A 124,056-nucleotide genomic window follows, 5' to 3' on the forward strand; every position below is an offset into this window, starting at 1 on the left:
GGGAGCACATGAATGTAAACGTTTTTTGTTATTTCGATCCAGAAGTGGCACTGTTAGAAAGATTGGAGGCTGGAGAAGACTTGTGAGTGTATAAATGAATGTGAGCTTATTTTAGGCAGTTGTAAAGATTTCCCCATGAGACCTTTACTCTTCCCGGAAGGTGGGTGGGACGGACTAGATATGTCTAAGAAAAACTGTCTCGAGGCTGTTCAGGATGGGGTTTTCAGGTGGATAAGTCCCAACACTCCACTGCCCCACAAAGCCTACAAAGGAAAGTGAAGAGGTCAGGAGAGGAAAGCCAGGGATGTTCATGGGGGGCGATGGTGTGTGTTTTGTGTTTTGTTTTTCTTTTTGTTTTTACTTCAAATGGATGCCTTAAATAGTTGAACTCCTTTGATGAAAAAGCTAATGTGTTGAATTGACTTTACCATTCTACATGGAGGGCAGGGTGCCCTGGGTGCGGAACAGCTGGAGGGAGCCCGAGCCCCACCTCCCTTAGTGCCTCCTTGGGTTCCCCAGGAGAGGAGCCGGGGTGGAATGGGCTGGGCCCCAAAGCAGGCTGAGGTTGCAGAGAAGCTCTGTCTGAAAAGTAGGAGTGGTTCGGGCCTGGCGACACAGACCTAGGAACCCCGTGCTGACCGAGCCGCCACATTCATAAGGCGTCTTCAGTCACTCCTGACAGCGAGAGCGCCAAGGAGCAGCCCGCATATTCCAGGGAGAGTTTATATGGAAAAGCAACACCCTCAGACCCGCAGGGTGAGCCATTTAGTAAGTGAAGGACAGCGTCGTGTACCTGCTTCCCAGGATTATGTGGAGCTCAAACTGTGGAACGGACATGAAGTCACCGTACAGTGGGTGACACCAAGTTAATGCCGTCATTCTTGACTGTAACTGGGCGAGCCTCTACACGGTAGCTTGTAGGTAGTGAGAATAATGGATGCTTGTGGGTAACTCATGGCTAACGGAGGGCTTCGGTGGATGTTTGCTCCTTTGCTCTTCCCAGCAACCTTGGAAGGTAAGGGGAGTTTCCCATTTCCAAATAAGGGAACTGCAGGTCAGCTATCTACACAGCCAGTGAATGGCATTTCTGGTGTGTCAATCTAGGTATTGTCCAGGTTGCTGTTCAAAGTGTGGCACCCAGACCCACAGCCTCAGCTCTCTGCACTCTCTTCCTCTTCTGTAAGCCTAAAGTTATTTCACAATAATCAGTTTAAAACAAGAGTCAAGGCGCACCTGACTGCTCTGTCGTAGAGCACGTGCCTCTTGGTCTCTGGTTTGTCAGTCTGAGGCCACACCTCCCAGCCCAGGGTGGAGAGCAGAAGAAAGGAGGGAATGGAGAGGAAATTTAAGAAGCTAGGTAACTTTTCAGATCCACCGGCTTCTGCAGTTTTTAGTGAAATTGACAGAACACTGGAATCACCAACTCTCCCTGCACACCGTGTGCTCTGTCACATTCTGAAGCAGTGGTTCTTGACCTTGGCTGGACATCAGAATCCCCTGGGGAGTCTTATAAAATCCTGATGGCCGAGTTCTCCTGCAAGATTCTGATTTAATTGGTTTGCTCGTGACCTGGGCAACAGGACTTTTACAAGCCCCGAGATTCTGTGTGCAGGCCAGGGTCAGAACCATTGTTCTAAAAAGACTTCAAGTGACTTTGGAGGTGCATCATTTCCTTAGGCTAACTCTGATAATGATGGGCCAGTTTTTGCTCCATTTATCCAGCAGGTGAAGTCTCGCAGCAGGGCAGCTTTTCAGAATATCTAGTTCACCGTGGGAAGGGGGGCCTAGAAAACTGAGCGCTCCGTTGCGTGCAAGCAGCAGGCTGGTTTGGCTGCTGCTTATCTCCTTGGCAGTTTCAGTGCTGTTATCAGAGTCAGGCAGTATGGACATATTTCTGCATCAGTATTTGTTGGTGTTCGTGAAAGTTGGAATACCACAGTACTTTAGGAAAAGTACTAACCTGAGGCCGCACAACTCAGTCTTTCAATCCTGTCACTAGCGCAGAAGTTCCTTGAGCCTAGTGCTTTGTATTTGTTTTGTTCACTGTTGAATCCCCAGTGTCTAAACTTGGGGTAAGATAGTAGGTATTCAGTACATGTTGAGTAAACGAATGAGTAATTAAGAGTGGATTATAATGTGCCCTGTGGGAAAGGGGAACCTTCACACTGGTGGAAGCCCAGCCTCTCCCTGTCACCCTCCCCCTCGGGATCTCCAACAGGGAGAGGTGACGGTCCAGCTCATAGGTCCCCCAGCCTCGAGGAGAATCTTTTTGTCCCTTGGCTGAGATCGTCCTAATTGTCGTCTTCTCAAATTGTCGCTTATACTCACATCCTACCATCACAACAACTGAGACTGAGAATAAATGTTCCGTTTAATTGTATCCTCTCCCCCGGTCATCTCCCAGGCAGTGGTAGGGATAGTATTCTATCACCGGCTGTGTGACCTTGGACAATTCACTTAACCTCTCTGAGCATCAGTTTTCTCATCTGTCAAGTGAAGCTGCTACCTACCTCACAAGTTGGTTGTGAGAGTTACGCTGAGTGAATGTATTTTAAATGTTTAGCACCACGTTTGGCCCACAATTGGCCGTTCCTAAAGATTACTTCTGCTCTGCATTTCCCTTCACTTGAACAGCAATAGAGGAAGGCACAGATTCACTTCATTCTCATTATTCGTGGTCCTGCAAACCCTGAGTTAGTGAGCACTGAATCGGTGCTCCGAGGGGCAGCACAGTTAGGTCCCTCCTCACTTATCTGTCAACCAGTCAGTACATCACTTTACTTTATGTGTGTTTCCTTAAAGACAACTTATTTAACATATGCATCGCTGATCTGTTCACATTGAGCTCATGGCCAACAACCCGTAACTGCTGCCTGGATGAAGCTTATCTAACACGCATTTCCCCCATGAGACACACAGCCTTTTCTTGCTTGGAAGACTAGAGAGCACTTCAGCACTACACCTGAGGACCATTTTAAATGGAAATCACCGGCAGGGATGAAAAAAAAAGCCAAAAAATGCAGCAATAATCGACTGTGAAGGGGATTCTTGTTTACAGTAGGAGAGCTGAAACAAGGCAGTTTGGCCTTCTTTGACCTCAGCTGGGACCCCCCCCCCTTTTTTTTGCCACTCTGCATGTCCAAGAACGTTGGATTTGGGGGTTACAAATTTTAGTGAGCGGGTAGCTCCACAGGTACGGAATCCATGGGGAATAAGGATCCACTGTTGGAAGTAGATCCGGGACAAGCGTTAGGGAACCACGGGGTTCCGGAGGGCAGAGCGCATGTTGGGCTGTGCTTCCTTGGTGGGCCCCGAAGCTAGAACAGTTAAGGGCACAGAGCAGGTTCTTAGTAGATAACTGTTGGGCTCTTGATCCAATTGAACAAACACGTGTCCTATCCCTATGTCGGCAGTCCCTGGGATAAGCATCTGGTTTTACCCTGCACTCATCTGCTAGCAGGGTTCCCGTTCCACAGCTGTTAGGAGGATAGATTTTACTGACTTTTTATAGGGACAGCAGGAGGGTCCCTCCCGTTTCTCCAGCCTTCCCACCACCTAGAGTCTGCTGTGTGACTTTTCCCTCACACCAGCCAGGCTGGCAGGCACCATTCTTCACCTTCTCAGAAACCAGCCCTCCCTCTCTGTCTAGATTTACACTCAGCAATTAGGCTCTGTCCTGGCTTCTCCGGGTTAACCCGTCACTTTGCTCAGGAAACGAAGCGTCATTAGAAGTAGAAATTTCTGATTCCCTATGAATCATGTCAAGTATCTTTTCATAAATTTCTGTGCTAGGTGCCATAATAAGGAAATTTGCAGTGATGAGAAAGATCGTGCCCCTTCTCTAAGGAGCTTGCAGACCTGTGGTGCGACGGTCTGTGAAGTACAGGAAGGCAGAAGAGGCAGTGAGACCCGTATGAACGAGCCCTTAGGAGTCCAGCCAACAAAATCGTGTAGCAACAAAGAAGATACACGCAACCTCCCCGTCAATTATTTTTAATCATTAGAAGCCTATACTTCTAATGCAATTTCTAGTAAAAGGGGAAAAAATGAACAAAGGTACATTCACATTTGTAGTGCATGGATACATTATAATTACAGACTTCATGAGCTTATAAATAATGTAAGTATGGCTAGACGTGTAGTATACAAATGACTTAGTTATTACCTTGCCCAAAGTGACATCCTGGAGTGGAGACAAATGAATTTTATTTTTGTTGGCTCAGAAGTGAGCTAAGGTTTCTTTGGTAAACACTAAGAAAAAAGTAGTAAGTTCATTTTGTTCTCCCTAGTTCCCTGACGAATGTTATAAAAGAAAAATTTTAAGTAGCCACAAATAACTTCCTGAGGTCATGAGGATAGTGTTTTGCCCTTAGTGACCCATTGTCAGGCATTTAGCTTTTTGGACAAACTACAGTGGGTTTTACATTCTAGACTTACTTATCCTTGTTAATTCATTTCAGCTTGTGTGGAGTTCATGGGAATGTGGGCTCATTTAATTTTGTTTTCAATTAAGATCTTTTTCATTACTGGAGAAATGCGTAAACATCGTGGAAAGTTGTAGAATTCACTGACATCAAAGACCATCATTGTTAATTTTTTAATAGTGCCCATTCCATATTTTATTGTATTTCATTCTAGTGTTTTTCTAGGCATTTATTATATAATTATTTAAATGGTGTCATTGATGTTTTTTGAGCGTTCTTCCAGAGAGGGATTATTTAGAATTATGTTTTTAGTAATTAATGCATCATGATTATTGGTAAAGGAATTTGCAACTTGGTGCTCCTTCTTGGGGGGGGAAGACTTTCAGTTACACGAGCCAGACAACTTACTAAATCGGTAAAATCCCCTCCCTGAGCCCACCCTCCCCTATATGGCCAGGCAGAATGACCTAAAGCCAGTGGGCCCTGCCTTTGTAGGCTACGCCTCAGCCACAGGAAGAGCTGGCATTCAGAACGTATTTCACTGCTGGTGCGCTTGGCAAGAATCAATGGGCCGTGTCTTGGAGTGGCTGCATGTGCCCACAGCACCCCGATCCTGGTCCAGGGAAGCAATTTCCCCACTCAGTCGACAACTTCTTTCATCCAGCGCTTTTACCCTCTGCCGACTCACAGGTGTGAGTTTCTTTGCTTATGCATTTTTACTGCCACCAGGCCTTGACCTGTTTCAAATGATAAGGTTTCTAACTGGCCACTTCTCTCCCCAATTCATGCCAGAGACCTAACGTGCCCTGATATTACATACTGTTATCATCACCTCTTATCGACTGACTGACTGTCATCATCCATGAGTCCAGAAAGCCTCCTTTATAAATGAAGCACCATCAGTTCTGCTTCCACATGGAAATATTTCACTGGCAGAAATATATGAGACAGCCAGGAAGGACCCGCTCAGCCGCATGTGACTCATGGGAAAATGGAGACAGCTGAGCCCCTGGACAATTCATGTTTGCTTTAATTCATCTACTTAATAAAATAACAAATTTGGAAATACTTAAAATAATGAATGTTGCAGCAGACCGGCACCCGTGAAAGAGCAGCCTGAGATCGTGAGCTGGGGAACGCGCACGACCGGACTGAAATGGAGCTCCGGTGGGCTCACTGGAACCCGAATGAGACCGGGAGCTCTTGGAGCGCGCGGGGGCAGCTGGTGGCTGGCAATGTTAGAAACACAAAGGAGAGAGATGCACTGGCCCTGGAAGTGAGGGCTGTGATGCCAGGTGTGGGGCGCACATCCCGGGACACTGCAGGGTTAAGCAGCACCAACAGTAACAGAGTTAAAGTGGCCAGAACATCAGTAGAGAACGGTCCGCGATCCCTCTGTTCTGAGACAGAGGCTGAGATGCGGCTGCTGCTCCTCTGACTCTCAGAAGAGGCATAGCAAACCGCCAGGGAGGCCGCCAGAGAACAAAAGCCTGGAAATACTGGCTCACAGTGTGCCCATCTCCATCCCCCCTCACAGGGAACACGGAGACTCTATCCCAACAGGGTTGCCTGCGGATCGGCGCGGCAGGTCCCTGTCCCAGAAGGCAGGCTGAAAAATCAAGAAGCCCACATCCCTAAAATCCCTATAAAACAAGGGTGCACGGCCTGGGTCCCAGTCAATAATTTGGGCTCTGGACAACCCCGCAACCTCTCCTCATCAGAATGACGAGAAGGAGAACCCCCCCCCCAGCAAAGAAAAGACAATGAGTCTGTGGCCTCTGCCACAGAACTAATGGATATGGATATAACCAAATGATCAGAAATGGAGTTCAGAGTAACAATGGTCAGATGATGTGTAGACTTGAAAAAAGTATTAACGAAAATGTTAATGAGAATATAAAATCTCTAAGGGCAGAAATGAGAGTGAATCTGGCAGAAATTAAAAATTCTATGAGCCAAATGCAGTCAAAACTAGAGGCTCTGACGGCCAGGGTGAATGAGGCAGAAGGACGTATCAGCGAATTGGAGGATGATAGAAAGCTAAAATAGAATCTGGACTCAAAAAAATCCATGCTCAGGAATGTAGGTTACGGGAGATTACTGACTCAATGAAACATTCCAATGTCAGAATCATCGGCATCCCCGAGGGGGTGGAGAAAAACAGAGGTCTAGAAGAGATATTTGAAGAAATTGTAACTGAAAACTTCCCTAATCTAGCAAAGGAAACAAGCATTCGTGTCCAAGAGGCAGAGAAGACCCCCTCCCGAGCTCAACCACGACAAACTTACACCACGGCACGTCATAGTGCAATTCGCAAATACTAGATCCAAGGATGCAGTATTGAAAGGGGCCAGGGCAAAGAAATTTCTCACAACCAAGGCAAAGGTATCAGAATTACGTCAGACCTGTCTGCACAGTCCTGGAATGAGAGAAAGGGTTGGGGGGCATTTTTAAAGCTCTTTCAGAGAAAAACATGTAGCCAAGGATCCTTTATCCAGCAAGGCTGTCATTCAGAATTGACGGAGAGATAAAGACCTTCCAGAATCTCCAGTCATTAAACATATTTGTAACCACGAAACCAGCCCTACAGGAGATATTAAGGGGGGTTCTATAAAAGTAAAAAGGCCCCAAGAGTGATACAGAACAGAAAGTCACAATCGATAGAAACAAAGACTTTACTGGCAATATGACATCATTAAAATCATATCTCTCAATAATCGGTCTCAATGTAAATGACCTAAATGCTCCCATAACCCGCCACAGGGTTGCAGATTGGGTAAAAAGACATGACCCATCCATTTGCTGTCTACAATAGACTCATTTTGAACCTAAAGATACATCCAGACTGGAAGTAAAGGGATGAAATACCATCTTTCATGCCAGTGGACCTCAATAGAAAGCTGGGGTAGCAATTCTCATATCAGACAGATTGGATATTAAACTAAAGACTATAGTTAGAGATACAGAAGGGCACTATATTATTTTTAAAGGATGTATCCAACAAGTCGATATGACAATTATAAATATATATGCCCCCAACAGGGGAGCAGCAAGATACACAAGCCAACTCTCAAGCACAATAAGGAGACATATAGATAAAAATACGTTAATAGTAGGGGAGCTCAACACTCCACTATCAGCAATAGACAGAGCACCAGAACAGAAAACCAACAAAGAAACAAGAGCTCTGAATCCCATAGTCGACGAGCTGAACCACATAGATATATATAGAACACTACACCCCAGAACCAAAGAATACTCTTTCTATTCTAATGCCCATGGAACATTCTCAAGAATAAACTATGTTCTGGGTCACAAAAGAGGTCTCAATCGATACCAAAAGACTGAAATTATTCCCTGCATATTCTCAGACCACAGCACATTGAAATGGGAACTCAACCACAAGGAAAAATTTGGAAGAAACTCAAACACTTGGAGACTAAGAACCATCCTGCTCAAGAATGATTCGATAAACCAGGAAATCAAAAATCAATTTAAACAATTTATGGAGACCAACGAGAATGAAAACACAATGGTCCAAAACTATGGAATACTGCAAAGGCAGTAAGGGAATACTAAGGGGAAAATACATAGCCATCCAAGCCTCACTCAAAAGAATAGAAAAATATAAAATGCAGTTATTATATTCTCACCTCAAGAAGCTGGAACCGCAACAGAGGAACAGGCCTAATCCACGTACGACAGAGCAGTTGATGAAGATTAGAGCAGAGATCAATGAATTAGAAACAAGGAGCGCAGTAGAGCAGATCAAGAGAACTAGAAGCTGGTTCTTTGAAGAGTAAATAAAATTGGCAAACCACTGGCAAGACTTATCCAAAAGAATAGAGAAAGGACCCAAATTAATAAAATTATGAATGAAAAGGGAGAGGTCACAACCAACACCAATGAAATTGGAAGGATTATTAGAAACTTTTATCAACAGCTTTGTGCCAATAAATTAAGCAATCTGGAAGAGATGGAGGCCTTTCTGGAAACCTATAAACTACCAAGACTGAAACAGGAAGAAATTGAATTTTTAAACAGGCCAATTAATTATGAAGAGATTGAAACAGTGATAAACAACCTTCCAAAAAACAGAACACCAGGACCGGATGGTTTTCCCGGGGAATTCTACCAAACATTCAAAGAAGAAATAATACCTATTCTCCTAAAGCTATTTCAAAAAATAGAAACAGAAGGTAAGCTACCAAACTCATGCTATGAGGCCAATATTACCTTGATCCCCAAACCAGCTAAAGACTCTATCAAAAGGGAGAATTACAGACTAATTTCCCTAATGAATATGGACACCAAAATTCTCAACAAGATCCAGGCCAATAGAATCCAACAGTGCATTAAAAGGATTATCCATCATGACCAAGTGGGATTCATCCCTGGGATGCAAGGGTGGTTCAACATTCGCAAATCTATCAGTGTCATAGATTTTATCCAGCAGGAAAAAGCCAAAAATCATATGATCCTCTCAATAGATGCAGAAAAAGCATATGACAAAATACAGCATCCTTTCCTGATTAAAACCCTTCAGAGTGTAGGGATAGAGGGTACATTCCTCAATCTCATAAAAACCATCTAGGAAAAGCCTACAGCAAATACCATTCTCAATGGGGAAAAGCTGGAAGCCTTTCCCTTAAGATCAGGAACTCGACAAGGATGCCCACTCTCGTCACTATTATTCAACATAGTACTAGAAGTCCTTGCAACAGCAATCAGACAACAAAAAGGGATAAAAGGTATGCAAATCAGCAAAGAAGAAGTCAAAATGTCATACTAGCAGATGACATGATACTCTATATGGAAAACCCAAAAGACTCCACCCCCAAAGTACTAGAACTTAGAGAGCAATTCAGTAATGTGGCGGGATACAAAATCAATGCTCAGAAATCAGTTGCATTTCTATACACGAACAATGAGACTGAAGAAAGAGAAATTAGGGAATCCATCCCATTTACAATAGCACCAAAAATCATAAGTTATCTTGGAATTAACTTAACCAGAGACGTAAAGGACCTATATTCTAGAAACTATAAATCACTCTTGAAAGACATTGGGGAAGACACAAAAAGATGGAAAAATACTCCACGCTTATGGATCAGAAGAATTAACATAAAGTGTCCATGCTACCCAGAGCAATCTACACTTTCAATGCTATCCCGATCAAAATACCAATGACATTTTTCAAAGAACTGGAACAAATAGCCCTTAAATTTGTGTGGAACCAGAAAAGGCCCTACATCGCCAAGGAATTGTTGAAAAGGAAAAACAAAGCTGGGGGCATCACAATGCCGGATTTCGAGCTCTACTACAAAGCTGTGATCACAAAGATGGCATGGTATTGGCACAAAAACAGACACATAGACCAATGGAACAGAATAGAGAACCCAGAAATGAACTCTCGGCTCTTTGGGCAACTAATTTTTGACAAAGCAGGAAAAAACATCCAGTGGAAAAAAGACAGTCTCTCCAATAAATGGTGCTGGGAAAATTGGACAGCTACATGCAAAAGAATGAAACTTGACCACTCTCTCACACCATACATAAAGATAAACTCCAAATGGATGAAAGACCTCGGTGTGAGACAGGAATCCATCAAAATCCTAGAGGAGAACATAGGCAGTAACCTCTATGACATCAGTCACAGCAACCTTTTTCATGACACATCTCCAAAGGCAAGAGAAACAACAGATAAAATGAACTTGTTGGAGTTCGTCAAGATCAAAAGCTTCTGCGCAGCCAAGGAAACAGTCAAAAAAACTAAGAGGCAGCCCGTGGAATGGGAGAATATATTTGCAAATGACACTTCAGATAAAAGACTTGTATCCAAGATCTACAAAGAACTTCTCAAACTCAATACGTGAGAAACAAATAAACAAATCATAAAATGGGCAGAAGATATGAACACTTTTCCAATGAAGACATACAAATGGCTAACAGACACATGATAAAATGTTCAAAATCATTAGCCATCAAGGAATTTCAAATCAAAACCACACTAAGATACCACCTTACGCCAGTTAGAATGGCAAAAATTGACAAGGCAAGAAACAACAATTGCAGGAGAGGATGTGGAGAAAGGGGGTCCCTCTTACATTGTTGGTGGGAATGCAAGTTGGTACAGCCACTCTGGAAAAGAGTGTGGAGGTCCCTTAAAAAGTTAAAAATTGAGCTACCCTATGATCCAGCCATTGCACTGCTGGGTATTTACCCCAAAGATACAGACGTAGTGAAGAGAAGGGCCATATGCACCCCAATGTTCATAGCAGGTTTGTCCATAATCGCTAAATCGTGGAAGGAGCCGAGATGCCCTTCAACAGATGACTCGATTAAGAAGCTGGTCCATATATACAATGGAATATTACTCAGCTATCAAAAGGAATGATTTCTCAACATTTGCTGCAACATGGACGGCACTGGAGGAGATAATGCTAAGTGAAATAAGTCAAGCAGAGAAAGACAATTATCATATGTTTTCTCTCATCTATGGAGCATAAGAAGTAGGAAGATCGGTAGGAGAAGAAAGGGAAGAAGAAGGGGGGGTTAAACAGAAGGGGGAATGAACCGTGAGAGACTATCGACTCTGAGAAACAAACTGAGGGCTTCAGAGGGGAGGGGTGTGGGGGAATGGGATAGGCTGGTGATGGGTATTAAGGAGGGCACGTATTGCATGGTGCACTGGGTGTTATACGCAACTAATGAATCATGGAACTTTACATCAAAAACCAGGGATATACTGTATGGTGAGTAACATAATATAAGAAAAAAAACATTAAAAAAATAATGAATGTTGCTATTAACAGTCCTCTCTCACTGTTAACTAGGACTGCTTCATTTTAGTACCGGGGTGTCTGAGTGCGGGGCATGGGAAGCACATCTCCACCTCACAGAGAAGGACTTGGGATATGGGAAGCACATCTCCACCTCACAGAGAAGGGCTTGTGGCCTTAGAGTTTGGCTTTGACTCGGTTGGTACTGGGGAGCCTTTAAAGGTTGAGAGCAGTGAGCGACAGGAGCAAAATCCTGTATGAGGAGGACGAACCTGTTGGTGGCTGTGCAGGCGAGCTGACAGGGAGCCCCAGGGGCCACATGACTCCAGGCTGATGGGCAATGATTTGACCATGAATTCATGGGTTCCCTGGAGCTCTGACACTGGCCACGAGAAGGGTGGGCTGGTATGTTTGGGCGGTGCTTCATCATTCGTGTTCTATTCCCTCTGATAGCTTCACAACAGCCTGCCCTGGGAGCGTGGTGCCCTGTGCATGAGACTGCATGTGAAAAGTAGTGGGGCCCAGCCCCTCTTCAGATTGCTGGTGGGGCACTGGCTAGAACAGGGCAGGTTTTGCTTGCAGTTTCTCACACATAGGGGAACTGAACGCTGGCTAGCTCGAGCTTAGCTGGTCTGAAACGCCAGCACTCAGGGCTAGGCAGAGGCGGTGGGTGGGCGGGCTGGCTCCCACCTCTGGGTCAGGTGATTTTCTGAATGGAGAGACTGAGGATGCTTCTACTCAGTGCAAGGATTCGCTTTCCTCCTCTAGGTGAGAACCTGACTTCTCTTAGCTCTCTGTGCAAGTATGGTTTGTAGTATCACTTTTTTTAAACTCTCGATGAGCTGACATTCCTGAAGATGCCCTGTGTGTAGTTTCCCCATCTCATCTCATCATGCAGGTGGGCCTTCTTCCTTTGTCTGGGCTTTGAATGGCTATTGTTGGAGCTCTAAGCCCCGAGTCCCTGCAGGTCTCGGGGGCACCCAGGGGAGTGGTCACAATCCACATCTTCCCTCCCTGCAGGCATTTGTGCTTTGACGTTGCTCCCAACCAGCATGGGCACAGGAAGCACGGGCATCTTTGTCCTCCCTCTGAGGGACACAGCCCTCTCTTCTCGCCATGTTTCAGACTCTTCCTGCATGCTCACATGACTGTAACACCCTGGGGAAAGGACCCCGTGCTTCTGGAATGCAGTGGGTCTTTTCCTGATGTTTCCAGATCCTGCCGTATACGTACTCCCACGCCCATCCCCTGGTCACTCGACAGAGCTTCTTAGGCTTGTGACAGCCTCTGAGTCTTCACTGGGAAGCACTGCTCACCCTGACCCTCCTTTGTTTGAGGGGCAAGCCCGAGCCCCAGGACAGATCAGGGGTGAGACCCTTGTTGACCACAGCGTTGGGATACTGTCCCTTGGGCATGGCTGTGACACTCGACGGGTGTCAGGAGGGCTGCATGTGCAGGGGAGGCAGCTGGCCCCATGCATGCCGTGTGCTCACACTGTGTGGGTCCAGCCCTGCTCCTCGGGAGCATCCTGGTCAACCACCCCACAGCTGAACAAAGGGAAAGCAGCTTGTAAATTCTGTCTCTGAATCAATGTTCCCGCCCAAGACAGGAAGTACATAAGAGAGGATTTAGACGTGTGGTTGGGAAGAACCAGGGTGTGGGGGCGGGGGACCTTGTCCGGAGCAGGGGTGGAATAAACCAGATAAAAAATGAGCTGATTAGAAGGTGAGGCATTAGGAAGAAAAATGGCAACAACGGGGGCCATGAATAATTTAGAGAGACGATGATGGAGAGCAAGGGTTTGTGAGCTGTCTGCACACACACACACGTTCACTCACATCTGCCCAGAAACATCTGTGAGCCCCAAGTTCCCCACTATAAGCTTATAATCTGTAACATTGTCTGTGCTGACTGCCTCGGGGGCGGTTGCGAGAGAAGATGAGGTCAAGGTCTGGAAAGCCCTGAGCTCCTACGACACACCGTGACTCTTGGTGACTTGCAGCCTAGCCCGGAAGGGGGTATGAACATCTGTGACAGCAGAGTGAGAACGACCAACGAAGCCAGCCTCGCTCGGGTGTGGCCACACCCCGGCTGTGCACAAGGTCGGTGTGACAGGCGTGCTTCAACGACTGCCAGCACAGAGACTCAGAGGGATCCTCCATCGACATGAAAAGGGGCTTTATTGGGATCTACATGGTGGGACTGCAGCAGAGGAGTTAGGGTTCCACTGTCTGTAGTGGTGGTCTCTCCAGCTGTGAGAAACAGACCCAGCGTAACAGCTGAAACACAGTGCAGGGGTGTTTTTATTTTCTCCCATCAAGAGCGGGCCTTGGGCTGCATGGGGTGTTAGTGGCAGCTCCGTGGTACCCAGAGGGTCAGGCTTCTTTTTGCTTTGCCATCTTTAGAGTTTGCCTTGGGGCTGCAAGCTGGCTCCTGGGATGCCAGCTGTCATGTCCACATTCTAGAAGGAAGAAGGCACAGGGTTACATCTTGTGGCCAACTATGCAAGTAACACTAGTCTTTGAAGAACATTCTTAGAAGTTCCTTCTGCTGACGACTTATGCTTAGAATTCATGGAATATCTCTGTACAGGAAAGCCTGGAAAGGTGCTTTTTCAGCTCTATACATTTCCGTCCGTTGCTAAGAAAGGAAGGGGGGGCAGACAGTCGAAGGCAGCTAGCAGTTTCTGCCTTGCTTTCTACAGCAAATCCTGCTGAGGAGTGAAACCCAGAGGAGATGCAATTTCTAGACTAAAATCATGTGACCTTCTGTGTCATGGCTGGCTGCATGCAGAGGGCCTCATGATTCTTCAGAATTGCCCACATCAGAATTAGCAGACATGAGCCCCACGGCTCCGAGGGCCGTTGGCCTCAAGGCCTCAGCTTGTGGTCTGTTTGGGCACCAGCTGAAGGTGCTTGTGGCCACTGGGTCCCCTTTCTGTGGGCTTGGGGTGCTCCATGGCTGCTAGTGTTGCGTATCGAGAAAGCCTGTAAGAGTGAGCTGGTCCTTGCAGCTGGAAAGAGAATAATTTAAATGCCTGTGTATTACAGGGGAAGAGAATAACTCATAAAAGTATTTGTCAGCCTAATTTGGAAAATTATCAGAACATATAGGCACATAATTCTGGAGTCTGTCAGGACTTGGGAACAGCAAGAAGCACCTGGGCTTCAGGAAGAGTAAAGCTTCCAGCCAGCCCGCCTGATTTTTCCTCCTCCTTTCGGCCAAGCGGCAAGCCCGATCCATTAGGGGAAATGAGATGGAATTTGTCCTGACTTTAATAAGCTCTTTGGATTTAGGTCCTCTTGAGAAAGCATCACAACGCCAGGGAGAGCTGGTGCGGCTCCCGCCACCGTGAGGCGGTGTGTGACATGGTGGCTGGTCATTCTCAAAGATCACTCAGGAATGTCCCAGCCTCAGCCTGGGGGCTAGCCAAGCACATGCGGGCAGCCCTTGCTGACACCCACAGGAGACATGTGTGATGGGCAAGCATTGTCCGCAGGGGAAGGGAGCGCCCACCTGCTGCTGGGCACACAGGTTGACTCTCGAGTGTATTTCCTTCACAGAAGCTCCCAGAATTGATGATGAGCAAGTCATCTGTACCTTGAGTTCAACATAATGTGCTATTGATCCCTGAAGTAATTTTGAACCTACTCTTCACCTGTCACATGGCCCATTCTTCTTTTCCATCCCATTTATTATTGAGATCTATAAAAACGACTGGTTTGTCTACTTGGGCTCTTTGCATTGTCAGCATGGGGTAACTTGGACATGTGGGGATTATTTAATATAAACTTTCTCACACACACACCCCTGCTCTTCATACTCCGCCTGCCCATCCACTATTCTGCCATTATCCTGTCTGCCAATTCCATTGACTAGATTTTCTTAGCCGTGCCTCCAAGACCCTCTCTGCTCTAGACCTTTTAAAATGTGACATATTAACTTACAAATCGAGCAGCAAAACCGTAAGTCCCAGCCATGTGAACGTTCCAAGGGGGTGAGAGGAAATGTCCCTCCTGCCACAGGAGTTGCGGCCCAAAAGCCGGCTCATTTGGAATCAGCTCGTCAGATTTCCATCATGATTTCCCAAAATGAAATGGAAAATAACTTAAATTGACTCAGGAATTTCTTTCAAAACGCTCTGGCAATCCATATGCTTTCAGTTGCAAGTGGAAAAAAAGCCATAACGTGTAAGTTCTGCATAACTTAAATGCCCATTTTTCTTACTGCCAATGTCGACATCAGCAACTTTCCTATCATTTAGGAGAAGGAGAGTACTATAGTCATTTGAAGCAACAAGGGGTCCAAATCTAATGCTGAGGCAGTGTTTGGCCTCCGAGTTCATGTTTTGTTAAAAACGGTTCAACTTCCCGTGAGAGACCCGTGCAGACACAGTGTGACTGCCAGGTTCTCAGGGGAGCCTGAGCATGGAATCCTGTGGGAGCATGAGTGTGAGAGATGACCACTAGATCCTAAAATATGCCCGTGTAGATGAGCGAACTTCCATCTGTTTCTTAACTGTGGTCACAAAGACACAGATGCTGGTGTTTCTATAAAGGGTCTAAAGACAAATGATAGTATAAATCATCATTTTGAACACAATAAGGTTTTAATTTTTTCTGGTTTTACTTCTTTATCATTTTTTCCTGTAACAGGTATTTTTGTGCTATAATGATTGATTCTGGTTTCTGAACATTACCTTCTAATGAAAAAGAAATATTTCATATTTAAAGAGAGATGGGAAAAACGTTGGGTTATCCACATTTCTGAAACATTAGGAAAAGCTCCTAAATGTTCACTTGGGCTTTGAAAGGTTTTCTAAAGTAAGGATTATAAATGAACACTCGGTTGGCAAGCTCCATTCTCATCTCCTCTTAGGAAGTTGTCAATGTGGCATAAATAACATTGCACGAAAGATCTGTTTCTCAATCCTTGAGACGTCCTAGACCTCGGGCTGCACCTACAGAATAGGATAATGTTGCAGATTCTCCCAGAATGAGCTACAACATTAATTAAGAAGTGCACAAAATGATGTGGGATGTTCCATCAGGAATGGGCTCAATTCAGTCTTTTAGAATTTTCAGGAAAGAAGAAAGGCTAGGAAGCTAGCAGTTTGGAGGAAGCCACCCTGTAAGAGGTTTTGTTATCCTCTGCTATGCACGCACATGCTATGCCTCACCTTGGTCATACCCCCGGCAGTCTTGAGAGAGAAGCTTCACTGCTCCTATTCCACAGAGATAAATGGGAGCTCTAAGAGGTAATGAACTTACCCAAAGTCACATAGCTGGAAAAGGCTGGAATTTGTGTTTTTTTTCAATCTGCATGTATCAAACATGGACAGAAATTACTTCCAGATTTTCAGCGCAGGTTGGATATAGAATGGAAAAGAAGCAAGATCTCATCTTAACTTCTGTTCACATGGTAGGTGGATTTGCAGGAGTCTGTGGACATTTTGGACTACAGTCTACAATAGGACATCTATTTGACATTGAAACCCAGGACACACACACAGACACAGACAAACACAGAGCTGGATCAAAAGGTTCATAGGGATCTGGTGGGGAAAGTATGGGACAAGGGGGCTAAGAGAAGGGTGACACCGCTGGGTTCTGGCCCAGTTGTGTGGGACTGAGGGTGCATAGGGGGCGTGCAGGGGGCCCGCGTGGGGTGTCGGAGGAGAGAGGAGCCTGGCTTGGCTGAAGGGTACTTTCTGCATTCATCTGTAGGAAGGCACAATGGAGCCCCTTTACATGTGTTGATGGGGTGGGGAGGGAGGTGGGGAGGGACAGATGTTACGAGCACCCCCCCCTTATAGCTCTTCATTATGTGGATGTTTTCCTCTATTTCGTTTATTTGAAGAAGAGGCCAGCGCAGCACCTCTGTTCCAGCCACAGCCATGTCCAACTGAACATCAGATTTCATTTTTCGGAGGATGTTTATTAAAAAATAAAAAGTGGCAAAAGAAGGCAACTCCTTCCAAAGAAGAGAGTTAAGACTCCTGCTTGAATTCCTCACTTACGAAACACACACACACACACACTTGTTGCCAGTTAAGCAAGCCAACAGACATAGTGGGGACACCTCCCATTAAGCTCTGTGGCCAGGAAACAGAACTTTAAGTGCATTCCCCCATTAGGTAAAAAGAGAAATTGGAAATTTCCTTTTTGGAAATTGAGAAAACTGGAAGCAATGTCATCTTTTTAGAATTTTCTAACAGAGTCACAATTTTTTGTTAGCTGGGGAGCCTATCGATGCTGTTCAGAGCATGCACTGTGTTATGGAAAGGTGGAAGGAGGGCAGATGGCTTGGACTGGCCAGTGCTGGAGGCACCCGCCCCCCCCCCACCTGTGCTCTCCTGCTGAGGGCACCTCCCGTGGCTCCACATCTTGCAGGCCTCCTTTTCCAAAGCTCCAAGTGATAAGAACTCACGAGTGGGGCAGGGAGGGGGGGGCAACACAGTAAAGAGGAAACAGAATATAAATTTTAAGACTAGATGTTGCCAGCTGGTTCCAGCAGAGCTAGAGGACAGCAGATATGGACAGGAATCCAAGAAGCAGAGACACTGAGAGTATAAAAGGAGCAAAAAACTTTCTTTGCTGCTCTATCGATCAAGAAAAGAACAAGTCCGTTCAAAAATCTATCAGATCGTCTTTCTGGAAACTAAACCCAGAGGAATATGAGCTGGATTCGACAACCATTCTATTTTACCATCTCCCTGACTCAGAGAGTGGCCCTTGTCAGTGTTTGAGCTTATCCATAAAATGTCTTTTGAAAGTTTCACCCAGATGAGTATATTTGCTGAGGCTGTTTCCACCTTTGCTTCCTTTTTTGTTTTTGTTTTTGTTTTTTTAAAGATTTTATTTATTTGTGAGAGAGCACGAGAGGCAGGAGGGTCAGAGGGAGAAGCAGACTCCCCGGTGAGCAGGGAGCCTGATGCGGTATTCCATCCTGGGATCCTGGGACTCCGGGATCATGACCTCTGAGCCAAAGGCAGTGGCTTAACCAACTGAGCCACCCAGGCGCCCTGCTTCCTTTTTTTTTTTTTTTTTAATTTTTTTTATTATATTATGTTAGTCACCATACAGTACATCCCTGGTTTCTGACGTAAAGTTCCATGATTCATTAGTTGCGTATAACACCCAGTGCACCATGCAATACGTGCCCTCCTTACTACCCATCACCAGCCTACCCCATTCCCCCACCCCCTCCTCTCTGAAGCCCTCAGTTTGTTTCCCAGAGTCCATAGTCTCTCATCCTGCTTCCTTTTTTAATTAGGAGTTGTGTTAGGGAGCTTGGTCTGAGTGGCGCTGAGCAGCGGGTGCTGAATCCGCCGTCTGCAAGTGATGCCGGCAGTTGCCAGAACAGGTGAGGCTTCTCTGCGGGGATGCCCCGAGCTCTGCTCTCGGGCAGGACAACCAACACCCTTGTCTTCATGCTCTCCTACTTAAAGCTTGAAATACTGCATGTGGTATGATTAAAAAGATCTTGGTGTAGCACATTCAGGGCCTGCCCAAGGGAGTCATGAGGCCGGGGCAGCTCAGGAGGAGCCTGGTGTCCCTGCCGGGCACGTGGCCTGCACTTCCTCAGTCTGTGCTGAGCGAGTGGGTCCCTCGGCTCCTCTCTGTTCTCCTCCTGTTCCTCCTTTGCCACTGATTCTGCCCCTGCTTGTTCTCAGTAGAGTAGGTAAGGGAGAAGGAGGTGTGTATAAATCTCCCACTGCCTGTTTTTGGTTCTCGCCATGGCCGGGATGCAGCTGAGCAAAACAATTTACATGCTCAGACCTAGGAGGCCTTTTGCACCTCAAAGTCCCTTGCCTCTTCTGAGTTTTTGCTGGCATTTCCTTCGAGTTCAGCCTGCAGGCCCCAGCCTGGGCTCCCACTTCCCTTCCCTGGTTAGAACTTTCCACGCACATCTGACCCAAGGAGAAGGGGGCCCTCGTGTTAACTGGTGACTTTAGGTTTCATTGCAAGAACCAGGAGCTGTGGGACACCTGAGTTTCATGGAGATTCTGGACACGTCGCTCAAGGTCAGCTTGTAAGAGCCCCTGGAGAAAAATGGCATCATTACAGGTTAGTATCCCTGTCTTTGGAAAAAGGAAAAACAATCTCACCCCAAAAGGGAGATGGGCATCGCTGTAAACAGCCCAGCTGGCTGGGGGACGGGCACCAGAAGCCTCTCAGGGAAGTGGACACATCTGCCTGGCTGTCGGCAGAGGGCAGAGAGCTCAGTCACCACACCCGGCACTGACCCCTGCCCAAACCTGGACCTCACAGTGCAGCCCGTGTGTCCTGGCTCCCACACCCTTTGTGCTCCACCCAGTGTCCCCTGGGGACTCGAAGTGAGGACAGCCAGGCTGCCAGGCAGACTGCTCACGGGCTGCAGGTGTCTGTTGTGGGGCTTCGATGATTTTTTTTTAGAACAGAAGAGCTTTAACCTGAAAAGTGGAAGCTTAATTTAAATCTTGGCTTCAAAATAAAAAAATCTGGGTGGCTTCGGCCTCAGAGGAAGGTGGGAGCCTTACCTTATCTTCCAGACCCTCCATTTCTTCGTGGGCCTGCAGGGAGGAGGCACTAGGGCCACAGCCTCCAGCGGCCCCTTCCATTTCCTGAGCATTACTTGAAACGTCAAGCCAGCCGCTCATGTTTCCACACCTCAGCCACTCAGTCTGGGACACAGTCTGTGGCAGGCGCTCTCTGGGACTCTGCCTGCAGCACCTCCTGCCATGCCTGGGGCTTCTGCCTCCGTCCTCTCAACCTGCATCCTGCGGCTTCAGGGATGTGTGTTCCTGATGTTCCTGATGGGATCGGGCTCTGCCCACCTTCTTGAATGTGGGATCGGAGTGAACGCCACCACCTTAATTTCCGTAATTTCCCTCATTGGTCTTCATGCTGTACCTGCTCCCGTATCACAGAAACCACCAGAAACTCAGCTTCACAAAGACAGGCTGTGTCCACAGACAGGCGTATAGCACCCCCTCACCCTGAACTTCGGAACAGCTCAAGCTTAAGCTCCCCATTGTCCCCCAGGGACAAAGGCGGGAGGTGCCCAGCATCACTGTGTCGCGGTGCTGTGTCTGAGGCTCCAGGCCGTGTCCTGGGTGCCTGAGGGCATAGCCTGGGGACTGCGTTCCTCCCCTAAACTCTTTTCTCTCCCATTAGTCAGGGAACTTCCTGGTGCCAACCCCTCCTGCTTCTTGTCTCAAAACCACACATAGTCGCCTGTGCTGGGCCAGGGCCCCCTGCAGACCACCCCTACAGACCCCAGAGGGCACCTCTGCTCTGAAGCCGCCTGTGCCCCTCACTTCTAACCAGAGTGCATGTATGGGTCTGGTTCTGCCCTCAGACCTAATGCTTTGAAATAGTCACCATCAGGAACAACGTAGCTCCAGGAAAGGGGAGAAGTCACTACTGAAAGTGCAGTGCAGGAACCAGGTAGCTCATTCTCCAGTCTCTCAGCACAGGATCACCTGCGAGAGGCCTCCTGTCTCCCGGAGCAGAAGAACCGAACATGGTGCGGGGTGGGCAGAGAAGGGAGCCCGTTCAGTTTAACTTTAAGCCATACAGAGGGAGGAAAAAGCAAGCCAGGCAGTGCTAGGGAAAACAAAAAAGCTGAAACACCAAAAGTGCATAGACGGAGGCTGCCCTTGGAAGCAAAGACTCTCAGCAGACGCCTCGGGGACCGGTCAGGCCCGTGGCTGGAATGAGAGCTGCGCTCACCATCGATTTCGGAGGCAGAGTGTCCACGGCTGCCTGCTTGGCCCGCGGACTTCACGAGGGCCAAGCCTCAGAACCCTGGCTAGGCCTGGGTAGACGTATGCACACCGAGACTTCCTTCCTTCAGATACACACGTGGTCATTGGTAAACACAACACACAGCTCATTCCTGGTGTAAAGCTTTGGGGAAGCCATGGGCACACGTCATCACCGAGCAGGGCCAGCATATCCCAGATGAGCGGTGGTTGCCAATATTCCATTTATGAGCCTCTGTTCTCACCAGCTAATAGGGCTTAATGAACTCCTTTTTGTATTTTATTTCAACAAATCCATGTCATTAAAGTAGCAGTCTCCGTGGAGCTTGGCCTTTTCACGGCTGCCCGCTGGGGTCCTGGGCTGGCAACACCACCGTGACCTCAGAGCTGTGGGCGATGCTCTGCAGTCCCTCCCAGCAGCGGCACGGTCCCCATCCCCATCTCGCTCTGTCTGGCCCATGCTGTTGCCTTTTCCATGCATGCTATGACGTATGCCCAGCATCCAGGAGCTCTGGGAAGGCTGCGGAGGAAGAGGGCCTACGGGAGCTGAACTCAGTGGCTGTTGTCTCCTGGGCCTCACTACTCGTTCTTCCAGCCACCTCCCCGGTGACCCCTGCCCTCGGTGCAGCCTTCTCTCTGCCCCCACAGACAGGCCAGCACCCACCATGGATGGGCTCTGGGTGGGGCGTGCCGGCAGCGACACAGAGTCTATCCCAGACTGCAGGCCGAGTATCTCACCGAGGAGCACAAGAAAAGCTGGGTCTGTGGGCAAACCCAGCCTCTGAAAACCACGGACCATCCTTCCAGAGCCTCCTTCTTACTGCAGCTGCCCTTGGAATGGCTGTGGGGTGGACGACAGCGGTCCAGTGTGGTCCTCCGCATGGGGCACCAGGTGGTCCAGACACCTGGGGGAGCCGTAACTTAGCAGCCACGATGCACAGTGAGCAGCCCCGGGCCTCTCTGTCAGTTCGGCATCAGAAAGAGGCAGCCCCAAGGAGGGGCGGCTGGCCCACCGAGCATATTGCTCATCGTGCTTATTGTGAATTCCAGCGTCTTACACTCTCCCTGCATAAACTCTGATTTATGAGGGCCAGGAGGCAGACGGACAGCTTGTGATTGGACGTACTGCTCTCTTGTGGAGAATTTACTTCAGATCAACAGAAAATGGTTTCTGAAGCTCCTGCGGTCATTAGTCTCAATTACGCAGCCTTCAGAGCAGGTAAGACACCTGCCTGCTGAAGGTGCCCAGCTCCGGCCGGGGCAGCCCCTCCACCTCCCCTGGCAGGCTGGAGCAGGTGGAACGTTCCTGAGCTGCCACACACCCCCAAGGAGCATGCCCCCTGAGGAGCAGTGCAGGAATCCAAGCGCCTCTCTACCGGCCACGTGCCCCCCCGCTTTGTCCATCTGTGTGTGGCAAGCCTCCCATGCCGTTCCCTGTGATGTGTCCGGGCTGTGCTTTCTGCCACAGGGGCTTTGCTTGTGTCTTTTGGTCTTGTCCACGTCCACAACACCAGCCCACCCACATATCAAGGTGACGTCACAGACCCCAGCAACGCTGCCCTGGAGGGTGCTTGAAGCGCTGGGATTGGGATCCAGGTTACCATGATGAACAACATGCCGTATTTTTGTAAATTTTGGTCAAGATCAGATTTTAAAAAATAAAATTGGTAGACAAGCTTGGAACATAAAGCCCTGTCCTCCTGTACATTCAGGGAAGACTCTTTGGATCAAACCGTTCAGCCATGTATCAGGTGTGACCCACTGAGGTCAGGGGGGCGGTCAGGTGTGCACACACACATCAGTGCTTCAGAGAGAAGGCTGTGTGTGGACGGAGGCTCTGTGGGGAAGTGTGGAGCCCGGGCCAACCCTAGAAACCCTTGCTAGTTTCCAGCAAGTTCACGAACCTCTCTGCGCTTGAGCATTCTCAGTTGCAAACGGGGATAGTGACTTGGAAGTTCTGCTGTGAGGACTGAATGAACTAACGTAGGCCACATGCTCACAGCACCACAGGAACGTCGGGAACACTGGGGATACTTGAAGCTATTGATACTCATTGCCCAGAAGGTTTGATTTTTAATTGTTCCATTAGATCCAAAATTCTGAATTAACAAAATGGAAAGAACTGGTTGGTCTGGTGCACTGAGGTGGGGGAAGGCTGGACGTGGGGCAAGGGGCGTGAGGAGGGAGAGTCTGAGGTCCAGAGGGAGCAGGGCAGCAGGCAGGAGAAGCGAGGTCTGGGGGAACCCACAGCCCAGAGGGGCTGCACAGAGCCCAGGGACGTGGGTGGAGACCAGAGGTAATGGGGGAGATGCCGTGTGCGTGGAGGCACCAGACAGCCATGGCCAGTGCCCCTCTGCTGCCCTCCCTGGATGTCGCATCAGCACTGCCCATCCTGGGGGCTCGGTGTCCACGCACGAGTTGGTGGGCTGTGGGACTGCAGATGGGCAGCAGATTCTGACAGTTTTTTTTTTAATATTAAAGTCCCTGAGATGCTCTCTAAGTTCTTGTTTACCTGCAAGCACAAGTTCCTAACTATATTTATTGCTTCCATCAGAATGAACTTTACGACACCTTTTGGTGTTCTGGAATCCCCGAGTTTAATGACCGGAAAGAAGGAAGCGCATTTTCAGCCATCGCCCTTGCCTTGGGACCCATGAGTGCCTTCCATCACTGTATCGTGCTTTAGGAGATGCTCTGCCTGGTCTCTAACCACAAAAGCTCCCTTCCATGGGGGTTGATTCAGGATCTTGCTGGGGCTTTTGAGTCTAAAATCGTGGTGAAATCCGGGGCTGAATAAATTGTGGTCATGAGGCCCCACTGGACTGAACAGAGACCAGGGGAAAATCACATTTCTCCAGGAAAATAGGAGGTTCAGAAAGTGGGGACCCAGCAGAATCAGACACTCTTCCAGGGGAAGAGCAGATTTGCGGTCCCTCTTCTTACTCTTACTGCCAGGACTCTGGCCATGGGATCTTTCAGGAAACCCCATCCTGCCCCTCTCTCCTGCCCCCCCCCGGACATTCACCACCTTCCATGGATCACCGTCCGACTCATCCTCCAGGAAAGGCCACAGACAAGTTCCCTGAGGCTACCTGGTGCCCAGATGAAATGGCCAGTGACATGAGAACAAATGGGACAAGCGTTGGGGTCAGAGAGATGGGACCTTGAACCCCAGCTCTGCCACGTCGCAGCGGGATGGCCACAGGCAAGCCACCCAGCTCAGGTGCTTTGACTGTGACGCACGGAGGTTACTGCCTGCTCTGAGGGGTTGCTAGAGAATTAGAACACCTTGTCATATTGACTTATTTAAGATGTGTGCACCTCTGCTTTCTCTAGCCATGAGGTACTTTACAAATGAAATCCCCTCTGGTATCTGCCAGCCCTCCAGGCCGCAGGGACTGTGTCCCTGGCCTCCATGTGTACTGTCTGCCCATGTCGAGTTCCCTCCCTGAAGCCTCTCTTCAGCTCACCAGCTACTTCTCCGAGAATATCTCGGTGGGTTCCGTGGTTGAGGCAGGCTCCAACTTGCCTAAACTCAGAGCAACATGGCCCTTGAGACTGTCACTGGGATAGGTGAAATCTCTGGAACATCCCTCACCTAATTCTCTTTGGTTGGGTGCAAGCTGAACCCAGGCTTTCTATGCCACGAGACTCCAGGTTTCCTTGTCCAGCCTTTTGTCCTTTGCCTGGCCGCAGGCCAGACGTCAGAGATGAGCAAGAGGCTGGAGCACCATGTCCGGTGAGGAGTCGGCCGTCCAAGGACTCATCACACTGAAAGCAGGGGGCGATTTCAGAGTGAGCCTGGGGTGCCAGCAGAACATAGGGAGGAGGGACCGCCCTGGCTTGGGGAGCGGTGGAGGCCCAGGAGGAGGTGGCATCGCGCCCCATCTCCAGGAGCCATGAAGGTTGGGCAGGGCAGGCAACAGCGGAGCGGCTTTCCAGGATTGAGGATTTGGCTCCTACCAAACACTTCGTGGCGGGACACCAGTATTTTCTTTTTTGATCCACTTAATCACATCATCTTTGCAGAAAACTTTTCTTTAAATTCTGACTGCTTTGAAAGCACACCAGGAAGGTTGTATCACTTGGCATTATTTTCAGTGAATTACGGAAGGAAAGACCCTAATCCTTGGAGGAGCACGCGTTGCCAGGCCCTGTACTAAGCCGATGCTCAGATGTGGGTTAAAGTTCTAGAAAGCAGCTTTTATAAGTATTTCTGGTTCTGCTTTGTTTAATTAGTAATTGTTGACTGTAGAGAGAGCAAAACCTTGCTACCCGCATTTTTATGGTGCACAAAGAAGGGGAGAATGCAAATGTTTTATGTTTTCGTTTGCCGCTCCCGTTTGCCTTCTCGCTCTCTCTGTAAACCCCTGCCATCTGCAACCATTCTCTGTGCTCTAATAGCCAAGATACCATCTAGTCTTCTCTAAAGGCTGCTTCGAGCAGGTTTCCTGTAATGAAGATGCTGGTGGTAGAGATAAATCTGTTTCCATTCCAAAAAATGGGAAGGGGAAAAACCCCGCTTAGTGCTTGTTTGTGCATAATAGTGCCATTTTCTTAAAGACCTGTTTTAGACAGTGTTATGGGCTAATAAAGAACCAGTCTGCCCACAGCTCTCTGGGTAACTACAGAGCAGTGGGGATGGCGCAGGTGGGGCGTCATGGATGCCCGGGTGGCTGAGAGTGAGGATTTCCCATTTGAGATCCAAGTCTGCAGCTCCCACAAGTTAATCTAAAAATAGACCAAGCACATTTTCTTGCTGGGTAGATTCAGATAAAATTGAGCTCCTACATACCCAGGATTTGTGGGATTTGTTGCTAATGTTAGGGATTTACATTTCTGTTATACCTCTGCCGGCTTAATCTGATCATTCCAAAATGCTCAGAACTGGTTGCTCTTTCAAGGACAACTTGATTAGCTAAAAATTAGACCTTTATTTATTGAAGCCTTTGGACTTTGGGCACCAATCTGTTTTACTCATCCTTTGCAGTTCCTTCAGACGTTCCTGAAAACACGTCTGCTGAGGCCGTCAGCTCCACCCAGATTTTACTGACGTGGGCTTTGGTGCCTGAACAGGACCAGAACGGGCTCATACTGGGCTACAAGGTATGTGTCAGAGGTGACCGTCCTGTGCTTAGACTGTGCAGGTGCTCCTGCGTGTCACTCCCTTAGACTAAGGAGCGCAGGGCGTCTTCCAGACCTGCAGCACCGTCCTGTGTTGTGATGTTCACATCTGTTTTCTCCTCTAAACTTCCTTGCCATCTGGTGACGAGGCACGACTACAACCTCCTAACATAGGCCCAAACAACACATGGGTAGGAGCCGGCTACTTAAGCTCGAGCCTCTGCTTCCTGGCTTGTACAACGGGAGTCATCATGGTGGCTGACTCTGATCTGGTCTGAGAGGGAAGGGGGTTTGATTTTGTGAGCTGCGGTGTGCTCCTAGCGTGTGCTGAGTGGGTGTTCTTAGCTACCTGTATGCTGGTGCGCACACCAGCATCCTGGGCCATCCAGGGCAATGGCGACAGCAGGAGGGGCGAGCACCTTTCTGCCTCTTGGGGGGCCCTTGCTGGGTTTAGTCTTACCTGCACTTATCCACCTGTGCTTTTGTTTACATCACTTCCCCCGAGCAGTGGGACGGATTTTCCTGGATGTGGCCCATAGGGCCCCACACCTGTCTGTTACTCCCTGTACAGCCTTCCAGCATCGGAACTCCAGGCTTTCCTTGGTTTTGATCCCCAGCCTCTGGTTTTCCCCCTCCTGTTCTCGTGGGCATTCAGTTGCTCCCCCAGGCCCTGCTGGACGTGGGGATCTCACTGGGCAGGTGTAGTGACCACAACTCCACAGCACATACCTGGGTCCTGGAGAAGAGAGCTTGCCCTGCTGTTTTCAAGCTCCTCCCTGAGGTCCGCCATCTCTTATGGCCTTCTGGGTCCTGGACTAAGGGACCAGTTCAGGAAGGATGAGCTGCGAGTGAGGACTTAGCAAACCAGCAGGAGCAGGCAGGGCCGTGGACTGGAGTTTCCCAGGGTGCTGTGTCTGTGCATGGGCAGCAGCACAGAGCCCAGGGGGACTGTGGCCCAGGGTGCAGGGAATTCCAGCAACTCTCTCGAGACAGGAGCCCAATTTCCCAAGAACCTGGGAAACCGAGGGGGCGCTGGCTCCTTCTGTAGGAAGCACAGTGTCGGTGTTTATGACCAAGTCCTCGTTCTAGTGGATGTGGTTGGTGTGCCTGCTGTCGTGTGCCTCAGCTCTGGGAAATCACGGCTCAGGGGAGCTCCCCCTGCCATGGGCTGGGTCCTAACTCAGCTCCTCTTCTGCTCTGGAGCACGTCTTCCCCACTAAATACCAGCATATGGAAACTAGATCCATAAGCCTTAAACACCGCTGCTGTGGGGGAGAAGCCGCAGTTGCTGGTCCTTGCCCTGTGGTTGAGAGGCCCCCTCCTGGCACCCTGCATCCCCATGACCATGCACGCTTGTGTGTGGATGCTCCAGATTCTGTTCCGGGCCAACGACCTGGACCCCCGAGCCCCGCAGTCCCATCGTGCAAGGGAACCACACGCAGTCGGCGCTGCTGGCCGGTCTCCAGAAGTTCATGCTATGCAAGCTCCGGGTGCTGACGTTCGTCCGCATTGGCAACGGAGTCCCCAGCTCTCCCCTCATCCTAGAGTGGACCGAGGATGACAGTATGGTAGCGGTGTGCTTGAACAGCCCAAACAACGGAGACAGTTGTCATTTTTTTTTAATAATGATTTTTATTATATTATGTTAGTCACCATACAGTACATCCCCGGTTTTCGATGTAAGGCTCGATGATTCATTAGTTGTGTATAACACCCAGTGCACCATGCAATACGTGCCCTCCTTACTACCCATCACCGGTCTATCCAATTCCCCCACCCCCCTCCCCTCTGTAGCCCTCAGTTTGTTTCTCTGAGTCCATAGTCTCTCATGTTTCATTCCCCCTTCTGATTACCCCCCCTTTCTTTATCCCTTTCTTCCCCTACTGATCATTCTAGTTCTTATGTTCCATAGATGAGAGAAATCATATGATAGTTGTCTTTCTCTGCTTGACTTATTTCACTAAGCATTATCTCCTCCAGTGCCGTCCATGTTGTAGCAAATGTTGAGAACTCGTTCTTTCTGATTGCTGAGTAATATTCCATTGTATATATGGACCACAACTTCTTAATCCAGTCATCTGTTGCAGGGCATCTCGGCTCCTTCCACGATGTAGCTATTGTGGACATTGCTGCTATGAACATTGGGGTGCATATGGCCCTTCTCTTCACTACGTCTGTATCTTTGGGGTAAACACCCAGTAGTGCAATGGCTGGATCATAGGGTAGCTCAATTTTGAACTTTTTAAGGGACCTCCACACGGTTTTCCAGAGTGGCTGTACCAACTTGCATTCCCACCAACAATGTAGGAGGGATCCCCTTTCTCCACATCCTCTCCAACAATTGTTGTTTCTTGCCTTGTCTATTTTTGCCATTCTAACTGGCGTAAGGTGGTATCTCAGTGTGGTTTTGATTTGAATTTCCTTGATGGCTAATGATTTTGAACATTTTTTCATGTGTCTGTTAGCCATTTGTATGTCTTCATTGGAAAAGTGTCTGTTCATATCTTCTGCCCATTTTTTGATTTGTTTATTTGTTTCTCGTGTATTGAGTTTGAGAAGTTCTTTGTAGATCTTGGATACCAGTCCTTTATCTGTGGTGTCATTTGCAAATATCTTCTCCCATTCCGTGGGCTGCCTCTTAGTTTTTCTGACTGTTTCCTTGGCTGTGCAGAAACTTTTAATCTTGATGAAGTCCCATAAATTCATTTTGTCTTTTGTTTCTCTTGCCTTTGGGGATGTATCATGAAAAAGGTTGCTTTGGCCGATGTCGTAGAGGTTGCTGCCTATGTTCTCCTCTATTTTTTGATGGATTCCTGTCTCACATCGAGGTCTTTCATCCATTTGGAGTTTATTTTTGTGTATGGTGTGAGATAGTGGTCAAGTTTCATTCTTTTGCATGTAGCTGTCCAATTTTCCCAGCACCATTTATTGAAGAGACTGTCTTTTTCCCACCGGATGTTTTTTCCTGCTTTATCAAGTATTAGTTGCCCAAAGAGCCGAGGGTCCATTTCTGGGCTCTCTATTCTGTTCCATTGGTCTATGTGTCTGTTTTTGTGCCAGTACCATGCTGTCTTTGTGATCACAGCTTTGTAGTACAGCTCGAAATCCGGCATTGTGATGCCCCCAGCTTTGTTTTTCCTTTTCAACAGTTCCTTGGAGATTCGGGGTCTTTTCTGGTTCCATACAAATTTAAGGACTATTTGTTCCAGTTCTTTGAAAAACGTTCTCGGTATTTTGATCGGGATAGCATTGAAAGTGTAGATTGCTCTGGGTAGCATGGACATTTTAACTATGTTAATTCTTCCGATCCATGAGCATGGAATATCTTTCCATCTTTTTATGTCTTCCTCAATGTCTTTTAAGAGTGATTTATAGTTTCTAGAATAAAGGACCTTTACGTCTCTGGTTAAGTTAATTCCAAGGTAACGTATGGTTTTTGGTGCTATTGTAAATGGGATGGATTCCCTGATTTCTCTTTCTTCATTCTCGTTATTCGTGTACAGAAATGCAACTGATTTCTGAGCATTGATTTTGTATCCCGCCACGTTACTGAACTGCTCTATAACTTCTAATAGTTTGGGAGTGGCTTCTTTTGGGTTTTCCATATAGAGTATCATGTCGTCTGCGAAGAGAGACATTTTGACTTCTTCTTTGCCGATTTGAATACCTTTGATCCCTTTTTGTTGTCTGATTGCTGTTGCAAGGACTTCTAGTACTATGTTGAATAATAGTGGCGAGAGTGGGCATCCTTGTCGAGTTCCTGATCTTTAGGGAAAGGCTTCCAGCTTTTCCCCATTGAGAATAATATTTGCAGTAGGCTTTTCATAGATGGCTTTTATGAGATTGAGAAATGTACCTTCTATTCCTACACTCTGAAGGGTTTTAATCAGGAAAGGATGCTGTATTTTGTCAAATGCTTTTTCGGCATCGATTGAGAGGATCATATGGTTCCTGAGTCTTTTCTTGTTGATATGATGTATCACGCTGATTGATTTGCGAATATTGAACCACGCTTGCATCCCAGGTATGAATCCCACTTGATCGTGGTGGATAATCCTTTTAATGAACTGTTGGATTCTATTAGCAAGTATCTTGTTGAGGATTTTGGCGTCCATATTCATTAGGGAAATCGGTCTGTAATTCTCCTTTTTGAGGGGGTCTTTGCCTGGTTTGGGGATCAAGGTAATATTGGCCTCATAGAATGAGTTTGGTAGCTTTCCTTCTGTTTCTGTTTTTTGAAATAGCTTTAGGAGAATAGGTATTATTTCTTCTTTGAATGTTTGGTAGAATTCCCCAGGAAAACTGTCCGGGCCTGGAGTTTTGTTATTTGGAAGGTTGTTTATCACTGACTCAATTTCTTCATAATTAATTGGCCTGTTTAAGAAATCAATTTCTTCCTTTTTCAATCTTGGTAGTTTATAGGTTTCCAGGAAGGATTCCATCTCTTCCAGATTGCTTAGTTTATTGGCATATAGCTGTTGATAAAAATTTCTAATAATCCTTCCAATTTCAATGGTGTTCGTCGTGACCTCTCCTTTTTCATTCATAATTTTAATAATCTGGGTCCTTTCTCTTTTCTTTTGGATAAGTCTTGCCAGTGGTCTGTCAATTTTATTGATTCTCTCCAAGAACCAGCTTCTAGTCCTGTTGATCTGCTCTACTGTACTTCTGGTTTCTGCTTGATTGATTTCAGCTTTAATTTTGGTCAACTGCTTCCTTGTGCGTGGATTAGGCCTGTCCCTCTGTTGCTGTTCCAGCTTCTTGAGGTGAGAATATAAAAACTGCATTTTAGATTTTTCTATTCTTTTGAGTGAGGCTTGGATGGCTATGTATTTCCCCCTTAGGAATGCCTTTTCAGTATCCCATAGGTTTTGGACTGTTGTATTTTCATTCTCATTGGTCTCCATAAATTGTTTAATTTGATTTTTGATTTTCTGGTTTATCGAGTCATTCCTGAGCAGGATGGTTCTTAGTCTCCAAGTGTTTGAGTTTCTTCCAAATTTTTCCTTGTGGTTGAGTTCCAATTTCAGAGCGTTGTGGTCTGAGAATATGCAGGGGATAATTTCAATCTTTTGGTATCGGCTGAGACCTGTTTTGTGTCCCAGAACATGGTCTATTCTTGAAAATGTTCCATGGGCATTAGAATAGAATGAGTATTCTTTGGTTCTGGGGTGTAGTGTTCTATATATATATATCTAAGAGGACCAACTCGTCGAGTATGGCATTCAAAGCCTTTGATTCTTTGCTTAGTTTTTGCCAGGGTGTTCTGTCTATTTCTGAGAGTGGAGTGTTGAGGTCCCCTACTATTAATGTATTTTTATCTATATGTCTCTTTATTCTGGTTAAGAGTTGGCTTGTGTATCTTGCTGCTCCCCTGTTGGGGGCATATATATTTATAATTGTCATATCCACTTGTTGAATACTTCCTTTAAGAATAATATAGTGCCCTTCTGCGTCTCTAACTATAGTCTGTAGTTTAAAATCCAATTTATCTGATATGAGAATTGCTACCCCAGCTTTCTTTTGAGGTCCATTTGCGTGAAAGATGGTACTCCATCCCCTTACTCTCAGTCTGAATGCATCTTTGGGTTCGAAATGAGTCTCTTGTAGACAGCAAATGGATGGGTCATTTCTTTTTATCCAATCTGCAATGCTGTGGCGTTTAAAGCAAGAATTTAAACGATTAATGTTAAGACTGAGTACTGAGAGATATGCTTTTAATTCTGCCATGTTGTCAGTAAAGTCTTTGTATTGGCTGTGACTTTCTGTTTTGTATCACTCTTGGGGCCTTTTTACTTTTATAGAACCCCCCGTAATACCTCCTGTAGGGCTGGTTTCATGGTTACGAAATTGGCTAGTGACTGTCGATTCTGAAATGTCTTTATTTCTCCATCAATTCTGAATGACAGCCTTGCTGGATAAAGGATCCTTGGCTGCATGTTTTTCTCTGAAAGAGCTTTAAAAATGCTCCCCCAACCCTTTCTCTCATTCCAGGTCTGTGTAGACAGGTCTGGGGTAATTCTGATTCCTTTGCCTTGGTACGTGAGAAATTTCTTTGCCCTGGCCGCTTTCAATACTGTATCCTTGGATCTCATATTTGCGAATTGCACTATGACGTGACGTGGTGTAGGTCTGTCATGGTTGAGCTTGGGAGGGGTCCTCTCTGCCTCTTGGACACGAATTTTTGTTTCCCTTGCTAGATTAGGGAAGTTTTCAGCTACAATTTGTTCAAATATCTCTTCTAGACCTCTGTTTTTCTCCACCCCCTCGGGGATGCCGATGATTCTTACATTGGATCGTTCGTTGAGTCAGTAATCTCCTGTAGCCAACATTCGTGGGCGTGGATTTTTTTAAGACCATCTTCTATTTTTTTTTTTCCTCTATTAACCCATCCTCCAATTCACTAACCCTTTCCTCCGCTTCCGTGACCCTGGCCGTCAGAGCCTCTAGTTTTGCCTGCATTTGGCTCATAGAATTTTTAATTTCTGTCAAATTTGCTCTCATTTCCGCCCTTAGGGATTCTATATTCTCAGTAACATTTTCCTTAATACTTTTTTCAAGTCTACTCATTATCTTGACCATTGTTACTCTGAATTCCATTTCTGATAATTTGGTTACATCCATATCCGTTACTTCTGTGGCAGAGGCCACAGACTCACTGTCTTTTCTTTGCTGGGGCGGGCTTCTCCTTCTTGTCATTCTAATGAGGAGAGGTTGCGGGGTTGTCCAGAGCCCAAAATTATTGACTGGGTCCCAGGCCGTGCCCCTTGTTTTATAGGGATATTAGAGATGTGGGCTTCTTCTTTAAAGATTTTATTTATTTACTTATCTGAGAGAGGGAGACAGACAGTCAGCAAGAACGGAACAGAAGCAGGGGAGTGAGAGAGGAAGAAGCAGGCTCCCAGCGGAGGAGCCCGATGAGGGACTCCTTTCCGGAACGCTGGGATCACGCCCTAAGCCGGAGACAGGCGCTCAATGACTGTGCCACCCAGGCGCCTCGGGTTGTGGGCTGCTTGATTTTTCAGCCTGCCTTCTGTGTTCTGGGGGAGGGGCCTGCCGCGCCGATACTCAGGCAACCCTGTTTGGTTAGAGTCTCCGTGTCCCCTGCGAGGGAGGATGGGGATGGGCACTCTCTGAGCCGGTATCTCCAGGCTTTTGTTCTCTGGCGGCTTTCCCTGGCGGCCGGCTATGCCTCTTCTGAGAGTCAGAGCAGCAGAGGCAGCATTGTCACAGAACAGAGGGATTGTGGCCCGTTCTCCACTGATGTTCTGGCCACTTTTACTCTGTTACTGTTGGTGCTGCTCAACCCTGCAGCGTCCCGGGATGTGTGCACCAGCTCGGAGTCCCTGCCCTCACTTCCAGGGCCGGCGCGTCTCTGTCCTTTGTGTTTCTAATGCCGCCAGCCACCGGCCACCCCGAACGCTCCTGGGTCTCCCGGTCTCAGTCTATACCCAGTGAGCACACCTCGATTCCGGAGTTTCATGAGAAGCCTGGTGGCGCGCGCACCCGGTTCAGGGTCTCAGTCTGCTGTTTCGCGGGTGCTGACCGCGAGTCCGCCCGCTCCCCCGTGCAGGTGGCCCGCCAGCCACCAGCCACCCCGCGCGCGCTCCAGGAGCTCCCGGTCTCAGTCTGGATCCCGTGAGCACACCAGGATTCCGGTGTTCCGGGAGATGCCTGGTGGCGCGTGTTCACGGCTCACCGGTCTCAGTCCGCTCTCTCGCGGGTGCCCTCTGTGAGTCCGCCCGCTCCCCCGTGCAGGTGGCTGCCGCTTCCCGGCGCCCAAACACGGCGGCTCCCTCCCCCTTCCATTTATCTTCCGATATCTGTGCACGGTTTACAGCTCCCCTCTTCGTACCTCAATACTCAGCGCTGGAGACGTTCATTTGTAGAGATCCAGATGCATCATCCTGCGTCTCAGGCTGATTCCGTGGTTATTTAGGCTGGTCTGGTACCTATCCAGCTCAACTCAGGGGACCGGCTGAAAAGGGGTCCCCTACTCCTCCGCCATCTTAACTCCCTCCCAGTTGTCATTTTTAACTTAAATTTCGAACCACTTTTGTACCCCTTTTTTCAGTTGAGGAAAACAAAACAGAATTGTTTTTCAGTCACTGGGCATTTATATGGCCAATTTTAGCCTGGAGTGAATTTCTACAGCCTAATGACGAACTTCTGCAAATTTCTGTCATAACTCTATGAGAGGCAGCACAGTAAAGGCTGGGTGGGCGGGGGCCATAAAACGCCCCGCTGGCAGTGTCAGCACAGATCGGGTTAAGAGCCCCACTCCCAGCCTGGGTGCCTTGATTTCCGTGGTGCCACCCACTCCCATCGTCCACATGCCCGGAGGTCCCTAGAAGCTCCCACACACAGTGCGGTGGGTTCCACGGGCTCCCACACTGCCCTGCACCTGTGTTTCTGGGCCAGAATCACAAGCGCCTCTTGATGGCTTTGCTTCTATGGACGTCTAAATCATCAGCAAATGTTTTTCCAGTTTGTCAGACATTTAAAGGTTATCTCCTTTTACATTTTTATTGTTACACTGACTGTAGCAAATAGTCAGGGAGGGGTGTATATCCTGGGGGAGATACTGCTCCCCCCCACACACACACGTTAGGGATCAGAAGCTTCTCACAGAAGTAGGACAACTGTAGATTTCCTGATACATGTCGGCCAAAGTCATTCAATTAGCCCCCATGGTGCTCGGCTGCCGAGCTGGAAGGCATCTCTGTGTTCTGCTAGGAGACAGCACCAGCGCTGGGCTTCAGTCAAGGAGAGGAAGGAGCTCTTCACACCATCCTTTCCTGGATGCAGAGCCTCGGGGGGCTAGGGTCTGACGGGGGCAGTTGGATCAAGGTTGTTTGCAAAACTATGGGAAGCCATGGAGTCCCGGTTACACAAACGAAAAGAAAAAGGAGCCTCCAACCTTGGCCAGTTACAACTTCCTAAAGTAGAGGCTGTAAGTCACAGAATACTTTTCCTTCTTCTCCTGCAGTGTGATTGGAGGCAGGTTTTCCTCTCCCTCATTTCAGCACGATCCAAATGATCAGCTTTGGGGATGGCGCGGGGGATGGGGACCCATGAGGCTGCCATCAAAATTTGCCCGTTTGTGCAGTTGGTCCTGGTGTGGGAGCCCATAGCCTCCTTACGTTTAGGTTACCAAGCGCAAGGGTCACAGATGTATTCAAACACGGGTTTAAACTTTTAAATACCGTTCTCAGCTTAGTAACCAGAGGCAGAATTCAGTGGCCCCGGAATGACTGTAACACACATCCTCCTGTCTCTGTATGCATTGCTCCGAGCCCATTGCCTCTCATCTGGGAGTCAGGTAAGCTCCAACCACAAGTTCTGGTGCTGGCCGCACACTCACTCACCGGGCTGTTTACGTGAATATATTTATGACGGCTGTGAGCTGGAGGCAAAGGGGCCACATCACACGGGATTATTTTGTGCATTCGTGCGCCAACTCTTAATTTTCTAAGACGGTGCACACGAGAAAAATCACTCCTTGTAAATACGTGACTTTGTCAGTGGGGAGGGACTTTAGGCCATCTGATTTACCTAACACTTGCTGGCAGGTGTCAAGCTCCCGAAAGGATTCAGCCCAGATGGGCAGAATCTTGACCTCCAGCTTGATGTGCTTGCAGCCTCGCACCCCTTGCACTCATGGGCTCCCAGCACAGTGTGTGAGCACCGCTTCTAGAAGTTGGAAAAGCAGATGAGCTGGATTCTAAATGAGGTGTTTTCTTACCATCATTAGGGGGCCACACGGAGTCAGCTAGATTCCAGAAGTCATCTGTGGCCTTAGAGTGTCTGGTCCATGCACAGAGTCAGCTGTGGTAGAGAATGCTCGGCCAGCCCACAGAGTCCTGGGCTGTCTCCACGTCATGTCTCCACGTAACACCGTAGAGGCACCTGCCTCATGGTTTCCTCTCCTCCCTCCAGCCCTGGGCCTGCCAGTGAGGCTCGTGTTGCCAGAAGTGACACTCAGTCCGTGTGGATGGTGTGGCAGCCACCAGAGGAGCCCAACGGCATCGCTCTGGGTAAGGAAGCGGCCGTGATTAAAGAGATCGTAGCTCAGAGGGAAATCGCAATTGCATTGATTTCCTCTGTTCTTGTTACATGTCAAAGAGGTTGAACAACAACAACAACAACAAAATCCTGCCTGCCACAGCCCGGCATTTTTAGCGCTGGGAAATGTGGGACCCTCTACTGTCCTGGGAGCTGTGTTCTGAGGTTTCTTTGCAGATTGAAATTTACATTTTGTTAGCCCAGAATTTCTTCCATTTGTTCATGGTTCACAACAAAACCATCTGTAATTGGCCCTTCCTTCAGCTCTGAAATAACCAGGCTGTTTCCATGGGTGTCTGGGAAGCAGCAGCCTCGTTTTTCATGGGAACCAGAGACCTGGACTTTGCTCCCAAGTTCCAGGAAACATCCTCGGCTGCAGGGCCTTCACCTCATCCTTCTAAGAAGTTTCCAGCGTGAATTTTGTGCCTTGGGTCCCTAGGAAATGGTTTACTTTTAATGTTTCATTCAGGGGGGCAACTCTGATAGCATTGATGAAAAGCCTTATTTTTTCTTATTCCCCAAAGGAGGCAAGTTTTATTTAAAAAAGAAATCATCAGTTCCCTTATTTAGTCACCCCTTCACCATGACAAATTCAGGGCTTCCCCTATGCATGGTGTCGCCTGCATGGTGGGCAGTAAGGAGTGAAGAAGATGCACCTGTCCTCAGGAGGCGTGTGGCTCACGGCACCACTGGGGAGAGGCACAAGGATGATGCAATGTGATAGGTGACTAATAACGGTTCACGAGATGATCCACAAGCGGGTCCCCCAGGCCAAGGGGCTCTCAGCGGACGGAAGGTGGCTTTAGAGCTGGATCTTGTCGATGAGTGGCCTCTGGAGTCCTGGAGGAAGGGAAGAGGGACGTCCACTCAGCCAGAGGGAATGCCTTCTTCCTGTGAGAGTGTAGACAGATCCCTGCCTGCGGATGTGGGCAGGGCCGGGCCTGGGTTGCCTGGGGATGGCCGGCTCTGCCATGCAGGGAGTGCCCAGGGGCCCAGACCTGTGAAATCAGGCATCTAACGGCCAGGGCCCCAGGCTCGATCTACTCTCCAGACCCAGGCCAGCCTCTGATAGGCTATGTCCCTAATCCAGACTCGCGGCAGACCCCCAGATATGTTAGCTCGTGTACTGGGTGGTTTACAGGAAGATTATAAACCTGAGCTTACAGACAGGTAGTGAAATTCACCACTTACACCTGCTTCTGATATTAGGATTCTAAGATTCAGTTTGAAAAAGGGTTTTACTTCATTAGAAAACATTTTTAAATAATCTGTGCTGAGGGCAGTAGGGAGTCCCCCAAGGGCTTTGAGCAGCAAAGTGATGGAATCAGGTTTGCCTTCTAGGTAACAACTAGAGAGGCAAATAGTTTTGAGTTCTTGAGTCACGAACATGGGGAGGACAGAGCCTGAGGCATCCTGACGTCGTCTGCTGCCAGGCTGGGCCCTCCTCAGTCTGACCCTTCCTCGTGCGATTTCTGGAGTTGCTGGGTGGGGTATTTTGCTGAGTACAGTATTTCTGAAATGGGTGACCTTCGGAACCGCAGGTTCTTGCTATTTTAAAATCACAAGGAGCCGGCGAGGAAGCTGCTGGTGAAATGGTATTTCAGATCCTGTCGGATGAGATGGGATCCCAGACACCTGTTAGGCCCCACACCTTGTGCTCCAGACCTGGGGCGGGAGATGGTCTGCAGAGTGCATGGATGGGCCAGAAGTCTCCTGGAGCCCCTCAGCACCACGCCCCGGCTGCTGCCTCTTCTGGACAGAGCAGGGCTAAACATCTGATGACCCAGTGGGTGTCTCCAGCTTGCTGTGAGACAGGAAACCTTTCTGGAGCACAGAATGTGAATTCTGTCCTGTCACAGTCTCATCCTGGGTCCTCCTCGCAAACATGGGGACGTTGTGGCCTGAGCCAGGGCCAGCCCACTGTGCTTGCTGGTCCTTTGCCCCTTCTGTGCCTCTAAAGTCTACATTCGATGTGACTCCACGGCCGTCCCTGCCTGGTTGTGCCCACTGTCATCACACGAGTCTCACTGTCCAAAGATAAAATCTCATCACGTACTTTGAAGGGCATCTGTAACGTTTGTGTGTCTGTTTGAGAAAGCACTGTGAAAGGAGAACTCAGACCATGATGGGGTAGCATTTACATTATTCAGATTGGGAGTCCTAGAAAGTCTTGATACGACCCAGGTGAGATGGGTAAGTGGGCAAACACATGCTCATATGCTCCCGGAGAATGATATGGTCATGTCTGGGCGAGGTGACCCCATCTGTCCTCTCCATCCCGGAGGCCCTTCCTGTCAGGTCTTAAATCCTGGAGTTCTCACACCTCTACCCAAGGAGACACACACGGGACACTCTTGCAGTGTCGTGTTCAATAACAGGGAAAAACAAAGAGCCAGACACCCAAGTGTCCATCAATCAGGCAACAGAAATGTGTATCCTGGGCTCTTCACGCAACAGAAAACATGATAGCAGTTACAGGAATGACCAAGATCTACACGAGCCAACGTGAGGAAGTCTCACAAGCATGTGTTCAGGGGGAAAACAAGTTGCAGGAGAATCCACAGAGCGTGAGAATGTTCCTGTACATTTAAACCTCCAGGAGTGTTACTATAGTCATTTACATGTACAGTCAACGTGTGAGCTCATGGACAGGACTACACCCGGAGTTGAGACGGGGCGTGGCCTCTGAGGAAGAGGAGCTGGTGGGGCCACCAGACAACCTCAACTTTTTCTGTCTCTTCTCTTATATGAAAACAAAAACAGTCCAATTTGGCAAAATCTCAAGATTTGTTCAGTTTGGTACAATCAATATTTGGGTGTTTCATCTGTATCATTCCCAGTATTTCCTGTATGTTTGAAAGATTTATAATAAAAAAGGACGATCATAAGATAAAAACAACACGTTCACTATAGACTTTTTAAAAAACAGAAAATTCAAACAAGTAACAGGCAGAAAATGAGAATCACCCACAATTCCACCACCCCAAAATAATGTTACGATTTTTTTCTTCTGTTCATTTTTCTACTATTTTAATTACAAATAGTTCCTACTTAGAAAGGATTCTCTTCGTTCTAGCACGTGCATGTTTAGCAGCGGTGGCCTGCCCGTGTCCCTGCCACCCCGTCTAGCATGGACAGCCCGCCAGGCCCCCTGAGGGACTTTGTGTTTATCTCTCCTTCAATTTTCTGCATGAGTTTCGTAGAGGTAAACTTAAGCCTAAAAAGCTAATACTAGTGCTGCATATTTTTAGATTTCATGCAAACTCCTGTCCTGTGTTTTTCTGTGACTTTGCTCCTCTCTTCCCACGTCACGAATCTTTCCTACATACACACCTTGGCTGTCTGGCTCTGCACACACTGGACGGGATGCTCGCAGCGCCTCCAGCATCCTGGTGCTTGCCTCCTGGCGCGCAGGTGGAAGGGTTCCCCGGGGCACACACCCGGGAACAGCCTTGGTAGGCCACAGAGTTGGAGCCTTTTCAACTCTGCACAATGACGCCCGACCACTTTCCTGAGCAGTAATAGCCATTTGTACTCCCACCAGCAGGTGTAAGGACCCCCATGGTTCTGCACGTCGTTGCCAACACTCGATAGGCTCGGGATCGAAACTTCTTCCCTCCAGAAACTTTGGGTCAGTCAGCTCTCCTGACAGCAGTGCCCATCTCACTCCACCTTCACCAACATCAACATTAATGGGCTTTTTGTTTGTTTGTTTTTTGTTTGTTTTTATCTGGGCCAGTTTGATACATTAAATAGAACATATGAAGAGAACATTTTCAAAGTTTACTGGCCATAAGTTATTATTTTGGGGGGGGGGGAATTTCCAGTTTATATTCTGTACTAGTTTGTTTCTTAAACAGCAGGAATCTATTTTCTGTCAAGTCCAGAGGCTGGAGGTGTGAGATCCAGGCATGGCTGGGCTGGTGTCTCCAGCAGCCTCTCTCGTTGTCCCCCCTCCCATGTCTTCCCTCACCTAGTCATCCCGCTGTGTGTGCCTGTGTCCTGATCTCCTCTTGTAAGGGTGCCAGTGCCCCCTGGATCAGGGCCCACCCTAGTGACCTCATTTCACCTTAATCCCCTCTGTAAAGACCCTCTCCCCAAATACAGTCACATTGGAGATGCTCAGGGCAAGGACTGTAACCTGTGAATTTGGGGGATGCCATTCAGCCCGTAACACGTCCTTTGGCCATTTTTCTCTTGGGGAGTCGCCCCTTCCTTATGGGCTCTCACATACCTTACTCGTTGGCAGCATCAGAGTACCAAGTGGCTGAGAGACCTGAGTCCGCTGTTGGGCTCTGAATCTGGGTTGGAGGCCTGACTCTGCTCTGTTAGTGCCGTGACACAGGGTCTGGGCAACTTAGCCCAGTAAACACCACCCAACATGATCATTAACTAATTAACAATATTCAATGTCACGGATGTTGCAAAAGTTCCCCTTTTAATTTTGGTCACAGAGACTTTCATGTGGACTTGAAACCTGTGTGCCTTCCCGTCGTGTGCCGTTTCCATGGTGGATGGAGCAGGTGCTGTCACCTGCACGCAGGCCCCGTAGGCTGGGGTCAGTGGGCCCCCAGTCCCTCTCAGGGCCATTGTGGCTCCTTCCACTCCTCACTCTGAGTGGCGGCCCCTCTTGCCACCCTGCACTTGTAGCCGCGTCACTCCCTGGGCACTGAGTCCACTCGGGGCACAGTGGCAGGACTGGGGCATGTGGGAGGGTCGACGGGCTCAGCCTCTTCAGGCTGTGGAGGGCGAGACCCAGCGAGAGGAAAGGCCAAACAACACCGATCTCAGGATCTGAGTCAGCCAGCTGTTCTCAGGAAGTTTCCCCAACCTCACATCGAGGTGGTGTGATTCACTCTCCCCTGCACCCCCAGCAAGCCAAGATCTGCACAATGCACTCAAGAATCCCGGGATGCCTGCTCTGCTCTCCCCTGGGTTTGAAGCACCATGCTCCAGACAGGCCAAAGGCAATGTGGGCAACCCTGCAGACTCAGTAGCCCAGCCTGATGAATTTAAGCACGTTACTGAGCCTTTCTGTGCCTCAGTTTCCCTATCCCTCAAATGGGAATAACACCCCCTCCCTCCTAGTGTTGACTGAGTTGTGCCTGAGGACGTTAGGACAACGCCCAGCACGTGGTAAGCACTCAGCGAATGTTCACTGGAACGCATGGCCGTTTAGTATTTCACCGTGTCTTCCGCACCAGAGAATTTCTTCTTGTCGCCCAAGACGTCACCCTGTGCCAGCATCTAGCTGGTGCTCCCCAGCAGAGGTTTCACACGGACATGACAGGGAGAAGAACCGGGAAAGGCAGGTTGGAGCCAGGTTATAAGAGCTCCTAAGGGACATTCAAAAGTTTACATTTTGATCCATAGTCCCAGGGCAGTGGGGGGGGGTCACTAAAAATCACAAAAATCCAGGTAAGGAGAGGGCAGTATATAAATATTTTAAGCATTCCAACCATGGCAAGACAGACAGAAAGTACAATAGTGCTATGTCTACCTGTAATGCAGAAAAACACCACATTTGAACATCTTGTTGTAATGGTCCAGTTGTAATGGTAGCAAATGTTGTCAGGGTAACCTGTGACCTGAATATTATTACAGCTAGCACCCCAAATTGCAGATGCTGTAGGAGGGTTGAGAAGACAGCTTCCAAATGTTCAGATCAGTGTTCATAGGAAATAAATGGAAACATCTCTTTGCAAGACTGGCTTCCCACACACTAATGTTTCTGATCTCGCTCGAAGTGTAATTATGTAACTAGTCTTTTCCGTCAAAACACTCTTCTCCCTCAAAACTATCTCCTGTTATTCTCTAGAAATGCAAGAACGGGTACTCAGCTGCTTGCTTTTGCCATTTAGGCACAGGAAAGGGCTCTCTTCTATTGTCCGTTGAGGCTAGGGCTTTGTAAGGACATTTGAGGTGCCCGTCTGTATGTTCACCAGGCCAGAGTGGGGACTGGGGTATATCACCCTGAGTTTAGGGCGGATAAGAGGAAAGTACGAACATACCCGCAGGCTGAGGGGCTTTCTCCCAGTGGTTCATGTGGGAGCTGGAGCAGAGGCAGGGATAATAAGCCGGGTTTCCTGCAGGTGCACATGGTGATGCTGTCCTTGCTGTCCCATGCATTGCCTCAGAGCCAGCGCCGTGGCTGTAGGAAGTGGGCCTCGTCGTCTCTGTGTTTCAGTGGCAGAGGAGCCCTGGGAAATCGAGCTGCGAACACCCTGCTTCTGGCTCAGTGCTGGTGGCACCTGGAAGAGCAGGTCCATGCGGTGGAATGGTACAGACATCAAAACTCACGTTTCTGAAGGAAAAGAATGACGCTTGGGAGATGTAGTGAGAAGACACGAATGAAAAGTCTGCACTTGGAGTAAAATCAGTTTTGTTTCACGTTCATATGCATAGAAAAATGATGGCCAGAAGCAGCCCCGAAGATAGAAACCGTGACCTCTGGATGGTGGCAGATGCCGTGTGCGTGGTCGGGGCCCGGCACTCCCCGCCAAGGCCCATCCCGCAGCGTCTGGGACGCTGGCAGTGCCCTGTGCCCGAAGGTGCTCTCTACCCTGGGGCCGGGCTTCTAGGGGAGTTGCCGACCAGCAGCCCCCCGCCCATGACTCCTGGGGGTTGGGGGGATGCCGCCGCAGCCCCTGCCACCCCCCCCACCCAGTGGGCAGATCCTTGGGGGCCCAGCAGAGCAACTGCTTCAACAGGCCTTCTGTCAGCTTCTTCTGTTTCCTGGGCTCACCTCCTGAGAAAACTTTTCACTCTGGGCTCTCTTGGAGCTCCCTGGGCCCCTCAGGAGTCAGGCAGCAACATCCACAGTACAGAGAGCATCTTGTGTGGGCAGAGCCCTGGCGTCTCTAGCACCTGCCCCTGCGTAGTCGGCTCCTTCCTCTTCTGCTGGCCAGCACGGCCAACGGTGACCCACCACAGCCCGTGGGATGTGACATGCAGAGGATTCTGGGCCACCTCCTTCCTGGTGCACTCTCTACCCCTCCTTGGTGCTCTGGGCTCCAGTGGCCGAGGGCTCTGGCATTGGGCTGGGCAGGGCTGCTCCTCACAGGTTCTCATGCCCGTCATAGACCTAGCCACGGCTCTGGCTCCAGGCCCTGCTGTGGGGGACTTGGACCCACCGCCCTGACCTTATTCCTGGTGCAGGTACCCCAAGGCTCTTCCAGACAACCCCGGTTTTTTTGTCCACTCTACAAAACAACTCATCCTCTCCAGAGGAACCCTGGCCCTGGAGTTTCTGCCCCTCTGCTGTGCTGGTGTTGACCCCCTGGCACTGGGATGTGCCTCCCCTTGTTCCCACATGCCTTGCAGTCTCTCCCAGTCCCTCAAAATCCCCTTCCTGGAGAGTGACCAGTTTCTTTTCCGTTTGTCTCTCTTTTATTCAAATCATCAGAATGTTACCATTTTAGAGCAGGAAGGAGCTGTGTGAAGCAGGAGGGCCTCCTGGGCAGGACGGGGCTCCCACACTGAAGGCCCAATTCTGTCCTCTGTTCACTGTGTCCTTTTCTGGCCCTCGGGGGTAAAATGGACATGCGTCCTGTGCCTGAAATGCAGAGGCACTAAGAGGGGGCTAGTTGTTTTCTTGATTCATAGTGTAGGGGTGAGGACTTCTCCCTCTTCCCTTCTGGGTTCTACAGCTGGTCCAAGAATTAAGTTGACATAAGACTGATGAACAGGGCGATTGGTAGGAGAAGGAAGGGAAGAATGAAGGGGGGGGTAAGCTGAAGGGGGGATGAACCATTAGAGACTATGGACTCTGGGAAACAAACTGAGCGTTTAGGAGGGGAGGGGTGGGGGGATCTGCTGGCCTGGTAATGGGTATTAAGGACGGCATGTGTTGCATGGAGCACTGGGTGTTACACACAAGCAATGAATCATGGAACACAACATCAAAAACTAATGATGTACTGTATGGTGACTAACGTAACATAATAAAAAAATTTGTTAAAAGACTGATGAACAGGAAAAAAACGTTTAATTTTGTATGTACAGGAGCCCCCAAAACACAAGGCTCAAAAGTGACCAAAGCGGACTGTTTTTAATGCTTTTCATGAATAGAAACAGTCCATTGGTGAAGCGTTGACAAGATGAGGGGTTTGGGCTTGGGGTGGTAATCTAGTGAAGTAACAAGGTTGTATAGCCACCTCGACCGTCACCTGCCCATGGCTGGTGAGGAGGCTGCCTCTCTTCCTCCTGGTGCAGCGAGGGAAGGTCCGAGTGTCCTCTGGCACTGGCTGTTTCTTAAGTAACTTTAATCCAACATAATGTTTGAAAATGGCATATTTGGGAGTGGCCTATGCTACTCTGCTTCACTGGCTGGAAATGAGAAGCTGAGAGTCACTTTGGCGTTGGGGTTGGGGTTGAAGCCTGGCTTAGGACTTGCTGACAGTTGAGGTGTTGAGTACGGAGGGAGGGCCTATAGGCTGTTTTGTTTTTTAAGATTTTGTTTATTTGAGAGAGAGAGAGCAGGAGCAGGGGGAGGCCTAGAGGAAGAGGGAGATGCAGACTCCCTGCTGAGCAGGGAGCCTGAGGTGGGGCTGGATCCCAGGACTCTGAGATCATGACCTGAGCCAAAGGCAGACATTTGACCAACTGAGCTACCCAGGGGCCCCTGATTTTTGGATTTTGAACCACGCTGTATCCGTGAAATAAATCTTACTTGATCGTACTTCTTCCTGTATTGTTGAATTTGGCTTGCTGATATTTTGTTGAGGGTTTTTATATCCATGTTTATCACATATACTGGTCTGTAATTTTCTGTTCTTGTGGCATCTTGGCAGCTTTTGTTAAGGGCAATGCTGGCCTCCTAAAATGATTTGGGAAGCGTTCCTTTTTTTTTTTTTTTTTTTTGTGGAAAAGTTTGAGAAGGATTGGTATTCATTTTCCTTTGAACATTTGGTAGAATTTATAGTGAAGCCATTTGGTCCTGGACTTCTGATTATTGAGGGGCTTTCGGTTACTCATTTAATTTCTCCGCTGGTAACTGGTCTAGTCAGAATTTCTGTCAGTTCGTGATTCAGTCTTGGAAGGTTGCCTGTTTCTGGGAATTAATCCTGTTCTTCTAGGTCGTCCAGTGTGTTGGGGAGTAGTTGTCCGTAGTAGTCTCTTGTGAGCCTCTGTATATCTACGGAATCCGTGGGAACATCTCTTCCATTGCCGCTTAGGAGTTCTCATTCCTTTTTTCACCCTGAGTCCAGCTGAAAATTTGTCAGCTTTGTTCTTTTCGAAGAACCGGGTCTTTGGTTGATCTTTCTGTTGTCTTTTTAAAAATCTTTCCATTGTCTCTTTAGTCTGTAGTTCATCTCTTTCTGTTCTGATATGTTACTTCCTTCTACTAATTTTGGCCTTCCTTTGTTCTTTTTTCTGTTTCCTTGAGGTGTAAATTTAGGTTGCTTATCCAAGACATTTCTTGTTTCTTGAGTTAGGCCTGTATCACTCTAAACTTCCCTCTTAGAAATACCTTTCTTAAGGATTTTATTTATTTATTTCAGAGTGAGAGCACTCACAAGCAGGGAGAGGAGCAGAGAGAGAGAGGAACATACTCCTTCCTGAGTGTGGAACTGACACAGGGCTGGATCCCAGGACCCTGAGATCATGACCTGAGCTGAAACCAAGAATCCAACGCCCATCCGACTGAAGCACCCAGGTACCCAACTTATAAACATTTCTAATAGAATCGGTTACTATTCTTTTCTTTTTGGATGGATGTGGTCTTAATTCTTTTTGAATGAGACAAATTTAATAGCTGGGTCTGTGGTCTTGATTTTGGATATCAACTACAAGCAGTATCCAGCAAAAAGTAGACAACAAATAGTTATTACTGGATTGATGTAGAATTTAATTTTATAACTTGAAATCAATCTGATTTCCCTTATATTATCTCTTGATTTTCATGTTCCCTACACTTTCCTGCTTATCTAGGAGTAATGTAAAACAATATGGCATAATTGAAGGGAGAAAACTTGATTGGACATTATGCAAAGAATAAACCAAAGGCCATTTACCTAAGTTGTGGTACGATGTCAAGAAGGGAAATATGAAGATGTTATGAAAATTATTTGTAATTTCCCATCTCAGACGTAAAGTCTACAATTCTCATTATTCTTGGACATTTTCAAATGTATCCAAACTTGTGGCGAACAAAAGAAAGCAAATCCGAAACTCGTGAGTTGCAATATTTAGAGATGGTGGTTGGATTTGACTGTGAGGCACACAGCCTTCTAACAGGCTATACATGCTGTGGGGTCACACTTTGGTCAGCCACCCGCAGATTCAAAACTCATACACTTTATTAGCATTAACAAGGGGTGAAAAATGGTGTGAAATGGCTGATCAGTAATAATTGTTCTGTGAATATGAATTTTAGTTTGGATAAAAGACACGATATGATTTACTGCAACTTTAGATGTCTCGTTTCTATTATGCTGTCTTGCAAAATTTTCAAAAAGGAAAGGCTGTTGTCCAATTTCAGGTGGTCTGGGGCCAGTTCCAGTTTGTCTAACAATGCTTGAAAATACATATTTGCAATCATGGAGAAAAACAGTTGGGGAGAAATGACTGGGTCCAGAGAGTGAGCTTTGAGAGAACACTTCCCAAAACACTTCCGCTACTTTGAAAAAATTGAAATATAAGAATAGGTGTATTCCTTTTTACATCAGTGGGGTCTGTGACTAATTCCATAGAGATAGATATTGGCCGTTTAATATTGGGTTAAAAGAGATCAGGAGGAATCCCCATTTTTCATTCTTTTTTTTAAAGATGATTTATTTGTATATTTTAGAGAGAGAGAGAGAGAGAGAGACAGCATGAGTTGGAGGAGCAGAGGGAGAGGGAGAATCTCAAGCAGACTCCATGTTGAATGCAGAGCCCAATTCAGGGCTCCCCTAGGAACCCCCATTTTTCTTAAAGGGTGTTAGCAAACATGGTTTAAGACAGGGCTTCTCAACCTTGGCTCTGTTGACATTTGGGGCAAGGGAACTCTTGTGGGAGCTGCAGGGAGCCTGGTAGCATGTGGAGCAGCATCCCCGGCCTCTACCCACCAAATGCCAGTAGCACCCGCCCCACAGTTGGGAACCTTCAATGTACCCAGACATTGCCAAGTGTTCCCTGGGGGCCAAAGCACTCCCTGCTCGGGGACCACTGGAAGCCAACAGAATGTGTCCAGAGAACTGGGAAGGTACACCCTCTGGGTATAATATTCTATTATGTACCCCTTAATGGAGTAAAAATAATCTCAGACTGAAGAGACATTGACGGAATGTAAATACAGGGAGAGCGAGAACGCCAATGGAAGCCGCCTCACCGTGTAAACGCCTGGAAGCCAGGATTCAAGGCGAGTAGAGAGGAGCCCTACATTAATTTATTTTCATTCATTAAAATGATTGATAATCATTCATTCCATTCATGAGTTTCTCACATTCTCCAGAGGGTGGCTAAGGAGAGAGCAAGATGGAGAGTTTAGACGAGGTTGATTAAACCGTTACTGAGCCACTACCACCCATGCCTGGCAACATGTACGTAATTTTGTCCCACATTGACTCTGGGTTTGAGAATCCCTGGCACAGATGTGAGTCTCAGTACTCAGTCTGAAGAAGTGGATTATTTCAGGATGTTCATAAATCAAAGTGCAGTATAGCCTGAGGGAGCCTGAACAGCACTGGCCGATAGGATTCCATGATGTAAACGATCTCTGTCTGCCCTGTCCAATATGGTAGCACCAGCTCAGAGTGGCTCTTGAGCCCTTGAAATGTGGCCACCTTTCTTGTGTCACATGTGGAAATGTGAACATTTGGGGGATAGTGAATTAAAAATACACTGTTTAGTGTGCCTGGGTGGCTCAGTTGGTTAAAAGGCCATCTCTTGATCTCAGCTCAGGTCTTGATGGTTGTGTGTTCAATCTCTGCCTTGGGCTCCACACTGGGCAGGAGCCTCCTTAAAAAACAAAACCAAACCCAAAACATCATTTACATTTACTTCACCATTTTCATTGCTCTTGTTTCCAGTGTGCTTATTAGAAAACATGAAACCATGTCTGTGTCTTGCATTAGGTTTTTATCAGAGAGCCCTGATCTAGAAGGTGGAGAATTCTGCCCTGTCAGGACACCTTGAACTCAACCCTGCTCTGGGTTAGTGTCTGGGCCAGGCAGGACCTGCAGGCAGAGCTGCGGATCCTCCTAGGTTCGGATCCTTCTCCCGTCTCAGCTCAAAGCCCCGCGAGGATTCTAGACTTGGTTTCCAATCGGCATTTCAGATCTCCCTCGGTTTGGACCATGTGCCCTTGATTTTGTGTGTTCATTCGTCAGCACTAGAAAGGACATTTACTTAGGACCCATTAGGTATTTCCACTTTAAGGATGAAAGGATTTCAGGAAACAATAGCATTTAAATCACAGATGATCCTGCCATTCAGCTGTCCAGGTGATCTCCCTCTGGGAAGCCACCATGAAGTAGTTTGAAGAGGCAAGCCAATGTCCTGTCTGCCTAGCCTTTCTGGAGAAGTGCTTTGTGGAAAATTTATAAATAAATAAATAAATAAATAAATAAATAAATAAATAAATAAATAAATAAATAAATAAATTTCTGGTTCCTGGCACAGGACTCCTAAAATCCTTGCAGTTTCCTGAGGGATAGGAGAGCCTTTTGTTAGTCATAAAATCTCCAACAGACCTCTCCAGAGTTTAGGCTAAATAGCTGACATAGGGTGGGGCCCAGAAATGGCATCACAGTGGGGCTGGTCACCAGAAGGACCAAACTGGGAGTCAAGGATTGGAAATTTCAGCCCCAGCCACTGGCCATCTGTGAGGGGAGGGGGCTGAAGATTGGGTTATAAAAAGTCTTGAACAAGACGTTGGTGAACACATTAATATTCTGGAAAAGTGATTTTCCCCCAGAGAAGGCATGGAAGCTCTCTGCCACTCCCCACCCCCTTTAGACCTTCCTTGCTCCACACATCTCTTCCATTGGGCGTTTCCTGAGTTGTATTCTTTATAATAAACTGGTCGATGTAAGTAAAGTGCTTTCCTGACTTCTGAGTCGATCTTTTTTTCCCCTTCATTCATATAACTTTTATTACAGTGTATTTATAATTGTTTTTTCCTTTTTTAAAATTTAAATTCAATTAGACAGCATATAGTACATCGTTAGTTTCAGATCTAGTGTTCAATAATATATCATTTGCGTATACCCCCAGTGCTCATCGCATCACGCGCCCCCCTTAATGCCCATCATACAATTACCTCATCCCCCCCACCTCACCTCCAGCAACCCTCAGTTTGTTTCATATACTTAAATGTCTCTCATGGTTTTTCTCCCTCTCCGATGACCTCCAGTTCAGTTTTCCCTCCATTCCCCTATGATCCTCTGCACTGTTTCTTAGAGTCTACCTATGAGTGAAACCATATACTTGTCTTTCTCTGACTGCTGTGTTTCACTCAGTATAATACACTCCAGTTCTGTCCAGGTCGATGTAAGTGGTAAGAATTCATCCTTTCGAATGGCTGAGTCATATTCCTTTGTATACATGGAGCCCATCTTCTTTATCCATCCACTTGTGGATGTAAGTCATTCTAGTGAAATTATCAACCCTAAGGAGGGGGTCTGAGGGAGTACCTGACCTTGTGGTTGGGCAGAAGTGTGGGTAGCTTGAACACCCCATTTGTGACTGGCCTCTGCAGTGGGGACAGACTTGTGGGACTGAGCCCTGAAATCTGTGGAGTATGAATTGAATTGTTGGAGAACGTGGCGAGTTGGTTGTGGTTGGTGTCAGGAAATAGAGCACACGGGTGTACTTGAAACGTGAACACATCTCCTTCCTCCACTGCACCAATTGACTGCATAAAGCCCCCCCTTAGGGGTCCTCTGTGCTCTGTGGTCTCTTGGAAGAATGGAGTCAGGTTCGACTGGCAGTAGGGGAAGTTGGTTTCCAAGATCAAAGATGTGGAGCCTAGCTGAGAGCTATTCCCTAGGTGAAGCCGTGGATGCCGAAACGACCCCACTGCCCCCTTCCTCACTAATGACTCAGAGATTGTGATATCACAGTTGGTTCCCCACAAAAGGTGGGAATTACCTGACTTTGGGCATTTTATGGGCCTGTGCCCCTCAGTCCCAAGTGCAGAGTAGAGTGACCTGGTAGGTCTCTGATAAAGACTGACGGTTGAGTCCTGCTCTGGACACAAGTGAGCCACCCGACAGAGTCCATTATCAGGACAGCTCGGTTTCTTGTGAGACATCTATTCTTTGGAGGAGCGATCGCCTCATACACTCTTCCTTTCCCGTTGCTTCCCCGCCTCCTTTGGGCTCTTGACTGGTGCCCTTGTGGAAGGTCTCCCTGCCATGCCAGACCTCAGGTGGAATCTATTTCCTATGGAAAGCACCTGTCTCGACTCTTGATTTCCCTCGTAAGACATGTAGCACAGTCTCATCCTTTTTCTTGGCTTTGTGGGGGAAAAATGATACTAATGTATGTCTTAACCTTTTGATATGGAAAAGGTTGTGGCTACCCCAGAGTCCAAAAAAAAAAACAAAAAAACAAAAAAACAAAGGCTTCAAAAATCATACTGCCCCCTATGTCTGGTCTTGCTTATTTCCCTCCTTACAACATTTTTACTGATTCACTGCTTAATGATTGTGAGACAAGGTCTCACTTATAGGCATCATTAATTGAGTCCTGAGTTCGATGTTCAGGACAGATTTCTGTGGGAAGGTTTATTGACTGTGGAAAGAGCAGAGAGAAGCCACTGAAATGCAAAAGGAATATGTGGGCCTCTTCTATGTCCAGGCTCTGCATTCTGACCAGTGGCTGAATTTGTTTTTTCTCTCCAATGGGTATGACCTCAGATGTAGATACACCCAATGACAACCTCATGATTTCTGCTACCCTGAGGAGTGTCCAAAGTGGGTATTCGGTTCAGATAGAATCTGAAAGAGGTGCTGAGAGGTTCAGCTACACAACTGGCATCATGGACTCCCCTTGGTTGCCCTCTGGCCACCCTACTGGGAAGTAGATCTGGGGAACATGCAAAGAATAGATGTGGGCATTTGCAAAGAATCTGTTCACTAACTCAGGAAGTTCCAACTGCCTGCAAAACTTGGATTCTGGATTGTGGATTTGAGAAATAGAAAGCCCTCGTTTATTTATTGGCACTGGGCCTAGGGCTGCTCTTTTCATGGACCCCAAGTTCTACCTAGTGGGGATCATCCTGGGTGTGGATATGTGAAACCTTTCATTTTCTAATGTCAGCATTGTGTCCTGGATGAATTCCTAACCTTGTGACCAGGTTTACCAAAATAGTACTTTACCAAAGTAAAGGGGTTGTTTTATGCCATTATTTTCTGGGGCTTGATCTCACGAATCTGAGATCATGACCCGAGCCAAAATTCAGAGTCCAAGGATTCACCAGGTTCCCCGACTACATACAGTTTTTTTTGTTGTTGTTGTTTGTTTGTTTTTTTAGCATGTATTGTAGTTCCTTGGTTAAGTCCACGGCACTTGGTTTTGTTCTAAAAGGTTTCCTTCTTTATGTATATTTGGAACTGGTTCCTTCCATTTCCATTGCTACTTTTCAAGAACAGATCAAAATCCTGTGTCTATTGAGTGCCCATCCATGAGCCAGAACACACACTGAACCCTGCATTTTGGGGAGTATTTAAAGTACTTCATTTAGAAAAGTACTAGTTGTATGTATTGCCCTCAACCCGTTCACTATTACAGAAATGCAGTGGTGAAAATACAGTGATATTTCCCCCCTCATTATTCAGGAAAGAGTCTGCTTTACATACACATACTAACCAAGAAATTCACAAAGGTTGAGAGGTAACTAAGTACGTCCTCTCAGCTATACACAGAGAAAAATCAGGTAGTATGCATAGACGGTGAGAGAATGACATAATTTCATTAGTATATACTTAGAGAAATAATGATTTGAAGAATGGAATTTCTGTGAACACTGCTCTTCATTTCACCTGGGACCCATTTTAAACTATATTCTAGACATGTCTGGTGACTGGAGGATAGAATGGGTGGGGATGGTGTTTTAAATCAAGAGTGGGACCTCTATTTATTCTCAATCTGTTTTTCTTTTCCCTCTTCACCCTGAAGTTTGGCTAGTGACTCTGTTTGGGGGGGGGTGGCAGGTCATCCCCCCTCATGTCTTTTATTTTCAAAAAAAAAAAAAGAGTGAGAAAGTGTGAGAGTGGGGTTCAACTTTCGAAACAAAGCATTTACTCTCCCATGCCCCCCTTGTCTGTGAAGACAGGCCCCTGTCGACACCAGAAGTTGGCCGCTGTGCAGCTGCATTGACTCTGAAAGGTCTATGATGACACCATCGCCATGGTGACTTGAGCCACACCTCTGCTGTCCTTTCCAGCTGGGACTCTTTGAGCTGACCCATTCCTAGGGATTGGTGTTTGCTCTGCGGCTCCAACTCAGAATGGGAAATTGCTGTGGTTCCTGCTGTGGTTTCTGCTGTGGTTCCTGCTGTGATGGTATGTTCCTAATGATCTTCTGAATGCTGTTTGCTAGGACTCAGTTCACTCTTTCTCAAACTATTTTTCTCATCGTTGAAAATTTCCTCTCTCCCAATTTCATCTACACATGTTTTATAGTTTTGTTTTATCCCTTGATTTCTACTGTTGGTGGTTCTACTGACCTAGCAGCCTTGGTTTTTGTCCTCCATGGAGAACAATGGACTACTTCCATGATATCCTGCACCCCTCACTTGTCACCCCTAGGTTCTCAAGGGGGGGAAATACGGCAGTGTCTATGTTCGTTTAAGTTTTTTTAAGCATCCTAAATTCTATATTCACATTATTCATTTCTGAAATTTAGAGTGAACCCAGAAAGGTTGATATGGAGGACATTTATCATTATTTTCTCAGTGTCTTACAATGTCTGCCCTGTACCGTTCATCCCCAAAGGGGTATGGATTTCAGGATTTTGGGGACATGTGGGTTCGTTCCTATCAATAGTTGCCCCAAAGAGATCCTCAGAATATGAGAGTCTACGTTTCAATTTATGACCCCCAGACACACATTTCCATTTCTAAGAACTTTGGGTGTTATCCAAAATGACATTTTCTAGAGATTTCAATGGTATGCTACCACCCGTCCCATTCAGTGCCCCAGACGTAAGTATGGTGACAATAGCATGACCTTTTTTCCTCGGTGCCGCAATGAATAGCCGGCCTTTAATGTATGGTGAAAGATGGGTAACTGGTTAATGGATCGAGTTAATGAGTGATCGATAAGCAAGTACACAGATTATTAGTGATGCACAAAGAAAAATAGGTGATGTAGACACAAGAGCAGAGACACGCATTATATATATAAGTATATATGTATATATAGATGATTGCATACGTTTGCACATAGGATTGTAGCTTGAAAACAGAACGTGTCTACATTAAAGTGGTTTTGATGTAATGTGTTTCTTAGTTCTCCTGAACTTTCATCCAGATCTCTTCCCAAAAGCTAAGCTATGTTTTTTTTTTCTTCTATGAGTTGACAAGGGTCTCAGGAACTCCTAGTTTGTTTGGAGGCACTTGTATTTGTGTGAGGAATAAATAATGCAAGATGACATTGTTTCACATGTTTGAAAACACAAGACTTTGTAACAGTGACCCTCCCTTCCTTTACACTGGGATTCATCTCATTTGATCTGCTGACCTTAAGACAGGCAACTGGAACATTCTAGAGAACAGTCATGGATATTTGTGGACAAGGGCCCCAGAGAGTGGATTCAGGGAGACAGCAATAGATTTGCTCGTTTGCTTTTTGTTGTTGTTGTTGTTGTTTGCCTCTGATTCTGTCCAGAGGAAATCATGTTGGGGTAAAATGCTTGTATTTAGGCAAAGCAGCTGTGTGTCACAGAGCAATGGTGTGGGAACTCAGACTCCCAGATTTGAATCCAGCTCTGGAACTTGTGAAATTGTGAGATGTCAGACAAGATCTAGACCCTCTAATTCACCTTTCTGACCACGTGACAGGTGTTCATTCATTCAATGCTCATCACACACTTATGCGATGATTTGTTTCCTCTCCCTGTTCCTCAGGTGGAGGAACGGAGGCACAGAGATGAATGTGACCAGGTTCATGAACTCCTCTAAGTAAAGGAGCCAGGAGGTGAACCCAGGCCTGCAGTCCAGTGCTCGTGCTCTAACTACTGAACCGAACTGCACTTATGACTCAGTCATGGGATCAGTAGTTACTGTGCAAAGAAGCTTTAGCATCTGCATGGATGTCAGGAATTCCCTGAGCCAAGGGGAATCCCAAACACTGTTTGTCATTATGAGGTCACCTCAGTGGTCACATAGCCCAGGGAAGCTGTTGAGCCATAGATGTCCAGATCTTGCCATAGTCATTCATCTGAAAAGGACGTAGAAAGCCTGGTCCGTTTGAAGCCATGATTGTGTTCAGTTCAAAGATTCTGAGGGTTTGGAGGCACCATTTAGGACAAGCCAGTCAAACTCTGTTTGAACACTGGGCTACTCCTCAGCACCTGACCTCAATCTGGTCAGAATGGAGGAGACCCTTTCATGGTGTTTGATGGCATTGTCAGTATGAGTAAGCCCTAGTCATGCCGACATCCTGTGACCTTAGGGACACTGCTGGGACAAGGAAAAATAAGACTCAAAGAACCAGTTCATGATTAACCTTCTGTCCAGAGCTGTTCAGTGCCTGGCCAATCAGTGTCATGGCATGGTCACTCTTCAGGGCATGGCACAAATAGAATAAGAATAGGGAGCATGCTGAGCGGTGCCTGGCTGGCTCCGCCAGTGGAGCATTTGACTCTTGATCTCAGGGTCGTGAGTTCAGTCCCCATGTTGGGCATGGAGCCTATTTTAAAAACAGAGAGAAAGGAATCAGGGACATAGTGTTGTAGATTTGATAACATTCTCCCCATGAGCCCTAAAAAAATGCTTGAATGCCATGAACTACACACTTTAGGGACAGTGACCAACAAGAACTCAAACACTCGTAACAGCCTGCTGTCCATCATCCTTGTTTGGACGCGCTTTTCCAGCTAGGCCAGGGAGTGTCCATGCTCCAGTGGGGGCCTTTGCTCCTTCCGGAGCTCTCCCATTGTTGGCTAGTAAGTGCAAGCATGGAGAGAGGCCATGCTTCATGACTATATACACATAGCCTTGCAAAGCAAGACTAGAAGTCAAACAGCATCAAATGAATAATGGTGCTTGGTTTTCAATGATAGAACTTCATTATTGACAAATCGTCAACAATTGATGAGCTTCCTCACAAAGGATGTGAGATGAAATGCAACAGGAAGTCGTGCTTAGATCTGAATCTAAGTCTCTCAATAAAAGGTTGCTTATTATCATGTGCAAAATAGTATACAGCAGATGATAGATTTAAATGCAAAAGCAGGTGTGGGTGATCCTTACGGAGAGTCGTGATGGGGGAGCTTCTCCAGGGTGTGGGTATGGAAGGGTCCCTCTCTATGTGTCCTTTGTATATTCCCTGATTTTTTAAAAAAAGATTTTATTTGAGAGAGAATGAGAGAGCAGAAGCGGTGAGTAAGGGGGATGTGGGGTGGGGGAGGAGAAGAGGGACAAGCAGGCACCAAGCTGAGTGCAGAAACAGAGGCCCGGCTCGATCCCAGGACCCTGAGATCATGACCTGAGCCAGGTCAGACGCGTGACCCACTGAGCCACACAGGCGTCCCTGAGGGGTCCCTCTCAAAGGAGGTGGGGCTTGGTCCCCTGCCACTGCAGGGTTTAGAGAAGGATGAGGAGTCTATAAAGACTGGATCTGGGGAAGGAAGGAAGGAAGGAACAGGGAAGGTGCCCATTCAGAGCCAGTGCAGTCCCGGTTCACTCTTAGCCAGGCCTTAGCCCAGGCAGTTTGGAGACTTACTTAGATCAATACCAGTGAGATACTAGAGGTCATAGGCTTAATTTATTAAACCAGCAAAGCACTAGCCCAGGTGGCCATTTTTCCAGTTAATTCACAGGAACTGCTCAGCCAGGGTTGGTCAGTTGAAGGGAAGCTAATTCTTGGTAGAGCTGTCATGTGACAATTAGTTTGGAAAGTCCTGGGTTCTGAATCAGCTTGGGAGCCCCGCAGACCACTGGTCCCTGAGGGTGCTCAACTGGTCCCAGGGAAGGCTCCACGTCAGACAGCTAGTAGGGTGAATGCTGTGGGAGGATGGCCACAGTTGGGCTTCCCCTGGCCCTTCAGAGGGGCTTGTCAAGGGGCATCTGCACTGCGTTCTGGGTCAGGGGTTGAAACCTAGATGTGCGAAGGTGAGCTAGGATTTGGACTTTGCTGTTGGCTCAGGCACCTCCCCCAGGGCATCCACTGTCTCCCACAGACAACTCGGGGCTGGAGGATATGAGAAAGAGATGAGGGAGCCCTGGTTCAGGGCTGCAGGGCTTGATCTCAGGTGTCTGGGCAGGTGTCAGGTGTTCTGGGACCTCTCTCCCCAAGGAACCAACTCCATTCCTGTCCCGGCTCCCCCACTCAACATTAAGTTGTCTCTATAGCTTGGCTTTGGTAAATAGTGCTGCCGAACATGGGCAGATATTTCTCTGAAATCTAGACTTGAATTCAAATGGATTTCTTATCCAAGAGTGGGATTGCTGGGTGTAATGGTAGTTCTTTTGTGAATTTTTTTGATGAAGTCCCATATTGTGTTTTCATAGTGACTGCATCAGTTTACATTCTCTGTGGGGTATTTGAAGGCTATATGAACCCTAAGACCTTCCGAAAGCCCTCTCTGACTCAGGTGGCTTTGCTAGGCAAATGATGAACCATGGGATCAAAAGTTTGAACTCTGATGAACTTATCACTCCTTTTCCTATGGCCTTCTGATAGCAAGATGTCAACAGCTCTTTCTGTTGTCATGCATTTCCCATGGTCTCTGAGAAAACAAAAAACAAAAGTGAAGAAAACATCCATATTTTCTCTAGGTCTCCGGAAGCTGGCCAGGAGAATAAAGCCGAAGGTTCACCCCACTTCTGACTCTGTCGAAGGTACCGTGGAAATTCATTCATTAAGTTGATTCAAGAATAATTATTCTAGGGGCACCTGGGTGGTGTCCAACTCTTGATTTTGGCCCAGGTCATGATGTCAGGGTCATGAGATTGAACCCCGTGTTGGGCTCCATGCTGGGTATGGAGCCTGCTTCAGATTCTCTCTCCCTTTCCCTATGCCCCTCCTCTGCTCACACTCTCTCTTTGTCTCTAAAAGAAAAAGAAGAAAAAGAATCATTACACTAGTTTTCAGTGTCCCATACTTAAGACAAAAATGCCAAACCATATTATTTTTGTTTCACGTGTGACAATTTTAATTTAGCTGGTCACTCATCAGTTTATAACCACAGTAGTCAAATGGCATTTGCAACTCAAGTCTGTTCACATTTCATGGTAGGTATAGTGAAGCTAAGGAATGGACATTAGTCTGTTATCAAATATTAGGAAAAATAGATCTTTTATTATTTTTAATGAATAGACGTTATTACTTCAAATAGGTTTAGATTAAGATAATAATTGAGCAGATAATATAAAAAGTTTCCCTATCATCCTTATCCCTTGGCGCACAATTTCCACAATCCTTAAAAGCTTCATCAGTGTGGAACACGTGTAACGAATCACAAACCAGCGTAGCGATATTAATACTCATTGAAGGCCAGCATCGCTAGGAAGGTCTGCTCTGTGTTGTGCAGGAGTATGGGTTTTGACAAATGTGTAAAGTCGTGTATCCACCATGTACAGAGTAACTTCACTGCCTTGAAAATCCTGTGTTTAACCTATTCATGCCTTTGCCCTTTCTCTAGAAATCTTAACAACCGTTGACCTTTTGTCATCTCTATAGCTTTCCTTTCTCCAGAATGTCATCTAGTTGGAACCGTAAAGCATGTTGCTTTTCCAGACTGACTTCTTTCACTTTTATCTATACAGTTCACATTCGTCGATGTCTTTTTGTGACTTGATTGCTCAATTATTTTTTTAATCTTCTTTTTATTATTGTTTGAGGGAGAGAGTGAGTGAAAGTGTGTGGGGAGGGGCGGAGGAAGAGGGAGAGAGAATCTTCAGCAGCCTCCATGCTCAGCAGGGAACCCGTCTGACGTGGGGCTGGATATCATGCCCCTGAGATCATGACCTGAGCCCAAATCAAGAGGTGGATGCTTAACTGAGTGAGCCAGCTATGTGCTCCAGTAGCTCAGCTATGTTTATTACCAAATCGTATTGCATCGTAAGGGTGTATTGCCGGTTGTTTCTCCGTTCACCTAGTGTAGGACAGCTTAGTCGCCTCTAGATTTGGTGTTCGTAAATCAAGCCGATAGAAGCACTCCTGGGCCAGTTTTCATGCGGACACATTTTTCAACTCAACCGGGTAAATACCTAGGAGTGAGATGGCTGGATGACACAGCAAGACTGTGTTTTGCTTTGTAAGATTTGATAGGATTCACCAGTCAAACCATCTGGGGCCGGCTCTTCCTTTCTGGGAAATGTATTAACTATCGGTTAAATGTTTTTGATACCTGCCTGTTCAGATCATCTATTTCCTTTCAGTGGGTTTTGGTAGTTTTGTGACTTTGAAGGAATTGGCCTCTTTCCTTTCAGGAATCCTAGAATTTTTCCATGTATTCCTTTAGAATCCTTTCAACGTGACGTCTCCTCTTTCATCTGTTGTTAATGTGTGTCTTCCCTCTTTCTTCATGGTTAGTCAGGCTAGAGCTTTATCCATTTTACTGATATTTACAAAGAACCAGCTTTTGTCTTGGTTTGGTTGATTTTGTCTGAGAGTTTTTTGTGTTCCATTTCATTGGTATCTGCAATTATAGGATTTTTTTTCTCTTACTTGCTTTATATGACATGACTCTTTTTTGCCTTGTTTTCTAAGGAAGAAGCCTATTCACTTTGAATCTTTCTTACTTTCCAACACGATGACATTCAGTAGTATAAATTCTCCCAAGCACTGCCTTTGCATACATTTTTGTCAACGTATATTTTCATTTCGTTTAGTTCAAAATCTTTTCAAGCTTCTCTTGAAACTTCCTCTTTGACCATTTTTTAAAAATTTCCAGCTATTTGGGGATTTCCCAAGATTTCTTGCTGTGGCTGAGCTCTAGTTTAATTTCATAGAGGTCTGAGAGCAGCTGTTGTATTGCTTCTGCTCTTTGAGATGTGTTGGGGTGTGTTTTATGGCCCAGCATGTGGTCTCTTGCTGAATGTTCCAGGTGAGCTGGAGAAACAGTATATTCTGCTAGAGAGTCTGTGCTCCAGGAAACCTGGATTCCCTGTGTTCCCTTTCCTGTCTCCTCAGGGCCATGGTTTGTCCTGTGTCCTCCCCTCTCCATGGATCCGAGAGTGGTTGATTTTTCAGTGTCTTCAGGCTTTTTCTTGTTCGTAGGGTGGACAGTGATTGCCATGATCCTTGCATGTGGAGCCCTCTACTTTTGTCTTCATGTGCCTTCAACTCCCTTCTCCTGAAATGTGTCTTGACTTCAAGATATTTGGGCACACGCTGCTTCCATTCATATAACCAGGTCTCCAAAAACAGCCGAGAAGCCTGTGTCTAGATGTCAGCTTACGTAGCAAAACACACGTTTTCTTTGACGTTCCACCTTTTACATTGGCTGTTATCCTAAGTTAGAGGTTTACAGAAATATCAGCCATATGCTTTCACTCAACGTGTTACCCTCCCAGAGGTATGGACTAGTGAAAATAGAGAATATATGTGTTTTTACATATATCCATTGAGTATCCAGCCTTTCACACACAATGACAGACCAAGAAACCCATTGACAGAGATGGATAGATATGCATGTACATAGGGAGTTAGTAACATAGAAAAAAGAAAAGGTAACGTTTTGAGATGAAGAGACATATGAATTTCTGTATGTAGACAATTGCATCCTTGTGCACATAGAGCTCCAGCTTTAGAAAAGCACGAGCCTCTATTCATGTGGTTGTGAGGTAATGCACAGGTCAGGTCCCCTGAGTCTGCATCCAGCGTGCTGTGCAAAGGCGAAGCTCTGGTCTCTCGCATGGCTGGGCAACAGGTCTTAGCTTGAGGTGCTCACATGTAGGAGGAGGAAATCTCACAAGATGATAGAGTTTCACACGTTGTAGAACATGAGTATGTTAGGTACATAAGCTCTCTCCCACCAGTCAACTGGTGTTCGTCGTGTTGGACCAGATAGCTGTCAGGTCAGGCAACTAATTCATTCTGGAAGCATCATGCACATTATTTTGGGAAATGGCCACTTAGTGTGTCCTCAGGCAGTCAGAAAAAGCATTTCTGAGACCTTTATGTGACTCCTTAAACACCGGGTCTGGCTTAACATAAAGGAGTCCTTTTTAGACAAAGCAGGTGTGCGTCATGGGGAAAGCACTGGCCTGGGAGCTTGGACAGCAGAGTTTGACTGCAGCTCTGAGTTCTGTGGAGTTATGGCATCTCAGATGAGACATTTCACCTCCAAGGAACCTTCCTGAGCATTTCCATGGCATGCTTTACTTACACTAACCATTCAACCCTCACCACCAATGCAGTACTTTGCTTGCTAAGGGCAGTATTCAGATGGAGAAACTGAGGCACAGAGCTGAATGCGCCCAAGCACACAAGCTCTTAAGTGGAAATGCCAAAATGTGCACCCAGATGGCTGGACCCATGCTGCTACTCTGAGATACTGAACTGCACTTCCCACACTGACAAGCATAGCTCTGAGCCATGGGTTCAACAGAAACCATGCAGGATCTTTCCAAGGCCTGTGTATATATCTGAGCTGCATGAGTCTACAAAAGATCCCAAGTACTGTCTACCATTATGAGGTGGCCTCAGTGGTCACATGGAGGGCAGACTTGGGCATAGCCCTTAGTGTGAAAAGCACACAGAAGGTCCAAACTGTCTGTCCAGCTCACAGATTTTGAGACTGGGAGGCACAACATTGAAAAACGTGGTAAATCTCTCTCAGTGTTGGGTCACTTCTCAGCGGCTGGCCCCAAACGGGAATCAAGAGATAGTTTAGTGCTCTTTGATTGCATGATCCCCCTGAGCCCCAGAAAGCCTCCAGTGCTGGCAGTGACACACCCAAGCAACAAGGACAAATAAGAACTCCAAGTAACATTTGGTTACTAACCCAGGGTCCGCTCTTTTTCCTGCACCTCTCTTACAGAGCTGAGGTAGAGGACGTCGGGAGGAAGCCAGGCCTCCCACTGTAAAGGACCATCCCATTAGTGGATGACTACTGCTAGCACGGAGAGCCACCCGACTCAGTGAACACATACATGAGACACACACTGGATGGGGAAATACCATAAGATTAATGATGTTATTTTTATTTATTTCATATTTTTAAATTTTTGGACTATCTTCTGTCTTTAGGGTGTCTTTATTTTTCATCATTATTATTTTTTAATGGAAGTAGTTGAGCTGACACACCATATTCCGTTCGTTTCAGGTGTACCTTTGCCTTCAATGGCAAAGCCAGGACTCTGTTTCTCCCTTCTTTGCTGCTTCTCTTCTCTGCATCTCCTTCCATGAAGAAGGGGGCTCACCAATAGCCAACTGCAGGCTTTTCTTTTTTAATGTAAATTCAAATTAGGTAACATATACTGTATTAGTAGTTTCAGGGGTAGAACTTAGTGGTTCATCTGTTGCGGTAACAGCCAGTTGTCATTCCATCAAGTGCCCTCCTTAAGGCCCATCACCCAATTACCCCATCCCCCCACTTCAGCAGCCTCAGTGTGTTCTCTAGATATATGGGAATATTACTCAACCATTAAAGGACTCAAATCTTGTCATTGGCAAGTGCATGCTGTTAAACCAACCACATCCCTCACCAACCCCCCCTTCAGCAGCCCTCAGTTTGTAATATAGATACACTGTAAATTACTCAACCACCAGAAGGAATCAAATCTTGCCGTTGGCAACTGCATGCTGTTTAACCAACCACATCTATCTCCACTGTTCTGTCGTTCAAGTCAAGCAGAGCTCTCTGAGTCATTCATGAGATAGAGCACCGTGGAGGGAAGGTACTCTGTGTCCTGTAGTCTGTCTCCTGTTCAGATAGCCAGTTGGAGGAGCTTCGTCCTGGCAGAACAATTAGAGAGACTTTGCTACGGGCAGAGGGAGGGGTGGGGCTCCCTCACGACACCACAGTGTGCAACCAGGCGACCTCTTTGTAGACTAACTGACTCACATTGACCAGGTTGCCTTAAGCTAGAAAGTCAAAGGTCTGTTTCTCCTTCGTTTTCTCATCCTCTTGTTTGCTTTTCCTCACCCACCAAGGAGAATGGCCTAGCAGCAGCTCAGCCCATGCTTCTTAGCCAGTCACTCCCATAGAGTCTTGTCCCGTGTCCATATCAACAGTGATCATAGAGTAATTCCCGAGTAGGACCAACAATGGACTGACACTTACTCTGTGTCCTTTCAGAGTCAACCAAGGAGGACCTTGGCAAGAAACCACCATGGCCCAACACATCGAGGGTAAGCTTGGCTGTCTTTGCCTGAGAAAGAAATGTTTCTTACTTGAGTTTCGTCTTTTTGAAGTGAGTTCAGCTATGACAACATGACAGTGTAGTTTTTAGACGTGAGGTACCATTTTCTTGGGGTGTTGGGAGGGGAGGTTGTAAACTGTGTGGTAGGGGACCTTTTACTCAGAAGCGGTTTTTCCTCCCTGAATTAAGAGTTTTGTAATTGTGCTTCAGGGAATTTGAAAGATCCATCCCCCAGGAAAAGCTCATGCCTTTTCCACGGGTGCACACTGTGCTTCCTTTCCGGGCCTTTGTCTTTCCTGCTGTTTCTCATTTGGTTTTCAATAGTCACCAAGAGAACCCTTGATGACACAGTATGCATATGACCTGACTCTCAGGGTGTGTTCTTTTCTGTAAATTCAGGTGGCCCCAGAACCATGTGGAGGTGGTACGTATTCTGGAATCAGTCCCTTGCTGAGGAAAAACTCTAGATGATAAGGCAGGTTGGGGGGATGTCCTCACTGTCCTCAGTCTGGAGAGCCATCTGATTCCAGGTTCCTGGTAGGACTGAGGCTTGGGAGTGTGGGGAAAAGCAGACTCCAGGTGAGAAACTATGTGCATGTGTCTCCAGTCCTAGGAAACCAAGGCATTCCCCCTGGGTGGTGTGGGTGTGTGTGCATGAGGCTTGGAGGTTAGGTGTCTTGTGTAGTGTGATTGTGAGTGTGTGTGTGTGTGTGTGTGAGAGAGAGAGCAAGAGAAAGAGAGAGACAGAGAGAGAGAAGACAGAAACATAGAGAGAGAGACACAGAGAGAGAGAGAAAGGTGTTTCTCCAGGAGATATGTCAGACAGATACTGCATGATGTCACCCTTCTCCAAAGCCATGTCATCACACTGCGCACTTTAGAGCCTTACTGCAGTGGGTGGCCCAGCAGGGGCACTTCAGTCCATGCTTGGAAACCAGCTGGCTCCATAAACGCCAGCCTCGTGTCCATATCAAGCAACATTCCATGAATATTCTTGGGCAACAAGAGGAATGTGCTGACGGGTACTCTGTGTCTTAGATGCCTTGGAGGAAGACATCGATCCCATCAAAGGAGACAGCGCCGGAGGCACACCTCTCGCCATGGTGAGCTAGAAGTTCTTTGTCCGAGGAACAGATGTTGCTTTCTTGGTTTCTTTCCAATCAAATTCAGATGAAAATCAGACAATGTACATTTGAGATTATACATATAGATCTCATATAATTTTCTTTTTTGGGAGAGCATTGAGTGATTGTCTCTGCCAACCGTTAGGGGATTTGAGAGGACATTTACCATTGGCGACACCAAATGTGGTTCTAAACGCTGTGGTAGGATCCTGTCCCTCAGTAACACTTTCTCCTGCTTGGATGAAGCATTTTGTAGTCACCGTCCTGAATGGACTGGACAGACATGTCCCCCAGGAAAAACAACTTCCTAAGGCATCCAGTTCACTTACTTTGGGGTCATTGGACTCAACCACTGTGTTCCATCTGGGTTCCTAAAGTCATTGAGGGAAATAAAGCTCATGCAGACAGACAGTGTGTAGCATGACCTGAGCCTCACGGTGTCCTCTTTTCTGTACCTGCAGGTGACACCTTCAACCATCACCAGCGAGAGCGGTACGTATTGTGGAATCAGCCTCTTCCTGAGATAAAACTCTAGATGTTAATGCAGGTGGGGCATCCTTGCAATCCTCAGTCTGGCGAGCCTCCCTGATTGGGTTGTGGGGGTGTGGGGCACCAGAGATTTCCCAGGTGAAAAAATGTGTCCATGTGTCTACAGTCCTAGGAAGCCATTGTATTCCCTGTGTGTGGTGTGGGTGTGTGTTCATGAGGCTTGGGGTTGGGGTTTCTTTTGTGGCTCTATGTGGTGTGATTGTGAGTGTGTGATTTTGTGTGGGAGACAGGGAGAGACAGACACAGACAGAGAGATGCAGAGAGGGAGAGGGAGAGATGGAAAGAGTGAGAGAGAGATTGCATATGTCTCCAGGAGGTGTATCCCACTGCCACTGCACAACTCCCATTGTCCACATTCTCAAAAAAAAAGAAAGAAAGAAAGAAAGAAAGAAAGAAAGAAAGAAAGAAAGAAAGAAAAAAGAAAAGACAAGATGAGATAAAGAAATCTCATCACAGGGCACACATTTTAGCCCTATTAGCGCAGGAGGCCCAGTGGTGGCGTTCAGCCCATGCCTGGGAACCAAATGCCTCCATATGCTCTAACCCCATTCATAGTGAGCAATACTCTTCGAGGCATTCTTTTTTTTTTTAAGATGTTATTTATTTGAGAGAGAGTGAGTGAGAGCACAAACAGGTGAGAGGGGCAGAGGGAGAGAGAAAAGCAGACCCTTGCTGAGCAGAAGCCCCATCCGGGACTCGATCCCAGGACCCTGCGGTCCTGACTTGAGCTGAAGGCAGATGGTTCACCGACTGAGCCACCCAGGCTCCCCACCCCGCATCATTCTTGAGCAGCACCACCAATACGCTGACAGGTACTCTGTGTCCTTCTAGATGTGACTGATGATGGCGCTGTCTGGTCCTGGCTGTATCAGAGGATCCCAGAGGAGGAGGGCCTGCCTCCTGACAAGGTGAGCTCGCCTGTCTATCCCCGAGGAACAAATGTTGCTTTCTGGGTTTCTTTCCAATCAAATTCAGATGAAATTCAGACAGTATACTCTGTGTTGGCGAATTGAACATAATACTAAAACAAAAATAATTTTCCTAATGTCAACTGCTTGTATATGGAAATGAAATTATTTTTATATACAGATTTTATGTAAAAAGCTATATATACTTTTGAGATTCTACATATGGAATTTCCCTGGCCAGGAGAGCGTTGAGTGGTTGTCTCTGCCAACCGTTAGCTGATTCGAGAGGACATTTAGCATTGGCGACACCTAACGTGGTTCTAAACGCTGTGGTAGGATCCTGTCCCTCAGTAACACTTTCTCCTGCTTGGATGAAGCATTTTGTAGTCACCGTCCTGAATGGCCTGGACAGACATGTCCCCCAGGAAAAACAACTTCCTAAGGCATCCCCAGACACTTACTTTGGGGTCGTTGGACTCAACCACTGTGTTCCATCTGGGTTCCTAAAGTCATTGAGGGAAATAAAGCTCACACAGACAGTGTGTAGCATGACCTGGGCCTCACGGTGTCCTCTTTTCTGTACCTGCAGGGGACAGGAGCATCTGGTGAATGCGGTACGTATTCTGGAATCAGCCTCTTCCTGAGACAAAACACTAGATGTTAATGCAGGTGGGGCATCCTTGCAATCCTCAGTCTGGCGAGCCGCCCTGATTGGGTTGTGGGGGTGTGGTGGACAGGAGATTTCCCAGGTGAAAAAGTGTGTCCATGTGTCTACAGTCCTAGGAAGCCATTGTATTCCCTGTGTGTGGTGTGGGTGTGTGTGCATGAGGCATGGTGTTGGGGTGTCTTTTGTGGCCCTATGTGGTGTGATTGTGAGTGTGTGTGTGTGTGTGAGAGAGAGAGAGAGGAACAAAGACAGAAAGACAGAGAGACATAGAGAGACAAAGAGAGAGATGACCGAGAAAGAGAGACAGAGAGGGGGAGAAAGAGAGAGAATGGTGTTTCTCCAGGAGATATGTCAGACAGATACTGCATGATGTCACCCTTCTCCAAAGCCATGTCATCACACTGCGCACTTTAGAGCCTTACTGCAGTGGGTGGCCCAGAAGGGACACTTCAGTCCATGCTTGGAAACCAGCTGGCTCCGTACACCCCAGCCTCGTGCCCATATCAAGCAACATTCCATGAATATTCTTGAGCAACAAGAGGAATGTGCTGACGGGTACTCTGTGTCCTAGATGCCTTGGAGGAAGCCCTGGATCCCATCAAAGGAGACAGCGCCGGAGGCACACCTCTCACCATGGTGAGCTAGAAGTTCTTTTTCCGAGGAACAGATGTTGCTTTCTTGGTTTCTTTCCAATCAAATTCAGATGAAATTCAGACAGTATACTCTGTGTTGGCGAATTGAACATAATACTAAAACAAAAATCATTTTCCTAATGTCAACTGCTTGTATATGGAAATGAAATTATTTTTATATACAGATTTTATGTAAAAAGCTATATGTACTTTTGAGATTCTACCTATGGAACTTCCCTGGTGGGGAGAGCGTTGAGTAGTTGTCTCTGCCAACCGTTAGCTGATTCGAGAGGACATTTAGCATTGGCGACACCAAACGTGGTTCTAAATGCTGTGGTAGGATCCTGTCCCTCAGTAACACTTTCTCCTGCTTGGATGAAGCATTTTGTAGTCACCGTCCTGAATGCACTGGACAGACATGTCCCCCAGGAAAAACAACTTCCTAAGGCATCCAGTTCACTTACTTTGGGGTCGTTGGACTCAACCACTGTGTTCCATCTGGGTTCCTAAAGTCATTGAGGGAAATAAAGCTCATGCAGACAGACAGTGTGTAGCATGACCTGAGCCTCACGGTGTCCTCTTTTCTGTACCTGCAGGGGACAGGAGCATCTGGTGAATGCGGTACGTATTCTGGAATCAGCCTCTTCCTGAGACAAAACACTAGATGTTAATGCAGGTGGGGCATCCTTGCAATCCTCAGTCTGGCGAGCCGCCCTGATTGGGTTGTGGGGGTGTGGTGGACAGGAGATTTCCCAGGTGAAAAAGTGTGTCCATGTGTCTACAGTCCTAGGAAGCCATTGTATTCCCTGTGTGTGGTGTGGGTGTGTGTGCGTGAGGCTTGGGGTTGGGGTTTCTTTTGCGGCTCTATGTGGTGTGATTGTGAGTGTGTGTGTGTGTGTGAGAGAGAGAGAGAGGAACAAAGACAGAAAGACAGACATAGAGACAATGACAAAGAGAGAGATGACCGAGAAAGAGAGACAGAGAGGGGGAGAAAGAGAGAGAATGGTGTTTCTCCAGGAGATATGTCAGACAGATACTGCATGATGTCACCCTTCTCCAAAGCCATGTCATCACACTGCGCACTTTAGAGCCTTACTGCAGTGGGTGGCCCAGCAGGGGCACTTCAGTCCATGCTTGGAAACCAGCTGGCTCCATACACCTCAGCCTCGTGCCCATATCAAGCAACATTCCATGAATATTCTTGAGCAACAAGAGGAATGTGCTGACGGGTACTCTGTGTCCTAGATGCCTTGGAGGAAGCCCTGGATCCTATCAAAGGAGACAGCGCCGGAGGCACACCTCTCGCCTTGGTGAGCTAGAAGTTCTTTGTCCGAGGAACAGATGTCGCTTTCTTGGTTTCTTTCCAATCAAATTCAGATGAAATTCAGACAGTATATTCTGTGTTGGCGAATTGAACATAATACTAAAACAAAAATCATTTTCCTAATGTCAACTGCTTGTATATGGCAATGAAATTATTTTTATATACAGATTTTATGTAAAAAGCTATATGTACTTTTGAGATTCTACCTATGGAACTTCCCTGGTGGGGAGAGCATTGAGTGGTTGTCTCTGCCAACCGTTAGCTGATTCGCGAGGACATTTAGCATTGGCGACACCAAACGTGGTTCTAAACGCTGTGGTAGGATCCTGTCCCTAACACTTTCTCCTGCTTGGATGAAGCATTTTGTAGTCACCGTCCTGAATGGACTGGACAGACATGTCCCCCAGGAAAAACAACTTCCTAAGGCATCCAGTTCACTTACTTTGGGGTCGTTGGACTCAACCACTGTGTTCCATCTGGGTTCCTAAAGTCATTGAGGGAAATAAAGCTCATGCAGACAGACAGTGTGTAGCATGACCTGAGCCTCACGGTGTCCTCTTTTCTGTACCTGCAGGTGACACCTTCAACCATCACCAGCGAGAGCAGTACGTATTCTGGAATCAGCCTCTTCCTGAGATAAAACTCTAGATGTTAATGCAGGTGGGGCATCCTTGCAATCCTCAGTCTGGCGAGCCGCCCTGATTGGATTGTGGGGGTGTGGGGCACCAGAGATTTCCCAGGTGAAAAAATGTGTCCATGTGTCTACAGTCCTAGGAAGCCATTGTATTCCCTGTGTGTGGTGTGGGTGTGTGTTCATGAGGCTTGGGGTTGGGGTTTCTTTTGTGGCTCTATGTGGTGTGATTGTGAGTGTGTGATTTTGTGTGGGAGACAGGGAGAGACAGACACAGACAGAGAGATGCAGAGAGGGAGAGGGAGAGATGGAAAGAGTGAGAGAGAGATTGCATATGTCTCCAGGAGGTGTATCCCACTGCCAATGCACAATTCCCATTGTCCACATTCTCAAAAAAAAAAGAAAGAAAGAAAGAAAGAAAGAAAGAAAGAAAGAAAGAAAGAAAGAAAAAAGAGAAGAAAAGACAAGATGAGATAAAGAAATCTCATCACAGGGCACACATTTTAGCCCTATTAGCGCAGGGGGCCAGTGGTGGCGTTCACCTGATGCCTGGGAACCAAATGCCGCCATATGCTCTAACCCCATTCATCGTGAGCAATACTCCTCGAGGCATTCTTTTTTTTTTTTTAAGATTTTATTTATTTGAGAGAGAGAGAGTGAGAGCACAAACAGGTGAGAGGGGCAGAGGGAGAGAGAAAAGCAGACCCTTGCTGAGCAGAAGCCCCATCCGGGACTCGATCCCAGGACCCTGCGGTCCTGACTTGGGCTGAAGGCAGATGGTTCACCGACTGAGCCACCCAGGCTCCCCACCCCGCATCATTCTTGAGCAGCACCACCAATACACTGACAGGTACTCTGTGTCCTTCTAGATGTGACTGATGATGGCGCTGTCTGGTCCTGGCTGTATCAGAGGATCCCAGAGGAGGAGGGCCTGCCTCCTGACAAGGTGAGCTCGCCTGTCTATCCCCGAGGAACAAATGTTGCTTTCTGGGTTTCTTTCCAATCAAATTCAGATGAAATTCAGACAGTATACTCTGTGTTGGCGAATTGAACATAATACTAAAACAAAAATCATTTTCCTAATGTCAACTGCTTGTATATGGAAATGAAATTATTTTTATATACAGATTTTATGTAAAAAGCTATATATACTTTTGAGATTCTACATATGGAATTTCCCTGGTCGGGAGAGCGTTGAGTGGTTGTCTCTGCCAACCGTTAGCTGATTCGAGAGGACATTTAGCATTGGCGACACCAAACGTGGTTCTGAACGCTGTGGTAGGATCCTGTCCCTCAGTAACACTTTCTCCTGCTTGGATGAAGCATTTTGTAGTCACCGTCCTGAATGGACTGGACAGACATGTCCCCCAGGAAAAACAACTTCCTAAGTCATCCCCAGACACTTACTTTGGGGTCGTTGGACTCAACCACTGTGTTCCATCTGGGTTCCTAAAGTCATTGAGGGAAATAAAGCTCACACAGACAGTGTGTAGCATGACCTGGGCCTCACGGTGTCCTCTTTTCTGTACCTGCAGGGGACAGGAGCATCTGGTGAATGTGGTACGTATTCTGGAATCAGCCTCTTCCTGAGACAAAACACTAGATGTTAATGCAGGTGGGGCATCCTTGCAATCCTCAGTCTGGCGAGCCGCCCTGATTGGGTTGTGGGGGTGTGGTGGACAGGAGATTTCCCAGGTGAAAAAGTGTGTCCATGTGTCTACAGTCCTAGGAAGCCATTGTATTCCCTGTGTGTGGTGTGGGTGTGTGTGCGTGAGGCTTGGGCTTGGGGTGTCTTTTGTGGCTCTATGTGGTGTGATTGTGAGTGTGTGTGTGTGTGTGTGAGAGAGAGAGAGAGAGGAACAAAGACAGAAAGACAGAGAGACATAGAGAGACAAAGACAAAGAGAGAGATGACCGAGAAAGAGAGACAGAGAGGGGGAGAAAGAGAGAGAAAGGTGTTTCTCCAGGAGATATGTCAGACAGATACTGCATGATGTCACCCTTCTCCAAAGCCATGTCATCACACTGCGCACTTTAGAGCCTTACTGCAGTGGGTGGCCCAGCAGGGGCACTTCAGTCCATGCTTGGAAACCAGCTGGCTCCATACACCCCAGCCTCGTGCCCATATCAAGCAACATTCCATGAATATTCTTGAGCAACAAGAGGAATGTGCTGACGGGTACTCTGTGTCCTAGATGCCTTGGAGGAAGCCCTGGATCCTATCAAAGGAGACAGCGCCGGAGGCACACCTCTCGCCTTGGTGAGCTAGAAGTTCTTTGTCCGAGGAACAGATGTTGCTTTCTTGGTTTCTTTCCAATCAAATTCAGATGAAATTCAGACAGTATATTCTGTGTTGGCGAATTGAACATAATACTAAAACAAAAATCATTTCCCTAATGTCAACTGCTTGTATATGGAAATGAAATTATTTTTATATACACATTTTATGTAAAAAGCTATATGTACTTTTGAGATTCTACCTATGGAACTTCCCTGGTGGGGAGAGCATTGAGTGGTTGTCTCTGCCAACCATTAGCTGATTCGTGAGGACATTTAGCATTGGCGACACCAAACGTGGTTCTAAATGCTGTGGTAGGATCCTGTCCCTCAGTAACACTTTCTCCTGCTTGGATGAAGCATTTTGTAGTCACCGTCCTGAATGGACTGGACAGACATGTCCCCCAGGAAAAACAACTTCCTAAGGCATCCAATTCACTTACTTTGGGGTCGTTGGACTCAACCACTGTGTTCCATCTGGGTTCCTAAAGTCATTGAGGGAAATAAAGCTCATGCAGACAGACAGTGTGTAGCATGACCTGAGCCTCACGGTGTCCTCTTTTCTGTACCTGCAGGTGACACCTTCAACCATCACCAGCGAGAGCGGTACGTATTCTGGAATCAGCCTCTTCCTGAGATAAAACTCTAGATGTTAATGCAGGTGGGGCATCCTTGCAATCCTCAGTCTGGCGAGCCTCCCTGATTGGGTTGTGGGGGTGTGGGGCACCAGAGATTTCCCAGGTGAAAAAATGTGTCCATGTGTCTACAGTCCTAGGAAGCCATTGTATTCCCTGTGTGTGGTCTGGGTGTGTGTTCATGAGGCTTGGGGTTGGGGTTTCTTTTGTGGCTCTATGTGGTGTGATTGTGAGTGTGTGATTTTGTGTGGGAGACAGGGAGAGACAGACACAGACAGAGAAATGCAGAGAGGGAGAGGGAGAGATGGAAAGAGTGAGAGAGAGATTGCATATGTCTCCAGGAGGTGTATCCCACTGCCACTGCACAACTCCCATTGTCCACATTCTCAAAAAAAAAAAAAAAGAAAAGAAAAGAAAAGAGAAGAAAAGACAAGATGAGATAAAGAAATCTCATCACAGGGCACACATTTTAGCCCTATTAGCGCAGGAGGCCCAGTGGTGGCGTTCAGCCCATGCCTGGGAACCAAATGCCTCCATATGCTCTAACCCCATTCATAGTGAGCAATACTCTTCGAGGCATTCTTTTTTTTTTAAGATGTTATTTATTTGAGAGAGAGTGAGTGAGAGCACAAACAGGTGAGAGGGGCAGAGGGAGAGAGAAAAGCAGACCCTTGCTGAGCAGAAGCCCCATCCGGGACTCGATCCCAGGACCCTGCGGTCCTGACTTGAGCTGAAGGCAGTTGGTTCACCGACTGAGCCACCCAGGCTCCCCTCCCCGCATCATTCTTGAGCAGCACCACCAATACGCTGACAGGTACTCTGTGTCCTTCTAGATGTGACTGATGATGGCGCTGTCTGGTCCTGGCTGTATCAGAGGATCCCAGAAGAGGAGGGCCTGCCTCCTGACAAGGTGAGCTCGCCTGTCTATCCCCGAGGAACAAATGTTGCTTTCTGGGTTTCTTTCCAATCAAATTCAGATGAAATTCAGACAGTATACTCTGTGTTGGCGAATTGAACATAATACTAAAACAAAAATCATTTTCCTAATGTCAACTGCTTGTATATGGAAATGAAATTATTTTTATATACAGATTTTATGTAAAAAGCTATATATACTTTTGAGATTCTACATATGAAATTTCCCTGGTCGGGAGAGCGTTGAGTGGTTGTCTCTGCCAACCGTTAGCTGATTCGAGAGGACATTTAGCATTGGCGACACCAAACGTGGTTCTAAACGCTGTGGTAGGATCCTGTCCCTCAGTAACACTTTCTCCTGCTTGGATGAAGCATTTTGTAGTCACCGTCCTGAATGGCCTGGACAGACATGTCCCCCAGGAAAAACAACTTCCTAAGGCATCCCCAGACACTTACTTTGGGGTCGTTGGACTCAACCACTGTGTTCCATCTGGGTTCCTAAAGTCATTGAGGGAAATAAAGCTCACACAGACAGTGTGTAGCATGACCTGGGCCTCACGGTGTCCTCTTTTCTGTACCTGCAGGGGACAGGAGCATCTGGTGAATGCGGTACGTATTCTGGAATCAGCCTCTTCCTGAGACAAAACACTAGATGTTAATGCAGGTGGGGCATCCTTGCAATCCTCAGTCTGGCGAGCCGCCCTGATTGGGTTGTGGGGGTGTGGTGGACAGGAGATTTCCCAGGTGAAAAAGTGTGTCCATGTGTCTACAGTCCTAGGAAGCCATTGTATTCCCTGTGTGTGGTGTGGGTGTGTGTGCGTGAGGCATGGTGTTGGGGTGTCTTTTGTGGCTCTATGTGGTGTGATTGTGAGTGTGTGTGTGTGTGTGTGAGAGAGAGAGAGGGACAAAGACAGATAGAAAGACAGAGAGACATAGACAGAGAGACAAAGACAAATAGAGAGTTGACCGAGAAAGAGAGACAGAGAGGGGGAGAAAGAGAGAGAAAGGTGTTTCTCCAGGAGATATGTCAGACAGATACTGCATGATGTCACCCTTCTCCAAAGCCATGTCATCACACTGCGCACTTTAGAGCCTTACTGCAGTGGGTGGCCCAGCAGGGGCACTTCAGTCCATGCTTGGAAACCAGCTGGCTCCATACACCCCAGCCTCGTGCCCATATCAAGCAACATTCCATGAATATTCTTGAGCAACAAGAGGAATGTGCTGATGGGTACTCTGTGTCCTAGATGCCTTGGAGGAAGCCCTGGATCCCATCAAAGGAGACAGCGCCGGAGGCACACCTCTCACCATGGTGAGATAGAAGTTCTTTTTCCGAGGAACAGATGTTGCTTTCTTGGTTTCTTTCCAATCAAATTCAGATGAAATTCAGACGTTGGCGAATTGAACATAATACTAAAACAAAAATCATTTTCCTAATGTCAACTGCTTGTATATGGAAATGAAATTATTTTTATATACAGATTTTATGTAAAAAGCTATATGTACTTTTGAGATTCTACATATGGAACTTCCCTGGTGGGGAGAGCGTTGAGTGGTTGTCTCTGCCAACCGTTAGCTGATTCGAGAGGACATTTAGCATTGGCGACACCAAACGTGGTTCTGAACGCTGTGGTAGGATCCTGTCCCTCAGTAACACTTTCTCCTGCTTGGATGAAGCATTTTGTAGTCACCGTCCTGAATGGCCTGGACAGACATGTCCCCCAGGAAAAACAACTTCCTAAGGCATCCCCAGTTCACTTCTTTGGGGTCGTTGGACTCAACCACTGTGTTCCATCTGGATTCCTAAAGTCATTGAGGGAAATAAAGCTCACACAGACAGTGTGTAGCATGACCTGGGCCTCACGGTGTCCTCTTTTCTGTACCTGCAGGGGACAGGAGCATCTGGTGAATGCGGTACGTATTCTGGAATCAGCCTCTTCCTGAGACAAAACACTAGATGTTAATGCAGGTGGGGCATCCTTGCAATCCTCAGTCTGGCGAGCCGCCCTGATTGGGTTGTGGGGGTGTGGTGGACAGGAGATTTCCCAGGTGAAAAAGTGTGTCCATGTGTCTACAGTCCTAGGAAGCCATTGTATTCCCTGTGTGTGGTGTGGGTGTGTGTGCGTGAGGCTTGGGCTTGGGGTGTCTTTTGTGGCTCTATGTGGTGTGATTGTGAGTGTGTGTGTGTGTGAGAGAGAGAGAGAGGAACAAAGACAGAAAGACAGAGAGACATAGAGAGACAAAGACAAAGAGAGAGATGACCGAGAAAGAGAGACAGAGAGGGGGAGAAAGAGAGAGAATGGTGTTTCTCCAGGAGATATGTCAGACAGATACTGCATGATGTCACCCTTCTCCAAAGCCATGTCATCACACTGCGCACTTTAGAGCCTTACTGCAGTGGGTGGCCCAGCAGGGGCACTTCAGTCCATGCTTGGAAACCAGCTGGCTCCATACACCCCAGCCTCATGCCCATATCAAGCAACATTCCATGAATATTCTTGGGCAACAAGAGGAATGTGCTGACGGGTACTCTGTGTCCTAGATGCCTTGGAGGAAGCCCTGGATCCTATCAAAGGAGACAGCGCCGGAGGCACACCTCTCGCCTTGGTGAGCTAGAAGTTCTTTGTCCGAGGAACAGATGTCGCTTTCTTGGTTTCTTTCCAATCAAATTCAGATGAAATTCAGACAGTATATTCTGTGTTGGCGAATTGAACATAATACTAAAACAAAAATCATTTTCCTAATGTCAACTGCTTGTATATGGAAATGAAATTATTTTTATATACAGATTTTATGTAAAAAGCTATATGTACTTTTGAGATTCTACATATGGAACTTCCCTGGTGGGGAGAGCGTTGAGTGGTTGTCTCTGCCAACCGTTAGCTGATTCGAGAGGACATTTAGCATTGGCGACATCAAATGTGGTTCTAAACGCTGTGGTAGGATCCTGTCCCTCAGTAACACTTTCTCCTGCTTGGATGAAGCATTTTGTAGTCACCGTCCTGAATGGACTGGACAGACATGTCCCCCAGGAAAAACAACTTCCTAAGGCATCCCCAGTTCACTTACTTTGGGGTCGTTGGACTCAACCACTGTGTTCCATCTGGGTTCCTAAAGTCATTGAGGGAAATAAAGCTCATGCAGACAGACAGTGTGTAGCAGGACCTGAGCCTCACGGTGTCCTCTTTTCTGTACCTGCAGGTGACACCTTCAACCATCACCAGCGAGAGCGGTACGTATTGTGGAATCAGCCTCTTCCTGAGATAAAACTCTAGATGTTAATGCAGGTGGGGCATCCTTGCAATCCTCAGTCTGGCGAGCCGCCCTGATTGGGTTGTGGGGGTGTGGGGCACCAGAGATTTCCCAGGTGAAAAAATGTGTCCATGTGTCTACAGTCCTAGGAAGCCATTGTATTCCCTGTGTGTGGTGTGGGTGTGTGTTCATGAGGCTTGGGGTTGGGGTTTCTTTTGTGGCTCTATGTGGTGTGATTGTGAGTGTGTGATTTTGTGTGGGAGACAGGGAGAGACAGACACAGACAGAGAGATGCAGAGAGGGAGAGGGAGAGATGGAAAGAGTGAGAGAGAGATTGCATATGTCTCCAGGAGGTGTATCCCACTGCCACTGCACAATTCCCATTGTCCACATTCTCAAAAAAAAAAAAAAAGAAGAAAGAAAGAAAGAAAAGAAAAGAGAAGAAAAGAAAAGATTAGATGAGATAAAGAAATCTCATCACAGGGCACACATTTTAGCCCTATTACCGCGGGAAGCCCAGCGGGGCATACAGCCCATGCCTGGGAACCAAATGCCTCCATATGCTCTAACCCCATTCATAGTGAGCAATACACCTCGAGGCATTCTTTTCTTTTTTTTAAGATTTTATTTATTTGAGAGAGAGTGAGTGAGAGCACAAAGAGGTGAGAGGGGCAGAGGGAGAGAGAAAAGCAGACCCTTGCTGAGCAGAAGCCCCATCCGGGACTCGATCCCAGGACCCTGCGGTCCTGACTTGAGCTGAAGGCAGATGGTTCACCGACTGAGCCACCCAGGCTCCCCTCCCCGCATCATTCTTGAGCAGCACCACCAATACGCTGACATGTGCTCTGTGTCCTTCTAGATGTGACTGATGATGGCGCTGTCTGGTCCTGGCTGTATCAGAGGATCCCAAAGGAGGAGGGCCTGCCTCCTGACAAGGTGAGCTCGCCTGTCTATCCCCGAGGAACAAATGTTGCTTTCTGACTTTCTTTCCAATCAAATTCAGATGAAATTCAGACAGTATACACTGTGTTGGCGAATTGTACATAATACTAAAACAAAAATCATTTTCCTAATGTCAACTGCTTGTATATGGAAATGAAAATTTTTTTATATACAGATTTTATGTAAAAAGCTATATATACTTTTGAGATTCTACATATGGAATTTCCCTGGTTGGGAGAGCGTTGTGTGGTTGTCTCTGCCAACTGTTAGCTGATTTGAGAGGACACTTAGCATTGGCGACACCAAACGTGGTTCTAAACGCTGTGGTAGGATCCTGTCCTTCAGTAACACTTTCTCCTGCTTGGATGAAGCATTTTGTAGTCACTGTCCTGAATGGACTGGACAGACATGTCCCCCAGGAAAAACAACTTCCTAAGGCATCCCCAGTTCACTTACTTTGGGATCGTTGGACTCAACCACTGTGTTCCATCTGGGTTCCTAAAGTCATTGAGGGAAATAAAGCTCACACAGACAGTGTGTAGCATGACCTGGGCCTCACGGTGTCCTCTTTTCTGTACCTGCAGGGGACAGGAGCATCTGGTGAATGCGGTACGTATTCTGGAATCAGCCTCTTCCTGAGACAAAACTCTAGATGTTAATGCAGGTGGGGCATCCTTGCAATCCTCAGTCTGTCGAGCTGCTGTGATTGGGTTGTGGGGGTGTGGTGGACAGGAGATTTCCCAGGTGAAAAAGTGTGTCCGTGTGTCTACAGTCCTAGGAAGGCATTGTATTCCCTGTGTGTGGTGTGGGTGTGTGTGCGTGAGGCTTGGGTTTGGGGTGTCTTTTGTGGCTCTATGTGATAAGATTGTATTTTTGTGTGGGAGACAGGGAGAGTCAGACACAGAAAGAGAGATGCAGAGATGCAGAGAGGGAGAGATGGAAAGAGCGAGAGAGAGATTGCATATTGCTCCAGGAGGTGTATCCCACTGCCACTGCACAATGTCCATTGTCCACATTCTCAAAAAAAAAAGAAAGAAAGAAAGAAAGAAAAGAAATTAAAAGAAAAGAAACGAAATGAAAAGACGAGATAAAGGAATCTCGTCACAGCGCACACATTATAGCCCTATGACCGCGGGAGGCCAAGCGGTGGCCCTCAGCTCATGCCTGGGAACCAAATGCCTCCATATGCTCTTACCCCATTCATAGCGAGCAATACTCCCCGAGGCATTCTGCTGCAGAGGTGAGGTGAGAGGCACATCCTGGAGCACATTTCTCTCTTCTCCTCACCATATCCCTTATACTGGGAGCAGAGCAAGACCTTCACTTGGCTCCATGGGAGAGAGGCTCATATGCAGCTGCCCGGAGACCCTCCCTGGCTGACGGGAATTCTAGAGGCCTGTGTGAAGGCTGCTGGGCTGGCAGCACACACTGGCTCTCACGTCCCTCTGAGCTGGTCTCCTGGGACTGACTGGGCCCAGGACAGAGGCTCTGGGAAGCGGGGCCAGGGTCTTTGCTCCTGTCAGAGTCCACTGACAGCGACGGGCCTGGTCCCCACATCGTGGTCACGGCCCACCGTCAGACCTTCCATCCATCTGCTCGGGGCCTCCCCTAGTCCTTCCAGGTCTCAGGGTCTTTGGTGAACACTGCAGGTACTGGTGTTTATGTGGCCACACCAGCTGGAGAATGCCCGTCCCCCCACTGACAGACTAGGGGAATTCGGACAAATACCATTACCTCTACTGTCACACTCATCTCCTCTCTGGGCTAGGACACTTACGGGCTGTCATCAATTGGAAGTGTGTGTCAAGTGCCCAAGATGAGCCCAGGCACGGGGCAGTCTACTTGATTGCCCAGCTGATGCTCACTCTCATGGCCCAGCATCACCCCAGGCCCGTGGCAGCCGCCTCCATGTTAGCTGCATTGGCTCATTGATCAACTGATTGACTAGGGAGCGTGTCAGTAAACCCATGATCATTCCTCCACTGTTCCCATTGCAGAGAACAGTCTGGTTGTTGGAGGTGACAGGAGAAGGGAAATAAGGAATTAATGATTCAGGGAGAAAGGAGGGAGGGTAGCAGGAGGGAGCAGAGGAAGGTAGGAAATCATGGGGACAGAAAGTCATGGGCACCACCGTGGCTGCCTCTTGAAAGAATGGGCTGACAGGCACTGCTTCCTGGTCCCAGTTATGAAATCTGAGGGCTGGGAAGGGCCCAGAGACCCTGGATGCCTTTCTCATCAGTGAGGTAAAGGGATCACGGCCCCATGGGTGGTGAGGTGGGGGGACTGCGGAGCTGAGGGCAGCATTGAGTTTTGGGGTCGGGGACATAATCCCTGGGGCAGTGGCCTGAATCCTCACTTCACCCTGATTGTCCCCTTTCCTTTCCCAAGACCAGGCCATGACGATGGCCACTGTCATCCGTAAGGAAGACGACTTCGCAGGATGCGAAGACTCGGACCCATAGATCCACCATCCGCATGTAATTTATTTCCTCTTTCATTTTTATACTCTTTTTTTTTTGGTAAAGATTTATTTATTTTATTTTGGGAGAGACTGAGATGGCACGAGTGGGGGAGGGACAGAGGAAGAGAGAGGGAGACCCCAAAGCAGAATCCCCACTGAGGGCAGAGCCTGACATGGGACTTGACCCCAGGACCCAGAGACCATGACCTGAGCCGAAATCAGGAGTCACATGCTTACCCGCCTTTGCCACCCAGGCACCCGTCTCCTCTCTCTTACTGAGAAGGTCCTTTTTGTAGCTTTGGCCAAGTTCCTCTTTCCTGCTTTTTACGATCCTCCTCCTGCAGGACCTGGGCTCCTCCCGGCACTTGATGTTCTTGGATCTTCAAATCTATCATCTCTCTCTTCAGCCCTGTCATTTTTGGGGCCCAAGGCATGAGATGCACAAATGTTCTATTTCTACCAACTGTCACCAGCTCTCTTGGGAATCCTCTAAACCTAACCCCTCTCCTCTTCCAGAAAAAAATGTCTGATGCTCATGTGTACATTCATCACAATCCGAATTCTTGTTCCCCACGACTTCACCAACGATGACTTGGCTTTTCAGGGCCAACTCTAGACAACCTGATTGGAGCAAAATCATTCATTTGAGAAGCATCATTGGAAAGGAGGAAGCCCAATGGGCAGCACATTTTGGATGCTATGTTGAGGCCTCCAAAAGAAATTCTGAATCCAAAGTTGTTTCACTAAGAGACCAGAAGGGTATATCCTTTTTGTTCTCTCCTGGACAGAACAGTGGCATACCTGGACAGTCATGGCCCAGGAGTTCACTGAAGGCCCCTCTCCTTTTCCCGTGTGCTCGATCAAGACTGAAAAAGGAAATCTAAATTTCCCTTGTAATTCAGTTCTTATATAACGTGTGAATGATCTCCGACTTTGTCCAGAGTACAAAAAAGCCTCTAAAAAGGGTTCTCTTTACTTGGCCAAAAAGAAATATAGAGTTTCACAAGAAATTACAATTTTGCTGGAACACAGTTCATTATTTAAGACATAAACTGTTTCAAGTGGGCAAAACATTTTCATCCTTCCATTAAAAGTAGCAAAACTTTCAGAAACCTGTGAGCTCCCTGGGTGCAAATACACACTAGCGATGATGGCTCTCCAGTCTATACCCTTGGGAACACACGGGCTCTCCCACTAAATGAGTAGCTGGAAGTTCCTTATCTCTAGGAATTTCACTACCCAGACTAGATTGCACTACCCTACTACGTGCAGACATGGCAGCATATTGCAAAGAGCCCTTGTAATAGTGCCCAAGGTTTTCACCAACAGCTTCAGGCCTCCATTCCTGAAATCTTCCTGGAAGCCTCTTCATGATCTTCAACCTCAGGCAGAGACATCAGAGAAAAACTGCCCTTACACATCCCCTGAAGGGACCCCTTCAGGTACTGTTTAAAAACAAAGCAGTGTAACTCCTGGGAGTTCACCTTTGGCTTCACATGTCTCCACTAAAATAAATATAATAATTTAAAAAATCAGAATTTCACACAATTAGAGGGCTACTCAAACTGAGGTTTCTCAGAGATCCTCTGAAAATAGCCAGTCTTCAGAAGCAGGCAGCTGCCCCAAGATTTTCAGAACAGGCAAATTGTGATGGCTAGTGGGCAGTTTCCACACAAGATATTGGGTCAAGACTCCCATTTGATTCTTTTTCTGTTTTGTATCTGCTCAGTTAAAATAATTCTTCTCATTTTCCATAAACCCTTGTTGCCATTCACCCAGAATGACCCCTTTACTCCCGTTTTCTTATTCTAATCATTCTACTAATTATTACCCTTGATAGGTCAGAACATCCCTGACGTCACTCCTGGGTTTCTGACTGCTGGATGTGCCGTCCGTCCGTGGACCCCCCATGGTACGTCCCTCTGGGAACTTCCGATTTCATCAAATGAAATGAATCACCAAGGTTGGACATTCCAACTCCTGTGTCAGCTCCAAACCGAGGCCACTTGTGATGATTCAGGCACACGACTTGGAGGAATTGCTACGTCTGCCCCAAATGAGAACAGTGTTCCCTTTGGTGGGAAGTGCATAAATAGAAAAAGCCTGTAAGAAATCTATCTCTAGGGCGCCTGGGTAGCGCAGTCGTTAAAGCATCTGCCTTTGGCTCAGGGCATGATCCCGGCGTACCGGGATCGAGTCCCACATCGGGCTCCTCCGCTGTGAGCCTGCTTCTTCCTCTCCCACTCCCCCTGCTGTGTTCCCTCTCTCTCTGGCTGTCTCTCTGTCACATAAATGAATAAAATCTTTAAAAAAAAAAAAAAACAAGAAATCTATCTCTAATGTTGGCAAAAGCGACTGGTAACTCTTGGCATGTCACTTAATCTCTCTACGTTTCAGTGCCTCCCACTAGAATATGGCTTACAGCCCCTGCTCTGCCCCCACCCACCTCAATAGGGCTGACCTGAGGATTACAGGAGATGGTAACAGGTATTGTCCACGAGCAGTAAAGCATCCTCCCCATGTAAAGCTAAGAGTGAGCGTCCATCCTCTCTTGCTGTGGAGCCATCCACGTCCCCTCTCTGGATTCCACCACCACCAAGTGTCTACCTTATTCTTGCAGTCGCTCAGTAATTGAACACTTAGGGTGATTATGAAACACCAGTCATTTATTTTATTTTTCTTAAGGCTTTCCTTGTGTTTATTTACTTTTAGCCTCATAACATAATTCTAATAAGTAGGCCACAGTCACATTTCAACATCTCAGAACAGGCAAATGAGACACAGAGGGGTGTCCGTAACTTTCTCAGGTGCTCGCGGCTCCTGCCTGAAGTCAAGAGTATCACCTGACCCCAAGCAGTGATTCTGAAAACTCCGCCTCTGGCCAAACAACAGGGGGCACCCTACCAATGACCCAGTTGAAGGTACTGTGGGGATGGACTCATTAGGTTCATTCAAGAAGAATGATGCTACTTTATTCAGTGACCCGTATGTAAGAGATAACCATCAAAATGTGAAGCCACCTTCTTCTCTTCTGTATGCAAAGGCAAATGATCAAGTCAGTCAGTATTGCTGTAACTCCAGCAGTCAACGTGCATTTCTAACTCAAGAATGGGCTCACCTTTACCAGTAAACAACATCTTTAGCTAACGTACAGACCTTTAGCTGATGTTCGAACCAATATTGGCTGACACAGATCGCTCCCTGAAAGAGTGTTCTCAGATTTTAAAAAGTTAATAGGCATTATTGACAACAGGAGGTTTACACAAATCTAAGAGTTGAACAGATAACATAGAAAGTTCCCATAACCCACACCCCCCGACCCCAATTCCTCCACTAATAACATCTTATATGGATGTGGTGCATTTGTTATAATTAGCAAAACAATATCGATACACTTTTATTAACTGGAGGTCTAGAAAGGAATTCAATTTTGAAATATGCCCCAACATGGACGGACCTTGAAAAGATATTATGCTCTGTGCGATAAAGCACGGAGAGAAAGACCAATATTGCATGATTCCACTTCAGGGCCCTGAAACCCTGCCACTCCAAGGACTTTGCGGGGAGGCCAAGACAGATGCCTTCCAGGTCTCCAGGGAGTCCAGGGTCTCATCAAGGCATGTGGCCTGTGAACAAGCAGGTGGTGAGCAGAACAGAGAGTGGAGGGCACTCCTCACAGTTTGAGGGGCTGAGGAATTTTTCCTAGGTCGGCTCTGGGATGGCAGGTCCACCAGGAGTTGGCTGGATGGACCCAAACAGGCTCCTGCCTGTTGCTGATGAACAGAAGGGAGGAGAGTGCAGAGCAGAGAGGCCCAGGGGAGGCAAGCTGCTGTGGGTCCGACTGTGGAGCCATGGTACTCAGGAGGGGCAGTGTGTCCCCCAGGGGACATTTGGGAGGGACTGACTACGATAGGTGGCTGCAGAAAGGGACCCGGGAGGCCTGGAGGCTGACTGAGCACAGTCCATGGGGACGGTAACCGTTGTCACCACTCTGCCCTTACTGGCACAGACCCAAGAAGCCCCTCTGCTGATCCAGAGCTTTCTGGGTTCGTGGGGCACACATCTATTGAGTAAACACAAGTTCTTTCTGGACCCCATGATTTCCTGACTTTGAGGCCCATGTCATCTGTCAATGAGCAGGTAGGCTGTCTTCTGTGTTTGTGGATGCCACCGCACCCCACCAGCTCTGGTTTTAATCAGGGCAGGAGCACAGCTGGGTCCCGGGCTGGGTCTGACAGTTGGCATTGCCTCTTCAGACATGCGTGGAGGTGGTCTGGCACAGCCTGGTTGGGAGGCTTGGTCATTCATAACATCTCATCAACTGCAATCCCTTGAAAACCAAGGAACTTCAGGAGCCATTCAGAGCTGCGGAAGCCCCCCAGAACTGAGAACATGCACCCCACTGCTTCCTTGGCAGGGGGTTATTATTTGCAGGGGAACCCCCAGGATGGGGGCCACGCTGGGGTTTCCTGGGGGTGGGCGCAGAGGAGGGGCCGACAGCAGGAGTCAATGCTGAGCTGCACCAGCTCCCATTCCCAAAGCTGGGATCTGTGGACAGACAGGGAGGATGACTGAGAGGAAAGACATGTAACCGTGGGAGAAGGGCACACTTGAAGGAACATTCTAGGAGGAGGCACTGCCCTGGGCCATGGGAGGATAAGGGGGGGTGGCAGGAGGGGTGAGGAGGAAGAGAAAAAGCAGGGAGCACTGGGCCTGCCCCTCAGGAGCACTGGTTGGTTCCTGCCATGTTCTCTCAGCTCCAACAGCCCTGGGGAAGATGAAACTGTCCACATCTTGGTGGTGGGAAGGATGAAGGGGAACGAGGGTCATGGGGGCCCAGCACTCAGAGTCTCCATCCATCAACATGGCTGTGCCCTCCCTCTCAGATGCTGGCAGAGGAGGAAGAATGTCAGGGAAACAAAGCAGAGCGGTGGTGGCTGGGTGGCGGGAATGCGGGGGTCCGAGGGGGGTGATGTGACCAATGGGCGGTCCTCCTGCCCTGTCCACAGGGTACCAGATTCCCTACCGCCTGGCCAGCAAAAGCCCCAGCACGTTCACATCGGTGGAAGTGGGGACCACGGTGAGGCAGTTCACAGCAGCCAAGCTGGCCCTGGAGTCGGCATACATCTTCAGGCTTTTGGTCAAGACGAAACACCACTATGGGCTGCTGCTGGTGGCCACTGTCATCACCACTGAGAAGAGACGTACGACCCCGGGACCCAAGTCCACTGTTGTGGTGCTGTGGGGAGGAGAGCTGGGCCTAAATGAGAACCATGAACTTGCTGGGTCCATGGCTTCCTGGGTCAGGCCCTGCACTGTCGCATGTCTGCACAGCCCATTTACCAGAAAGACAGGAATGTCCAAGGTTTAAAGCTGGAGATGCGGCTCAGCGAGGTTGTGTAACTGGCCCAGGGTGGCTCTGAGTCATCCTGTTGGAGTGCAGCTCCCTGAAGCCAGGCACTTGATGGCTGATGTTCAAAACCAGGTGCCCAGCTCAGCAGGTGCTCAATAAACAAGTTTTCTACCCAGCAGTCATAGGGAGATCTGTCTCCACGGACACTGCTTCCGTTCCAAGCACTGGTGAGATGTTTATTGTACATTGTCTTGGTTTATCCTCAAAAAGGCCTGGGGAACAAAGCGCTGTGAGCCCCAGTTCTACAGAAGTGGGGCCCAGACGGATTCAGTCATTTTCCGGGGACACAGCTGTGAGGCCGTGACATGGACACCCTCCACAGACACTCAGTCTCCTCCACCTACAGAAGTCTGCTGTGGGTTCCCATCTCAGCGAGTGCCTGACATGCCCTCCAGCCTCACTCTGGAATCTGCCTCAGAAGACTCCCTCCCCAAGGCCGCCCCAACTCCAGGTTGGGAGATCAGGGCCAGACCCAGAGGTCTCAGGGAAGAGGATGACAGGAAGGTGCTTGCGCACAGAGTAAATGGGTGGGCTCTGGGAGTCCCCAAGCATCAGGCTCTGGAGCTGTGTGACCTTAGGCAAGGCCCTTCCCCTCTCTGTTCCCTGCACTCACCTGGTGGCCTCTTGGGAAGCCTGAGGGCCAGAATGGCCCGCAGAACTCCGGGGACAGAGCTGGTGCCATGGCTGCACTCAGAATGTGAGCCAGTGTCCCCGTGGCCTGCGGGATCACTCTAGGAGAAGATCTAGACAGTCTTAGGGAGGCATGAATTGAGCCCAGAGTGCTTGGAAAACCATCCCAAGGGCCGATCCGAAACCTACAAAAGGTAGAAGGCAAAGGAGCCTAGCGTGCACTGAGCCCATGCCACGCTCTGGCCACGTTCCAGGCACTGCGGCTCACTGCTCTCTCAAATTCCCTCACAAGCAGGCTGAGCAGCTGGGGAAGCTGATGCCCCACAAGGTGGAAGGGCCCACTGAGCTCTGGCACCTGCTCGGAGGCCGCCCTGGCTGGAACACCCAGCTGCTCAGGACAGGGCTGCTTGGCCCAGGCACACGGCTGACCCTTGCGATGGCCAACGGGGGGACGTTGGTGTCCCCCATCTGTGGCTTCGGAGCTTCCAGGGCTCCACACCTTCCAGGGGAAGGCCGTAGCCTGCTGTGAGTCCCCCGACCTCAACCGCCGAGCCTCAGTCCCCCAAGGATGAAGACAAATGCACAGCCCCTCCTCTGACAAGGTTACCTCTACTGCTAACTGGAGGAAGGAAGCCTTGAAGTCACTGGAGACGCCAAAGCTTGAGGTGGGTGGAGAGACAGCCATGCATAGTTGGCCCCTGGCTTTTGGCGCATAGCGCTGTCTGACCTGCAGCTGCCAGCACAGGGGTGGGGTTGGCGAGACTGGGGACAGGCAACAGGAGAACCCCTCCTGCAGCTTTGGCCCAGATCCTCAGGCTCCCCCTTGTCCGGGGCATGCTCAGGGCCCTGAGTGCCTCTCCCAAAGGCTCTTGCCAGAGTTGATGCAGCCCCCTAGGGAAATTCAGCACTTTCTTCATGATAAACAATTAATCAATTATTCCTTCCTCTGTGGGGTTTCTCTGCTGCAATTGATGGGACAGGGAGATGCATGCTGGGAACGATCCACGCTCGGGAGCCAGGTCCCCGCTCCCTGCGCTCTGCACTCCCAGTCGCCAGCACTGTGGGGACAGAGTGGCGGTGACACGTCCCGGAGGAGCCGAGTGGGACACCGTCTGTGTTTCAGGCTCGGGTTGGCTTCCAGGAAGAAGGAGTCAGCATGACAGATGCACTGAGCCTGAGATCACAGGGAGAGTCCACAGGGGCCTGGATGTGCTCAGCAGAGCCCAGGTGTCAACTTCGAGATGTTGTAGGGATGTGTGTTTGCCACGGAGCACATGTGGGCTCATCCTCCTGTCTGTCCGACTGTCTCCGACAGGAGAGAGCAGCGCTTTGGGAGCAAGCCAGGGTCTCCCATGAGGTCCAGGCTGGGGCAGGTCCAGAATTGGCCGTGAGGGAGCCGCAGGTGCCTGCGGAACTGGGAATGACCTCCCTGTTCTCTGCCCTCATGGGCAGCCTGCGTCCTTATGCTTGAGCTGACATGGTGCCTTCCTGGAGAAGCAGCCGGTCACGTGTCCCTGGTCTGTTCTTTTTTGGTTGCAGAGCGTCCAGTGCCCCCCCCCCCCCGCCATCCGAGAACTCCTGGTGTCACAGTCAGAAGTGACTGCGCACAGCCTCCAGCTCCAGTGGGTCCTGGGCAGCGATGGCGCCCCCCCATCCACTACTTCACTGTGCAGGTGTGACAGCTGCCCCCGGGGAGAGCAGCAGACCTACTCCTCATCCATCCGCCACAAGGCCAAAGCCTGTGCTGTTGAAAGGTATCCAGAGCCAGGCACGCCCTCCCCAGGGAACAGAGCAGGGAATATGTGTGGGCCAGAGATGCACCCGGACAGCTGAGCTCTCTTCTCCTAGTGCACACTCCCTGTACCAGGGACCAGGACTCCCACCTCCTGGAGCTGCTCTGGCCTCTGCCCTGGGTCTGTCCTCTGGGCATGCCCTGTGCATGTCATGTGCATACTCCAGGTCCCAGAGATTGATGAGGCACAGATGATGGGGCCAGGGAGCCTGGAAGTATGGGCTCTAGTGCCCTATCCCCTGAGAGGCAGATGTGGAGGAGGGGGAGGTAGGGGGAAGGGATGTCACAGGCTGAGAGAGTTGCACCTTCTCTTTGTGCTCTCTGTCCTAGTCAGCAAGGCAGACTTGTTCTGTTATCCATTAGTGATGGCTGAGAAGGGAAATGGCAGAGGCATCCCCACTGCACCTTGAGAACCCAGCATTTATCCAGCTGCTGAGAGAACCACCAAGCAAATGTGGAGGGGAGTGGTGCCAACCACCACAGCTAAGTTCTTGGCACCTACAGCCTCATTGGGGCCCCTCCTCATGTTCCCACCCCCTTCTACAGTGAGGGACCAGAGCACCCCTTCTGCAGTGAGGGACCAGGACACCCTCCCCTCTGCAGTAAAGGACCAGGGCACCCCCCTCTCTATGGTGGGAGAGCAGGGCACCCCCTCTACAGTGGGGGACCAAGGTAGCCCCCTCTGCAGTGGGGGATGAGGGCACCCCCCACCTCGCACTATGGTTGGAGACCAGGGCATTCTCCTTTATGATGGCTCATAGGGGACCAGGGCTATCGAACCATCTAGGTGAGGATTCTCAGAAGGGACCTCAGGCTTTGTGTCTCCACAAGCAGGCCTGGGCTGTGCAGGCTCACGCCACCCTGCAGAAGCCCCCTGGGTCTTTCTGGTGGGCAGGCCTGTCTGGGGAGCTGGCCTCGCATCTTTCCTGTCCTCCTCCTCTGGCCCTGACTGTGGTCACATTCCCTGAAGGTCACGTCAAGCTGTGAGGGGGCCACGAAGGAGCGTGTCCCACCTGCTGAGGGTTCCAGGACCCTGGCCAGCACCTCTCATTGGGATGATGGAGGAGGTCTATACCCCATTCCCAGGCTGGCCAATGTTCCTCTCACCTTTCAGATAGAACACCATGTACTGATCCCCCCCCGTTCTGAGCACTGTGCTGTAAAATCTCACATTTCTCATCGAGCCCACATGTTAGCCCAGCGAGGGAGAATCATCGTCCCCATTCTACAGAGGAGAGCTGAGGATCGCAAAGGTCATATTCGCCTGAAGCGCCAGCACCTCCCACGGGTGTACCTCCTTTGCAAGGCTCCCCAGCTCAGCTTCTGCATGCTGCTGAACCTCAGCCAAGGGAAAGGAGCAGCCGGGGTGGGGGAGCTCCTGCACCGGCCTTGATCCTCAGGCACCCTCTCCCCCAGCGCAGTTCAAGCTGTGGGGGAGGAGTGGGGGCTGGCATGTGGCTCTGTCTCTGCCTCTGACATGGGGCAACAGCAAAGTTTAGAGAGAAAAGGAGCTCCCTCTCCTGGGTTCAAGGTGTAAGCATGTGACTGGGGTGCCACGTGATGCCCACGTGGGTGTGGTCAGCACTGGGCATCACAGGGAGTCACCCCTTTGGGTAGCCACGTGAAAGACAGGAGAAAAAGGAACTCCAATGGCCTTTCTGTCCCGGAGCTTCCTGAGATCAAACAGACAATGGTGAGCAGGGGACGTCACGTTGGAAAGGAGGGGCCATGTTTCCCGGCAGACAGTTTGATTTGGTGTGGGAGACGCTGTGGTCCATCCCCTCCAGGGTCTCTTCCACTCGTCAGCAGACACACGCCGTGGGCCGAGTTTCTAGGAAAGCAGCACTTTGCACATGGCCGTGGTGTGGCCTCCCTCCTGTTCAACAGCCTCAGAGCAACTTTAACCTCCTCTTTCTCAGCGTTCTTGTTACATTTGACGTTTGCCGATTGCTTGAAATCTGCCAATGACCAGGAAACATAAAAGTTTAAATCAAAGTTCAAAGCAAAAAGTTTCGCCATCTACATCAAGTGGCCGTCCCCACATTTAGAGGGTGTGGGTCTGGAGCAGGAAGGAGGTTCTGGGTTGAGGGACATATCGGGGCTGCATCCCGCAGACATGCAGTACCATAGAGGAGGAGAAGGCCCGTGGGCCCAGAGCCACACAGGCATTCTGGGTGTTACTAGGATGAGACAGCAGCAGTGTGAGCTCAGCTGACAGCTGTGTATCCACCGATAACAGGTCCTGCTGTTCCTCTGCGTGTCCCCAGGGCGATGCGATGGACCCAACCAGGAGGGCCGGAAGGGGATTACTGTGTGAAACTAGAGGGATTCAGTTCAAGTCAGGATGCTGGCCCCATCTCCACGGGGTTCTTTCTTTTCTTCTTCCATGCCATTTTAAAAAATAAAGCCACGTGAAAGGTCAGGTTAATTTAAATGGCCTGGGATATTCTGTATGGGATCAATATTCTTTGATCTTTGTGGTGCTAATCACGAGTTCTGAATAGATGAGGCATAAAGGCAGCGGTAGGTAGCCTCTAAAATGATCAGGACTCAGGCTTTATTTTCATAACCAAACCGGGCAAATGAATGTAGGGAGCTCCTTCTGTGTATGAGACTCTGCCTCCAGCTCCGTGGCAGGGACAGGGACAGGAAGCCGCCTCCGTGCCACCCCCACCCGAGTACTTTGGCTGTGGAGCTGAACAGGCAGGTCAAGCACAAGCTTGGTTTCTAACTGTGCTTTCTTCCTGCGAGCTTGGACAGTGAGCATCCTGAGCCACTGACCTGTTCCCTCCCCAGACAGCTGGAGTTTAGGAAAAGGTGTTACCTCAAACATTTACCTAAATCCAGCCAGTTTCGAGGGTGGATGGCAGAAAGCTGGTGGGTAGAGGGTGCTGAGTGGGAGAGGCCAAGGGAGTCTGTGTGTGGCGGATGCATCTGGGGACAACGAGGTCACTGTGGGCAGGGGTAGAGGAGGACTTTGGGAAGACAAGAAAGAGGAGGTCACATGTAGGATACGCCTATTCCATGAGGGGGTCATGTCCTGTGACTGTCATGGCAGCCCTGGGAGGGCCGGGTACCGGTACCGCCATTCTCACAGATGAATAAAGGGAGGCTCAGAGAAGTTTGAGGACTTCCCCAGGCTTAGATGCCAGGACCAGACTCTGGATTCTGGTTGGGCCGACCCTGATGTGGGCGTGGTGTGTGAACAGGGAACAGAACTGGGGGAAATGAGAGGGGTTGAGGAAGAGGGTCCAGGATGGTTTGTGCCTTTCTTCACAGGTCACCAGCCCTGAAGTCCTGCTCTGCCTCAGGGGGGAGCATGGCAAGAGCCCGGGGGCGGGTGGAGGCCAGTTCAGGACTGGGAGGTAGACCAGGGGTCTCAAGGACTGGCTATGCAGGAATGAGGAGGAAGGGCTGGGTGAACTTGCAGGAGTCGGGGACCAGGAGAGGGGACACTGGGACTGTGGTCACCTCCCATGGAGCTCCCTTCACTGCTGCTGGGTCCCTCTTGGTCTGTTTTTAGGGCACCTAGTGGGCTTCCTACCCTGAGGAGAGGGTGCTCCTGCAGCTCAGCCCCTGGGTGTGCCCTGTGGCCCCCGAGACAGCTAACAGTCCTGTAAATGACACGAGCCCGGGAAACAGGCCTAAAGCTGGGAACTCTGCTTCCTGCTCTCCGTGAACCCTCCGCTTGACCTCAGACCCTGGTGGAAGCTTCCAGCTGTCTGAAGTGTGTGAACTGCACCCCTGCTGTGTGTGCTGGGGTGGGAATGGAGGAGGCGGCCCTGCCTCAGATTCCAAAACAAAGCGTTAGAGAACAGTAGGTGCTAAACATGGAGGGATCAATGACACGTCTGACACATGTCCTCAAGGTAACATGCTAGGTGAACACGAGCACTAAATACAAGGACGAGGGTCGTTTCTGGCATGCTGACATGTGCCAGACACCATGTTGATGGTGACGAGCGTCCTCTCATTCACCCCTCCCAAGTCCCACCCCATTCCTTTCTCCCTCCCTCCCTCCCTCCCTCCCCTTCCTTCCTCTCCTCCTCCCTTCCTCACCAAGCACCTCCTAGGTGCGGGGCCTTGTTCTTGGTGCTCAGGGCACAGCAGTAAAGGAGACCACCTTGGTCCCTGTCCCTGTGGGGGAAGGCAGACAGTCGTCCAGGAGGGGAACGGTTACTTACAAATCATGGTGGGGTTGCTGAGGGGATGGATGGGCCTAGAGGACAGTGTGCAGGGCACGGGCTCTTCCTGGAGCCACTTGAGCTGCTGCCAGAGGGTCCTGATGATAAGGAGAGCAGCCAGGATGCAGTGAGCGCGCCCTGGGTACTAGAGTCTCTTTCCTGTGCTGCTTCTGAACGGAAGCTGCATGACCGCCTCATGATCTCAGTGCTTCTGTCAGCCCAGGTGAGATGCTTCTGGCTCACTGACCTGCCCAAGGCTATGTGGGGGTTAGCATGTAGGCTGTTGGGCTTCAGAGTGCACGTTCCTGACAACCACCCTGGGCCACTGTCTAATCTAAGAAAGAGAAGCTAATGCAAATATGGGGCCTCAGGTGGTTGAGGCAGGAACCCAAGGAGAAAACCATATAGTTGTCACCAGAATTAGATAAAATAGTTCCTAGGAAGCCAGAAACAGATAGGAAACAATTTGTTTTAACTTTATAAAGGATAGCTCTCCCAGAAACCAGGAACAAAGAGCATTCTTAAGGATGGAACTTTGGAAGCACCCCCAGGACAGCCAGGGCCAAAGCAAGGTCGCCTGGCATGCCTTCTCCAGCTGTGGAATGGGGGCACAGAGAGGTCAGGAGACAGACCTGCGGTCGCGGACCAGCCGTAGTAGGGCAAGCTGGCATGAGAGCATCCTTTGAGGTGCCGGCCGACAGAGAACCACTGTACTCCCATCTTAGGCAGGAGGGCATATGAAACAGTTAGAGGACGATTCTTCTTTTTTTTTTTTTTAAAGATTTTATTTATTTATGTGACAGAGAGACAGCCAGCGTTAGAGGGAAGACAGCAGGGAGAGTGGGAGGGAAGAAGCAGGCTCACAGCGGAGGAGCCCGATGTGGGACTCGATCCCGGTACGCCGGGATCACGCCCTGAGCCGAAGGCAGACGCTTTAACGACTGCGCTACCCAGGCGCCCCAAAGAGGACGATTCTTCTGATCCAGTGTCCAAAGATAGTTATCAGTCTTTGAAAACACAGGAACCTTCCTGTAGGCAAAGGATTACCCAGACCCACTTGCAAATCAGATGGAAATGGGGCTGCTGTTGTCTGACTCGGGGGGCATGGGAACCCTCTGGTCTCCTAGAGGATCCCTCAGAGCTTCCGGGGGTTCCACGGTGCTCGGTTTGAAACCCACGAGTTTACAGGTTGGCCTGGGAGGGAGGACAGAGGCCCAGCATAGAGGCGGTGAGGGTTTGCCCACTGGTAGCTGAGGAAGCAGGCAGAGTCCAGAGCCACTCCTGCTCTCCTGGTCTGGGAGATGGACACAGGGGCAGAGCCTTGCCTGAAACAGAGCTGTTGCCAGTGGGGCAGGGGTGGGGGGGGGTCTCCTCATCTGATCCTTCAGAAGTAATGGCAAGGAAAGCCACAGGAGCAGGCCAGCCAGTGACCCAAGAAAGACTGGAACGTCCTCTGCTTAGACGTCTGTCTGGAGTGTGTGTGGTACAGAGCTCAGCACAGGAGACCATCAACACGGACCTGCTCAACGGAGGGAAGGAAGGAGGCCTGAGCGGTGGCAACGAGCCACGCACCCAGAGTATTCGTGCCCCTTAAATCCCCATCAGCAGGCAGGCGGGGACATTTTCCCCCATGGACAACTGGCTTTACCTGTGTCTCAGGTATGGCGGAGAGGTTGCCCCAACACAAGATCCTCTTCCAGCCCCGGCCAAGCCTCTGGCCAGTCCTCTGGTAGGGGGCAAGGGCCTTAATGGCACTGGGCCTCAATTTTCTCGTCCTTGCAATGGGAATCACAGCACGTCCAGCAGACAGAACTGCTGTGCAGTGAACCCGGGCACTGCCTGTCCAGGGCGTGGCGCTCTTGCCGGCCAAACAAGTGTAGAAACGAGGGGCAGGCGGAGATGGTCTTTGGAGCCAGGTGGGCCTGGCCAGGGGAGACCCCCACGAAGGGGCACTTCTGGGCGAGCAAGGAAGTGGTTAGGCGGGCCCTCTTTTCTGGCTCTGAATCCTGGGAGGGCTGCAGTAATCAGCTCCTCTTGAGAAATTCTCGCATCCCTCAGAGAGCGGTGATTTGCTTTGCAGGAGAAGCTCTAATGACAGGAGGGGCCCCGAGTAGAACCGCCAGCCTGGGCCCGCCTGGACGTTCCCCACTCCCCTCCACCCAGAAAGCCCTCTGTTCCTGGGGGCAGGCTGTGAGGACAGCGCCGGCTGCCTGAGGGCCCCTCCCTGGGCAGGACAGATTCCGTGGTCACTGAGTGCCTCTTCCTCCTGGCTGCCCGCCCCCTGTGGCCAGAGCTGCGAGCAGGACAAAGGCGAGGGGTTCAGGCCCTCGTGGCTCTTCTGTGTTTCAGGCTGAGGCACTTTACTTCCTACAAGCTGAGCCTGAAAGCCACCAATGACATCGAGGACAGTGACTTCAGTGCAGAGATGGACGAGGTGACCATGCTGCAGGACGGTGAGCCAGCTGGGACCCAGGCAGGTGTGCAGACACGGGCATCTTCATAGCTGCCGCCTTTGGACCTGCAGACATGGGCCCCCACAGAGAGGCCCCGCTTCATCCCGAGCCAGGAAGGGGTCACCCCGGGGAGAGAGGGCAGTGGCTGCTGAGCAGTAGGGTTCCGTGAGCAGCAGACAGCTCGGAGCACTCCGAAGCCTCTCGCTGTGAATCTACTTCAAGGGCTCACAAGTGGAACAGAGGTTCCTTTGATTCGCTTCCAAACCCCTACGATTCATTAGCATCCTAGGACTTGAATAATTTATAAGGTCAAAGGGTAACTGGGTGGTTTTTTTTTTTATAAGAATAGTTTTTTATTATATTACGTTAGTCACCATACAGTACATCCCTAGTTTTCGATGTAAAGTTCCATGATTCATTAGTTGCGTATAACACCCAGTGCACCATGCAATACGTGCCCTCCTTACTACCCATGACCAGCCTACCCCATTCCCCCACCCCCCTCCCCTCTGAAGCCCTCAGTTTGTACTGGGTTTTGAGAGGTTTCCCCGTTTTTCTCATTCACGAACCACTCCTCAGTTTTGCCGTTTGACAGAAGCACAGGGAAGTGATTGAGTTGAAATCCCCTGAAAGCTCCAGGTGGTTCTTACCCTTTGTCTCCCACCTCAGGAGCAGACCCCAAGATCCCTTGTGCTTTTGGGTGCCGATCCTGCCAGGCCCGGTGGCAGGCCAACTTTTAGGAGAGGAGGGTCGCTCTTGCTTCAAGATGCTGGGGCTCAGATCCCGGGCTGCAAACCTGAGCCTTCAGCTCACCCAGCAGCGCTGGGTACTCATTCCACACGTTTCCGTCTTCCTCTTTTATAACCTGGGAGCATGGGTCCTAACGTGAGTCCTTGGGTGCGCTGGGGACCAGCAGAGAGGTTCGGGGGACCCTTCCAGCTTCTCCGCCTCACGCGGAGATTCCCCTTCTGCACACGCAAGGTGCCTGTTTCCAGGACAGGCCCCTAGAGAAACTGTGGTTGTCTCTGTGGCTCATACTTTAATCTTACATTTAACACAACTGGGGTTCTGTTTGGGAGTAGCACTGATTTTTAGCACATGGAAGCAAACACAGCAAGCTGATTTTGTTGGCGAGTCTGAGGAAATTGCAAGCCAGTGAGCAGGACACTGCAGACTCCCTTTGCCCTTACAAGGCTCAGGCTCCAGCAGACCTGGCTTGTTTTGGAAAAAACAAAAACAAAAACATTCAAGGGCCTCTCCAGGTTCCTAAAGGCCTGTCCTAATCCTTTGATATTTAATCCTTTCTTTTGATGCACCTACCTGTTACCTTCCTCCTTTGAGATTTGCAGTTTCTCTTCACAGTTGACTGCCTTGTGTTTGCATGGTACCGCCCCCAGAACCACAGAGCCACTGAGCTGCACAGACTCCGGGGCTTGGGGGGCCCTGGGCTGGGGTGGGGCGGCGGGGGGGCTTTCCATGTGTGGGTGGTTTGCTGATAAACATTTTCTTGTTATGGTGGTTGGGATACTGAGAGGCCATCAATCCAGTGTGATCTGGAAAGCTGGGTAAGGGTCTACCATGGACTTCAGACAGACCAACAGGAGGCCAGAGAACATGCAGTAGAGGGCTCCCCAGAAGGCAGGATGGGGGGCTGCAGGTGTGCTGATACCGCCATGTCCCCGGTGCTGGGTGCCCTGGCAGGTGCAGAGGAGACTCACAGAGCAGGTGACCAAGAGGCCAAGTCTCAGACAGTCAGTGGGTATGGGGTGGGGAGAACAGCCTCAGTCATTCCACTCAGTGACTCTTGCCAAACATTGGATATACCGTCTCAGGATCTGACAGTGGGCAGCCATGCAAGGGCCAACTCAGTATGCCTTTTGGGTTCAGTGGGAGCAGGGGTAGGGAAGGGGTGTCTGAGGAGGCCCGCGGGACAAGACGGATGGTGCAGGACTGAGTTTCCAGCGTGTAGGGCACGGCCACGGCAGAGCCAAACTGACCTTGGCCCTCCAGAGAGCAGAGCTGAGCCCCACCATTGCCCAGAACATGCAGCTGTCCCTGCACCCCCAGAAGTCAGCCTCCCTCCCTCAGAGTCTGAAACCAAGACCACTCTGGCCGGGGTTGACCCTCTATCCTGTTCAGAGCCTCTTTGAATTAAGTCCCTCCAGTAAATGATGCCTCTCCTCCAGGGATGGGTGCGTGCCCCTGAGAAGATGTGGGAGAGCAGGAAGGCTCCCCAGGCAGGGTTCCCAGGGAAGACAGCCAAGCGCCTTTGTGTGTGTCCATGTGGGTCTGCTGGGGGGTGGGGGCGATAAAGGCGTGATGTTATCTTGTCATCTGCATCAGAATCTGGTCCCTTCTATCCTGGCAGAAACAGGCTCCACAGGCAGAGAAGGGCATCCACAGGGAAGGGAGGCCAAGGCCAGAATGTTGGTTTGCCGGCTTGCTTCCCCAGCAACCCCCCGAGCCAGTCTCTGGTCCTGTGTCTTCACCAGAACCAGGAGGGAACTGGCATTCCTGAGGAGTGGTAATGCATCCTCCCGCGTAAAGGATGAGAAGTACACCTCTACCCTCCCTGCTCTGTGGCCGTCGAAGCCCCCTCTCTAGAGGCAGCAGCTGCTTGAACACTTACAGAACACTTATTTTTTTATAATATTTTTTTATTATGTTGGATGGATAATCCTTTTAATGTACTTTTGGATCCTATTAGCCAGGATCTTGTTGAGGATTTTGGTATCCATATTCATTAGGGAAATCGGTCTGTAATTCTCCTTTTTGATGGGGTCTTTGCCTGGTTTGGGGATCAAGGTAATATTGGCCTCATAGAATGAGTTTGGTAGCTTACCTTCTGTTTCTATTTTTTGTAATAGCTTTAGGAGAATAGGTATTATTTCTTCTTTGAATGTTTGGTAGAATTCCCCAGGAAAACCATCCGGGCCTGGAGTTTTGTTATTTGGAAGGTTGTTTATCACTGACTCAATCTCTTCATAATTAATTGGCCTGTTTAAGAAATCAATTTTTTCCTGTTTCAGTCTTGGTAGTTTATAGGTTTCCAGGAAGGCCTCCATCTCTTCCAGATTGCTTAATTTATTGGCATATAGCTGTTGGTAAAAGTTTCTAATAATCCTTCCAATTTCCTTGGTGTTGGTTGTGACCTCTCCTTTTTCATTGATAATTTTATTAATTTGGGTCCTTTCTCTATTCTTCTGGAGAAGTTTGCCAGTGGTTTGTCAGTTTTATTGATTCTTTCAAAGAACCAGCTTCTAGTTCTGGTGATCTGCTCTACTGTACTCCTGGTTTCCTGCCTCTCATGGGGCCCAGCACCATTTGAAATCTAAGGATTGGAGTGTGTTTTCTAGACAGTGGCGGTATTGTGGTCATACTGAGTACAACTCATAACAGACACCAGTGTTTCTCAATTGGTCACAACATTTAATCCGGCTGTTCTGAAACTTGCAGTGGCTTATACAGTCTGTCACTCAAGTGCAGTTCCCTTTGTGTGGCTGTAGACTCTCCTAAGTGGATTTTGAGGCCATTTTCAAGCAGCAGCAGCAACAACAATAACAACAACAACAAAACCCCAAAAAACAAAACAAAACCACACAAAATCTTAGCAATAGATCACATCACGCACTTTGGCCTCAGCAGAGGGTGGACCCAGTGTTGTAAGAGGTACCTTCCTAAGAGGAGCGCGACTGCCACCTGGATGGGGGGAGCAGCAGCGGGGCCTCTCAGGATGTATTTGGGGTTTGTTTCTTCTCTCACGCGGGCTCCATCACGTGCAGAAGACCAGGTCCTGTGTAGGGTGCTGATCGACCAGAGGTGGACAAGACAGACGCCAGGCCTTAAAGAGCTCCTGTTTCCTGGGCTGAGCCCTAGGACACATCAATGGGAAGACAGTGGAGGAGGAGCTGGGAGGAGACCCTGAGCGGGTTTGTTCACCTCCCTGAGCGGGTTTGTTCACCTCCCTGAGCCTCGGATTTCTCACCTATACATGGCACTCACACCTCCAGAGCCACAGGGGACTGAATGGCAACGTGGCCGTGGGGCGCATATAAAGTGCCCTGCATGGTGTGCTCTCAGGGGACAGGTAAATGCAGGTGCTGCTGTGGCCCTGATGCTGCTGGTAATGGGCTGCTTTTCTCCACCTCTTTTTCCCCACAGGGCCATCCAGGAGATCCTGCTCACCAGCTCAGAAGGCCTGTGCCCTGGAGCCTCAAGTGAGAGGAGCCGTTTTGATAGTGACTCGCAGCTGGCCATGGAGCTGTCTGCCAAAGAGCTGGAGGAGTGGGAGCTCCGGCTCCAGGGGAGGAGGAGGAGCTCCAGTAAGTCTTACAGCTGTCTCTCATGGAGAAATAGACCTTTCTGCTCACGGGCTGCACAAAGCAGGGCTTCTGGGCTGCACGCGGGTGCTGCATCACTCGTGCCCTGGGGCTGAAACAAATCAACAAATCATAAAATGGGCAGAAGATATGAACAGACACTTCTCCAACAATGACATACAAATGGCTAACAGACACATGAAAAAATGTTCAAAATCATTAGCCATCAGGGAAATTCAAATCAAGACCACACTAAGATACCACCTTATTCCAGTTAGAATGGCAAAAATTGACAAGGCAAGAAACAACAATTGCTGGAGAGGATGTGGAGAAAGGGGATCCCCCTACATTGTTGGTGGGAATGCAAGTTGGTACAGCCACTCTGGAAAACAGTGTGGAGGTCCCTTAAAAAGTGAAAAAGTGAGCTACCCTATGACCCAGCCATTGCACTTCTGGGTATTTACCCCAAAGATACAGACGTAGTAAAGAGAAGGGCCATATGCACCCCAATGTTCATAGCAGCATTGTCCACAATAGCTAAATCGTGGAAGGAACCGAGATGCCCTTCAACAGATGACTGGATTCAGAAGTTGTGGTCCATATATACAATGGACTATTACTAAGCTATCAGAAGGAACGAGTTCTCAACATTTGCTGCAACATGGACGGCACTGGAGGAGATAATGCTAAGTGAAATAAGTCAAGCAGAGAAAGACAATTATCGTACGATTTCTCTCATCTATGGAAGATAAGAACTAGGAAGATCGGTAGGGGTAGAAAGGGATAAAAAAGGGGGGTAATCAGAAGGGGGAATGAAGCATGAGAGACTATGGACTCTGAGAAACAAACTGAGGGCTTCAGAGGGGAGGGGGTGGGGGAATGGGACAGGCTGGTGATGGGTAGTAAGGAGGGCACGTATAGCATGGTGCACTGGGTGTTATACGCAACTAATGAATCATCGAACTTTACATCGGAAACCGGGGATGTACTGTATGGTGACTAACATAATAAAAAACCATTAAAAAATAGAATGACAATAAATAGAGGTCCATAAAACTATAAAACTCAGCCCTGGGGGTGCCTGGGTGGTTCATCGGCTAAGCGACTGCCTTCAGCTCAGGTCATGATCCTAGGGTCCTAGGATGGAACACCACATGGGGCTCCCTCCTCAGCGGGGAATCTACTTCTCCCTCTCCGTCTCTTCTCCCACTTGTGCTCTCTCTCTCAAATAAATAAAGTCTTTAAAAAATTTTTAAAAAACCACTTAGCCCTGGCCTTTACTGTTTGGGGGGAGCATCAGAATGACTCAATATGGGATGTGAACAATCTCAAAAGCAGACCAGAATTCCCCTTCCCTATAAGTGCTCACAATAGGAAAGGGAAAGCGATAGATGTGACCATGCCTTTGAGGAAGAATCCAATGAAGTTAGTTCTTGGCACTGTGCTAGGCACTTTGGAGGAACAGGAAGGTCAGAGGGGCTGCCCAGAGGGACCCTCGGCTCCGTCAGAGGGAAAGAAGATGACACAAAGGGAACAACTAAGTGCTAACCTGACTAGCACAATCTCGAGAAATGTTAGTAAAGCACAGGATGAGCTGGGCCCTGAAGGATGTGCCATATTAAAACATCAAGCACACAGGAAGGAAACTTGTGGCATCAGGGCAGAGAGGGACACACCTCTTGAGGGATGGGAGAAAGCAATCCTGACACCATCTGAGGATACTGGAGACCAATGACGATTCATGGTTACTGGGAAAAGGTGGAGCTGAGCGTGGAAGGCTCTGGAAACTACCCATGAGGCATGAAAAGGTTTGGGGTCAACCCACATGTGCTGATGTAGAACAATCTTCAAGAGGTAGGAGTGAAGGAGGAGCACAAAATACAAAACGTTGACTGGACACCACATACCACTTCTTTAACAAGGAAAGGGGCCTGTATGTTTGCACGTACAGAGGAATTTCTGAAAAACCCCAAGCAAACTATTAATCATGGCTGCTTCAGAGGAGCAGTGCCAGGAGTATGGGGTGGGAGCAGGAGACTTATTTTTTTTACCTATTTGAAGGCAAGGGGTGGAGGCAGAGAAAGGGAAGGAAGAGGTTGGGGGCGAGACGCCAGCAAAGGAGTTTGGGCTTGAAGCAGTAGGCTGGTAACCTTCCCTCTCCACTTCATCACAAATGTTGAAGATCGGTAAGTCGAGTAGCAGGTTAGATCAGAAAGCTCTAGAAATGGATGAAAGAAATGTGATGAGAGAGGCATGAAAGAGCAAATTTGGGTTAAGTGAGTAGAAGGATTGAAAAGAAACAAGTTCTCTTATTTTAATATAGAAGAAAAGACCACTGTCTTACATTAGTGGTCACGCACAGAAACTGCAATTTATCAAAAACAACAAAAAAAAAGGGGGAAACAGTAATATTGAAATCATTACCAAAAGAAATTTTATTTTTGCTGCTTTTTCAGTTTTGTAGGCCACATTATTTAGAGTTTGACAGAAGGAAAATGAAGAGTATAGAAGTAACGTCTACAGGGCAGATCTTCCCTCTTAGAAGGAAATGTATATACATACGAGTTATCATTCAGGATTTGAAGCAGGAATTACCATTCTCAAACACAACCCTCCAACCACCTGAACAATCCTGGAAGGATCCATTTGATGACAACACGTAGAATGATTCAGCAGACCACCAAGTGCAGCTCTGTCTTGTCAATCCCACGGCAAATGCTAACATGCTCTCGGGTTTCGGTCAAGCTGAACTTCGCTGGGGCATGCTGGTCTCAGCAAAGACATCGCAACAAGGATCTTATCGTGTACCCACACATGAGCATTCAAGAAGGCAAACCCTCAATGGTTTACAGTATTTGGCCCAGTGTTCTAAAGACCGCCACATCCAAGGCAAATCAGGAGGTATAGAATAGGGTGACGGGGCTGTTGCTGTGGCTTTACAGGAGATCCCCCAACCCATGGCTGAGCCCTGGGACTTCCTGTCTGGGTGCCAGTGATTATCTTCAAAGCTGGAGGCCAGCTGGGAGGAAAAGTGGTCTGTTGGGCCACTTGATTAAGTGTTAATTGGAGAATTTTCCACTGAGCATACATTTTGCAGTGCAGCTAAGGAAGGAGGAAAAAAAACAATGTCACTCTTGCAAATAGTCTATGGGGAAACGCCTGTTCTATGAAGAAGCCCACTGCCCACAGGCCCACCAAAATGGACAAAGCGTTAGTCTACAAATGTGCAAGGAGTGGGCTCCTAATCCATCCCGGATGGTGGCGTTCTTCCCCTGCCGCTGTGAGAGAGCTGCCTGCATATGACAGTCCTGCCCTCTATTAAGACTTCAGAAGCTTCCAGGGGCAACAGTTGGCCCTAATGAGGATTTGAGCAAGGTAAGCAGATATCTGTTCTCTTTTATTCCCGGATCTTGGTCCGTATAGTCAGAAGGGTGCTTCATTGGCCATGTTTCTGTGGAGCCAGCGGGGGTGGGATGGTCTAGAGCAGGGGCAGCCAATGGTAGCCCACAGCGCCCACCACCTATCTGCATAAATACACTTTCACTGGGAACACAGACACTGCCGTTCGTTTACATGTTGTCCGTGGCTGCTTTCACAATACAATGACCAAGCTGAACTGTGACAGGACCATATGGCCTGCCAAGATTAAGATCGTTTTTATTAGTCCCTTTCCAGAAAAATCTGCCGACCTCTGGCTTAGAGGCTGGTAGCAGGACTGGTAAGTTCCTACTTCATCAAATCCCACCCTACCCGTCACAACTTCTACCTCCACTTTCATAGAATGGAGGTGGCCCTCCATCTGGGGAACAAAAGAGTCCAGGAACAGCATATTGGGAAAAAGTCTAAACTGTGCTGCCGTCACTTAGAAGAAGTTGGCTGGTTCCCTCTGACCCGTCCACCACATGGTCAGGACTGTGCTTGGCTGTTGGAGACCAGCTCAAACCCCGTGGTTTGATGTAAAATGAGAATACAGCACAGGTGCTCTAGGCTTTTGGTGCTATAAATGTGGGGGTCCCTAGGGGGACTGACTCACATGGCCAGGCTTACACGAACAGATACTGTAGAGTTATGGGGTGCCCTCACTGCAATGAGAAAGACAAAGAAATGAGCTCTTATTTTATTTTAGTCATGCAGGATTGGGGAGGGGGGTCAGATTCACCAGTGGACAAGGATGGTTGTACCTGGCTGGGAGGCTGGAGAGAGTCAGTCATTTGAAATGAGAAGTTTGGAGGAGAACAAGCCACTGTTCTGGCCAGCACCAAAGAACTTTCACGGGCCATGAGCTGACTTGGTCTTGGCTTGGGCTCAGCCTGGAACACTGGGTTTGTCTGGCCCAGCAAGGAATTTTTCCCAGAACTAAAGAGTGTAACCACCTCACGGGAAGGGACACAGAAACCAGGAAGAGGTTCCACTGGGCCCTGTTCCATTCTGCTGGCCACTGACATGACTTCTCCCAATCTTTGAGTATGAAAAGGAGCGCCTGCATTACTGTGACTTCACAGGGTGAGCACACTGAGATCTGGCAACTTTAGGTTTTATTCCCTCAGCAAGATATAAATCTCCTAATTAATCATCAATCAAATCATCAAAGCCTAACAGAGAGGTGGGTTTAGTTTACACTCTCATAAAAGGAGCTCAACTTTTCCAGAGTCAATTTTGAGATCAGTCCTAGGTGTCTGACAGCATCTTTCTCCTGCACATAATAGCTACAGATGAGGGGCGCCTGGGTGGCTCAGGTGGCTAAGCAACCGTCTTTGGCTTGGGTCATGATCCCAGGACCCTTGGATCGAGCCCCACATCTGCCCGGCTCAGCGGAGAGTCTGCTTCTCTCCCTGCCTCTGCCCCTTCCCCCGTTGTGCTTTCTCTCTCACTTGCTCTCTCTCAAATAAATTAATTACACTCTTTAAAATAAAATAAAAAAAGCTATGGATGAACACTTGATTTCCTACCAAAATCAAAATAGGAGCAAAGAGTAACATAAAATTTACAAAGCTTTTATTTATTTATTTATTTTAAGATTTTTATTTATTTATTTGGCAGTGAGAGAGGAAACACAAGCAGGGGGAGTGGGAGAGGGAGAAGCAGGCTTCCCGCTGAGCAGGGAGCCCGACCTGGGGCTTGATCCCAGAACTCTGGGATCATGACCTGAGCCGAAGGCAGACACTTAATGACTGAGCCACCCAGGTGCCCCCAAAGCTTTTACTTTCTTGTTAATAAAAGAGTGTGCTTAATATTTAAAATGATCACAATTAATACAGTAGAGTTTTTTCCTTGAACTGGTGAAGCTGATCCACTGGACAGGTGTGTATATAGTGGTGCATGTTAAAAGCCTTCAATAAATTACTGACCTTAGAACCGAAGCTACAAACACCCTATGTCAGAAAATACCTTCTGCTTTCTGTCTTACATTTAATTTCATTGGACACAGAAGATTCAAAAAGAATGTCTTTCTTCTTAATGAGCAGAAAACTGTAAAACTTTTCAGAGAGAGAAATTTTTTCTGCTTAGAAGTTTTTTTTACATAAATGATTAAACAAGACATACATAATATAAAATACCTAAAGAGAAGAAAAAGTATTAAAATATTAAAGTGTTTAATTCTGACTTAATATATTCTTTAGCAATTCTTATCGGCCAGATTCCTTCACAAACACCCTCACTTAAGTATCACAGAACCCTTGTGAAATGGGCTCCAGGCGCCCGTTTTACAGATGAGAAAACAAAATCTTATTAAATTTGCCCAGGGTCATCTACGTATTAAGTAGACTTCCCATTAAATCACACTGATTCAAAAACGATTCTGTAAAACCCAAACATGAAGAAAATCCAGAAACGTAATGTCTAAAAACCAACAGAATATTTAGATGTAATTTGCCTTCATTTTCCCAATTAATACTTCCCAATTCATAATTGTAAAGATTGCAAGCGCCAAAGAAAGGATCAAATAACTGAACTCTGCCACTGTTAAAAACTATTATTGTTAATACCTGAGAGACCACTAGGTGAGAGAATGCAGAAAAACTGTAAAGGGCGTCTATTTCAACCATTTCATGGGCCTGTTGTGCTCTGCCCCTGGAGACCACTGGTCTTGTCCTGTTGCAAGAGACTGGGGGCTTCTTGCTCCCGCTGCTGGCCGATGAGCGCCCTCTAGGGGTAGTTTATGAAAGCTCGTCAGTCCTTAACATGGGGAGGAAATTCTATACCCCATTAATATGAAAGCCTCAAATCACTCTCCTCCAAAACCGTGCTACTGAAAACGGTGCAGACACTTATTACTGAAAATTTGTAAATAAGGAGCTCAATGAAAGTACAAATCCGCAGGCAAGATGTGAAAAAAAAAACAAAAACAAAAAACCATAGACCGTTCCCCACTCCTTGTGGAAGCTGGACTGGGCAAGTAATCTGGTCATTGGCCAACTGAATAGCTTAAATAACACTTAATTTGAAGATTAGAAAGGGGTCACTGGTTATGGAAATGATAAAACCAGTTTTCAAGGGGTCCAAAATCACATCAAATCTCAGTAGCTACAGAGCATGTTTTCAGAAATAAAAAATGCCTTTCATTTTAGCAAATACCTTATTTCCTTCCTACCAGTTCTGAAACTACTTTACCATGAAACAGCCCTACAAGTGTTTTCTTTTTATTTCATAAAAGTAAATTCAATTTCTAAACATAAAAATAACTTTAGATCTCCCTTTCAGACTCCTGTACTCAGTTCGTCATTAAAGTTATGTATTTAAAGTTTAAACCTGTATTTAAATACTCACGTAGTTTTTATTAAACAGAGCTTTAAAAAACACCTGGCAGCAATGCATTTTTTTCCTGAAAAAAAAAAAGATTATTTTCAAACCATTCAAAAATTCTAAAACCCCTATTTATTTAAAACTGTTAGCAATTTGCGTCCTCAAATTCCACAGGATAAGAGAGAAAAGAGAGGCGCTCTGGCGAGGCTTTTGTGTGTCTGGTCGCGCTTCCTTCCCGGAGTCAGAATTGAGCCCAGTTTGTGTTTTTTCCAACGCTTCCAAATACTGCTCTCCACTTGGGAGTTAGCAGCGTCAGACACACCTCCTTTTGTTAATGTATTTATTTTTTTTGGAAAGAGGCTTTGAGAAGAAAAAAACCACGGGCCGGAGAGATACGGACTAGAAAATAAACACACATTGTGGTTTCTGTATCCTGAATGGATCGTGAATGATACGTAACCTGTAGAGTCGTGCCTCTATCAACCCTAGTTGTACTCCGTGGAGACTGCCTTGCACTCTCCCTCTTGTGGACTCCAAAGCAGAAGTTTGGTCGCTTAGTTCCAGCATCACACAGACATCAAGCGTTCCGGACATGGTGAAAGTTTCCCTTTAAGTTACAACGGGAATGCAAAAAAACACCATATGGACTCCTCCCTGGGTAGTGCGGGAACGCCATTTATAGCTATTTGCTGTCCTCTTGTGCAGTGAAGTTTTAGATTCTTGCAGTCCCAGAAGTGTGAACCAGCGGCATCCACATCACCTGGGATTGGGAGATTGTTAGAAATATAGTGTCTTGGGCCTCACTCCAGATCTGCTGAACCAGGATCTACATTTTAATGGTATCTCCAGTTACTAGAGTGTCCATTAAAGTTTGAGAAGCAGTGCTGGAAATGAGTAAGTCTCAGGAAGAGATGTGGTATCTATCAGAGTGAGCTGGGTTATGCTGTAGTAACAAACAAGCTCCAAATCCAGTGGCTTAAAATAAACAGATTTGGGGGAGGAGTTAAGATGGCGGAGGAGTAGGAGACACCGTTTTCAGCCGGTCCTCCGAGTCGAGCTGGATAGGTACCAGACCAGCCTAAACAACCACGGAACCAGCCTGAGACGCAGGAAGACGCATCTGGATCTCTACAAATGAACATCTCCAGCGCTGAGTATTGAGGTACGAAGCGGGGAGCCATGAAACCGCGCACAGATATCGGAAGATAAACGGAAGGGGGAGGGAGCCGCCGTGTTCGGGCGCCGGGAAGCGGTAGCCACTTGCACGGGAGAGCGGGCGGGGCTCGTGGTCGGCACCCGCAAAACAGCAGACTGAGACCGTGAGCCGGGTGCACGCGCCACCAGGCTTCTCACAGAACTCCGGAATCACGGTGTGCTCACCGGGCATAGACTGAGACCTGGAGATCCGGGAGCGTGCGGGGCGGCCGGTGGCTGGCGTCATTAGAAACACAAAGGACAGAGACGCACCGGCCCTGGAAGTGAGGGCTGGGACGCCGGGTGTGGGGCGCACATCCCGGGACGCTGCAGGGTTGAGCAGCACCAACAGTAACAGAGTTAAAGTGGCCAGAACATCAGTGGAGAATGGGCCGCAATCCCTCTGTTCAGTGACAGAGGCTGAAATTTGGCCGCTGCTGCTCTGACTCTCAGAAGAGGCACAGCAAACCGCCAGGGAAAGCTGCCAGAGAACAAAAGCCTGGAAATACCGGCTCAGGGAGTGCCCATCCCCATCCCCCCTCACAGGGGACGCCGAGACTCTACCCAAACAGGGCTGCCTGAGTATCGGCGCGGCAGGCCCCTCCCCCAGAACACAGAAGGCAGGCTGAAAAATCAAGAAGCCCACAACCCGAGGCGCCGGGGTGGCGCAGTCATTGAGCGCCTGCCTTCGGCTTAGGGCGTGATCCCAGCGTTCCGGAAAGGAGTCCCTCATCGGGCTCCTCCGCTGGGAGCCTGCTTCTTCCTCTCCCACTCCCCTGCTTCTATTCCCTCTCTCGCTGGTTGGCTGCCACATAAATAAATAAATAAAATCTTTAAAGAAGAAGCCCACATCCCTAAGATCCCTATAAAACAAGGGGCACGGCCTGGGACCCAGTCAATAATTTGGGCTCTGGAAACCCCGCAACCTCTCTTCATCAGAATGACAAGAAGGAGAAGCCCCCCCCAGCAAAGAAAAGACAGTGAGTCTGTGGCCTCTGCCACAGAAATAATGGATATGGATGTAACCAAATTATCAGAAATGGAATTCAGAGTAACGATGGTCAAAATGATGAGTAGAATTGAAAAAACTATTAACGAAAAGGTTACTGAGAATATAGAATCCCTAAGGACAGAAATGAGAGCGAATCTGACAGAAATTAAAAATTCTATGAGCCAAATGCAGGCAAAACTACAGGCTCTGACGGCCAGGGTCGCAGAAGCAGAGGAACGGGTTAGTGAATTGGAGGATGGGTTAATAGAGGAAAAAATGAAAATAGAAGATGGTCTTAAAAAAATCCACGCCCACAAATGTAGGTTACGGGAGATTACTGACTCAATGAAATGATCCAATGTTAGAATCATCGGCATCCCCGAGGGGGTGGAGAAAAACAGAGGTCTAGAAGAGATATTTGAACAAATTGTAGCTGAAAACTTCCCTAATCTAGCAAGGGAAACAAACATTTGTGTCCAAGAGGCAGAGAGGACCCCTCCCAAGCTCAACCATGACAAACCTACGCCACGTCACGTCATAGTGCATGTTCGCAAATATTAGATGCAAGGATACAGTATTGAAAGCGGCCAGGGCAAAGAAATTTCTCACGTACCAAGGCAAAAGCATCAGAATTACGTCAGACCTGTCTACACAGACCTGGAATGAGAGAAAGGGTTGGGGGAGCATATTTAAAGCTCTTTCAGAGAAAAACATGCAGCCAAGGATCCTTTATCCAGCAAGGCTCTCATTCAGAATTGATGGAGAAATAAAGACATTTCAGAATCGCCAGTCACTAACCAATTTTGTAACCACGAAACCAGCCCTACAGGAGATATTACGGGGGGTTCTATAAAAGTAAAAAGGCCCCAAGAGTGATACAGAACAGAAAGTCACAGCCAATACAAACAAAGACTTTACTGGCAACATGGCAACATTAAAATCATATCTCTCAGTAATCAGTCTTAATGTAAATGGTTTGAACCATCCCATAAAGCGCCACAGGGTTGCAGATTGGATAAAAAGAAATGACCCATCCATTTGCTGTCTACAAGAGACTCATTTCAAACCCAAAGATGCATTCGACTGAGAGTAAGGGGATGGAGTACCATCTTTCACGCAAATGGACCTCAAAAGAAAGCTGGGGTAGCAATTCTCATATCAGATAAATTGGATTTTAAACTACAGACTATAGTTAGAGATGCAGAAGGGCACTATATTATTCTTAAGGGAAGTATTCAACAAGTGGATATGACAATTATAAATATATATGCCCCCAACAGGGGAGCAGCAAGATACACAAGCCAACTCTTAACCAGAATAAAGAGACATATAAATAAAAATACATTAATAGTAGGGGACCTCAACACTCCACTCTCAGAAATAGACAGAACACCCTGGCAAAAACTAAGCAAAGAATCAAAGGCTTTGAATGCCATACTCGACGAGTTGGACCTCATAGATATATATAGAACACTACATCCCAGAACCAAAGAATACTCATTCTATTCTAATGCCCATGGAACATTCTCAAGAATAGACCATGTTCTGGGACACAAAACAGGTCTCAGCCGATACCAAAAGATTGAAATTATCCCCTGCATATTCTCAGACCACAACGCTCTGAAATTGGAACTCAACCACAAGGAAAAATTTGGAAGAAACTCAAACACTTGGAGACTAAGAACCATCCTGCTCAGGAATGACTCGATAAACCAGGAAATCAAAAATCAAATAAAACAATTTATGGAGACCAATGAGAATGAAAATACAACAGTCCAAAACCTATGGGATACTGCAAAGGCAGTCCTAAGGGGGAAATACATAGCCATCCAAGCCTCACTCAAAAGAATAGAAAAATCTAAAATGCAGTTTTTATATTCTCACCTCAAGAAGCTGGAACAGCAACAGAGGGACAGGCCTAATCCACGCACGAGGAAGCAGTTGACCAAAATTAGAGCTGAAATCAATCAAGCAGAAACCAGAAGTACAGTAGAGCAGATCAACAGGACTAGAAGCTGGTTCTTTGAGAGAATCAATAAAATTGACAGACCACTGGCAAGACTTATCCAAAAGAAAAGAGAAAGGACCCAGATTATTAAAATTATGAATGAAAAAGGAGAGGTCACGACGAGCACCATTGAAATTGGAAGGATTATTAGAAATTTTTATCAACAGCTATATGCCAATAAACTAAGCAATCTGGAAGAGATGGAATCCTTCCTGGAAACCTATAAACTACCAAGATTGAAAAAGGAAGAAATTGATTCCTTAAACAGGCCAATTAATTATGAAGAAATTGAGTCAGTGATAAACAACCTTCCAAATAACAAAACTCCAGGCCCGGACGGTTTTCCTGGGGAATTCTACCAAACATTCAAAGAAGAAATAATACCTATTCTCCTAAAGCTATTTCAAAAAATAGAAACAGAAGGAAAGCTACCAAACTCATTCTATGAGGCCAATATTACCTTGATCCCCAAACCAGGCAAAGACCCCATCAAAAAGGAGAATTACAGACTGATTTCCCTAATGAATATGGACGCCAAAATCCTCAACAAGATACTTGCTAATAGAATCCAACAGTACATTAAAAGGATTATCCATCACGATCAAGTGGGATTCATACCTGGGATGCAAGCGTGGTTCAATATTTGCAAATCAATCAGCGTGATACATCATATCAACAAGAAAAGACTCAGGAACCATATGATCCTCTCAATCGATGCCGAAAAAGCATTTGACAAAATACAGCATCCTTTCCTGATTAAAACCCTTCAGAGTGTAGGAATAGAAGGTACATCTCTCAATCTCATAAAAGCCATCTATGAAAAGCCTACTGCAAATATTATTCTCAATGGGGAAAAGCTGGAAGCCTTTCCCTTAAGATCAGGAACTCGACAAGGATGCCCACTCTCGCCACTATTATTCAACATAGTACTAGAAGTCCTTGCAACAGCAATCAGACAACAAAAAGGGATCAAAGGTATTCAAATTGGCAAAGAAGAAGTCAAAATGTCTCTCTTTGCAGATGACATGATACTCTATATGGAAAACCCAAAAGAAGCCACTCCCAAACTATTAGAAGTTATAGAGCAATTCAGTAACGTGGCAGGATACAAAATAAATGCTCAGAAATCAGTTGCATTTCTATACACGAATAACGAGACCGAAGAAAGAGAAATTAGGGAATCCATCCCATTTACAATAGCACCAAAAACCATACGTTACCTTGGAATTAACTTAACCAGAGACGTAAAGGACCTATATTCTAGAAACTATAAATCACTCTTAAAAGACATTGAGGAAGACATAAAAAGATGGAAAGATATTCCATGCTCATGGATCGGAAGAATTAACATAGTTAAAATGTCCATGCTACCCAGAGCAATCTACACTTTCAATGCTATCCCGATCAAAATACCAAGGACATTTTTCAAAGAACTGGAACAAACAGTCCTTAAATTTGTATGGAAACAGAAAAGGCCCCAAATCTCCAAGGAACTGTTGAAAAGGAAAAACAAAGCTGGGGGCATCACAATGCCGGATTTCGAGCTGTACTACAAAGCTGTGATCACAAAGACGGCATGGTACTGGCACAAAAACAGACACATAGACCAATGGAACAGAATAGAGAGCCCAGAAATGGACCCTCGGCTCTTTGGGCAACTAATATTTGATAAAGCAGGAAAAAACATCCGGTGGGAAAAAGACAGTCTCTTCAATAAATGGTGCTGGGAAAATTGGACAGCTACATGCAAGAGAATGAAACTTGACCACTATCTCACACCATACACAAAAATAAACTCCAAATGGATGAAAGACCTCGATGTGAGACAGGAATCCATCAAAATTCTAGAGGAGAACATAGGCAACAACCTCTACGACATCGGCCAAAGCAACCTTTTTCATGACACATCCCCAAAGGCAAGAGAAACAAAAGATAAAATGAATTTATGGGACTTCATCAAGATTAAAAGTTTCTGCACAGCCAAGGAAACAGTCAGAAAAACTAAGAGGCAGCCCACGGAATGGGAGAATATATTTGCAAATGACACTACAGATAAAGGACTGGTATCCAAGATCTACAAAGAACTTCTCAAACTCAATACACGAGAAACAAATAAACAAATCAAAAAATGGGCAGAAGATATGAACAGACACTTTTCCAATGAAGACATACAAATGGCTAACAGACACATGAAAAAATGTTCAAAATCATTAGCCATCAAGGAAATTCAAATCAAAACCACACTGAGATACCACCTTACGCCAGTTAGAATGGCAAAAATAGACAAGGCAAGAAACAACAATTGTTGGAGAGGATGTGGAGAAAGGGGATCCCTCCTACATTGTTGGTGGGAATGCAAGTTGGTACAGCCACTCTGGAAAACAGTGTGGAGGTCCCTTAAAAAGTTAAAAATTGAGCTACCCTATGATCCAGCCATTGCACTACTGGGTATTTACCCCAAAGATACAGACGTAGTGAAGAGAAGGGCCATATGCACCCCAATGTTCATAGCAGCAATGTCCACAATAGCTAAATCGTGGAAGGAGCCGAGATGCCCTTCAACAGATGACTGGATTAAGAAGTTGTGGTCCATATATACAATGGAATATTACTCAGCTATCAGAAAGAACGAGTTCTCAACATTTGCTACAACATGGACAGCACTGGAGGAGATAATGCTAAGTGAAATAAGTCAAGCAGAGAAAGACAACTATCATATGATTTCTCTCATCTATGGAACATAAGAACTAGGATGATCGGTAGGGGAAGAAAGGGATAAAGAAAGGGGGGTAATCAGAAAGGGGAATGAAACATGAGAGACTATGGACTATGAGAAACAAACTGAGGACTTCAGAGGGGAGGGGGGTGGGGGAATGGGATAGACCGGTGATGGGTAGTAAGGAGGGCACGTATTGCATGGTGCACTGGGTGTTATACACAACTAATGAATCATCGAGCCTTACATCGGAAACCGGGGATGTACTGTATGGTGACTAACATAATATAATAAAAAATCATTTAAAAATAAAATAAAATAAAATAAAATAAACAGAAAAAAAAAAGAGAGAAAAGAGAAAAAGAATAGGAGAAAACATTTTAAACTGTACAAATCCAGGAAATAAAAACACATATTAGACGAGAAGCTGTCTTTATCTTCCTGTTTATCTACATACCTTTCCCTTCAGAACTTGAGGTCAAAAATCATGTCTTCCTTATCTGTTGTTTCTGGAGGGTTCACTGGTGACAGAGTAACTCTAAGATGCCATTGGAAGTCTTCAGCAGAAAGCTAATGTTATTGGGAAAATCCTAATTTCAGTAGTTCCCCACGGCTCTATAGCTGCTCTGAGCAACCCTCTCTTCTTCCTGTTGTCTATACGCTAAACATGAGGTTTCCCACATTTTCACACCATTTAACGCTGCCTCTCGCGTAATTTTTCAGTCACAAATACTGCAGTGTGGTACTTTTATATATGTATATATGCCAATTAGTATTCCTCTAATACTTATTATTATCATAAATTATTTTCTTCCTGTTATTATTGTTATTTTTTTCTCTTTAAGCGATTTCCTTTAAAAACAAAAAATCAAAAGACATCCCTTGAGGTAAGTTCAGGATGAGCCCACATGACTGCCTACTGCTCTACTCCCAGTCACCACACTGGACCTCCACCTCTTTTCCAACAGACATTTTGAGGTTCCTGGCTTTTCTAGCAATCACTATACGCAGGAAGCAACACGTCCTGAGTGAGAACGTTTGCTCTGTTTTCCTTAAGTAAATGAGGAGACTCCTAAGCAAGAGGGTGGCATTCTCATATTTTTGTCCCCTAACAGGAAAATAATTAGAGCCATTTTCCTTCATTTCTCTGAACTACCTTTCCAAATAGATACACTAAAGTGGGTGCCTTCGAGTTGCATGCCTGTGTCTGTAACCGTGCACCTGTACTGGCAATTTAATCAAGAGGGCTTCTGGAAAAGAAACCTATGACAGGTTGAAATCAGTGCCCTTCCCTTCCTTCAATTCTACAGGCAGCAGAAAGTTGCACAGAAATGGGGTCCTTATGCCCTGCACTTCAGTACCAGCAACCAAGACAAAGACACCAGACACACATTTATATGTGTATTTTATTCTAATTCTGGCTTTCCATTCCAAGAAGCAGGGATCATGCCCACTGCCTGCCCCCCATACATACCCCACCCCCACCCCTGAGGACTGCGAGGGGGAGAATGCCCACCTCTGGGTCCAGTCACTTAGGAATTTCTTATCCTAAGAAACTCAATAGATCAGTTGTCCATGATATCCCTGACCAGGTTCCTCTTCCTTCCTCACTTCTCAGCCATACCCCACGAGGGGCCATCACTCCCAAATTCCCATCTCTACGTCAGACATTCACACGGAGATCCAATCCCGATGTCTGTCATTCAGGTGTCTCAAAAGCACCTCCAACTCCATGCGTCTCCACAGGCTCACTTGTGTATCTGAGCCAGGGAGTGGCATCAACCTTCCAGAAAGTATCTTTCCACTAGAAACCTCCTTTCCCCACCTGACATTGTCAGCTCATCACCACATCCTGTGAACTTAAAATTCTAAGCATACTAGGAATCCCTCATTCTCTACCTCTCTATAGCCACCTCCCTAGGCCAAGCTTCAATTATGAGACAATTGGCCAACTGAAACACCCCCTAAGTCTGCCCAAAACCTGCCTCCCAAAACCTGTTGATGCTAAACCAGCATGTTCTCCTGCTGCCTTCACCTGCAGCCCTTTGCTTTTAAGGTGAAATCCTCAAGTGACCCGGATGCTTTGCATGGCTTCATGTGATTCATTCTCTTCTTGCTTCCAACCCACACACCCTGTCAATGCCTCATGCCCTCTTTCCCTTCCTCTCTAAGTCCTTCCTCTTACCACTCCATTTCTCTTGTCAGCTGCTACTCATCCATCAGACCCCAGCGTGAGAATTATTCCCGAAAATTCCCTTCCCTTGAGACCCTCAGACGCTTACAGCCCCGGCTACTTCTCCTCCATGGGATTGTCACAGCTGGTAAATGCAAACCAAAAAACTGATCCGGCTGACTGTTCAGCTGATGTGTTTCTCCTCCATTCGACTGGAGGTCCTGTGAGAAGCGACCACGTCCGTCTTACTCACCGTTGTAGACTATCTAGCCCAAAGTCTATACATAACTGCTGTGTGATGAATATTTGTTCAAAAAAATGTTTTTGTATGAGCAAAGTGTAGAGCTCATGAAACAAAATTGCTAATACGTGAAAAATAAGGAGATGGTGTTCTTGACCTCTATTATAACTGCACCATACACCCAACACACAGACCAAAGAGAAAAATGTGCTTAATTGTCAGAAGAAAATATTGATTCCTCACTAAATTCCAAGCATTATGTGCATCCTGCTATATGCTAAGCAGGCACTATCTTATTGAATCAGTTCAGGGTAGACTAACATTTGGGGGCACCAATCAGTATGCCCGGCAGGGACACTGTACAAGTTTCCCTGTGTCATCACAGATGGACACAGCAGCTCTTTGGGACAGGAACCCTCTCCGTTCACCAAGTGATTAAAATGAAGCTCAGAAAGTTCATGAGCTGCTGAAGTGCGTGCGGGCAGTGAAGTGGCAAAGCCCACGTGTCATCTTTGATCGGATCATTTGACAACTTCCAGCACTCGTTCCAATGCAACCGTTGGCCGAAACTGCGACAAATCATAGAAATGCGTGTCTTGGACTGCTAGCTAGACTCCCTAGAAGACTGATTTGGATGATCCAAAATACTTTATGTCCTAATTTGTTTTATCTACTATGGGAAGAGGACAGAGTCCTTTATAAACCCCAGCAAAACAATTAAACAGACCCATCGCCTCCCCCCAGAAGCCTTGATAGTCTCCCCAGGGCTGGGTGGGGCGCCCACCACAGCCTTGTGCGGTGCTCTATGCTCTGCCATGCCCTGGGAGTTATAACAACACTGGGTTATAAATGTTTCTAGGAAATTTGCTTCCTGGGCTCAATCACTATATTTTTATGACTCTTTTCAACTTACTCAAAAATCTTACAGAAAAGTTACTATTTTTTCTGCTTTCTAGACTTGGCAATTTATTCTCAGTCTGAGACCAGGTACAAAGAGACCAATTCAAAAAATATATGTATTCCTCTGAAGCCGAAACACGTTTGGGATGTTTGGGTTTTGGCATTCCGAACAGGGCTGAACATTTCTTCATATTTAAATGCTCTTATAAAAAACAATCTGGTGCTTTAAAATCCAGGATGATTTTTAAAATGCCCTGTGAACTTTGGTGATATTTTTTAACCAATTTTTTAAACAAATCAAATGAAATAAATGACAGGATTCAGGAGAAAATAGCATTTTCAAGAGATTTCTTTTACACATTAAGATTGTCTTACCGAAAACGATAGGAAGAAACAGCCACAGCTGTCTATGAAAGATGTGGGGCTGGTCAAGGAGGCATCCCTCATGTGCCTCTGCAACCCGAGCGAAGAAATGTCAACTCACTCTGCACCCAAGTTCAGAGCCCCATCATTAAATTGTGTTTGTCATTGTATCAATATCCCTCAATTGACAACCTTCCTATCTCGCCTGCCGTGGGGCTTTTGCCCAAATCTCTGTCACTGTTTTTAGTACTTGATCTACTGGGACTTTCTCCAAATATCAATTCTGACAAGGGAGCAAATAAACATGTTTTCCAACATATGACCTTTATTTTTCTGTCCTAGTTGTATTTGCTGTGGATATTTGGCTGAGCCACTTACTACTCCAGTCCTTGCTGATGGAGATCTTTCTGGAATTACTCTACTTCTCTACCTCAACTAGAGCACAAGCAGTTTCCAACTTAATACAAACAAGCTTATTCCAAAAATTCTATTTTAATGGATTATTTAGAACTTTAACCATATTATCCCATAGAAACACAAATAGAAAGTGTTGCTTTTTCAAGTTAGCCACCAAGTGATCATTTTTTCATCACATACCTGAGGTGACGTACTGTAACACAGAAGATGTCCACCCCAGGTCCTCCTCTCAGGAAGGACTTGTTATAACTCCTGACCTTCACTTAAATGAGAGGCTCCAAAAGGAGTGAGCCCAGCTTAGACTTGAGAGAAGAATTTGACCAAGCCAATCAAGCCAGACTGCTCCTTGAGTCCTGATTACCTATTATTCCAACCTTGCAGTCATTCAAAAATTCCCGTTCAATAAATCCTTAGCACTGACTATGTGGTCATGTTGCCATTGCCTGTCCCGTGGTCACTGTCAGAAATAAGTCTGCTTTAGAGCTGCGATCTCAGACTTCCCACATCGTGGTCTGTGCATTGTCCCAGTTGACTGCTTATTCTTGTCACGAGTATGTATACCACTAACCCAACTGAAGGATGGGCAGTAAATCCTGTTGGACACCAACCAGCTTTCTCTTCAGGGCTGAGACAATCTTTCTCCTGCTGCCAGGATGTTGTTGGTTTCTTGCTGGACCATAGCCAAGTCCTCCCCAGCAATTGCCTTTGGCTAAAGGGAGCTGCCTTGCCCAAGGTCATGACTCCTTGCCGGGGACAGCCTGCTTACAGGGGCACAAAGGCCCAGGGCTCATCATTACTCAATCTGGAACATGGCCATTCCAGAGCTCCCTGAAGGGTTGGCTGAGGACAGTTCAACTTCTCCTTTTGCCCAAACCTGCTTCCCTCACCCCTAACAGGTATTGTTCCAGAGAGAACTGCCCATCCTCTAAAAAAATAAGACAAAATCCTGCATATGAATATGTGCCTCAGAGTCCTTTCCCAGGAGAGCTCAAACTAAGGCAACTGGAGATCTGGAGCCAGGAATAATCCTGGCAGGTCACTGGCACTCACTCATCTGCTGTCTGGTTGGCACTGAGGCCCCAGTGGAACCCTGCTGACCCCATCCAGTTGTAGCTGGGCACCTGCCAGAGGTTCCACTGGAGGTGATGTAGGCTGGCACCCCTGTGAAGGGGAGGCCGATGGAGGTGCTAATTCACATGAATTCCAGAGGTTCCAATGAAATCAGTTCTGATGCTCTATGGAATGAGGGAGCCACCAATGCACTGCAGAAAGACAATAAAGCTTGCTTTAAATTGACCTTCTATCTAAAGTAAAATCTGAAAGCTCCTGGGCCACTATAGCAACACAGAAAGACTTCCATGTCCTCCAGACAGAGGGCAGGACAAGCGAAAGATCAGGTGCAGGACTTCATTTAAAATAAGCAAAGACTGAATGCTCAGCCCTGGCTCTGAAATATCAAAGTCAAGGCCCTAAATGGAAAGGGGGATCCTGAGATTGAGATGGAATCATCTTGGAGAACTTTGAATCCTCATGTTTCCCTGAGCCCCTGGGGCATGCAGAACTGATCGCTTCTCCCTATTGATGACTATGCTCCCAATTGCTTAAAATTGATGCTGGGGCCTCTGGCTTATGAGACAATATGTACCACCCACAAAATTTATCCCCAGATGTCACCCAACCAACAGGTCAGCAATAAAGTATCAAGTCACAACATAACAAGTGCTCTGCTGCTCTGCTGATGAAGTATGGTAGCTTAACGATGGCAGCAAACGCTTTGCTATTCTTCCCATTACAAAATGATGCCTTATCTCTTCTCCTTGAATCTGAGCTGGCCTCAGTGACTCACTTGATCAATAGGCTGTAGAAAAAGAGACACAATCATAGACTTCTGAGGCTAAGCCAGAAGAAGCCTTGTAGCTTCTGCTCTCTTGTAACACGCTGCCTGGGATACACGTAAGAAGTCTGCTACCCAGTGACACCATGCTGGGGAGGCCACTGTAGGCCCGCAGCCATCACTGTTAAGACATCAGGCACATGACTGAAGCTGTCTCAGATCCTCAAGACCAACCCATTATCTAGCTACATACCTCTGGAACCTATAGAATTAATGAGCCACCTGGCTGAGCCCTATCTGTATTCCTAACCCAGAAAACGTGAGATATAATAAAAGAGTTGTTGTCTGAAACCACTAAGTTCCAGGACCATGAGCTGAGGTTGCCAGAGGACATGGACAACTTGTACAAGCAAGAGCCAGGAGAGCATATATGGGACTGGATACTGAGGGTGCTGGATCAAGAATGGTAGAGCATGAAGCTGGCAGTGAGAGAGTTCAGTACGATGAGAAAACTTTCCTGTTACACAGAATTAAACATCGAGCAAGGAACTTTGTAGGATAGTTCTTAGAAGCTTGGGTAGCAATGGCCCCACTAAACGAAGTAAAAATGTCAGATCTGCTGCAGCAGAGAATAAAGAACCCATTAGAAGTCTTGTGGAGGTCATCTCCAAAGGCAAGAGAAACAAAAGAAAAAATGAACTTGTGGGACTTCATCAAGATAAAAAGCTTCTGCACAGCCAAGGAAACAGTCCCAAAAACTAAGAGGCAGCCCACGGAATGGGAGAAGATATTTGCAAATGACACTACAGATAAAAGACTGGTATCCAAGATCTACAAAGAACTTCTCAAACTCAATACACAAGAAACAAATAAATTGAAAAATGGGCAGAAGATATGAACAGACACTTTTCCAAAGAAGACATACAAATGGCTAACAGACACATGAAAACATGTTCAAAATCATTAGCCATCAGGGAAATACATGGAGATACCACCTTACGTCAGTTAGAACGGCAAAAATGGACAAGGCAGGAAACAACAAATGTTGGAGAGGATGTGGAGAAAGGGGATCCCTCCTACATTGTTGGTGGGAATGCAAGTTGGTACAGCCACTCTGGAAAACAGGATGGCGGTCCCTTAAAAAGTTAAAAATAGAGCTACCCTATGATCCAGCAATTACACTACTGGGTATTTACCCCAAAGATACAGACGTAGTGAAGAGAAGGGCCTTACGCACCCCAGTGTTCATAGCAGCATTGTCCACGATAGCTAAATTGTGAAAAGAACCGAGATGCCCTTCAACAGATGACTGGATTAAGAAGATGTGGTTCATAGATACAAGGGAATATTTCTCAGCCATCAGAAAGAACAATTACACCACATTTGCAGCAACATGGACGGGACTGAAGGAGATTATGCTAAGTGAAATAAGCAGAGAAAGACAATTATCATATGGTTTCACTCACTTATGGAACCTAAGAAATAGCAGGGAGATCGGTAGGAGAAGGGAGGGAAGAATGAAGGGGGGGGTAAACAGAAGGGGGAATGAACCACGAGAGACTATGGACTCTGGGAAAGAAACTGAGGGCTTCAGAGGGGAGCAGCGTGGGGGATTGGGATAGGCCAGTGATGGGTATTAAGAAGGGCACATATTGCATGGAGCACTGGGTGTTATACACAATCAATGAATCATGGAACACTATATCAAAAACTAAGGATGTACGGTATGGTGACTAACATAACATAATAAAAAATTTTTAAAAAATAAATAAAACTGTCTGTTGGGGCGCCTGGGTGGCTCAATCGGTTAAGCATCTGAGTCTTGATTTCGCCTCAGGTCATGATCTCAGAGTCGTGAGATGAGCCCTGAGTCGGGCTTGTGCTGGGCATGGAACTGCTTAAGATTCACTCTTTTCCTCTCCCTCTGTTTCTCCGCCACACCCCTCCCCACAATAAATAAGTAAAAGAAAAAATAAATAAAACTGTCTGTCTTATTAATGGGACCATGTACCTGCTTCTCCGCACTAGAATGTCTGGCCCATAAAGGCACTGAATCCTGTTGTATCCTTAATACAGGGTTGCCTGGAAGACAGCGGTGCTCAGTAAATAGCTGCATGGGATGGATGGATGGATGGTTGGATGGGTGAGGAGTAAATAGGTGGGTGAATGGATGGATGCATACACGGGTACGTGGATGGATGGGTGAATGGGCAGAGGATAAAAGAGTAGATGTTTGGATATATGGATGCATGATGTATACACTGATGGACAGACAGGTGGGTAAATTAACGGGTGGGTGCATGGATGGATGGATGGATGGATGGTTAGATAGGCAGGAGGAAGGATGGAAGGATGTATGGGAGGATGGCTGGATGGCTGGCTGGCTGGATCGGTGGACAGAAAAGAATAGATGGGTAGATATAAGGATGGAGAGAAGAAGGAATGGAAAAGTAGACGGAGGGCAGATGGAAGAATCAATGGGGGACCACATCCTTTGGGTGCTTCTGACCATGTGTTCGTGAGTTCAAGGTCCTGAATTCAAATCTCTCATGAATACGGTTTTCTGAATGAGTGAAATGAAATAAAACATCTAAAGCATCTAGCAAGGGCTCAATAAACATTAATCCTATTATTTTAGTTATTGTTAAGCACTGTAATATATGTTTTGGTTCACATTTTGGTTGATTTCTGTGGGGTGTTTTGTTGTGTGTGTTGCTTGTGTTCCACGATGAATCTGGATTGTTTTTGCAATAAGAACCACCCTCTACAATAATTCTATATTGGTTTTGTAAGCAGAACCACCCACACAGTTACACTTAGAGCTTAGCATCTCTCTCCAGCATCATCTCGGGTTTCAGGCCTGGTCCAGCCACGTACCCTTCACACTACACACACGTTGGAAGCTGAAATCCCCCAGGATCGTGTTCCCCGTGGAAACACTGTCGAAGAATCCTGTCTGGAGACAGTGGCATGTAAAGGCACAGCCGGGTCAAGGAGATGCCCAGGGCACAGCCCAAGCCAGCAGCACATAAGGCCAGGTGTCCTCCAAACACTGCCTACAAGCCAGACTCCCCTCTGTGGTCCACCCTCCAAAAAATACAGTTTCTGGCTGCGAATTCAGTACCACATCCCACAAGAAGAGCCAGATTACTCATTCCCAAGTTTGGGAGACATTTGGGATGTGCCAAGCTGTGGGTACAATATCTGATCTGGAGAACCCCAGGGGTACCCCCAGGATTCAGCAGCCATCCTCCAGAGCAGCTGAGGTGGGTGAACGGGGCCTGGGGGACCACTAAAAGGGGGCAAGGGATGATGCAAACTAGTAGTGGTTTTCAGGATCAGCCCCAGAAGAAACCCTCCCAGGGGCAGGTGCTCTCAATCACAGATGTTGGGTTGGGTTGTCTGCCTCGCGTACAAACAGCCCCGCGTGGCACCAGGAAAATAAAAATCGTGAACCATTACGGCTGCCTGTCATCGACCACTTCCTATGCACGGGATGTTCCATCACACAGTCAAAGGCGTGGAGCTCTGGTTAAACGTATTCTCAACCAGGGGCCCCCGGGTGGCTCAGTCGGTTGAGCTTCCGACTCTTGATTTTGGCCCAGGTCACAATCTCAGGGTCGTGGGGTGAAGCCCTGCATCAGGCTCCCTGCGTGGACTCTGCATGAGATTCTCTCTCTCCCTTCTCCCTCTGTCCCTCCCCCTGCTCACGCTCTTTCTCTATCTCAAATAAATAAATAAAATTGTAAAACAAAAACAAAAACAAAAAACTCCCAAGCAATGCGGAATCAGACAGCAATACAGTAGTGTTATCAGGAATTTCAACTACCGTTTATTACAAGGATTCAGGGTGACAATCACAGTAAGTACCCAGCACTTCTTGTTACAAACGTCCTAAATGACAATCATCGGAAGGAGGCCCTGACTGTGTGCCTGGCTCTGCCAGCAGCCTTCACAGACTGTGCCACAACTGTCTTATAAGAGGGGGGGAACCTCCTACTAGCCCCATTTTACAGACAAGGAAACTGAGGGTCGAACAAGTTGCCTAAATTACCCACGGTCCCAGAGCAAGTCAGGGATGACATCACCTCCGTCCATGGCTATCTCCAACCGGAAACTCACCTCTGAAAACCCTCCGAAAACCAGGCCCCATTAACCCCTTCCTCTCTCCAGCCCTCCGGGTCCCGCTGGCATCCAGGTGACTTCCTAGTTTTCAGACCTTCTTAGAGGCAGCCAGCTGACCCTGCCTCTTGTTCCAGGAGTGGGGGGTGGAGGGGTGCTGAGCCCATCCCAAAGCCACAGCTGCAGCCAGGGGAGGAGGTGGAAGGGTTCCTGGTGAGCTCATCTTCCAGGGGCCACTTCCAGGCCCAGGGACCATCCAGCTGCTTTAACTTGGACAACACCCAGGCCTCCGTGGGGACAGGAAACATCCCTGAGTGATAAGGATCAGGATTGGCTTGTAAGAGCATCCAGAATGCTTTGTGTGGGCCAACACACCTGGCCCAAGCCCCATCCTGAGTAGTCCCCATCTCCAACATGAATTGGAGCAGCACGGGGCACTCCCTGGAGGAGATGGTCTGGGGGACCCCCAGCTTAATGTCCAAATCCACCAGCTGCACACTGCAACCTTCCTAGAAAGGGGCTCACCACTCAACCCCAGAAAAAAACACACATACATATAAAATGATTGCTAGGAGAAATTACACGCTTGCTATGTGCCAGGCACCTCTAATCCCTTCACATACATTAACTCACCGAATCCTCATGCAGCCTCCCTTTACAGAGGAGAAAGGCTCAGAGAGGGGATGTGACCTGCCTAAGGTCACACAGCTAGGAGGTCCCAGAGCCAGGATTTGAACCAAGCCAGCTGAAAATAAAGCCAACATTCTGAAACCCAAGACACGGTGCTGACAGCTTTCAATCATCGGTTCATACACACGGTGTGACTGCCAAGCCTAGAAATCATACTTCAGAATATTACCACTGGTTATCTTTAATCGGTTTATGATTTTCATTGAGTTTTTCTCTTTCCTTTTTTTTTTTTTTTTTTTTGGTTCCCAAAATACCTCAATTTACAAAAAGCACACATTGGGCTTCAATCCATAGCTGACAGCAAATAAGGCCCTGCCTTGGTTGGAGAATCTTTTCTGGAACGACCCACCGTTTGTCTTATCCATAAGCCCTGTGCCACCATCTTTCTGCTGAGCCCAGGCAGCAGTGTGGTTGCTACTCCCCGGCCTGAGGGCTCTAACCCGGGCTGGGCTCCTGGAGCCTCTGCAGCCCCACAAGCTGAAACCTTTTGGGATGGAACATTGCCGTCACTCAGAGCTCAGTCTCTAAGGCGAGGAGGGTCATCCCCCTTCCCCCCAGGTGCAAGAATCAGGGTTCTCCCACCACATGGAGATAAACAGTCTCAGGCTAACCAACACAAATGGAACTTATGCACGGAACCACCGGAGCTTGCCCCGTTCGCAGGAACAGTTTGGAAACTGGCACAAAACAAGGCAATCTCTCAGAAGGCCATCAGAGGTGCTTCCAGCTTGCCCGTCTGCAGCTGGAGACTCAAGCTGTGGGGGAGGGGAGGCAGCCACACCAACTCCAGCCTAGGCTGGGCACTTGTGGACTGGGAGGCTGCCCTGTAGAGTGTGGCCTGGAGAAGAGATGATGCCCCGGAGGTGGTGGGGGCACAGGTGTGCAGGGAAAGGCAGCCAATGAGTGAATGACCCCTCTTCATTATCTTGCATAGGGGACCCCGTATGCTCAAAGGCACTTTTGCAAGGGCCGTGCCAGATGCTCAAGCCCCCAAGAGAGGCTCAGGTCCCCATTATCCTGTGGATGGGGTATCAGTGAAGGAGAACAGGACCCAGAGCCCCAGGTTCCTTCAGTGGAATCCTAACTGGTAGAGATGCAGGTCCCCGCTGCCCTTGTGACCCCTGCCACTCATGTGCCCACTGATGTTCACTCTGGGCCTTCTGGGGCTAGACTCTGTAGGACTCAGGGTGCAGGAATCCCCCAGTGTGTTGTGCTCCTCTCCTGCCCCTTCCCTGAGCCCAGTGCTGTCCTCAATGAGTAAGGAAATGCATTCAGGGCTCCGAGGCTGGGACTCTCACCCATGCTGCTTTTCTGGCCTGGGGCAGTCGACCTGGCTGGTGAGCCGAGTCTCATTGCCGGGCAGCGGACATGAACATGGCGCTCTGCACGGTGACCACATTGTGCAGGTGCAGCCCTGCCTCCCTATCCGCCACCGCCTTGTACCTCTATCAGGCTTGCCTGCCCAGGGCCTGGTGCTTCCACAACTTGTAGTAGGTGGGGTCCAGAGTAGTGGTTCCTGGGGCTTAACGGCCATGACAACAAGCACCACCACGGGCACACTAGCCGGGCTCTCACCAGTGATGTCGTACGCCATCCAGATGAGCTCATAGTGCCGCCATTTCTTCACACCTACAGGTGGAAGGAAACAGGAGTCAGCTGGCCCAGGACCACCTCCCTCCCTTGGAACCACACCGAGGGGCTGCGGGGCAGGCCGTGGGTGTCACCAGAGGGTCGCTGCAACATTCTCCTCCTCCTTCCCTGGCCCCAGGGTAACAGCCACCGTGCGCCACAGCAGACCCGTCCCACTCTGAGCTCACGGTAAAGGTGGCAACAGGTCACTTATAAGACCACCTTAACTAACTAAAACTTAAATAAAAATCTGAAAAGAAATAACAGAAAAAAACTGAGAACAAATATAAAGAAACAAGATTTTCCTTGAATCGCTG

General features: G+C 47.8%; 1 protein-coding gene across 1 annotated transcript; it reads left to right on the forward strand.

The window, feature by feature from the left end:
- The first annotated feature begins 15,027 nt into the window (after nucleotides 1–15,027).
- LOC123780119 (uncharacterized) lies at nucleotides 15,028–81,043 on the forward strand. The gene is made up of 25 exons (XM_087858708.1): nucleotides 15,028–19,275; nucleotides 25,945–26,060; nucleotides 45,647–45,801; nucleotides 52,404–52,636; nucleotides 57,076–57,138; nucleotides 62,547–62,599; nucleotides 63,010–63,034; nucleotides 63,649–63,713; nucleotides 64,196–64,226; nucleotides 65,115–65,191; nucleotides 65,781–65,805; nucleotides 66,430–66,494; nucleotides 67,087–67,111; nucleotides 67,736–67,800; nucleotides 71,297–71,327; nucleotides 72,190–72,266; nucleotides 72,856–72,880; nucleotides 73,519–73,583; nucleotides 74,161–74,185; nucleotides 74,814–74,878; nucleotides 75,473–75,503; nucleotides 76,383–76,459; nucleotides 77,050–77,074; nucleotides 78,854–78,942; nucleotides 80,767–81,043. Exons 4-24 carry the CDS (start codon nucleotides 52,582–52,584, stop codon nucleotides 78,925–78,927), a joined length of 1,044 nt encoding a protein of 347 aa, XP_087714834.1. The 5' UTR covers nucleotides 15,028–19,275; nucleotides 25,945–26,060; nucleotides 45,647–45,801; nucleotides 52,404–52,581; the 3' UTR covers nucleotides 78,928–78,942; nucleotides 80,767–81,043.
- Nucleotides 81,044–124,056: the final 43,013 nt, after the last annotated feature.

The sequence above is a fragment of the Ursus americanus genome, chromosome 33, assembly GCF_024610735.1.
Source record: "Ursus americanus isolate L20-20 chromosome 33, mUrsAme1.1.p, whole genome shotgun sequence".
Lineage (NCBI taxonomy): Eukaryota > Metazoa > Chordata > Mammalia > Carnivora > Ursidae > Ursus > Ursus americanus.

Excerpts from the sequence above, each read along its gene's own strand:
- LOC123780119 (XM_087858708.1), top strand. The coding sequence starts at position 52,582 with ATGGGAAATTGCTGTGGTTCCTGCTGTGGTTTCTGCTGTGGTTCCTGC. Across the intron at positions 71,328-72,189 it reads AACCATCACCAGCGAGAGCG|ATGTGACTGATGATGGCGCT; the intron begins GTACGTATTCTG and ends GTGTCCTTCTAG. Across the intron at positions 72,267-72,855 it reads AGGGCCTGCCTCCTGACAAG|GGGACAGGAGCATCTGGTGA; the intron begins GTGAGCTCGCCT and ends CTGTACCTGCAG.